Genomic DNA, 132,536 nt, shown 5'->3' on the forward strand with positions numbered 1-132,536 from the left:
CCCGTCTACCCGGCCGCGAAAAAAAAGTAAAACACGCACACACACCCGTGATAGGCTACGTAACGATTTACGTAGCCTATCACGGCTAGATTTCCAAAGTCAGCCGTGATAGGCTATGTAAATCGTCACGTAGCCTATCACAGGTGACTTTGGGGGGAAAAAAAAAGCGCGTACGCAAATGGCGGCTCCCATGGGGACCGCCATTTGCATTCCTTATTTGACACATCTAGTCTACGTAAAGATTTACGTTGACTATGGCGAAAATAAGGGCAACGCAAATAGCGTTCCCTTATTTTCGCCGTAGTCTACGTAAATCTTTACGTAGACTAGACGTGCCAAAATAAGGAACGCAAATGGCGGCGCCCATGGGCTGCCGCCATTTGCGTACGCGCTTTTTTTTTTTCAAAGTCACCCGTGATAGGCTACGTGACGATTTACGTAGCCAATCACGGCTGACTTTGGAAATCTAGCCGTGATAGGCTACGTAAATTGTCACGTAGCCTATCACGGGTGTGTTGTTGTTTTTTTTACTTTACTTTTTTTTTTTGCAATGGCGGCGGCGGCAGCCGGTCGGGAGACCGGCCGCCGCCCTCGCCCCCACTGAACCGCCGCCGAACTGCTGCCGGGACCCACCGCCGAGAGGGACATTCGGCCACGGTAAGTCCCATCCCAGGGCGGGGCGGGGGGCCAGCGGAGGATTTCCCCACCAATTTCAGGGGGCCGAATGCGTTGGCATTCGGCCTCCCAAAGATTCGTGGAGAAATTCTCCGCCATCCCTAATCACGACCATTTCAGTGGCCTGGGCCGAAAGGTGGGCTGGGAGTTTATATAGCCAGTGGTTTGAGCTGGATACCACAGCTGCTGCAGTGTGTCGATGCCCATTTTTCATAAAACTGGACCCGTCCACTTAGAATTCTTCATCAGGGTCGGGCCAGGGAACGTCTCGCAGGTCTGGTCGAGCCAGGGTTTCTTCATTGAGGACCTCTAGGCAGTTGTGGGTGGCTCCCTGGCCTGGCTCTGGCAAGAGGGTTGCCAGATTCAGAGTTGTGGAGGTTTTGAAGGTGAGATTTGGGGCAAGCAGAAGGACGATCTCATAGCGCGAATGCCGGGCGGGGTTGAGGTATTCCCCCCTCCCGAGCCTAATATCTGGGGAACCTCATGGGGAACAACCACTTCCATGTCTCCTCCTAAGGTTAGCTTTTCTCCCTCTTGAACAAGGAGGGCGCAGGCTGCAACAGCTCACGAACAGGCGGGCCATGATCGAGCAACGGGGTCCAACACCCTTGAGTAATATCCTACTGGGCGAAGGGAGGGCCCGTACTCCTAGCAAAGCACACCTGCCACCACCCCTCTTCACTCATGCATAAAGAGGAGGAAGGCCTTGGCAGGATTTGGGATCATCAAGGCCGGGGGAGACATTAGGGACCATTTAAGCTCTTGAAAGTCTTTTTCCATATCCCTGGTCCAAGCCCAATTGCGTGCCCCTTAAGCGACAGAATCCGGTGAAGCCCAAGAATGTCCGAAGTTCATGCGGGCAGCTCGGGGAGGGGTAGTCTTGAATGGCCTGTATTTGGCTATGATCAGGGCGGCGCTGGCCCTTTGAGATTTTATAGCCTAAAAAGGTGACTTCAGCTTTTATGAGTTGTGCCTTTTTGCCAGAGACTTTGTAGCCGTAGGTGGCCAGCAAATTGAACAATTTGCGGGTATATCGTTCTCAGTCTTGCGGAGTCTCAGCAGCGATCAACAGGTTGTCACAATACTGTAAGACCTGGCCTTTTTCAAGGCCCCCCTTCCAGGCAGCCAGGTCTCTTTGCAGTTGGGACCCAAAAATCTCAGGAGCGCATGTGAGCCCCTGAGGCACTACTATCCACATTAGCTGGGTCTTGTGGTGGGTGTCAGGGTCTTCCCATTCAAAGGCAAACAGGGGCTGGGCTGTTTCATGGAGGGGTATTGAGAAGAACACATCCTTCAAGTCTAAGACAGAAAAGCAAGTGCTCTTTGGAGGGATCTGGGTCAGGATCGTGTGGGGGTTCGGCATGACAGGATAGGGAGCTATAATTAATTTGTTGATAAAGCGTAAGTCTTGCACAAGCCTGAAATCTGGGGCCCCCAGTTTGGGGACACCCCCAAATGGGGGTGTTGTATGGGGAAGTTCCTTCACGGAGCCAGCTGCAAGCCTTGAATTTCTCAATGAGGGGTTTCAGGCCTTTCCAGGTAGCGAGTTTCATTGGGTACTGGCAGACCTTGGCAGAGCCGTAGCCGGGCTTTAAAGTAAAAACAACGGGGGCTGCAGTCTTTGCCCGGGCCCATCCTCTGTTCTCAGCCCAGGCGGAGAGGTCTACACCCGGGAATCGTGACCACTCAGGACTCCCCTCAGGAGCCCTGACCATATAAGTCAACAAGGCCATCTGGTAGTTGGACCCCTGTTGTTTGGGAATTCTAACTTCTATTTGGCCATTGCAAAAGCTTATCTCGGCCTGTAGTTTTGTCAACATGTCTCTTCCCAGGAGGGCTACAGGGCATGCGGGGCTGCAAATGAACTGATGAGTAAGGTGGGTGTCACCAATTTAGGGAGGAGGGGTCGGGTCTTTTTGAGGCGGGTCATACGACCCTCAGCACCCTGGATCTGCGCACTTCCCCCGGAGCTCCCTGGAGCCCTTGCAAAGGGGACGTGGCCCCAGTATCAATTGAGGCAGGCACGTTCTGGCCCCCTACTTCAGTTTTTACTACAGGGTCCAGGTGTGCTCATTGTCGAGCCAAGAGGGGTACCAGGTACCCTGACGCCCCTATTCTGAGTGATTTTCAGCATAGAGCAGGGGAGCCGGGGGGGGCGGTGTCTGCGCAGGACCAGCGGGCGCACCATTGGCCTAGTTTTGGGGACATTCGTTCTTCCAATGGCCGTGCTGTTTGCAGCAGGCGCACTGGTTCCTGTCTAAACGGCAGCCCATGTTTCTATTACTCTTGCCGCGCCCTGGTCCGCTGTGCCTGGACCCTCGCTGTCCCCCACGGCCCCTTCCTCGGCATCCAGGATCTTCACCCCGGATGGCCATTGCAAGGAGCCTAGCCCCCTGGACTTTCTCTTTTTCTTCCCGCATATCATAGATTTTCAATAAGCTCTTCAATGCCCTTTCCCATTACTCCTTCTACCTTTTGCAATTTTCTTCTAATGTCATCATATGCCTGGCCCACAAATAGGGACATCAGAACCCGTAGATTGTCGGGGTTCTCAGGATCCAGATCAGTATACTTCCGACACACCTCACACAGCCTTTCATAGAATCCCGCTGGGGATTCTTCTTTTATCTGTTTTATTTCATACAGTTTGGATAAGTTGACTGTCTTTCTAATACACTTCCTAATTCCCTTTACAAGCAGATTAGCATAGCTGGCATGCTGCTTGCGCTCTGCATCAGTCCCATGTGACCACCTGGGGTCGGTGTCAGGGATGGCCTTGGCTCCGCTAATCTTATCTTCGTCCTCGCCCTGTGCTCGAGCCATCTCAAAAACACATTCCCTTCCTTTTGTTTTTACTAGTCTACTCTCCTCAGCTGTCAATAGGGTGCGCATGACAATCTGCATGTCTTGCCAAGTGGGCTTGAGAGTATCAATGATAGTCTCAAAGACCCCAGCCATTCAGCCCGGATCTTCGGAGAAGGTAGGATTTTGATGTTTCCAATTATAGAGGTCGCTGGTAGTAAAAGGGACATACACATAAGCCGTGTGTGCCTTTGAATCAAGGACTTCCCTTAAGGGAGCTTGGAGAGATGTTTCTGGCACTGCCTCAGGGTCGTTTGGGGGGGGGGGTCTGATTCCTGGCTCCAGACAGACTCTAACCGAGCCTTGGCAGCGGCCGCCTCCCTCTCTTCACGTTCCTTTTTCCAAAAATCCTCCCAAAAATTTTTCTCGGCCTGAATCTCGGCTGGAGTTTCCTGGGACACAGGTTGTGGGAGGCTGGGATATAAAGGGGGAGGGGCTAAAAGGTCCTCAGGCGCCAGGGGAATAACGGGGGCTGGCAGGGGGCAGAGGCCGTCCGAAGCTGCAGCCTTTGGGGGACCTCTGCGGACAATCATCATTTTACACTGAGACATTTTACATTTCAATAACCATGACGGCGAAGGTCTCCTTGTAATCACGGATTCCCAGGAATCAATATATGGGAGATGGTCTAAATGGCCGTCTCTGGTGACTACTTGGTAAACAGAAGAGACCAGTGAAGGGTCATAAGAGCCTCCCTCGGGCCATCCAACGCCAAACGTTGGCCACTCGCGATTACAAAATTTCTTCAAAGTTTCTCTAGACATTTTAACACCATAATCACCCTTAAACTGTTTCCAGTGTTGAAGCATACACCCCAGAGGTGTGCCCTCAGAACATTTACTAGAGGCAGAACCCATGGCTCTCCTGGCCTCTGTTCCAATGTTAATTCCAAAAGAGAAACACACTCTTACCTCGTCTGAGGTGGCCGCGTCCGGCTGCTTCAAACCGTCACCTCTGAATGGAGGACTGTTTGTTCTGTGTCCAGAAAGGGACTTCCCCTCTAGGGTCACTGGCGACGGTCGACACATGTCCGAGAAGCAAGGGAATGGCGGATCCTAATTCAGGCTTTCGGTGTGCACTTCATTCCTTGCTGTCGGAGGTCGTTTGGCCACGGGGGTGGACTAGAGGAAAAGTCCCGGCGGAGTCGCCATTTGTTGCACAAATTATGCTTAAGTTTGTTCCCTCTAGGAGGGGTATGCCAATATCCCCTTAGAGACACACAGAACTCTGAGATTCAGTCCAATGCAGTTTTATTTGGTAGGAGACAAACAGCGCTGTTCGGGTGGATTCTCGCGGCTAACGCCACAAAGGAGAACCACACCCTAGATGTTTTTGGTACAGCTTATATACATTCAGTATAATGACCTCATTAGCTATGCGGGGTGGGCCACATAATATTCATGAACTTCATTAAACGTACGTAGTTGACATGTCTCTATGGCTGACCTGTCCTTGCAAGCTGGGCAGAGAGCAATCTAGCTGGAACTGATTCTAACCAGCTGCAGGAGTGGCAGCTACATGAGGGAGGGGGGCTCCTCTGGCTGTATCTAATATGAAACAGACCGTTACTGCTGGTTTCAACAAGGCTGTTGATAAGACTATCTTCCTCTGGGACTTTCCACTGTAGGAGGCTGCCTTGGATGGCTGCCAATACTTTAAGATGATGCCTCTTTGGTTCTATCACATATCTCTGAACTTCAGCACCTTGCCACTCTCCCTGCCCCCTTAAGTGGCTGCCTCACTCTTCCGGATGGTAGGGCTGGCCTTGAGCAGCGAAGTCTGCATGCTCCAGATGAAGGGGATTAGGGGCTTACAGAGGACGGTCTGGGGGTTACAGAAAGATTCAGCAAACTGAAGAAATGACAATTAACAAAAAAAAAACAAAACCCTTTCAGTTTAACATGTTGGGTTAAGGACTTTCCATGTTCATTCAAGTTTCAAAATACCAGGGAACCAGAACTGTTAAGGATCAAGCTCTTAACAGATGTGATATTCAGGCAATATGCCTGGTATGGTATCCTATGCTGTGCTTAGTTCCCACTTCATCACTACCTTGGAGTTAGATGGCTCTCAGTGGCAGAGTGGTGGACCTAAGGGCCAAATACTGTGTAAGGAATTGCTGTGAAAGTAACAGAAAAGTATGTGCTAGGCACTGTCATGAAATATTTATAACAGTGCCATTGTTTCTAAAACAGTTCTGCTGAGGGAGAGAGATGAATGATTTCTTTTTTAAAACACACAATTTCCCTCTCCAGGCATTTAACTTTTGAGTCAGCACTTAGCAATCATGAAACAAATAATTCAGAAACTGACATCAGAGGCAGTTTCAGAGCTTAATGTCAGCAGATGACAGTGAAAGAAAAGGCATTCATCAGAGACGGTTCTCATCAAACTAGTTTTAGGATCTATCTTGGGTTTTCTAAATATAGGCCTGCTGAATTTGTCATCTTACACTTTGTCTTATCTTTTAGTCTGCTTTGAAAATACTTTCTGCTCCTCAATACCTTCCTTTTTGCAGCAGCCTTTAGGTGACAGGAATAAACTGATGTCATCCTGATGTATTTATATCATGGGTCACAACACTTCTCTGTCTGGAACCCTGAAATGTTCCAAAACTACTCAACTGACTTACACCTAAACAGGGTCATTCAAATGTCTACGGTGCCTAAGTGAGACTCTTGTGGTTTAATTTAACCTTAAGATTTGAATCCTAAGTTCATTTAGTTCTCAGGGCCGGCAAATGAGCCACATGACTTATGCCCCCTCCACCTACACAGACTCACTGTGACATCACAGCAGGCTAGCGATTCATCGCCAGATGACTCATGGCTTATAGCCTTTGAAATACTAATTGTACCCTGCACCATTCTGAACTATCAGGGGGAAATACTAAAAATGTCAAAGTGACTGTAGATGATAGATCCATGATAAATAGATAGAAAATAGCATAGTACTATGGTGAACAGTTTTCTTTCTGAAGTACAGTTTAAAAATCTAACCTTACAATATGTGAACATTTAATATGTCAAAGATTAATGACTAGATAAATGGTAATGCGTTACATACAAAAAACAATTTCATTAAACAGCTGCTGAACTCCCTGCCAAAATTCACTGTAGTTAGTTTTCCAGAATATGTCAAAAAGTATCAGACAATCAGGCGTCAGTATGATTAATATCACCACTATTCCTTTTTCTCCTCAAATTGACCTCTGGGAGCTCTGGCTAGGGATGAATAAGCCTGCCATTCCAGCATGTTAACGGAAATGTTTGTAAACAGATGACATCCTTTTCTCCATTAGCTTGTCTCTAGTCAGACATCTTGACTTATTATACAAGAACGATTAGCGTGAGTAATGTCCAAATACTGCTCTTCTGTTTTTCTTTATCCCTACGAAATCTAAGTGGGAAAATAAAATTAGCAATGGGCAGCAGATGAGAATAAAGAACTGATGAACTGATACTTTCACATGTCAAAAAAATTCCAAAATCGGCTCAGGATCAATCCAGCATGACTGCTCTTATCTGGGTGGAACTCGATGCTAGAAGGGAAATAAGGAATTCCCTCATAAGACAAATGAAGAGATACAGGGAACACTTGCCTGATAGAATCCGTGGGTAGGTAAGGGGTGCTTAACCATTTCCCTTCCCATTCATTTTTTCCCCTGCACATGACCTCCCCAGTCATTTTAATACGTTTCTGTTTTGCTATCCAAGCTCTGAAACTAGAAGTGAACTCAGCTGCAATTAAACTAGCTTTAGAAGGGGACAAACACTTGGTGTGGAAGGAAGGACGTTCCTTTCCCTCCCGTCCACCGCTAATTCTCCCCTGTAAATTATTGTTGTTGTTGTTTATTTAGAGAGATACTAAATAAAGCCAGGCCTCTCATCTCTCTCCCCAAAGTCCTGCAGGTGAAGTACAGGCAGAATATCCACTAGTGCTGTGCCCATCCTCATATGCTAGGTAAAGTTGTGTCTATTGAATTTCTGCCTGTCATGCACTTGGTATAAGAAAACAAGATCCTTTGCCCCTTACAAGGAACTCATCAACCCTTTCCCTTTATGAGTTACAAGGTTGGACAGGGCAGTTGGAGAAGCCAAACAGCAACACTGAGCCCTAGCGGTTTTGAGGTAAAACTAAAGCCAAATGAAGAGGGAGGCCACTCTCAGATAGAAGCAATCAGCTGTAGCAGACAGAGAAAAGAAATTGTGTCTGCTATAGTTCAGCCCACTTTTTCCAACCGCTGTCACCAGTTTAAGAAACTGACTTTAGTTTGAGAGCACACACTCTCTGGCCTAGGTGTGACATACAGGGTAGCAACTCTCTTGCATTTTAAGATGAAATACGAGAATTTAGTTCAGAGGCTATACTATTCTTCAGACAATTATCTGGGCCCTGGAATTTTTTTCCCATATGAGTGAAACAATAGGCAAAACATATTTTACCTCATCTTATTAAAACTTGGTGAAGCCTGATAAAATTGCTTCAGGTGCTGTATTTGGCCCATCCATGATCCAGATATAGGTCCTTTATATTTTATCCCTTCGAAATTGAGATTTTTCATCATGAGCTTTAAACTGGAAAGCATTTTTTTTATTGTGATATTCTAAATCCCCATAAAGCAAAAGGCTTCCAGGGGAAGTAAAGATTAAGGTTTAATTCTCAGGTAACAAACTGCAAAACAACAAACCTGATGACAAAATCTGAGAATGCACAAAGCAACTCAGAACATACACAGCTTCCTCTTTTCACCATTTTTACTCGACCTTCACTCCCAACTTAATTAAAGGCTGTTATCATTATCCTCATTATAACTGTTGAATACTCCACATGTTTGGTTCAGACAAAGGTGATATAATGAGAGCGGACAATGATGGACAAGTTCTCTTTTGCCTTAAGAGGAACTAAACGTATTAATATTCTTATTTTTGTCCTCACTTGAGTCTTATTCACTTCCTTTGTGGTTAAACTGTGACGGCAATCCTCGCAATGGTTGTATGTACAATTCAGCTTCAGATTATCACTAAAAAGGAAGAACAAAAAGCAGTAACATTTACCAGAAAAACAATTTGGAGGGCTCCGAAACTTCCTCCTTTTAGTTTCTTTCTTCAAGGGTCCAGTTACGATGAAGAATAGCTCCTTGTCTTGTATTTCAGCAGGGAAAACTAAATTAGCTGTTCCTAAGGGCAAGATGTTCTATTCTGACATGGGGCAAAAAGTTTAATGGAGCCATCACACAAGTAATCCTTCATTTATCACTTGTCAAAAATCTGTATTTTATCATTCCTTCCACAGAGACAAAAATTACCAATTATAGCTGAACTTTGAATCAACTAATGTAATGTAACCAAAATATCAGTGTTCAAGAGATTATGGCTTACATTAGAGGAAAAGAAGAATTATAGCTAAGTAAACCTGGCAGAATATTTTTCACACTTTTGCCTCCTATGATGGCACACATGGTTTTCTTTTCATGCCAAGAAGGAACAGTGGCTTGAACAAAAGAATAAATATTAATAAAGGTCTTATCTTAAACCAAAATCAATACACAAAGCAAAATGGATTTAAGAGAATTTATGAAGTCCAAGATTAGGATAGAGCTACCATTAAATATGTTTTAATAAAATTAGATAAAATAACAAATCTGTAATACCAAGTGTAAAAGTAGTTATAAAACTTAATTATATGACAAAACATATAAAATTGTACCAAAATGGAAAATTGACAGTCCCAAAGCTTATTTAAATCATATGGTAGGTTATACTAATACACATCAGTTATCTAATTTTATTAAAATGTATTTAATGGTAGCTCCATCCTAATCTTGCACTTCATAAGTTCTCTTGAACAAAGGAATGCTTTCTCATGAAAATGTCTTCCTAGAAGTCCTATTCTTCATAGACCATATGGAGAGGCCAATTCAAATCAGGATCCGGTGTGGGGCAGGGTCAATGGGAGCTTTCCTCCCTCATACAAATAGCATGCATCTGGATCAGGACCACAGTGGGAGACAAAGGGTTAAATCCAATGTAAGTCCTACTTAGAGGAGATCCATTGAAATGAATAGGATTTAAGTTAGTCACAACTAACTTAATTCCTACTTATTTCAATGGGTCTCCTCTAAGTAGGACTTAAGTTGGATTTAACCTAAAGGCTTAAAGCAAGGGTGTTGAAGCTCTTTCAGTCTGAGGGCTAAATTCGGTGTTGGAGACACTGGGGGGGTTGCATTCCAGTGGTGGGTGGAGTTGAAGGCAAAGAGGTGGGACCAAAAATATAAAAACAACACCCTGCAAATGTTAGCTTAAAGCTCTTAACAGAGAAATTGTCATGGTGTGTTTGTAGTACTTGGGGCAGGCATGCCTTCCCCGCCCAGCAGAGTTCCTTTCCACTGGCAGGAAGGCACCTCCAACCCATCCTAACCCCTGCCAGTCAGCAGGTCTGGGAATTAGGATTGCTCTGCCTGATACACTACTAAGACGGACTCAAGCCTTTTTTAAAAAGTAGCCAAAAGTTTAGATTTGCTAATGTTTATATATTTTTGGTTCAAACTTTCAGTGAATGTTTGTGTTAGTTTAAATTTGAGCCAACAGATTCACCTAATTTCGCCTGACACCACAGAGATGTTAGTACGTTAGCAGGCTCTTTATGTAGAAACCAAGTAGACAATAACCTAAACAAACACATCTGCAAAGCTAACATTTTGCAGTTATTCGTCTTTTTTTCTAAGAGAAAAATTCTGAAGGGTGTTTGATGTGTTCATGTTACAAAGACCAGGCAGGCTGCAAATGGTTGCCTTCCTTTTTCTTTTTTTAAACTAAAAATGTAAACTGACCTTTTTCTATTGCATCTGTGAAAGCCAGGAATTTTAAGAAAAACAATGGGGAATGCAAAGATGATTGGGTGATTCTTATGTGCACTTTGAAAAGAAAATGTGTAGGAGTTGATGCCCTATTATATCATTTTGCAAAGAAGAAGAAAAATAGTTCTGTTAAGTATCTACTAGGAAATGCATTGCAATGTGCTTGTCAGCCAAACATATACTTACTGCCAATTCTTTGCTTGCAACCAGTATTATTGGCCTAGTGCACTGCAAAAACACTTGACTCGTGTATCAGTTTTAAGGTGAAAAGAAGAATTTTAGAATGCAATCGTATGGATTGTGGTCCTGATGGAAGAAGGGGCTCAGAGCTGGCCCTACCATTAGGTAAAGTGAGACAGTTGCCTCAGGTGGCAGATGCTGGGAGGTGGCAGCAAGGAACTGGAGGAGAGAGCTGAGTGCCAAGTCACCTGCTCTGTGCCCCAAAGCTAACCTAGTGCCTTCAGGTGCAGTGGAGGATGCTGTTCCATTGTCAGTATTGAAGAAACAGTCCAATCAGCTTTTGTACATGGAACGGGAGAGGTTGCCATCTTGTTCTTTGCCTCAGGCAGCAAAATGTCTTGGGCCGGCCTGAGAGGGCTCCAAGACCGGAGCCCTCCATCAGTCCTATGCCTTGTGGATTTTGGCCTCTTTTTCTCCCTCCCACTATCTACCAAAATGCCCCCTTTTTGACCTCTAATGCTAACATTTCTAAGAAGACACTGGCATCTAACTTTCTCTTGAAAATTGTGTGGTTCGAGAAGTGTAAAGAAAAACTCTTGTCAAAGTACCAGACATTGACTTTGATTAAAACAAGGAAAAGGAGGCATGATTGGTGATGTACCTTCATTAGGACTCTGCAGTGGTCTCATAAACCTCAGCAACCAGACTACGCTGAGAGCGGTAATGAAATGCTCCCATTAGTACAGGCTGCAGCCTATCATTAAATTGCTTTAATCCTTTCTTACTGCAAAGCAACTCCAGCACTTAATGTTGAAGGTAATCCGCTCTTGTGATTCATTGTAGGGTAATTTGTGTGGAATAAATAAAATAGATGGAATTGTTAATGCCAATTACATGTTGCCATGTCAGGTTCTGAGTGAGCTACATACTTTTCCAGAGTAAGTTTATTTTTAACATGTATATACTGTCTTATATGCTGAAAAGCCATCAAGGTGGTGTACAAGAATGTAAAGCAATTTAGAACAATGAAAACTTAACACAAGGGGAGAGCAATCCTACGGCCCTGGACAACGTCTGGGGCACCATAGGAAACTGTAGATCATGTCACGATCCTTCGACTTCCCCCTTTGCAACCAACACACTCCAGGATACTAGGCTTCAGGCTCACTACTTTATTAGTTGATCACTAGCTTCCGTACAAATGCAAATTTTTGGAAACTCTCAGACTGCAATGAAAACAGCTAATCCACACAATACGAATATCAATAGAGGAGCCAGAGTGGAAGTTAGAGAAGTTGCCAGCAGTCTGAACAAGAACTTCTTGGCCAGACCAGCTTTGCAGGGATGCCCCTCCCTTAGGGTGGGTCTCTCCAATGTAGTAGGCTGACCATAAGTACCATTTTAAACAGGACAGGACAGTTTTTTTTCATATTTCCCGACCGTCCTGTCGTTTTAATATAAATGTCAATCTTGTCCCGTTTTTAATGTTTTGTAAAAAACTGAACGCGTTTATCATAAGGCTCTATGCTAATCAATGCATGCAGTAAAACTACTAGTGTGACGAAAGAGGCCATTTCATTTACTTTACCCAGCCAGGGCCAGGCTTCTTGAGCTAGCGACGATCAGACGCCGCCCCCTGGCTTGTCTACAGTGGCGGGGAATTCAAGAGGCGGTCGCTAAGCCCCATTCAGCGTGTGGGAGCCAGGAGGGTGAGTCTTACTGTTATTTCTACCACCATTCCGCCCATAGAGATTCTTTCTGCCCTACATTCAGTTTGATTTGGACTTTTTAGACTCATATTTCAGTTAAACGGGCTGTTAGCTATTTTTTTATTACAGCGGAACTCTCCAATGGGATATTAGCATATACCAGTTTGTGATAGCAGTCAGGATGCTCATTCCTTTTTTTTCTCTTTTTGGTGTATGTTTATGATTTTTTGCAGTCTGGCCACTGCAGTCCTGCATTAGAGTGTTCAGTGTGGTATGCCATACAGATTTGTTTACTGCTCATGTGATATTTTATAAGTATTTTATATATGTATATTTATGAGTGTTTTTTGTGTGTGTATGCAATAAATTAGTGTTATTCATTTGCGCCCCTTTCCATGTTCTTTTGCAATGAGTTTAGGTTGTTTTTCATGAATACGGAATATTACATAACCCCGTGCCGTTTTTGTCATCCCAATATCCCATTTTTGTCTCAAGGAAATATGGTCAGCCTACAATGTAGGCTTTCAGGCGTAGCCAACCTGGTGGAGCGTCTGAGCTCCACCACTAACTTTTCCCACTTTGCTCTGCAACAGACCCTAGCATCCCTCAAGTCACGCCCTGTGCTCTCCTCCTCCCCCCAAACCTGGGTTCTCATGGAGGAGGAAGGGGGGGGGCTGTTTAGGCTGAGCCATCTGTGAGCCAAGGTTTGGGGAAGAAGGCCTTGCCATATCTGAGCTCACTAGGGAGGGTGCCTGTCCCTGTTCTGGCTGTTTCCATTCTGAATCTGAGCTGCTAGACATCTCCACACGCTCCTAACAGATCATCTCATCTGCCCCAATAGACAGAGCTATGAGCACGGAGAAGGAGATCCCATCATGGATTTTCCTTCCCACACCCCTCCCACCTACTGCTGAAAGCTTCTCTTATGAGGTTGCAACTGCAACCTCGTAAGAGAAATCAGAGAGGGAGAAAAGGGGGCATGCTGGTGGGTGGGGAGGGGAAAGGAGAGGTTAGATGGTGATATGCAATATCCTATGAGCTTTCCATTACTCGCACCACCTACTGAAAGGTAAGTCAGCTAGATGGATGTGAAATTGCCTCTGTCCTCCTTTCACTTTGCCTGGCTCATGCCAGCAGGCATTGGATAGGCAGGCTGCCTTTACATAAAAAAAAAAAAAAACTGCAGTCCTACCATTGTGGAGCCTTTGACGTTTACAGTGGGCTCCCAGATGGCGACCACGTGACTGCTGAGAGGGGAAGCTTTTCATTTTCAAGGCTCCATAGAACTCAATGAAACAGCACCATCTAGTGGCTGTTTTAATCGCATAACAATCTGAGGTTTTTTGATACCTCATTTTTTCCAGATCTTTTAAACATGGAATAACCAGGAAATACCTCTGGATGTACCCTGGAGGTTGACAACGTCATGAAAAGGACCCACAAACTTCCATGAGTGAGCAATCTCAATAGCAGGATAAAAGCTCCATGTGAAGAAGCCCTCAGAGCCCTCTGTCTATCACAGTAGAGGCTGGTGAATCCAATATCAGTGGGGCTTTGCACCTTGGATAGCTCCTTTAGAGTGCTGGCTGAAATCTGGAACGGATTCACCACCCCACTGACATCAGAGCCACCAGCCTCCACTGGTCTTTTGGGAGTGCAACCCACAGGATTGCACCCTGAAAAACACAGAAACATAGACTAGGAAGGGACCTTAAATGTTGTTTAGTCCAATCCCCTTCTGATGCAGGAAATCCACAACTACAGCACATCTAATAAGCAGCCATCCAGCCTCTGCTTAAAAACCTCTAAAGAATCTTATGAGGAGCCAGAAAAAAAACTGAAAATTAAGATACGTAATGGTAATAAGCAAACAATTTTGATGAATGCAAATTAAACTAATTAAAAGAATGATTTGTGCTTGGGGCTTTGATCTCAGTGCTGCTTTCCCTTCACTCACCCTACTTTTTATCAGCATTTTCTTACAGATTAGGAATACCTCCATTTTAACTCAGCACAATGAGTAATGCTGGCATGCTTATCCCTATAGCAAAAGAACAAAATGGATTCCAGAGGAAAAGTGTCAGCTTGGAAAATCTCTGTTAGGCTTATGAGTCAGTGTGACAGGGTCACAGGAGACAAAGCTGCAGTAAAACCGGAAAGCCCGCAGAGCTACAGAAAAAAACCCTAGGATGCAATCCTATACCCACTTACCTGGAAGTAAGCCCTACTGAACTCAATAGGATTTACTTCTGAGGAGACACACAAAGGATTTCATTGTTAGAAATGCCGTGAAGAAGGCTGCTAGAGGGGAGAGTCAATTTTTAGGCTGCAATTCCGACGTTCACTTGCGTGGGAGTAACTCCCATTGAACTCAGTGTGCTTCTGAGAAGAAGACGAAACGTGTGCAGGATTGCACTGTAAGAGAATGAAGCAAAATGAACACAAGAAAAACCAGAGGGGGAAGGTGGTATACAAAAAGCAAAGAGAAGGGAACAGCAAAGCTTAGAGAAGCATTTTTTTAAAAAAGTCTGAGTTAGTAAGCTGTGTCCCATGGAAAGAAGAGCTAAATCAATCACCAAGGAGCTTTAAAACTGGACGGCAGCTTCTGAACAGTTATAAGGTAAGCACAGTAGCCTAAGTCAAGTGGGCCTTAGGAAGCATGACTAACAACAAAGCTAGCGGAGATGACAGTATTCCAGCTGAGCTATTTAAGATCCTAAAAAATGATGCTGTTAAAGTGCTGCACTCAATATGCCAACAAATTTGGAACACTCAACAGTGGCCACAAGACTGGAAAAGGTCAGTTTACATTCCAAGTCCAAAGAAGCGCAACGCCAAAGAGTGTTCAAACTACCGCACAACTGTGCTCATTTCACATGCCAGCAAGGTGATGCTCAAAATCCTACAAGATAGGCTTCAGCAATATGTGAACCGAGAACTACCGGAAGTACAAGGTGGGTTTCGAAGAGGCAGAGGAACTAGAGATCAAATTGCCAGCATTCGCTGGATCATGGAGAAAGCAAGAGAATTCCAGAAAAACGTCTATTTCTGCTTCATTGACTACGCTAAAGCCTTTGATTGTGTGGATCACAACAAACTGTGGCAAATTCTTAAAGAGATGGGAATACCAAACCACCTTACCTGTCTCCTGAGAAACCTGTACGAGGGTCAAGAAGCAACAGTAAAAACCGGACATGGAACAACCGATTGGTTCAAAATTGGGAAAGGAGTACGACAAGACTGTATATTGTCGCCCTGCTTATTTAATTTATATGCAGAGTACATCATGAGAAACGCCGGGTTGGATGAATCACAGGTTGGAATTAAGATTGCCGGGAGAATTATCAACAACCTCAGATACGCAGACGATACCACCCTAATGGCAGAAAGCGAAGAAGATCTAAAGAGCCTCTTGTTGAGGGTGAAAGTGAAGAGTGCAAAAGCTGGTTTGAAACTCAACACTAAAAAAACAAAGATCATGGCATCTGGCCCCATCACTTCCTGGCATATAGAAGGGGAAGAAATGGAAGCAGTGACAGATTTTATTTTCTTGGGCTCCAAGATCACCGGAGACGGTGACTGTAGCCATGAAATTAAAAGACGCTTGCTCCTTGGGAGGAAAGCTATGGCAAACCTCGACAGCATGGTAAGAAGCAGAGACATCACCTTGCCGACAAAGGTTCGTATAATCCAAGCTATGGTTTTCCCAGTAGCAACGTACGGCTGTGAGAGCTGGACTATAAGGAAGCCTGAGTGCCGAAGAATTGATGCTTTCGAACTGTGGTGCTGGAGAAGACTCTTACGAGTCCCCTGGACAGCAAGGAGGTCAGATCAGTCCATCCTAAAGGAAATCAACCCCAAGTGCTCATTGGAAGGACAGATCCTGAAGCTGAAGCTCAAATATTTTGGCCACCTAATGCGAAGAGAAAACTCCCTGGAAAAGACCCTGATGCTGGGAAAGATTGAAGGCAAAAGGAGAAGGGGACGGCAGAGGATGAGATGGCTAGATAGCATCACCGATGCAATGAATATAGACTTGAGCACACTCCGGGAGAGAGCGCAGGACAGGAAGGCCTGGCGTGCTATGGTCCATGGGGTCACGAAGAGTCAGACACAACTGAATGACTGAACAACAAAGCACAGTAGCACTTGTGTTCAAAAAGGAATGGCAAAAATAGCCGAGAATGGATCCTCCTGCCCAAAGATTGTTTTAGTGACCTGAAGACCAAAGGGAATATTAAAGTGGAAGGAAGGCCAGGTGATGAAGGCTGCCGTGTTCCACACTAGGGAGTAAGCCTATTTGAACACAGTGGGACTTACTTCTGAGTCAACATGTATGGGATTGTGCTGCAAGATGAGTATGTTGTCACACCACTAGTGTGTTAGGTCAAATCAGGGCAGCAGAGTTTGAAAAGTGAGCAACCATTTGTGAGAGATCTTTATGAAACTACCAAAAAAGGTTGTACAAATTACCTAAGTGAAAGGGAGATAGACTTGGTCCATTGCTCAAGATATGGATGAAGAATAAAATGGATTCATAACAGTGATGTCCAAGGCATGTGTACTCAGAAATAAGTCCCACTGCATTCAGTGGGGCATATTCCTTGGTTCTTGCATTTGGGATTGCAGCTGGACTTCCCAGTATAACACTATCCTTCTCAAAGAAAGGTAGTTGCGATGAGGAAATTAAGAGAAATGTCAAAAACAAGGATGAGGAAAAGTCACAGCTGACGATAATGGAGGACTGTGAAGGTCTGAGGCCTACAGAGGCACAGTAAAAAGGTCAAACTTAGAGGCATGGGGTTTTCGATTGGAAGGGGGTAACCCTGAGAAGAGTAGTTTCATTTCCCCAATTAAGTTTCATTTTCCGGAGTTAGGTTTCATTTCCCCAGGTTTGAAACAGAACTTTTTGTTTTGGGGAAGATGGAGATAAAATGGGAGAGAGAGAGCTAGGGGGAAAGAGCCAGTGAGAGAAGAAGACCAGAGCATGAGGACAGAGCAGCCTGGAGAAGTCTTAAGTGCAGCTAGGGTAGAGGACCTTGCATTTTTGCAACCTTTATTTTCTCTTACTCTCTTTTGTATCACAGCTCTACTCTGTAAATACCTTTAGTCGTGATTTGAGTATTTTAATTTAACTGTTTTAATTTAACTGTTGTGTTAAACCCCAGGTGTCTGGAGTGTGAATCACCCCATGTCTACAGCCTAAACCCCTCATTACTGGGAAGGGGGAGTTTAAAAGAAGGAAGGTGGACTCTTAAAGAGGCATGAGATCCTTAAGGAGTCATAGAGTCATAGAATAGTAGGGTTGGAAGGAGCCTATAAGACCATTGAGTCCAACCCCCTGCTCAATGCAGGTATCCAAGTCAAAGCATCCCTGACAGGTGTCCAGCCTTGTCTTGAATGCCTCCAGTTTGGGAGAGCCCACCACCTCCCTAGGTAATTGGTTCCATTGCTGTATTGCCCTAACAGGAAGTTTTTCCTGATGTTCAGCCGGAATCTGGCTTCCTGTAACTTGAGCCCATTATTCCGTCTTCTGCACTCTGGGATGATCGAGAAGAGATCCTGGCCTTCCTCTCTGCGACAACCTTTCAAGTGCTTGAAGAGTGCTATCACATCTCTCCTCAGTCTTCTCTTCTGAAGGCTAAAGATGCCCAGTTCTTCCCGTCTCTCCTCATAGGGCTTTGTCCCCTGATCGTCTTCGTTGCCCTCCTCTGAATCCTCTCCAGTTTGTCTGCATCCTTCTTAAACTGTGGTGCCCAGACCTGGACACAGTACTCCAGATGAGGCCTAACCAGTGCTGAGTAGAGGGGGACTAGTACTTCCCGGGATTTGGAAGCTATGCTTCTATTAATGCAGCCCAAAAGAGCATTTACCTTTTTTGCAACCACCTCACATTGTTGGCTCATACTCAGCTTGTGATCTACAACAATTCCAAGATCCTTCTTGTTTGTAGTATTGTTGAGCCAAGTAACCCCCATCTTGTAACTGTGCATTTGGTTTCTTTTTCCTAGGTGTAGAACTTGGCATTTATTGCATTCTGTTGTTTTCTGTCCAGCGCTCCAGTCTATCAAGATCACTTTGAATTTTGTTTCTGTGTTCCAATATATTAGCTATCCCACCCAATTTGGTGTCATCTGCAAATTTGATCAGCATTCCCTGCACCTCTTCATCCAAGTCATTAATAAAAATTTTGAAGAGCACCGGGTCCAGGATTGAGCCCTGCAGTACCCCGCTCATTACCTCTCCCCAGTTTGAGAAGATCCCATTGATAAACACTCTTTGAGTCTGATTCTGTAGCCAACTGTAGATCCACCTGATAGTTTTTTCATCTAGCCCACTTTGAGCTAGTTTGCTAATCAGGATATCATGGGGCACTTTGCCAAAAGCTTTGCTGAAGTTGAGATATATTATGTCCACAGCATTCCCACAGTCCACAAGGGAGGTTACCTGATCAAAAAACGAGATCAGATTCATCTGGCAGGATTTGTTCTTGACAAATCCATGTTGGCTTCGAGTAATTACTGTGTTGTTTTCAAGGTGCTTACAGATGGATTGCTTTATCATCTGCTCCAGAATTGTCCCAGGGATTGATGTCAGGCTGACTGGTCTGTAGTTCCCAGGTTCCTCCCTTTTGTCCTTTTTGAAGATAGGGACCACATTAGCCCTCCTCCAGTCATCTGGCACTTCCCCCGTCCTCCATGATTTCTCAAAGATAATAGACAGTGGTTTTGAGAGTTCTTCTGCCAGTTCCTTTATAACTCTAGGATGCAGTTCATCTGGCCCTGGGGATTTGAACTCATTCAAAGCAATTAGGTGTTCCTTTGACCCATATGACTATCAATCTCAAGCTGCAGTCCTGCCCCTTCAGCCTGTACTTCGCCTTTGCCAGGGGGGTCATAGACCCTCTTTCGGGAGAAGTCTGAGCCGAAGTAGGAATTGAGCACTTCTGCCTTTTCCTTGTCATCTGTTATCATTTTGCCATCCTCATTTAATAGTTTGACCACCATTTCTTCCCTCAGTCTTTTACTATGTATGTATCTGAAGAAAGCCTTTTTGTTGCTTTTAGCATCCCTCGCTAACCTCAGCCTGTTCTCAGCTTTAGCCTTCCTGACACCATCCCTGCAATTCTGTGCTACCTGCCTGTACTCTTCCTTTGTAGCTTGGCCTTCCTTCCACTTCCTATATGTGTCCTTTTTTTGTTGTTTTCTGGTCATCTCTATACTTTTGTGAAGCCACATTGGCTTCTTCTGTTGTCTTCCACCTTTTTTTCTTGTTGGAATTGTTTGTAATTGTGCCTTTAGAATTTCCTTGTTTAGGAAGGAGTTGCTCAGGGGTTCCTGGTCATAAGGGGAACCCTGACAAGGATATCAACATTTATTCCATTGGAATTAACAGTGGGGTCTGATGCAATTCATCCCAAGCATTTTGAAAGAGTTTGGTCTCAGAAGCACTCACTGTCATATACAAGAACTCATGAAAAACTGAGATGGCTAGCCAAAGGATGGACTGGAGATCTGTCTGAGAAAAGAAGAGTGAGTCAGGGAATTGCAGGCCTGCTTTCCTTCACTTCTTTTTGGATGACGTTGTACAGCAGATAATAAAACAAGTAACTCTTAAGTACCTAAAGAGAAATGGAGCAATTACTAGCTACCATCATCATTTTTATAAGGAACAAATCATGCTAGAACAGACGAGTTTCCTTTGATAAAGTCACCAGCTGTGATTATGCATTGCGGGTTGAGATGATCCTGTTGCTTCATGCCAAGGTTTAGAGGTCATCCCTGGGCAAGGCCAGGGCTGGCCGGGCTCAATCCAGCTTTCTTTCAGACTGACTCAGACTCCAGAAAGTCTGATGCCCAGTACCAAATGAGTTTGCAGGGAAAGGACTCTCTTAATCAGGCAACAAAATGAACCCTGGGCAAGCATATTCACTCACTCACTCACTTATTTATTTGTACCCTGCTTTTCAGCCAAGATTGCCAATCAAAGCAGCTTACAATTCAAACGCAAACAGAAGTACACTATAAATAGGATGTGTTGCTGTGTGGTGGGGGGCAGTCTCTTAAGTCAGTTACATTCCAGACCCTCCTTGCTAGAGCAGGGGTGATGAACCTCTTTCATTCCATTTCAAACAAGCTCCCGGGGACAGAATTCCAGTGGTGGGCAGGGCTGAAGGCAAAAGGGGGTGGTCCAAAGGCAAAAGGGGTGGGACCAAAAATACCAGCATATTTTACCTTCAAGTTCTTACTGCTGGTAACTTAGGAGAGGCATTTCAGCCTTTTAGAATGGGCACAAAACTGCACCAAAGCTGGGAAACCACTGAATGGTGGTCGGGGCCAGGGGAAGGGTGTGTGGCCATATGGGGAACCGCAATGGATTGAGACCCCAGCCAGGCAGGATTTGACCCATGAGGTTGTACAGCCCTCCTCTAGAGGGAGGGATAGAAGGAGCTGCCAATGGACTGGATCAAGGGGTGGGGGATGCTAAAGATGCAAACTCAGAGAAGAAGCTCTTACATTATCTGCAGTCTTCCCATTGTCCTCTAAGCATCTCCCACAGCAATTTTAGCACAAAACTGAAGGGAAAGGAGGGATAGGTGATACCACACAGTGCAAGGGTTTGAACTACAGTTATTTATTTATTTATTTATTTGTTTATTTATTTATCGTATGGCACATTTACATCGCATTACAATAAAAACATAGAGCATAATAAATATGAAATGTAAAATATAAAATATAGACAGGAATATTACAAACGTATGTCTAGGTTACAGATATAGTTTTTTACTTCAGTTGTCACAGCCAAGAAATCAGCAAAGTCTCCACTGTAGGCTCGGTTTTGTCACTCTGTCACTATATGTTGGATAGTTTGTTTTTCAGCCCCATAATCACAATTTGATGATGTTGTTTTGCCCCATTTATAAAGGGCATCTGCACATCTACCATGATGCGAATTCAGTTCAAGGTTGTCCATATCGCACGGGGCTGGTCAAATTGAGGTGGTTTTTCCAAGATGCAGGGCAAGCTTCGGCATTGTGGAGGGCAGTTTCCTAGCCAATCTTGTTTCCACATGTTGTGGATATTGAAATCATCTTCTAGAAGAGCTTTAGCGGTAGAAATGGCTGGATGTCTCGATCTTAACCTGTTTCGCTCCAAGTGGGTTACGTCATTTAATATTGGTAGCTGGAGATTGTCAATAATCTTCCGGTATTCTTGAAGGAGGGTGCTCTTTCGTCTTGCATCCGGAGGTGGTATATGGCTCAAAACAGGCAGCCAGTATGTGGGAGTAGATCGTATCATCCCACTAACAATACGCATTGACTCATGCAGCTGTGTATCGATCTTTCTCGTGTGTGGACTATTAAGCCACACTGGGGCACAGTGTGCTGCTGAGTAAACCAGACTGAGTGTGATCGTTCTTAGCGTATCCGCTGTCGAGCCCCAGCTAGTGCTGCATAGTTTGTGTAGAACGTTATTTCTACTTCTCAGTTTGGCTGTAGTCTTCATCAAGTGTTCTTTATAGGAAAGTGTCCTATCCAGTGTGACCCCAAGATATTTGGGATGCATGTTGTGATTAAGCCAGTTTCCCTTAAGTTGAGCTCTCTGCCTGCCGATCTATTACAATGGTGGAAGCATGTTACTTCCGTCTTTGTTGGACTGGGCTGTAACCTCCACTTACAGAAATATTTATCCAGTGTGTCTAGATCGGAAGTGAGGACATTTGCACCACAGTCAAACTGTCTGTAACAAACATGTGGTCTTGCTACTCCCCATGGTCATTGGACTAGCAGCAAACAGCATGGGAATAGGCACATTCATCAGCAGCCTTGTGGCTGTTAGGTGTGCTGATACTCTTTGCCCAGAATCATAGAGTTGGAAGGGATCTTGGAGATCATCTGTTCCAACCCTCTGCTCAATGCAGGCTCTGCACTGCAGGATGCAGCTACAACATCCCTGACACCTGTCCATCTAGCCTCTGCTTAAATACCTCCAGCAAAGGAGAACCCACCACCTCCCGAGGCGGAACAGCTCTCACTGTTTGGAAGTTTCGCCTAATGTTTAGTCCTGGGGTCTCCTATGTGGTGCCCAAAGACACCTCTCTTGGTGCCCACCAGGCTCTCTGCTGCCCCTCTTGTTTTTAATTTATTTCTTAAGATTATTTTTACATTATTATTGTTCAGCTGGGAGGTTGGCATGCTGCAAACCAATGTGCTGCCCTCCAGCACCGTCTTTCTTTCGGTTCAAAAGAGTGGCATTGTGCTTTGGAGCTCAGACCTGACCTCTGCCTTGTACTCAGGTTTCTGAGCAAGTTCTTTTCTTTTAGTCTCACCAGTTTGCCTTCTAGAAAATGCGTACTTTGTCACTGGCCATGCACACCAATGCAGCCATTTTATGAATAAGTAGCCATTTCATGAAAGTACCCATGATACTGTCTCAAAATTCCAAATGTGCCCATCAACCCCAAAAGGTTGGGGACTCCTGGTTTAGCCAAAATCTGTTTCTCTGCAGTTTCCACCCACTGGTTCTAGTCCTCTGCAGCAACAGAGAACAAGTCTGCTCCAACTTATCCAGCCTTACCTTAAGGTAGACCAGCTGTTCCAGTGACAAAGTTTGTTTGGAATATTGTTATGATAAAACAGTGATGGCATGTGTAAGGGCCAATCTACACTTATGTTTTTTTCGCTTCCAATGAGGTTTCACCGCCCATCTTTCACACTACGCAGTACCCGCCTCGAATTGGAACTGGAATTTCCTGCTTCCGTGCTACTGCTTTCAATACCCTGATAACTTGGTATTTCCCCTTAATGTGCTCTGATTTTCCGTGTTTGTTACCATATCTGGTTGTAGTCCCCTCCCACGCCTGTCCATATACGGTGGTGTTTGTATTTCCCTCTTGTCCAATCACAGCTCTCAACGGCCCCATGTCGTCTTCTGGCTACCGTTTGCATAGGTTCCTCAGCACTCCCGTTTTCCTCAGCAACAAGCAAAGGGCTGGATGTGCGCACGCTTGTCTGATCTCGGAAGCTAAGCAAGGTTGGTCCTGGTCAGTGCTTGGATGGGAGACCACCTGGGAATCAGGCTTCTTGCATTGAGCAGGGGCTTGTTCTATCCCTTCAAATGAGACTAAGTTTTATCCCCCTCTATCCCCCACTTCGGCTTTAAAAAAAAAAAAATTAAGGCATTATCTTCAAAGCTTCAGATCTTCAAATCTTCAAAGAAGTGAATCTTTGAAGAAGTGAATCTTCGAAGAATCATAGCTTCTCCAGCCCGATTGCTCCGCAAACTTGCCCAGGCAAACGTAAATGTTTTCACAGTCCCATCCATGTTTGCTGCATGGAAAACACACACATATCCAGGCAGACAGTCCTCAGTGTCCACAGACTAACATCGATAAAAATGTCTGCAGACAATTTTAACATCATCTCAGGAGCAGGGGACAAACACAGGGCGGTCTTCGAAGATGCGAAGCTTCAAAGAAGCTAGCAGCCCCCCCAAAATGCGAGTGCTGGGCGCCGTCACCACTGCCCCTCTTCCTCATGCTGTCTGCAAAGGGCTGGAGTGGGGAAAAGAGCATCAGCAGACAGCCTCTTGCCCTGGCCTCCAGCAGGTGTGTGGGGGAGAAGATGATAGGTGCCGCCTTCTTCCCTCCACCTCCACCTGCTACAGTGGTGGCGGCAAGGGACAAGCTCTCACCGGGCTTTGAGCCCCAACAGGATGCTGGCACCATCCCTACACACACACACACACACACACACACACGGATAGAGGAAGAGAGGGACGGTGGGCAGGGAATCAGCAGAAACAGGAAGAGTTTCTGCTCCTCCAATGATAGCAGGAAGACAGCACAGATCTTGAGTGTGAACCGAGCTCGTGCATTTGATCAAGAACCGCAACGGGGAAAATGGGTGAGTGTGGATAATCACAGTTTAATGCGAGTGCGTTTAACCTGACAGGACCCCGACTTTGGTGCGATGGCGGGCACAATGTAGATTGGCCCTAAGAGTCCAGGTCCTATTTGTGAGTTCTAGTTCTGTAAGCTGTGTGCTTGCTGCAACTAGCTGAGGGTTATACTCCTGCCTTGCTGTGGAGAGCTCTTCATTCTGTATGGGTTTCCTTGCTGGGAGGGGGGAGGGATTTTTATTTCTTTGATCTTCTCATGAAGTTAGTCTGAGACACTTTATACTCAGTTAAACCTATGCATAAGTGCAGCCTTACCTATAATGTGGTATCCCACCTCTGGCTTTGCTTTGCTCATGGTTTTGCTTTTGCTTTGCTTATTTGCTTATGCAAATAAGCCCAGGTGGTCTGAGACTAATTATACACATTAAATATTGAGTGTACACTGAAGGAGTTTAAGGCATGAACACAGCAGACAAGTGCAGTGTAGAGGTACGCTAGTCAGGGAACTAGCAATGGATGCAGCAATTCTAGTCCATAGGGCATAATTCTTACAGATTGATTAATAAGTTTAATAAAGATTGCTTAGCTATAGACAACGAGGAAACAACCGAACTTTAGTAAGACTGCTTTAAGATATTTTAAGTATTGACTAAATCCTTAACTTATATGAAATGGATTACAGCTGAACTACAGTGGACTGCAATAATTGCACCAATAGAACATGTAGTCTAACCTGTTTGCAGACACCCAAAAAATGCAGTAAGATACCTTATTTCTTTGATGGCCGACTTCTGCCTTGCCCCCCCCCCCCGAGCTCAAGTCAAAAGGGTTATGGGGAGAGCATATGCTTAAAGGAGGTGCTTAGTTGAGAACAGAATGGGAGTGTTCACATATGAGGCACAGTGTACTGTTCTTTTGTGTTGTTCAGTGAGCAAATACATTTCTCACAAAATGAAACTACTCAAAGGCAGAGGAGCACTGCAGGTGGCAGCTAGGTCAGCAACTACAAAAACAAAAGGCCTTTGATTTTGTAAGAACCAGTCTAGAAGTTCAAAGGCTTGGCAATCGTAGTGGTATTTGAGATCCTCCCAGGGAACCATGTGCCTTCTAACAGACTGCTCATGCCACACATTTAAGTAAAACCTAAAATGAAAACTGTTCAGAAATAATTATTTAATACTGAGTTGGTTCTACTTTTTAAAAAAATTATTGTAAACAGTTGTACACCGCCCTTTCCTAAAAACAGTCCAAGGTGCCTAACAACATAAAATAAAAACAGTAACAATTATACAATCCAATAAACAGTAACATTATAATAGCATACAAACAGCAAGGAAAAGCATATCCCATAACAGTATATTCATAAAAGCATATCCCATAAAAACCATAACAAAAAAACAGCACCAACATAATCAGCATAGAGCAGGGACATGTGGCTTACCCAAAGGCCTTGCTTTAAGAGGAGGAGCATTCTTCATCATACAATGGAAGAGGCAACAAGATGGGCCCATCTCAGGAGGGACTACCAGAACCCAGGCATGACAAACGTGAAGGCCCTTTCTCTAGTCCTGAAAATATGGGCTGTTGGGTTTGATGGAACACTTAAAGCCCTATTCAGGCATTCTGTAAGAGGCAAAATTAACGTGTGAGGAGAGGGAGCGCTCCACATCCACCCCCTTCCTCTTGTGTTTCTATCACCCTGTACTTGCGGAGCGCAGTGTTCTGAACACTGATTTTTCAGTGTTCTCAATCACATGAAGAGCCTCCACAGATTCAGGAGGCTCTTCTCTTCAGAAAGTCACCATCTATGAGTACAGGGCCACAGAAATGTGAGGAGGGGAAAGGCCTAGAGTGCTCCCTCTCCTCACATGCTACTTTTTACCTTTTTCAGAACACCTGAATAAGGATTATAAGAGTGCTCTCCTGATAACCTTAGCAATAGGGATGGCATGGGCGCTCAATTCAGTCTGGGAATCAGGGCGGAACTGGCCCTGCCCGCACCCCCAAGCCCCACTCGCCAAGCCCCTGCCCCGCTTGCCCCCTGCTCATGTTTGGCAAGTGGCCTGCACTGCACTCACCCCAGCAGCCTCATCGAGCTCTGCAGTCACCGTTTTTTGAGAAATAAAATGGCAATCGCAAAAATATTTGTGCACGTGCGAAAATGCACATTTTTGTGAATGCACATATTAACGTATGCAAAAAATGTGCATTTCACACACACAAATATGCACTTCCGCAAAATGTGCATTTTCGCGCATATGACAACATGCACATTTTCGCAATCGCCATTTTATTTTTTTTTTAAATGGCGACTGTGGAGCTCGATGAGGCTTCTGGGGTAAGTGTGGGCTGCTTGCCAAGCATGGGAGGGATTCAAGTGTGGTCTGGGGAATGGCGAGCAGGGGCAGGGGCTGGGCGAGCATCCGGAGAACCAGACGGGGGTGAGTTTGCACATCTCTACTTAGCAAGCAGGCAGGTTCATATGGGAGAAGGCAGTCCTTCAGATAACGTAGTCACAAATAATAAAGGGCTTTAAAGATCACCATTAGCCATTTGAATTGGGCCTGAAAACAAATCAGAAACCAGTGCAGCTCTTTCAACAGGGAAATCGCCTGCTCCTAATATATAGTTCCAGTTAATAACTTAGCTGCCACATTCTGGAACAACTGAAGTTTCCAGACACTTTTCAAAGCAGGCACTGATCTATATAAGGAAGTGTGATTAAAGATACATTCATATATCTCTTGATTTGTGTACCAATATCTTTATCAGCAACTTGATCAAAAGGGGTGATTAGTGCAGTTATGACATTTGTGGACAATATAAAATTGAAAGAAATTTCCAGGTGTATGGTATAAAAATTGTCACAATAATCTGGACTGCTGGGCAGATATCAACAGACAAATATAAAGCATTATGCACAGGAAAGTATATTTATTTACTAGATTTGTACCTTAATCATTCTATGAGAAACTAAGAGCGAGACTAACACTTTGAATTAAAACACATTGGTCACCAGTGCAGCCAGTTCAATGTCTTGCTCACTTGGCCGTCACAACTGGGTAGTCGCATTCTGTACTCCTTGAAGTTTCTGAGCTGTCTTTAAAGGCAGCCCCACGTAGAGTGTGCTACTGTCAAGATGTAACTAGGGAATGAATCACTGTGGGAAGGCCTGCTTTTTCTAGATATGGGTGCAACTGGTGAGTCAGTCAATGCTGATACAAAGGAACTCCTGGCCACCAATGCCACCTGTACATCCACTGATAGTGTAGAGTCCAGGAGAACCCCCAAGCTGCATGACTGATCCTTCAGAGAGGCTGCAATCCCATCCAGCATTGGCTGCACCCCTCTATCCAGATCAGAAGATTTCCCTACTGCCCCAAACTCTGTTTTACCTGGATTAAGCTTCAGCTTGCTATCCCTGTATCCATTCCAGAACTGCCTAAGATGTGTTTAATATGCAACCAGCACACCTTCAATATGCATCCAAACTTGGGGTCAGTGACCCAAGGTTGTACAAATTAGTCCTCACAGCATTCCATTTACTCAATATTCCTTCTCAGGGTGGTGACTGTGGTTGTTGTTCATATCGCTCTTTAAAATGGCAACTCTCACCCACCTTTTGTAACCAACAACAGCTTTGTTTACGGAAAATCCTTCCTAAAGAACTCTTTTCCTGTGGAAACCTATTCATGTTAATCCACCACAGAAAACATTTAATATATAAATCTCTACCACTTGGAAGATTAGACCATCATCAGATCATCCCATATATTACATAAAAAAAATCTGTAGCACATTTTCTAGCTAATTACCAAAGCAAGGTCTTTGGTGCTGAAATCACATCTTCCTTTAATAAGCATAAGGAATACGCATTTAAAAGAAACCCTAGGTTTTAGGTTGCTCTAGTGTTTGGATGCCAAAACTGAGAGGCCTTGGGAAATACTGGGTATTTTAAAAAGGGTGAGTAAGCTCCAAGTATTTTTGGCTCAGCTTGCCAGTCTAACAACTGAATCATCAGAATTCAGTAGAGAGTTATACAATGAAGCCTGGATATAAAATGGTAGACTTGCTTATAAAAGAGCTCGTCATTTCAATGTAACTGGAAAGGAAGGTTGGATCTCGTACTCTGATACATTCAGAGCACAATCCTATGTATGCATAGGCAGAAAAAGTCCCACAGCTCCCAGCATTCCCCAGCCAATGGCCAGTGTGTCATGATGCCATCTAAAGAACCTGTAAAAAACCATGAGTGAGGAATGATGAGAGCACAGTAAATGCCTCCCATAGAAAAACTCATAGGGTTTCCGATCAAAAGAAAACCCTGCACACACGTGCCTGCCATCTGCCTTCTTTTACAGAAGACAGCCCTTTATTTGAAGGGCTGCCAGAGAACTGTACTCTGTTTTTAAGGTGTCCCCTATTTGAAGGGCTGTCCAGTCCAAGTCTGATATAAAGATAAAGAGCCATCAGGACAAAGAGCTGGGCCTTGAAGCCCGCTCACAGCACCTGGGCAACAGACTGAGCAAGGCACACAGGTCGCCTGGCTCTAGTCTTCCTCACTATGCTAAGATGCACTGCATTTTTATTTAAATTATAATAATGATTTCTAAATTTGCCTCTATTAATTAGTATATGCAATATTAAGCAAATATTATGTTATCTTTCGTGAGCTTCCGCCATGCATTAAAAACGTGGTTGTTCAGGCAGGCATTTGGGGTGGGTTAGGGTATTTTTAGAAATATGTTTTTAATGTAGAATTTTATTTTTTTAACTGTTTTATCGTTGTACATTGCCCAGATTGGCTGGGTGACCAGCCAGATGGGCGATTAATACATTAAATAAATAAATAAATAATCAATCAATCAATCTTTTTTGGAAATCCATAAGTGGCTACCCTACACACCTGAGTGCTGCCTAGAGTGCCATTTTTGGTAGAAAGGCAGGGGACAAATCATATCAGTCTGTGTCTGTCTGTCTGAGCACAGGCTATTCTTTCTGACATTCAGAATGCCCAGAAGCCATGTGCTGGTTAGGGCTAGGATTGGTGGCACTCTCCTCCTTGCAAGTGTACACTGATGGCTAACAACTGAGTAGGCCTGTAGAGATGGAAGGTAGGTGAGGCGGCAGGTTTTAACCAGAGTAGGTAGAACAGGCCTGCACAACCAAATGCAGCCCACCAGAAGTATATCATGACCTACTAGGTGTGTCAAACCCTTTATCGTACTTTATGAAAACTGGTTTTATTTAAAATTGGTCATATTTAATATGATTTTATTGATAAGCTCATATTGTTTTTGTGCTGCAAGCTGCCTTGGGAAAACCACGCTCTTGAAAGGTAGTTACGAAATGGATGAAAGAAATTAAACTAAACTAAGGGAGTAATCCTATGGCCGCTAGTCAGCGGCTAGATGGACATATGATCTGTGGGTTTCTGGGAACAGACCTCAGAGCCCATACTCCAAGGTCGGTTCCCGAGAACCAACCTTCCCCCCCTTGGAGTGCGGAGCAGCCCAAACTGGGCATTCCAGGGAGCGTTCTGGGGTGGGGAAGGCGGAAATGCCAGTATGACGCAGCCCCCTCCCCTGCTCTGCCTTCCCGTAGCTAGCCTAAATCAGCTGTCTAGCCACAAATGCAGGGCAGGAGAAGCACAGAGGAAATGATCCCCTCTGTGCTTCTCCTGCCCTGCATTGGATAGGCGGTCGTCTCTGAGTTTGGAGGCGGCTGCCTATTCCCAATGGCTCATTTATGCCTTTAATACTGCATATATCAAGTTTTCCCAGCCCAAATTTGCATATATTTAAATATTTGCAAGTTTAATCACCTCCTTTTTTCCATAAAAATAAGCTTGGCAAAATGGCAGGTGCATGTGGATGGGACCCAGAGTGAGTACAGGGAATGTCCGGGAGGGCCTGAGAGGGGGTGAGCAAGGCCAGAGGCTGAGCGGCTTTGGTCCTGGGGCATGGGTGGGGGGGAGCCCGAAGGAGTCCTGGACCCAGTCGGGCATCCATGCCATCCCTAATATCTCTACTTGCATCTCTCAGCAGTGTTAATTGGATCACATCTCATAAGATGCCAAAACTAGCCCACTAACCAGCATGTAAAAACCTCAAAGACGTGATCCATGCTGGAAGCTGAGAAACTATAAATGTGTGTTGTTGTTTTTAAGAAATGCACAAGACTTACTTGAAACCTGCAGCACAAGTTCAAATTAATCCATGAAATTCAGCCCTTCCCCTCCTCGGCATGCCAGGCCACACTGTTTCTTGGCCACCTACGTTGCCCATTTTGGGTTGCCAGGCCATAATGATAGTAAAGTGATAGTAAAGATGCAACTGGCTCAATTCTCGTGCTTGACGCCACAGCCCTGTGGCTTCTTGGCTCCCTCCTAGGCGTTCTACTTACTTCCTACACCAGTTGCTGGGGAACATGGGTAGGAGGATGCTGTTATGCCCATGTCCCGCTTGTGGGTTTCCCATAGGCAGCTGATTGGCCACTGTGTGAACAAAATGTTGGTCTAGGTGGACCCTTGATCTGATCAGCATAGCTCTTCTTATGTTCCTGCCAATATGTCACAGTCGCTTCTGTCTCTCAGCCGTCTGTGTAAGATTGCCCCCAGTCCTACTTACTGCTTGGTTCCTCCTTTCTTCAGCTGAATGTTTCCACCAGCCATTGCTGCTTTTCACTTCATTATCTAGGGATGGCAGAGAATTCCACCACGGACTCCAATGAGGTAGGATTCTAAGAATCCGGGCCGCCGGAGTCTGTGGCGGAACGGACCACTCACCTCTGCCACCCCGTGAAGTTCGCGCTGGCTGGATCCTACCTGCTGTCGGCCAGGTCTAGGTCCATCCGCTGCCGGTCTGCAGACGCAAATGGCATCCGGCGTAACGGATGCCATTTGCGTCCCTGCTCTTTGCCGTGATAGGCTACATAAATCTTTATGTAGCCTATCACAGCAAAGAGCAGGGACGCAAATGACATCCGCTACGCCGGACGCTATTTGCGTCCGCGGACCGGCAGCGGATGGAAGCCTGGCAGCAGACGGACCCGGCTGGCAGCTCTGCAGACTCACCGCAGAGTGGAGCCAGCCAGGGAGGATTCTGGGGGGGAGGAACGGATCACCTCCCCACCCCCTGCAGACCCCCAGAGGACCTGGATGGGTGGGATTCATACACCCCTATCATTATCTATTTAGAGGGGACAGTAAATGTTACATACAATTGCACTGGGCTATGATCTTGAGTAGAGCCATGGTGGAGGAAGGGCCAGTTAACCCTATCCCTGTTTTCCCACTTAAAATCCCTCCCTGCGGGATTCTGATATTTGGACCCCTAGGGGGGAAAGCAGCAGTTAAAAGGAGTATGGTCTGAAGGCATGTGATGTTGCAACATTGCTGAAGCTGAGCAGGTCTGGGTCTGGACAATGCCTGGATGGGAGACCACCCATCAATGTATACTACCTCAAATTCTGAGACAGAAGAAAGGATGGATAGAAATGTGATAAATGAAAGCGGTGGAGGCTGGTGGCTCCGATGTCAGTGGGGAGGTGAATCGGTTCTGGGTTTCAGTAAGAACCAGTCAGAATTCTAAAGGAGCTATCCAAGGTTCTGACTGAAACTCAGAGTAGATTTATCCCCTGTCTGACATCAGAGCCACCAGTCTCCACTGAATAAAATGAGTGGGAAAATGGCAGGCTCTTCTGTTCAAACTGCAGTCTCACAAGCTGGCTTTTCAATTAAAACACAACAACAGATACTACTACTACTTGTATGTGACCATGCAAAGTAGGTAGACAATGAAGCTTGAGAAAAAGGACAGGAAGGTGCAGAACTGAAGCAAAAACAACACAATCAGAGAAGCGGTTCTGAATTTTTTTTTACTGCACTTACGAAGTCATAGGAGGCTGCATTCAGGGACCTGGTTCACATATAATGGCAAATCTTGGGTGAATTAACCTATGATTTGCTATGTGTGCAAAGGAGAGAGTGGGCGTGCTGCTGCAACACATTAGCCACTTCCACTTTTAATGGCCCGTTCGCAGATTGTGGAGTAAGATGTGCCAACCTGGACAGCTGTATTGTTTAGGTGCTAAACAACCCAGCAGTTAACCCAGTAACAAACCATGGGTTAATGACTGGGTTGTTTAGCCCCTAAAGAACTTGGTGCTTTGGGTTTGCATGTCACACTCAACAACCTACAAACAGGCCAATTGCTAGTTCTTGATTAGAAGTGGAAGTGGCTGATGTGCTGCAGCAGCACACCTTTCTCCCAGTTGTGTATGGCAAATCATGGGTTACATGAAAACTGGCCCTATGAGTGATGAAAGAGAGGAGTGTTAGCAAGGCTGGTCAAAAGACTAGGTGCCTAAGGGAACTAGAACTAAGCAAACTATATGTTGCATGAAAATGCATGCAATGCTGAACACACATGCCCCTTTACTGAATTTTATATAGATTATGAAATGATGCTACATTTTGGAGTAATAAATACAAATGAATCTATTGATGCCACTGTCCATAGGCATCATAATGAATCAAATGCATGGTTTGTATTAGTTGATTAACGTGGTCTATTTTCCAACATTCCGTTAAAATGTTCCACTTTCTTACTCTGTTTGTCTCCTTGCCTGTGGGCTGTATAACCTTTGGCTTCCTTACCTCTTGGGACATCTTTGCAGGCCAGAACCTGCCCCGGCGTGATGTTTTAATTCCAGCCAAACTGACAACTTTCACTTTCCTGAAAGAAACTGGACAGCAAATTACTTTGTTCCCTGACCAACTGAGCATTCGGAACCATTCTTTCAGCTCAGCCAATCAGAGTCACAGGACTCTCTGTCACAAGTGCAATTTCAGCCCCTTTCACATTGCTCTTGTGACGGCACAAGGTGTGTTGAAAGGGGCTGCAGAATTTTGCCTTTAGCTCCCCTCAATGTCATATGGCTGTGGCTCAGTGCCTGAACACCAGCTTTGCATGTAGAAGGTCCCAGTTTCAATCCCCAGCATCTCCAGGTAGGACAGGAAAAATCTCCTGCCTGAAACACTGGAGAGTCGCCATCAGTCAGTGTGACAATGCTGGGTTAGATGCAAAGGCTTCTCTGGCTCAGATGTCCAGGCTCAGATGTCCATGCTAACATGTGACCATTGGGGTGGGGCTGCAAGGAGACTATGACATTGGGGGCAGAGCTAAAGGCACAATCCTGCAGCCCCTGCCAACACACTTTGCTCCTTCATATGAGCAAGGCATCAAGGCAGCTACAGATGATCAATTTTCTCAAAAGGTTAAGAACTCTGTGCCAGTAAAAATGGGTAGGGCAAATTTTAATATTCAAAATGAAATGTTAACAAGCTGGCCTCGGGACTTTTATTGTACTGTTTTGAATACAGTCTGTTTTGTTACACAGTCTTAGCCATACCGATCATCATATTTGTTAATTTTCAAGGATTACGCTGCCCATTCAAAACAGGATCTTGCAAGATAACCCATCTGGGCAATGTAAATATTTTGCACTTTATTGCACTGTGTAACAGGGGCAGTTGACTCAAAGACCCATTATATCCATAGTGCTGGTTTTAAAGCCTATTGTTTTATAGGCTTAAACCTCTCAGTAGATGAATAGATAGAGGAGGTGTGGTCCAGATTTGCATTAAAAAGAAGCAAGTTCTTACAGAGATCTTTGTACAGTTTGTTAACATAAACATGAGACAATAGAAATACATTAAAAAGAGTTTTCAAATGGAACAGGAATGTTTTTGTAACTCCTCTGGAATCTATACCAGGAAAAACTCCAATGATTAGCATTTGTAAGAAGCGGGGGAAGGAAGGGGACAGAAAATGTTTATATTTCTCCAAATAAATATATGTTTTGAGTCAGGATTCCAGAGGGGTTTTTTGCAGTGACTCATGAATTTCAGCAAGTTAAGAGAATATGGAGCTGATGCAAATTGAACAGAAATGCCTGACAGGAACAGACAAAAAGGGAGTTTTTGTAGAAGGAAATCATAATGGTGGTTTAACAAAAGTCTGAGACATCTTAGGAAGCTCAGAAAACGGCTGTAACCCAACGACTTTGTCTTCTGGCTGACCTGGCATGGCCCTGGACCAACAGCAACCATAAAGGATTCAATATTCCATTTACAGATTCTGATTTCAGTTATGCGCATGGAGCACCACTCTACTGAAGTCAACAGAGAATCCCCAGAGCTACACAACAATAAAATGAAATAGAATTAGACATATCTCTGGTTTGGCATCATCTATCTACTTGAATTGCCAAATCATTTGTAAGCCGACCTACTGCCAAGGAAAACATGGACACGTGCATTAACAGTAAACGCAAAGTATCATCCATCATTTCACAAGCCAAATCCTGGTGGCTCAAAAAGCAAAGAGATCTGCAATTTCCACTGGATTCGACAGAGCATCGATGCTGCCTTTATGAGCATCACGACTGACTGCTGGATTTGAGAGTGCCAGCATGGCTGTGGTGGGTCGGAATAAAGTCATCTTCACACACAATAAATGTCATGCATGCATGTCTATAAAGACATCTTTGTGCACTCCAAATATCTTCATTTTTTGGTTGAAGGAGACTGCAGAAAAGTAACTGCATTTGAGGGGCGCAGTCAAGTTCTTTGAATAGCTTGAAACAATGCTGATAAATGAAAAGTGGCTTCCCTAAGGGATACGGTTCTAAGCAGAATCCTATTGCTAAGATCAATCTCAATACTCAAATGGGGACATATTCATGGTGCACAACTTTTCAAAGAAGCATGTTCATAGGCCATGAGCTGTAAGACTAACCTGCATTCTTTTTGTATGAAGAGGTTACAGAAGACCATCCAAGGCTGCTGGCCCAGGACATTTGGTGCCCTATCCACCTACAGAAGCTGACTGGACTGGCAGCTGAATCTTACTTCAACACTGGCAAAGTAGCAGCGTCCTCTGCCGCATCTGAGAGCAGCAGGCTAGCTTAGGGAGTGCAGGATAAGTCATGTGCCAGCACCTTGCCCTCCCCCCAGACCTCACACAGCATTTGCCACCTGAGGCACTTGCCTCACTCTCCCTAGGGCCAGCCCTGAGACCATCTCACATAGCTGCTTCATAAGCTGGTTATCTGAATGGATATGGAACCAATTACCTGGGGAGGTGGTGGGCTCTCCCACACTGGAGGCCTTCAAGACGAGGCTGGACAGCCATTTGTCAGGGATGCTCTGACTTGGATTCCTGCATTGAGCAGGGGGTTGGACTCGATGGCCTTGTAGGCCCCTTCCAACCCTACTATTCTATGATTCTATGAATTGTCTTGTCAAGTAATGAAGAAGATCTTCCTATTCCCCTGATCACCCAGATTTCTGATCAGGTGCAAATATGCACCTGATCATTTCCCTTAATTCTTGGCAAAACTAAACAGGTAACCAGCTTGCCAAATGGTTATATATTCACAGAGTTAATAAAACCTCTTGATAAAAGGTTATCTGTATGAATTCTTTGATGGTTGAATAGTTTTGGAAGCTTCCAGTGAAAATATAGATGACATTTGCTTCATATGTTTGTGATGGATAAACTACAGGAAAGGGGGGGGGGGGTTGGACTCGATGGTCTTGTAGGCCCCTTCCAACCCTATTATTCTATGAAACTAGAATAAAGAAAGGAAAAGCACTGTCTTAATGATTGCATGAGATGGAAGATACTCTTTTTCCCTTTTCTCTTGTGGGGGTTACTCTACCCTCTGAATTTACATGAAACAGGGCATCACCAGCCACTGCCCTCTCACCTTTCTGGAGGCAGAAGTTTCCCTGCTTCTGTCTTCCCAACCACACTATCCTGAGCAAACCCAGCAGGCTGAGAAAAACATCTGGACTGACTGTCTTGCCCTAGCCTTGGAAAAGGATTGCTCAGATGGAGTGACACAGTCAGGTAATGTCCTCGTGGCCCAGGATCAGGGCTGGCATCAAGGACAGGCATGGTTGGGCACCTGTCGAGGGCCCACACCCCAGCAGGAGTCAACTGAGGGGCTGCAATCCTACACCCATTGGAACCTCATTGAACTCAATGTAGGATGACCACTTACACACTGTCAAAAAAAGAGCATATATGTATAGATGCAATATGGAAATAATTACTCTCATTTAAATAGAAATGCAATACACCTCATCATAGTGGGGAACAGTGTGTCCAGGTGGCCTGTGTGGTTCCTGCTCAAGCCGCTGTCTTGGTGCTAACAGTTGAAGGCCATCTTCAGGGCACCTGCTGCTCTCCCTTCTGTATCTTTGAATTGGACTTGGACTGGATAGCCCTTCAAACAGAGGACACCTTCAAATAGAGGACTCCCCTCTGGCAGCCCTTCTAGTAGATGAATGTCCTCTGTAAAGTAGGGCACACAGCCACCCTAACAATGGGACTTCTGATTAGACTTATATAGGATTAAACTGGTTAAAAATTGTGATTCTGCTTTAAAAGACGATAAGGTGTTCCTTGCTTCTCTCAACCTGATACAATTTGTTTCTTTTCTGTCATAACTGCCATGACCTAGAGCTCCTTCAGCCATTTTGATAGATTTGGCACTGTATTCCCCACCCCACCCCCATGTGCAATGGTCTTGACAGGACTAAAGAGAAATAGTGGGATCTTAAAACCATTTAAGGATTAACTCTACATTCTAGCCAACATAGGTTTCATGTGTCAGTTACAGATGTGGCGGAAATGCAAAAGTGTATGGAGGGATCCCTTGTGAAAATGGCCTCAGTCCTGCCACTCTTGCTTAAAAAAAAAATGGGGGCCCAGGGACCCTAATATTTAAAATACAAATGTAATGGTCTATATTAGCTATCAAGTTCTCCTTAACAAATTAACATTCGAAAGACTGCATAATTCCCTTGAGAGGACTTATTGTGGGGAAAACAACCCCCTACTAATGGCTGAATTCCTCACACTCACTGCAGTCATAATTGTTTGATGTAAGGTACAGATTGCCTTTGTGTTTCCCTAAATGGAATTAACTGGAGGATTCAGTAGCACCTCATTAACAGGCAAAATGACTGAGCACAAATGATTTCCAACTAATGACTTTGGTGAAATTAAGAGAGTGTGCCAAGGAAACATATACCCTAAATGGCTGAGCTATTCCTTTCAGCGTTCCTTGTAGTCCAGGCCTCAGATCTGAAAGGATAATAGTGGGTGACCAAGCATAATTGCAGAACATTTTCTTATTATCTCTGCTTAAATCTCTGTGTGGCCTAATCAGAAAGGCAAATTCTAATGCTGTTTCCTGTCCCTCTAGATATAAACTGTAAATACAGAGGAGATTATTACAAAGGAGATCTTGTATATTTCAGCATGCTAACTGGCTTGCGCTATGCAGCTAGTATTTTTCCGTAGAGCACTATAGATTAAAAGAAGAGTGTATCTGTTTAGGCACGTAGGGATTGGCTTTAAAAAGTCTAAGAATATTACAAATGTGGATCTATATGCTGAGAAAAATACAGTTTTTAATCTGTGTTAGTTTGTTTATTAAAACATTTCCATTAAAAACGCTCAAGGCAGTTCTGAATTATTAAGTTTTAAAATTATGGGTTGGACCCAGACTAAGAAAGTCGCATTTAGGTCCCTTGAAATCATGTGAAAAATTAGTCATGATTAAGATACATCCCATGCATTTCAATGGATCTACTCTATGTAGGACTAACATTGGATACTACTCTGTGTGTGACTAACTTAGTCTGAATCCAACCCAATCAGTTTAAAACAAAAGTAATACAATCCAGGCAGGGTTCTCTGGGTCTAATGTCCCCTCCATCAAATGCCTGTCCACCCACCCCAACTCTCTCTCTCTCTCTCTCTCTCTCACACACACACACACACACACACACAGGACTACTATCAGTAGGGATAGCTTTTAGGGTGGCCACTTATGCATCACCAAAAGAGAGGAAATGTATGACCAAAACTGGCTAAAAGAGGACACAGGTTTGCATTAACCTTGCATACACACACATTCAATTATAATTATATAATTATTTAAATAGCAATACAATACACCTCGCAGTGGTGGGGAAGACTGTTACCTGCATGCCTCATCAGTCTGCTGCCCAGGTGCTAAATTGATATTAATGGACAACAGCAGCAACAGGGCTGCTGTTTTCTTTTCTTATGGTTCTTTATCTTAAATGGACTTGGATGGGACAGCCCTTCAAGAACTTTGCCTGTTGTCTGTAAAGTAGGACACATGGCTGCCCTAATAGCATTGGAAACTGTCAAGTTGTGGGTTTTGCCCTCCCCAGAAACCCACGCAGTAAGTCATTTTTTTATTTTTTATTTTAGATAGGGATGTTTCACTAAGCTATTTTAAACAGGAGAGGACTGTAAAATCTCAGGGGCATATATGGTACCAAGGGCTGTAATCTGAACTGCTGCTGAAGTTGTTTGATGTGTTACCTGAGTGTATTTTTTTTTTAAGTGGGGTCGGGGAGAGGATCTTTTAGAGGATAAGCTAACAGTGAGCAATAAAAGTGTCAGGTCTAGAGGGACAGGTTCTGATCTGCGGAAGGTCACGAGGAGGTACTGAAATCACCGTGGAATTCTTTCACTGTAGCTAGATCAGCAAGCATGTTATGAGTGGCCTCAGGACACAAAACAGAAAGAACAGTAGCATGGTGTGTGTGTTTTTTAACTTGTTAAAATGTGGTTGACAGGGTATGCGATGTGGGAAACAGTCATTTTTAAACACAAATTGTGAAAGGTGGGAAGTTTCAGGGGAAAACCAACTAGCAGAGAAAGGAGTGCATCATGTACACTTCTTTTTCTCCCATCTTTTCCCCTTTGCAGATTAACCCCTCCCAAGAGCTTCATGATATTCGACTGCAGTGTAACATGTAATTTGCCCTTTAAATTGCCACACGTGGCCCCCACTTCTAGTGGCAGCGGCAAGATGTTCCAGGCACAGCAATTATGTGGGTTTGGTTGCCTTTGGAAGGAGAGATAAGGTGTTTAGGGAATATTTGAATGCATTTATTTGTATATTGGCAAAGATATAGTTTTAATTTTTAATTAGAAGTTTTAATTGTTGTGAACCACCCAGACAGCTTTGGCTCTTGGCAATATAGAAATGTAAGTAATAAATCAATGATAAAATATAAAATATAGGCAGAGTCAGAGAGCCGAAGTAGTCCAACCAAGCAGGAAAACTACTGCCCCTAGAGAGGCACTGCAGATGTTTACTAGAGCACTCTCTCTCTCTTTCTCCCTCTCAGTGACCTTCAAACTATTTCTCTACTTTTGCTCCTCTACACACACACAGAGAGAACTATATTTCATTATCCTTAGCTAGGGGAGAGAACGAGATGCCCCTTACCCCAAAGGTTTTCCTCATTCAGAATACTCAAGGACTTTTCAGCTATTTCCAGACTATTCTGAGAAATTAGCCAGCAATCTCCCTAACAAAAAGAAGGCATGACCAGGCATGGCTAACAGGTTTGACTAGTATTTGTAACCCTATGCTTTCTTAAAAGGATATGAAATGCTGTTCTGGCATTTTCATTTTCAGGCCTCAGGAAGGGTCAGGCTACAAGCAATCAGATTCCAGGCCCAGGTGAGGGGATGAGGAGAGTGAAGCTGGCTGTTAGTCCAGAAGCTGGTGTCCAAAACAGGCAGGAATCAAGTTCCAGAGCAGCAATCAAGGAGCGGGCACAGGAAATGAAGCAGGTAGTCTCATTCATGACATAAGCAGCTCAGAATGAAGCACATACTCGAAGGCTAAGTGGATAGAGATTGCCCCTTGGGGTCATGACTGAATACTCAGGTAGGCTGCTACTGCATACTAGATAACAATTTTCTGATAGAGGTTTGCATCCAGATTTGTGCTAAATCAACTATACTGGTGAAAGTGGACTTCCCTACCCCCTCCTTCCCACAGCAGCCCCTCCAGCCCCCTGAAAATGCTACACAGAAGGCTGGTTTACACAATTAAACAGCTCGCTGTGGCTTATTTGAGCCATGGTGGGTTGCAGCACATTCCAGCGCTTGCAGGTGGCCATTTTGAATATTCGAGCTATGGGTGGAGGGAGTTGTGCAAGGGCTACACAACCCTCACATAAACCATGGCCTGTTCTAGGGTTATGCGAGAATTGTTTAACCCTCACACAACCACCATCGCTCAAGTTCAGACAACATAACAAGCTGCGGCCACAGCTTGAATATTCAAAAACTGCCCGGAACACACCCCAGCTCACCATGGCTTAAACAGTAAACAGCAGTGACCATGTGAACTGGGTTGGTGGAGAGTAAGGAGATCCTGCTGAATTGGATGAGCTGTGGTGGGTAGGGGGAAATAGGGGATCCCCCAAAATCAGGCAGAGAGACCTTCCACAAGTGGAGCCCTTCCTCTCATGGAAGGCACATTCTCCAGGAGCCTTGTGACACATTTCTTATGGCATAAGTTTTCATGGACACAAGTCCACTTCATTTGACACAGAACATTTCATGCATCTGATGAAGCATCCACAAAAGCTTATGCAAGCCACAATAAATGTGTTTCTCTTCAAGGTGCCACCAGACTATTTTGTTCGTATCGCATCCTAGATGGCACCCCCAAACCACAGAGCTCAGTTTGCCAGGCTTGCAGCAGAAATAGACGGCTGGTGGCACAGGAGTTAAGGCATGGAGCCTGACCACCGGGACCCTTGGTTCAAAACATACACCCCAGTGCCTTACATTACGAACACATGCTGAAGATGAGCATGCAGGGGTAGGCATGGTAGGCAGTGCTGGCTCCAGGTTTTGGGGAACATTTGGGCAAGAGGACCTCAGTGGCCCCTGTACCTGAACAGGTTCACCTCCTCCTTGCTTCTGTTCCCACTGTCCATTTGCTTGCCCTCTTCCTCTAGACCCAAGAGGGAGCAGCCCAGAGGGAGAGCACGTGGCAAATAAAGGATGCTGCTCTCTCTCCTCACTCTGGTTTCAGCTTTCATGACTGGAGAGGGCAGGTGAACAAGTAGTGACTTCAAGGAGGAAGAGGAGGTCCAGAAGGCTCCAAGAGTTGGCAATGGACCCCCTACAGGGGTGTGGGCCTTGGCGGGTGCCCATCAATGCCTATCCTTGATGCCAGTCTTAATGGTAGGCAATGTTAAGAGGAAATATTATTGCCATTGGAAGCTTTTTGAAATTCTTTTCTTCTTTTTGTCATCATTTTGTCTCCTGTGAACGTCTCAGTAGTTTTAACTGCCCACTGTTGGAGAAATAACTCTGGGTCTGATCCAGAATAAAATAACCAAATGGGTGGGGAAAATACCTTACATTTGGCAACCCAATTTAAGAATTTCTCACAGACTTTATAGGACACAATGAGAACCACAACTGGCCACATAAAGGTAGCAGATGGATGTTTTATCATTTTGTATTTTATGGTTTTGATTTTTGTTAATTGTGTTAATTTTAATTTTAAAAAAATCTTATTTTTTTGTGAAAGCATTGGCTATTGGGACCTATAATTTGGAAGTAATTACTGTAATTTAAATAGAACTACAGTACACCTTACCATACTGTGGAAGTCTGTGACCAGGTGACCTGTGTTCAGTCAGGTGGTCAGATGCTAAGTACTAGGTAGTGACCCAAGATAAGAACTTTTCAGAGGGTTGTCTCTTTCCAAGTAGCAACACCTCTCCATTTGAAGACCCTCCTCTGGGATAACTGTCTGGCACTGACTCATTTTGGTGTCAGATGAAGACTACTTACATTTTCCCAGGCCATTCAGATGCCTGGTTCTAGTTTATTTGGTTTTTAACATTGCATTCTGCTGTTTAAAAATTATCATTTTTTGTTTCTGATTTTATTAGTTTTTATTTATTTATTTATTTATTTATTAAATTTATTAATCGCCCATCTGACTGGTCACCCAGCCACTCTGGGCGATGTACAACCCACCATAAAACAATTTAAAACAATAAAATTTTACCATATATTTTTTTATTATTTTTTTATTTTTGGGTTTTTTTAAGTATTATGAAGTGTTAGCCATGGTGGGAAACCTTTGGGGTTGAATGAAAAGAAAGGTTCCTCCTGTGCAAGCACCAGGTCATTGTTGACCCCTAGAGAGACGCTGCTTGTGCTGGCGTTTTCATGGGAGACTATAGCGGGGTGGTTTGCCATTGCCTTCCCCAGTCGTGACTACCTTTCCCCCAGCAAGCTGGGTACTCATTTTACCGACCTCGGAAGGATAGAAGGCTGAGTCGACCTGAGCCGGCTACCCGAGACCCGGCTTCCGCTGGGATCAAACTCAGGTCGTGGGGAGAGTTTCGGTTGCAATACTGCCACCAGAAATATATTAAACAAACAGCAGTGAATTGCTCTTTTGCCAGACACTTTTGTGAGAGAACATTGGTGTGTCTGCATTTAGAGTAACCAAATTAATAATTTAATGCAAAAAAGAAAAAGAAAAAAGATTTTAGTCATAACCTACATCTGATAATCTATTTTGTGGAAGAATTGCAAGTCTGAGGCACTGGCTTCCTGCACAGAGAGGTAGGTTCACTACAGTGGTAAATGGTATATTCCATATGAAGTGCAATAACATCTTGGAACATGTAACAAATCTTCTCTTACCTGTTTTCCAGCTATCTGCCCATGGACTCAGCAACTTACAGTGAAATACGTATAAGCAGTCCATGTTTTTCGCTACCAACTATCTTCTGAGTAGCCATAATGGCACTCTGAGCTTGTAGAATCTTACACTCAAATTTCTCAGTTGTAATACATGACTAGAAAATGCAGAGTGGAACATCTGGCCACTAGTCTATGCATGCACATGGACCCATCTAGGGCAACCAGAACATCCGCTAATCAACATGGCCTTTTCCTAATTGTTTATTTGTACACAAAACACGGGTCTTAATGTCTAATGGCCCAAGAAACCAGAAGCTTATTAGCAGAATTAAGTAGAATGCAGAGTTTGCTATGTTTGCGTGAGCCATAGTGACTCCAACATGATGTCAACAGGAGGTGCCTTTTGCTAAATGGCAGATCTGCTCTGCGTTCAGCCTTGGGGGAAACACACAGAAATCTCTGCAATATCCAGATGCCACTTCAGTGACTGAAATAAGGGCAAATTCATCATTCCCCATTTGGAAGAGACTGATATCTGTCCAAGAACTGGACAAAGAGACCTTTATCTACCCCGGCAAAAGACCTCCTTGAAGCTCTGCCATCCTAACAGGCAGCATTTTGTATCTGGCAAATTTTCTGTTTGGAACAATGGAGGCGAAATAGCAAAGGAAAGCAGCATAGACACATGGGTGGTCACAAAATTGTCTGACTGAGAGCCTATCATAAGCACTAATATAAAAACTCAGCCACTCCCATTAAGAGAAATAGCATGAATGAGAGTCCAGGGTCACTTAATGCTGGCTGTGGATGGGGGGAGTTGTAGTCCAACCCATCTGCAGGGCACCAAGCTAACTAAAACATGCAGCATACAGGTAAAATGGTAGATAGCGTGATTTAATTAAGACAATATACAATGGAACTACAACTACTAAGATTTGTGGGATGATGTTACAGATGCTATTTTTGGCCCCCAAGGAGCCACAGAACCTTTGATTGTGGCCCTCATAAATTACCGGCTCTGAACCTACCATATTCCCAGGAAGCTGCACTTATCTAAGAGCCAATCTAGATAAGACACTGGGAGACATTGGGACAAGATACTAGCAATCTCTTCTCTTTTTTGTAACTTTCATGGAATCTTGTGTTGGCACAAATATCTCCCCAAAGTTAGAGGAAGCACAAACTTTTTGGAGGGGGGCAAAGTTTGGGGAGGGAAGTGCATACAAGTGGTTGTTCTGAGGGCTTTGGCTCCTCTTGGCAGCCCAGCTACTGGGCGTTTTGAAAATCTAGCCACAAAGGCCCATGGAAATGAAGTTACATGATGAAATGGCTTGGCTTTTTTAAAACTGTTAAACAGGGAAGCTTCAGACCACCTCATTATTGTAACTACTTCCTTACCACCACCCAAAAGCCAAACCACTTTCATCCCATCCCCCCACTACACAAAGTGTCCCAAATTCTTCCCCATACATGCTGAAAATCATTTTCTGGGGCATTACAGCGCTAAAATACAATGTGAAAATTTAGCCAAAGGCAAACATTTCATATCTAAGTGCTAATGAACTTGGATTTAACACTATATATTTTGGACACTGCCAGTATTCTGCTGTCTCTTGAGTATGGATTTGCTACCACAGTCACTTCTTAGCATCATTGTCAGGATTTAATTTGCATCATGTTTCAGCTCTGTCTGCATCACAAACTGCAATGCAAGGAACATGTGAATCTTCTTATATAAGAATACGGTAGTGCAAGGCTTATAACCAGAGTTCTACCAGATCGATTTTGCTCATTTTTTTTAAGTGAAGCTTGAGCAGTGTAGACATGTAGAAAAATTTGAAACTTCAAAAAAATTCAAAGCTCGAGCTTTGGGGAGCTTGGGAAGGGAGAAGGTTAATGCATATGCCCCAGATTGTGCATGTAATGTGACATGTGACACAGTGTGTCTATGCACGTGTAATAATGCTTACTCATGTGCGGTCTTTGCTGAGGAGACTTTAGCTCAGATTGCTGAGCTAATGAAAGGACAAGCACAGAATGTTGGGAACAGGGCTGAAGAAAAGTCAGAGTAGGAGGAAGAGAAGCTGAGGAGAAAGAGCTGAAAGGGCACCAGAAGGAGAAGAGACAGAAAGATCTTGCATCATATTTTTGACCTCAGACAAGAATGGTAAAGTTGTTCCAGTCACAAGGGAAACAGGGAAACATATTTTTATCCAATCTTTCTGAGACTACTAGCCCCTGTGGCGACATGGGATTTGCACTAGTCACAACAGAAAGGAGAGTATCTGAGCATGTACAAAGTACAAGTAGCTCACCTATAGTTGTTGTGAAGGACAAATGCTCATATAGGCTGTTTTTCAACAATTGTTTTCAAAGTGGCTTACATTTTAAGAAAAATAAACTCAATAAAATTACAGCAACAACATGACTGATTAAAAATAGAAAGCTGGCATTAATAAAAGATCTAAGTTATAAAAGGTTCACCTAACAAGGAAGGGCTCGACAGTTCATTTAAAGGGACTGATCTCCTGCGTCTGTAACTGATTCCAGAGTTTGAGGCCACCACTGAAAAGGATAATTATTCATTAAGCAGCTTGATAGATGGGACTGCCAAAAGGTTTTTGTCCCTAGATCTCAAAAAGCAGGATGGAACACAAAGAAAAAGATAATTTCTCAAGTAAACTGGTTCCAGACTATAGAAGGCTTTAGGCTGTATTTCAAAGATACAGACCAACACCTTGAATTTAGCCCAGAAACAAATCCATCACTAGTGGGGCTCATTTGGAACAGTGTTATGTGCTCCCTGCAGCTAATACTAACCTGGATGCTGCATCCTGGATCAAGGGAAGTTTCTGAAGTGCCTTCAAGGACAGCCCTGTGTAGACAATGACTTCAAGGCAGATTTGAGCCTCAGACCTTCTCAAGTTAGAAATTAAGCATGAAGCACGCACTACACATTATTATATCTTTGGTTTATAGTAGGGATGGAACAACTTGTGGCCCTCCAGATGTTGTGGCCCACAACTTCCATCATCCCTCACCATTGGCTATATTGGCTAAGGCTGATGGGAGTTGTAGGCCAAAATATTAGGAGAACCACAAGTTGCCCACCCCTGGTTCATAGGCACTGATACCAGCCATTTTTACACCATCTTCCCACCGTGCACAATGAACGGATGGAGAGCGACTGGAATCACTTCCATTGTTGCCACCTCTGATTTTCATGCATTGATTGTGCCTGTGCACTAGGAAGGCAGAGAATTCCTCCACGGATTTCAGTGAGGCCAAATGCACTGGCATTCGGCCCCCCGAAACCCGTGGCAGAATGGCCTGCCCCCCCGCGGATCCCCCCCAGGACGAGACTTACCTGGGGCGGATGTTCCAGATGACGGCAGCTCCAGCGGTGGCTTTGGCGGTGGCGGCTGGTCTTTCGACCGGCTGCCGCAGCCGCCATTTGCATTCTGGCCTTTGCCATGATAGGCTACGTAAGTCTTTACGTAGCCTATCACAGCAAGCCAATCAAAAACAAAAAACAAAATGGCGTACGCAAATGGCGGCGGCTACAGCAGCCTCCATTTGCGTTCCTTATTTTTCGCCGTTTTAGTCTACGTAAATATTTATGTAGACTATTACGGCAAAAAAAAAAGGGGAACGCAAATAGCGTAGTGAGCGCTATTGGCGTTCCTTTTTTATTCGCTGTTTTAGCCTACGTAAATATTTACGTAGGCTAAAACGGCAAATAAAAAAGGAACGCAAATAGCGCCCACTACGCTATTTGCGTTCCACTTTTTTCGCCGTAATAGTCTACGTAAATATTTACGTAGACTAAAACGGCAAAAAATAAGGAATGCAAATGGCAGCTGCCGTAGCCGCTGCCATTTGCGTATGCCATTTTTTTTTTTACCCAGACGTGATAGGCTACGTAAAGACTAACGTAGCCTATCACGGCTCCATGGCTGGATGCAAATGGCAGCCGCTACGGCGGCCACCATTTGTGTCTGCACCTGCCAGTCTATGGCTGGAAATCTGGCTGCGGACGGCCCTGGCCTGGCCGGCTGCTCTGCGGAGCCGACACGGAGCAGAGCCGGCCGTCGAGGATTCCGGGGGGGGAGGATCAGATCGCCTCTCCCCTGTCGAGGATTCCGGGGGGAGGGACGGAGCGCCTCCCCCCACACCACGAACACAATCCGCGAAAAGGTAAGTGACTTTCGTATATCCCTACTGTGCGCAATACTGTACTGTATGTACACATACAGCTTGCCCATGCATCAGCTCAGTACATGCTAGGGTTGGCGGAGAATTTCTCCCCGAAACTTCGGGGGGCCGAGCGCCAACGTGTTTGGCCCCCCGAACAAGTTTTGGGGAGAAATCCTCTGAACCCCCCCCACCTCCGCACCCCCCCCGGGACGGGACTTACCTTCACCGAATGTCCCTCCCGGTGGCTGGTCCGGCCGGCGGTTCAGCGGGTGTTCGAGCGAGGCGGGAGCGGCAGCCGGTCTTTCGACTGGCTGCCGCCGCCGCCATTGCAATGAAAGAAAAAAAAAAAGCCCCCTGATAGGCTACGTGACGATTCACGTAGCCTATCACGGCTAGATTTGCAAAGTCAGCCGTGATAGGCTACGTCAATCGTCACGTAGCCTATCACGGGTGACTTTAAAAAAAAAAAAAGTGTGAAAGGATAATGGCGGCCCCCATAGGGAGCCGCCATTCCCGTTCCTTATTTGGTCGCTGTAGTCTACATAAAGATTTACGTAGACTACGGCGAAAATAAGGGCAACGCTATTTGCGTTGCCCTTATTTTCGCCGTAGTCTACGTAAACATTTACGTAGACTACAGCGACTAAATAAGGAACACGAATGGTGGCTCCCTATGGGGGCCGCCATTTGCGTACGCGCTTTTTTTTTTTTTTTTAAGTCACCCGTGATAGGGTACGTGACGATTGACGTAGCCTATCATGGCTGACTTTGCAGATCTAGCCGTGATAGGCTACGTGAATCGTCACGTAGCCTATCAAGGGGCGTTTTTTTTTTTTAACTTTCGCGTTCGCGGCCGGGTGAGGCGGGAAGCCTCCTCCCCGGCCTGAATTTCGGCCGGGCCGAGGCGGGAAGCCTCCCCGCCCGGACGGAACTTCGCGTTGGGACCAGCGAAGCGCCTCCCCCCCACCGCGAACGTCCTTCGAGGAAAGGTAAGTGACTTTCGTCCACCCCTAGTACATGCAATGTGGGGTCATCCTACATGCAGGGACAGCCTCCACATGTACAACCTGTACGCTCTGCACACAGGAACAGTCAATGCATGGGTTTCATGGGAACAATGAGGACGGGTTTCATGGGCACGATCCCCCTCCACCAACAGCTGTGTTTAAAGGAACAAACTTCTACATAAGCAACACATTTGAAGAAGAATAAGCTTTTATAAATCTTTTACAAATTATTTTTCTTTCTAATCAGCTAATTGCCCTGGAACATTTATGGAATTAAACATGTGTCTCCAGCACAGACAAATAAAAGTATTTATATAACGATCTAGCATTTTATTGTCTATCCTGTTACACTGTTTGCCCTTCTTTAGGACAGTGTCCTTTTTATTAGGGGTGTGGATATATGTATATGTTTGCATGAAAACCATTGGCAATCACATAGTAGTAAATAACAAACTTTCTGCCAACCTAGCAGTTCGAAAGCACTTTTTTTTTTTAATAACAAACTGTACTGTTTAATATTACTTTTAAGAGCCATTATATAAATCACATGTTGATAAGGACTTATTTAGATTTCCTACTAATTGATATAATTGTTGTAGTTTATGGGAACATTATTATTCCTACATAAATCCTTGTTTGAGTTCAGCATGTTTTATGTAATCTTAGTTTTAACAACAAAAGAGAGAGAGAGAGAGAGAGAGAAGAATCAAGAAAGAAAGGAAGGAAGGAAGGATAAAAGGGGGAACTAAACAACAAAACTTGCATTTGGTGCCCTCTACTGACAAAATGCACACCACTTATAAGTCAAAAAATTAAAAATCAAGTCAAAAAATAAAAGGCACCATGATCTTATTTTTAGTTATTGTGAGTTATATAATTGCTGTCTTGCATTTCCATAACTGGCAGGAGGAAAAGGTAGATTTAGAATGAGCACTACTAGCAAAATGAGAAATGAGAAAATGGATGTTTATAGTATATAAATCAGAGGTTATTGAACTGTCCCCTTAGCAAGCCTCCCAAATTCAAGAAAAAGCAGTTAACATCTTGTGAAATTCAGCAGATATCAGTGTACATACGGAAACAGGCTTCGCTGTCTTTGCTTCCCCCACCCCTGCAAGAAATCCTGGGAATTATAATTCTTGGGGCGGTGGCCCCTCAGGAATCACTAACAAAGCATTCTCAGCACCTAAACAAAGCTACAGGTCCTGGAGAATCTTTAGGAAAGACATATTTGTTACAGTACTTTAAAATAGTGACCCTGCAGATGATGACTGCTAGTCTCATCAGCCCTAGCAAGCATAGGCAATGGTCAAAGATGATGGGGGTCACAGTCCCAACAGCTCATCCCTGCTTTAAAACCAGTTTATGTTAGGGCTATGCATGGACCCCCTGATCCTGCTTTAAAACCAGTTAATGTTAGGGCTATGCATGGACCCCCTGATCCAACTCAAGGGCTGCTTCAGGGCTTCCAAGGTGGGCCCAATTCGGTTCGGGCTGATTTGGGGAGCCCCCAACTCACCTCAACCTATGAAGCCCAAGCAGGATTCGGACAACCGAATCCCACTCTGCCCCGCCCCCAACACACTGCCCAGCCCCCAGCTCCTTACCTGAGCCCTTAGGCTCGTAAAGGGGGGGTGCCGCCACCACTGGCCCTGCCGGGGGAGCCGCCACCACTGCTGCCGGGGGAGCCGCTGACGCCACTGCTGGGGAGCCAGCACCGGGGGAGCCCCCACCACCACTGCTGCCACCAAGGGAGTCACTGCTGCCGCCGCCAGCTCCTCGGCCTCTGGGTGCATGCCAGCAGCTGTCTCGTTATTCCGGGGGACGGGGGGAGCCATTTACAGGGGGTTGCCATTTTAAAAGTGGTCCGTCCCCCCCCCCCGGAATGACAACACTGCTGCTGGTGCACGTCCATGGGACTCAGGCAAGGAGCTGGAGGCTGGGCGGCAGCACTGGCAGCAGCGTGGCGGCTGGACTTCTGGATCGTGCCAAAGCACACCGAAGCACTTCAGAGTGGCCTGATTTGCTTTGGGCCACTTTGTGCCCCCTCTGCCTTGCCTTGGGGGCAGCCCAAAGCACCCTGCTTTGACTCAGAACTCAAGCTTCACGCCAAAGCAGTGCACAGCCCTAGTTTATGTACGCACACTATGGCAACCTTTCCTGACCTGGTGTCCTCCAGATGTTTTGGACTACAACTCTCAGCATTCCTGGCTGTTGGCCAAGTGAGGTGGGGCTGATGGGATTTGAAGTCCAAAATGTCTGGTGGGCACCAGATGGAGGAAGGGTACACTAAGAAAGGTAGACAAGCTCATGGAAACACTGGGAGCTAGGGGGTGGGGATGGGATGTGGTATAGTCCTCAATAGAGAGTAGTACCTTAGAACTGACATGCCTACAATTGAAAAGAACATACAACAGGCCTTCCTCCAAATGTTGGAGTTTTCAAAATTCACTTGGCAACCCATTTTAGGGCCTATGATTATACCACATTTGTAGAAGTGTTCCCTTTCAAGTACAGATATGGAAGTTGACCATAGGCCAATTTAGGCCAGTAGACAACCCAATTAACCTAATGAACTTTAATCGGACTTAAGTTTCATTGGCGTTAAACTAACTCAAATCTGTGAATATTGACTGGAATGCTTCCTATCACATATATTCATTGTAGCAATTATCATCCTTCTATGGAAAGTAAATTCACCATTCATGACAAACTCACTCCCATGAAATCAAATCCATGTGCTCTGGCAGCTACCAGCCACATGTTGTGGTGAAGTGTTCAACTGGTTTACCATTCCTTATTCATTAGACTAACATTTAAAAAAACCTTTTAGTTACTGTAACTTTACAACAGGTACAACTTAGCTCAATCTACATTCATTTAAGACGCAGAAAATACAATTTCAGATCCATGTCAAAATACATCCCTCCAGAGTTTATGCTGCATCTGTGCTGGCCATTGCCTCCCTGCTTTTCCGCTAATGTATTCAATAAGTGGAAACCAGTTAGTAATAAACAAGCCTTGCGTCTCCACCCCTGCAACACCTTCAGTATATGAGTCAGTTTTTCCGATAATGTGATGTCCCACACTATCCAACCGCTGCCATTCCAAGAGGCCATCACCAGTCTTCCAGTCAGCTGCCACTTCCAAACGAGCAGTTGCCATTAAAAGTCTTAACAAGTCCTTATGCATTAGATGTTCATTTGTACCAGTGAATATAGGTAATAAAATTAAGGCACCACAGAAGTTGACTGTTTGATTTATTATTTTGCCTAAAATACGAAGTCTAGCCCACCAATATTCAAGAACCACCAGGCATCCAGCCACATATAGACTAACACAGGATCATAGAATCATAGAATAGTAGGGTTGGAAGGGGCCTACAAGACCATCGACTCCAACCCCTGCTTAATGAAGGAATCCAAGTCAAAGCATCCCTGACAGGTGGCCATCTAGCCTTGTCTCGAATGCTTCCAGTGTGGGGGAGCCCACCACCTCCATAGGTAATTGGTTCCATTGTCACATTGCTCTAACAGTCAGGAAGTTTTTCCTGATGTTCAGCCAGAATCTGGATTCCTGTAACTTGAGTCCATTATTCTGTGTCCTGCACTCTGGGATGATCAAGAAGAGATCCATGTTGCCAGTCTAGTTGCCCCTTTCAACTATTCCTTGATTGTGTAACAGCATAGCATAGCATTATAGCATAGAGTGGGGATAGGTGAATCTGTCAATATTAGTTCCACTCCGTTTCTTACTTTCAGTTTTCTGACTTTCAGTTTGTTTCAGCCTGATTTCGCATCAGTGTACAATTTTTTCCCCAATCCACATGAAAAGGTGTATGCATTTTCATGTGCACTTATCCTAATATACGTATTTTTGTGCAAACCTTTGTTTATTGTATGCATTTTTGTGTGTACTTTTTGCTAATGCACACATTGTTTGCAAGTTCCCCCCCCCCCATTATAATGCATTGCTATGTGCAATTTTCACTATTTTGTGCATACTTTGCCCTAGAGTATGAATTCTAGTGTGCTCTTTTTGCTAATGTGTACAGTTTTCTGCATATTTTTTGACTGGAGAAATGTAGTGCAGAATTTGGAGACGTGAATTTCGGTGCACAGCTGTGTTGCAATTTGCTTGTTGTTTCAGGAGGTGCAAATTTTGTAAATTCACATAACAATTCTAATGGAGTTAATTTTTCAGCTGTCCCTATGATGGAGATGTTTCGCACTCTGTGTGGCACTGTAGGTAAACCAGTGTTTATTCTAACTGAGTGGCCATGTAAATGTAAAGGGGAGAGGCACATCTTCAGACACACAGTGGACGTGTACCAGGAAGCTATAGCTAGTTGCAGTTCTCCAGCAAGTGGCCATCATATACCCTATGAGTATATGCCTCTCCCATTTACACTTCTGGCGTTTACTACAAGTACTGCTCAAATGGATTCTCTGTGCCCTTTTGACAGCTAAAAGACTGAGTTGTCACAACTAACTTGTCCCACTGATTACAATGGCACCGAAGTGTACCTAACTCAAGTCTGGATCCAAGCCGACGTCCACAATATAGCCAATTCAGAGTAGGGACACTCTAGGCAAACACTTTTAAAACAATTATAAACACCAAAAATTTGCCCAAAGGGGAAAGTGAATGCTTCTTAATGCTGTTAAAAAATATTCACTAAGTGCCCCCTTTCAGCTCAGCCCTAGCTGAACTGAAGAAGAAAAAGTACTGCTCCAGGCTAGTTACGATATTTATCTATCTAGACAGACAGTTGCTGTTTTGCCTTTTTCTATAGCATGTGAGTTCTTTGAGTTATATTGATATATCTGGAACTTTTACTCCAGGTACCTGATCTGCAATTAACTGGCACTAAAAATCTATCATAGAAACTTTAACGTTACATTTTACCAGTACAATATCACATTCCAAAGAAAGCATTATTTCAAAATAAAGATTGCACAAAACCAGAATGGTTGCAACCAAACTATGAATGCTTCTTCCAGAACTTATGAAAAGATTATATTATTTGTGTTAACTATTAATGTAAACCTGCTGCCCAAGCATATCCACAGGCACTGGATATATCATTTGTGACTAATTACCACTGATCCCACCCATTTTTATGGAGCCAGCTGTAAATATGCACTCATTTTCTCCAGATGAAATGCCAGAACATTTTAATTTTGGCAGATGTTAACCACCACAAAAGCTCCCGGGAGGAAAACATATTTAAAATGGCCCCATAGCTGAGTTCCATGTTCTTTTAAAACACACACACATACACATATAAAATACCAGCCCTTGTTGGAAATCGTTTTTACTCTAGCCCTCATCTGGAACAAGTTCAAAAAATCTTACTTTGAAAATGTACCCCACCTTTCTACCAAAAATGGCATCAAGGTGGCACTCAGGTATGTAGGGTGGCCACTTGTGGATCTCCAAAAAGAAAAAGACACAGATTTGCATTTGCTAATTTATATGTAGAGATGAAAATTTAGAAATCATTACAATAATTTAATAAAAAATACAGTACATCTCAGCATACTGTGGAGTACTGTGACCTCTCTGTGCCTTGCTGAGTCTGCTGTCTTGGTCCTGTTAATGGGCAGCTTCAAGGCCCACCTCTCCCTTCAGATGGTTCTTTGCCTTTAACCCAGAATTGGATGAGACTGCCCTTCAAATAGAGGATACCTTCAAAATAGAGGGCAGTCCTCCGGCAGCCCTTCAAATAGAGGACTGTCCTCTGTAGAAGAGGACACATAGCCACCCTAGGGCCTGGGATTAAAGGCAAAAGGATCAAAGCCAAAATACAAAGAATACCAGCATATTGTAGCTTAAAGTTCTTACTGCAAGCTTTAGGAGAGGCATTTCAACCTTTCAGAATGGGAAAAACTGCACAAAAGCCAGCAAACCATCAAATGACTGGTGGTTAGGGAAAAAGGGGTAGGGTCAAAGGAAGGAGGCATGGTCATGTGGGGAATCCCAGAGGGCAGATTGGGACCCCAGGAGGGCTAGATTTGGCTCACAGCCCTGAGGTCCAACATACCTGGTCTGCACTGATGGACAGTGGTTCGCTGGGGTCTCAGACAGGAGTCTTCCCTAACCCTACCTGGATATGTGAGAGACTGAATCTGGGACATATTGCATGCAAAGCATGTGCTCCACTACTGTGAGCTTCCCTACATGACGATAAAATCCCACACACTTACTGGGGCTTCTGCTTCCAGATTATTTGCAGGATTTAGATTGGCTCCTTTACATGATCTGACATGGGCTTTTTTCAGGGATTTTCTTTCTCCGCAAGTTCTGTATGTTTCATTATACAGCCCCTAGATGGCCCTGTGGTATAGCGGAATTGTGCATTTTCACAAGGCTTCTATGGAGGAATATAACAGGATAGAGAGCAAATACTAGACCTTCGTTGTCATGAAAAAAAACCTGTGATAATGGTTAGAAAGAGCAGGAGAGGCCCTGGAAGAGGATGACATCATGTAAAGGACCTGCAAACTTACGTGAGTAACCAATCTCAATCACAGGATAAAAGCCCCATGTGGAGAAGCCTGAGCTATGATTGGGAGATAGGAAAGCAGTACCAAAATGCCACAATCCAGAGAGCTCAAGCTATCTTAACCATTACTCTTTGGAGTATGTTTCCATTACAGCATCTGGACTGGGGCCATGTTTGAGCTGCAGCCATCTTGCTTCATGTTTTCTCTGTTGCATAGATGTCTAAACTGAGGCCAGAGATATCTTCAATAACTCTTTTTTTCAGTTGCAAGTTCTTGCTTACTGCACAGCTTCTTGTACTGCATTACATCAAGGGAGTCAAGCTGCATGAATATCGAATGTTGTGGACTGTCTCAGCCTCTCAAAGGACTAAATGCCTCTGAAAAGCAAGGCTTTCCTGCTATGCCAACATTTTATATGGAATTACTTCAGATATATCTCATCAAGCATTCACCAAGAAGGCAGAAAACTGTGGACTAGGGCGAATACTATTATTCCCCACTAAGCCACAGGATACATAAGAAAGAAATGACAACTGAGTTCCATATTACAGAATATCTAAACCGAAATCAAACTAATCTAGGGGGGAAAGCTTCTAATCTAATAAGGGTTCACAGTACTGCAGATTTACCTCATGAATCCTATTAAAAGTCAGAACCATGAATTCTATATGAAGTAAAAGAATAAATAAATCTCATTTGTGAATATAACATTGACTCTACAGCCATCGACTTGACATTGTACCCTGACTTACAGGAGTTGTGCCTATGGATCTACCACAGCTTCTCAGGGAGCAGTATTTGGAATAGAGGTGGTTGATTCAGATTCGTTAGTCTAGACTAGTCTAGTCAGGTTAGTCAAAATGCAGCATACATCAGACCCTGGAAGTCTGGCTTGGGTTCTACCTACCAACTTTCCAGTGGAGGCTGGTGGCTCCAATGTCTGTGGGGTAATGAATTTGCTCCAGGTTTCAGTCAGAACTCTAAAGGAGCTATCCAAGGTGCAGAATGGATAGGTCCTTTAGAGTTCTGACTGGTTCTGACTCAAACCTGGAATGGATTCACCACCTCATTGACATCAGAGCCACCAGCCTCCACTGCAACTTTCACACTAGCATGAAGGGCGTGAAGTAAAATTCCGTTTCAGAGCTAGTAGATTGGTCTACAGGATTGTCCTGTGAACCCAGCACCAGCTTCACGTGCTGGTGTTATTCTGCAAACAAAAACCTGTTTTTATTGACAGAATTAGATGTCAGTTAAAATATCAAGAATCAGAGATGTAGAATACACGTGATGAGAATGTCTCCCCAGCATCAATCACCCTATTTTAAAGGAGCAGTTTGTGGTAATAAAAAAAGGAAAAGTGACGAAAATCTTATTTTGTTGGGTGTACAGAATTTTACAGAATACAGAATTCCTAACAGAATTTTAAAATGTGTTTTCCGTGATATGTCAGTCGATCGCTAAAAGATCCAAGTACCAGAACATGTTATCAATACATGTGCATGCATCTGTGCGCGCATGCACACACACACACACACACACACACTTCTTCATCAACACTGTTCAGTAAAACCTGACATTGCACTACAGCGCACCCTGTGCTAGTGGACAAAATGTGTTTTTATTAATGTTGAATCATCAAGAGGAGAATAACACCTAAAGTGATGCTTGTTTAGAATATTCTAAAAGCTGGAAGGAAGTACATCCAGACACTAAAAGGCTAAATGAGGACATTAAAATAAATATTTGAATAGGAACATTTTTTAAAAAAACAATCTAGCGTATGACCTTACACAAGTCTCTGTCTTTCAACCTAAAATGCTTCGCAGGATTGTTGCAAAGATGTGAACTTACTGGGTTGGATCCAGACCCTTTGTTCTTCCAGCAGAAGGAGACTGCTTGTGGAATGGGACTTCCACGTCCTCTCCTCCCCCTGCAGCCCCAACCTTCTGGAGCAGATTTGAAGGGTGCACGAGGGGCTGTCAGGGAGGGAAGAGGATGTGGAAGTCCCATTCTGCAAGCGGTGTCCTACCACTGTCAGAACAAAGGGTCTGGATCCAACACACTTGATGTGGGAGAAAGGACCAAAAAGCATTGAGCTGATCCCCTCCATGAGTTAGGATCATACCAACGGCATTGACTCAAGAACGTTAGAAGGAACCAAAAGCTGTCTGGTCCAATCTGTTGTGCATGCATGAGTCCAAGGGACATGATGTCTCCCCTGAAAGTGAACTGGTTTATTAAATTCATCGCATTTATTGTACCTGTTCTTTTAATATTTGTTATTGATGGAATTTTCTCCCCCACTTAGAGATGTGAAGTCCTGGGAAAGAAACAGGGGGAAATGGAGTGGAGGGAAATCTCAGAACAAAATGTTCGATGCCCCTCTCAGAATGGAGACAGGGGCTTGGGTGGTGCATGCCACATGAAAGGACTTGGCTGGTGCTTGGAACAGCAGCTGCTCCTCCCAGTACCAGGCACTCACTGGTCGCATCTCCACTGTTATCTGAGATTGTAGATAACAGTGAAACAAGCCCCCCCCCCCAAAGAAACCAAAAGAGGGTCCCAGGGCCAGATGTGGAACCCCCACAGGCCAGACTAGGGAGCTCAGATCATGGTTTTGCACAAGCTGCACTGGCTGACTTTTCACTTCTGAGCTTAGTTCCAAATGCTAATACTGACCTTTAACGCCTTAAACATTTTGGGACCAAGTTACTTGAAGAACCACCTGCATCCATACAAACATGCCCTAGTACTGAGATATGCTATAGAGGCCTTTGCAGTTTTACTGCCGTTAGCAGCAACCGGATTGTTGGGCATGAGGGACAGGGCTTTTTTAGCAGTGGGTCCCTATTTGTCAAAATCCCTCCCATAGGACATACAGTATGTTTGGCTCCCCCCCTTTTATGTTTTAGACAAGTCCTTCAGACTTTTTGTTTTGGTCTGCCTTTGGTTGAGGAGGGCTTTGGGTTTTTCCTTTTCTTACTACTGAGGCCTTCTCACCTGAATTCAGCTGGCTTTTAAATGTTTCAGATTTTTAAATGTTAGTGTGCTCCTTTTATTGTGTTTTGTATTTTTGCTTTAATTTTCTTTAATGACTGTAAGCTGCTTTGTGGGGGAGGGTGAAATTATATGGAAAAGTGGCTTTAAAATATACAAAATAAAGAAATAAAATATGGGGATATTTTGCAGCCATCTTAATTTTCTTTGCTGATGCTTGTTTCCAGATGTGTTTAATTCCAAAATGAAAGAAAAATAGCCTTCCTGCCAATGATGCAATATTCTAAAAATTGAGGAGTATGGTGAAAAAGGCTAACCCATTTCCATGTCTGTATTTTTATTGCACTTGTAGAACATTATGGGCTGTACACTCTTCAGAGGATATTTCTGAAACATCTGGAAGGTGGTTTTCATAATGAAAGTTCTGATGTATGAATTTAAGATATAGCTCAATGCAGGGCTCTTTCTTTAGGTCTAATGGAACAGTTTGGTGCTGCAGCTCATATAATGGCGAATACAACCAAACCAGGCCAGGGTGGGGTCATCCAAATAATTCTGAAGGATGCAGTTATAAAAAGACTTATATACCACAAACACTGGGGTGGATCAAAATGTAATCACACTTAGAGCAGGCCCACTGAAATCAAGTTAGTCATTAACTTAAGTCCCATAGATTTCAATGTGTCTTCTCTAAGTATGGCTGAGTCTGAATCAAACAAAGTATATGTTGCCAACATAGGCCTTTTTCAGTTACTTCTCTGAAGCAGAAATTGTGCTTTGAAACATTACTTAAAAATGCTACTATGGAAAAAGGGCATGATTTTAAAGGAAGTTTATAAAGCAGCATTTTTCTAGCAATAAGATGTTGGTTATTAGACTGGAGTACATTGATCTAGGGGTGGGGAACCTCTTTCAGCCGAAGGGCCAAATTCAATTTTGGAGAAGCTTTTGGGGTCCACATTCCAGTGATGAGTGGGCCAAAGACAAAAGGGGCAGGGCCAAAATACCAGCATATTTGAACTTAAAGCCCTGCCACTCACTAAGCCTTAGGAGAGGCATTTCAATCTTTTAGAATGGGGAAAGAATGGCACCAAAGCCGGGAAACTACCAAATGACTGGTGGTCAGGGAAAAGGGGGTGTGGCCAGTGAAAGGGGGGGTGTCCATTTGGGAAACTGCAGGCGGCCAGATTGGGATCCCCAGAGGGCTGGATTTGGCCCCCAGGACTGAGGTTCCACACCCCTGCACCAAGGGATTGGATGTAAAATATGAGAGTGACATTCATAACTGGTCCCTACCATGTATTTTGGATATGGTTGTTTTCCATGAGTAAATATTCATTCCCTCCCAGCCAACCAGTTTAGCAGAATGTTTGGTCTATGTAAATGTCAGCATTGTGCTCTTGGGCTTAGAGTATTTTTATTTGAAATCTTTGCAGTGTCATATGTTTGTCTAGAATATTGTACTATGACCCATAAAAACACGCAGAAACACCTGTCATTAAACTATTCCAGGAACATGCCTATGGATTTCAAGTCTGAAGAATAGGTATATCTTATAATATAGTCATCATCCTGTTCAAGCTAGTTTGGTTTTGGGGGTTTGTTTATTTTGTTATTAACAGTCTATTAGATTTTTTTCCATTTTCCGGGACAATGCAAACAGTAAACCTTTCCTCTTCCTTCCCCTGCCCTCATTCCATTCCCTCTAGGTTTCCCCCTCCTTTCTTCATATCGTCCTCTATTAAGGGTTCAATCCTATGAATATTTAGAAAGAAAAAAGGCCTACAACTCCAAGTATTAAAGGGCAAAGATACTACAATAAGTACAAAAGCATACTGGCTTAGGAATGCTGGGAGTTGTAGGACTTTTTTCTGTCTAAACATGCATAAGATTGCACCCTTAAAGAGTAAAGATTTCATGTATGTAAGTAAATTTGAATAAATGGTATTTTTATTTTTTTAAAGAACAACAACTCTTGCTTTTTACTACTTATTGTAGTATCTTTGCCCTTTAATAAGCTGCTATTACCAATACCTTTCTTGGGAACTACAAAACCACAACAGACTTGCAAAAGTGGATCAGAAACTATCTTTTTCAATTTTACTCCCTTTTGATTACAGAGCAATGTGGATAAATGGGAACTCAGACCTTATTGAACTTCAGTAGGGCTTGATGGAATAAGTGATCAGGAGGAACAGTCTCTAATCATAGACCAAAATGCAAACGGGTATTTCCACTGTGGATGAGAATATGTTGGAAGCTTCAATAAGTTCAATGAAAATATAACCAGTTCTGTTGCAACCAGGCTCATGATTAGTCCAGTGAGGTTTGCCAGACTGCTGCTTAACAGAGCTAGTCTGGGCTAACCAAGAGCTCATAGGTCTCTGAAGTGGTTCCCTAAAACTTGGAGAAGCTGGAAGCACGACCAACTTTAACAGGGCAGGTAAGGGATAGGACAGGAATGCAAAACCTGGAGCCCTCCAGATGTGGTCATACTCAAACTCCCATCAGCCCCAGCCAGCATGGCCAATGGTCAGGGATTACTTAAGTCCCATGGATTTTAGTAGTTTAGCCTAAGTATGATGGAGGAAGCAATCCTATGGCCACCAGACAGTGGCTAGATGGCTATAAGACATCCTGTTTCCCTGGAACCGACCTCGGAGTGCAGGAGAACCGACCTCCTCCCACTTCCACACTGCTTCGGAGGCAGCGCGGAACAGCCTCATCCTCCGTGCTTGCAAGAGGAGCACAGAGCGACCAAAAAAGGGTGTGTCTGGGGCCGGTCCAGGGCGGGGAGGGCAGAAATGCCAGTATGACACATCCAATTTGTCATATAGTAGCATCCTCCCCCACTCTGTCCTCCCACGGCTAGACAGCCGCAATCGGCTGTCTAGCCGAAAAAGCAGGGCAGTAGAAGGGCGGAGGGAACGATCCCCTCCGTGCTACTCCTGCCCTGCTTTGGATAGGTGGTTGCCTCCGCGTTTGGAGGTGGCCACCTATCTGAATAGGGTTGCACCCTAAGTCTAGATCTAATCCATTGTAAATATGTTTTCCATCAGAAACAATAACAGGCAGCCAAGCGTTCAGACAGGATCCATAAAAGCTTTTCCTCATGTTTCTCGGTCGATTCATATATAGCAAGTTCATCCTTTGTTCTGCAGAAGCTTTCCTTAAGAGCTGGTGGAAATGTTCGGTTTAGCAGATGGAAGCTATTAGTTTCTGGCTAGGAAATAACATTGGTTTGAACTGCAGCGGAGCAGGTGTATCCCACGGATTGATTCTAGACACTTCCACAGGTATAGTGGTTCGGTCAAATTAATTTGTTTTCAATAACAGAGATTAATGCAAAAATATCTGTAGGGCTGGCTAAAGTTTTCCGGCACGTGAGAAATATTCCCCCCTCTTGTGTTTCAAGAGAGATCGGGGTCTTTTTAACTGTTCTATATCTCTTGTTCCCCTATTGTTTTTAGCACTTGCTAAGTATCTCCTGCCAAATCTCAGCTCTTCTCTTGATGCTTTAGTATCTCAGCCTATGTGATCACCAGTAATGAAAGAGGATAGTTCACAGTCATCTCTCTCTCTCTCTCTCTCTCTCAATCTCTCTCTCTGCTTTTTTACACTTCCCAAAGACATACACAAATCTGACTTCCCTAACATCTGTGCTATATTTCCTGTAATCGTGTGGTTGAAACTGGTTGCCTTATTAATGTGCAGATATTCTATGGAACAGAAAGATGGCAATTAACCAGAAGACTCTTTCTCTCTGTTGCCTTGCCAAGATAAAGAAGGACAGATTAAGACAAAAGGGGTCATCTGACAGTAGTGGAACAACCTCACATGTTCTGTACAATTGATGGAACTGGTTACGTGAGCTAATTAGAAATGGAAGTTATTATGCAAAAACTAGTCTATTTAAAGACCAGGTATGTTTAATTTGCATAGAGTATGGCTGAGCCATTTTGCTGCCCCCACAGTTTTACTGGGGCTGCTTGATCCACAAACAAGCTAAATTAAGGTACTTAGGTTTAAACCTGATCCTACTGAAATCAGTTAGGTTAGTACAAATTAAATCCAAGAAATCTTACACTAATTATATAGGAACATTGGAAGCTGTCTTAAACTGAGTCCGACCATTGGTCCATCTCGCCCAGTATTGTTGACACTGACTGGCAGTGGCTCTCCAGGGTGTCAGGCAGGATTTCTTTTCCCAACCCTACCTTGAAATGCCAGAGATTGAACACGGGAACTTCTGCTTGCAAAGCAGGTGCTCTACCGCTGAGCCATGGCCCCTCCCTATGTAGGAACTGCTGGAAATAGTGCAATCCTATGTATATCTACTCAGCCGTAAGCCCAACTGAGTTTAGTTAGACTTGCTCGCAGTAAGTGCCCATAGGATTGCAGCTCAAGAATGTTTTCACATGTAAGTATTGGGGGCTTTGGAGTTTGGACTGAGAACCTAGCCTGAGGAACTCTCATGGGCTGCGTATGCTGAAGCCTCCCAGAAGCCTCTCAGAATGTGCAAGGGCAAATGTCTGGCAAGCGGTATGAAACCTTGAACTTGGCCAGATCTGGTACACATACAAGGAGCTGAACCTTCATCAACCTGGCACCCTCCAGATGGGGTGTACTACAACCCCCATCAACCCCAGCCACCAGAGACCTTGGGCATGGCAGCTGGGGTGCATGGGGATTATAGTCCAACCAATCTGTGCTAAGCCTGCTGCTTTTTTCTTGTCAGCAGAACAGTCTGCTTGCTATACTTCAGGCTCCGGGTTATTCTAGAGCAGAGATGGGGAACTTGTGGCCCTCCAGATGTGTTAGCCTACAACTCCCATGATCCCTCACTACTGGCTATGCTGGCAAGGGCTGATGGGAGTTGTAGGCCAAAACTCTGTAGGACCATAAGTTGCCCATCCCTGGTCCATGCAAGGCTGTCCACACACCCAGTCTGGCCTTGAAAGGGAAGCTTAAATGAGCTTGTTTTAGTCAGTCTGAAAAATGAATTAAAAATCTGCATTGGCTAGAATATATATCAATTAAACTAAAGCTGTTTTCTGCTTTCTGTCTTTCATTAATGAAATTAACAGACTGCATAAGCGGCACACTGGAGTCTCACAGGCTCATTTTAGTAACTTGTGAATACGGCCTACCATTAAAAACATCACCAGTAGATCTCCCAAATACTACCACCCTGTTCACATGACATGACATGACATGACATGACATGACATATACAAGGAATATATGGATGGAGAGTGGGATTGTGCCCACTAACCCCACAACAATTTCTGCATATTTGGCAGACGGTCTGAATGGATGCTACACACATAGAACTTTACGCATGCAGGCTGCTGGTCATGCCCAGTGAGACTACAGCATACTGCAGGATGTATATAGGTTCCATTGAGATCTTCCACTGAATGCATGGAGATCAGGGAACAGGGCCAGCATGTATAATCCCTCTCCCCACATCTACACACCATGCCACACAATCTTCCTCTTAAGATCAAATCACCAAAGTTAGTTAAATGAATATAAATGAATGGAGGACCCAAATTAAGAAGTTCTACTTTGAAAATGTGTAGATATACAGAACAAAACTATAAAACTGGAAGGTACCTGTGGATCCATCACACTGTATGTTGAATAAGAGGTGGTACACAAGGCTGGCCAAAGACATTTTGCTGTCTGAGGAGCAGCAGAAAATGCCCCTCATCCAATCCACATGCAAAGTTTCCAAGACCCATCAAGTTATTTTGGCATCTGAGGCAGAAACTCCTACAAGCGCCTCTCCCCTCCCTGGTGGGAAAAATACAATATAAATAAATTAAGAACTTACAATTTGCTGCCTTTTCAGAACACCAAAATGGCTGCCTCAGGCAGCTGCCTCACTGCCTGATGGTAGGGCTGGCCCTGATGGTACAATTTTGGTCCCACTAATTGTTATGAAATTGAATTTGACTTTGTCATTCTTACTATTTTAGTTTTTAATGCTGCACAGCCATTAGAAAAAAAATTTGACTGGAAATATAGCAAAACAGGAAATGGTTATTTCAAGTCCAAGGTACGAAAACACACTCACAGTACATATGACATTTCCATCAGTACTCTGTCCTTCCTGTCAAGGGATCCTTCAAAGGTCAGAATACTAAAACAGTGCTTGTCTACTCTTTCAGCCATCAACATTTCATTCAAATATCCTCTCCTCCTTGTATGCAAAGGCATCATATTCTGCAAGACAGTTGCTGAGATGTCCTTTCCTGTTTGTGTTTATTTTAGCTATTTATTACATTTTTATACCACCCCTTAGCAGAAGCTCTCTGGGTGGTTCACAGTGTAAGACATAAAAGATAATTTTGAAAAGATCATTGTGTCATGAATGTCTTTTGTAGATATATTTTAAGCATTTCATTATTACATACTTCCTGTCTCCACTGAAAATATATGAAGATATAACTTCCATAATGTTAAGCAGGCAAAAAAATACCTTGAAATTTGGCTCCATTTAAAAACAAAGAAACTTATTTCTCCTGGCTATCATGCTTAGTCCAGAAGAAGTTCATGTATTTGGTTAGGAAGTGGTTGCCTGCAGTCCGCTGTGTTAGCGTGACATTTTCTGTGATCTTTGCATATCTTGTATAGACCCAGAAAGCCAATAAAGAGCCCCATGTGCACCTGAGATGTAAAGTTGATGGTGTCTAAGGTAGGCCTGGTCCTGGGTACCTTTCCTTCTAGGGATGCTACCCTCATTGTGGAAAGTCAGCCTGGTCTGCACAGTTTATCCTGATCTATTTTAGCCTGATTTGTGAGATGGTCATCACTGAGTTACTGCAATGTTTATTGGTGTTTCAGATACTAATTTACATTTTTAAAGAATTCTTAAAATCTGGCTGCAAAGGTAATGGTTATCCATTTGTTCCAATGTCCTCATCAGAGCAGTTGGTATGGGGCTGGTTATGCAAGAATTCCAAATTATTGTCAACTGTACATGATAGGAAACACTATGGCAGGCCAATAGCCACATAATTGTGCAGGTGGGAGCTACGGGTACCAGGACAACACTGTAAATCAGGGTGAAGCTGCAAAAACATAATTAATGGAATAGCTTTAAATTACAGACAATACAAATGAGATAGTGAAAACTGTCCAGTTTTTTCCTCACGCCAGGAAAATGAGCACCAAATATACTAGGAGTAAATCCCATGTGCCTTCCAATCGGTTCTCATCAGGAAAATCATGCCACTCTCTCAGCCAGGAAAACAACGTAGCCATGGCCATTAAAATCAAATGGATTTCTGTAACTGAAAGGGGAGGGAAGTACAGAAATCTTGGCCCTTGTTTGACATTGGTCAAGACACACACACACACACACACACAGAGAGAGAGAGAGAGAGAGAGAGAGATGGCCCCTTGTCTGTCATTAGTCAAGACAGAGGGAGAGACAGAGACAGAGAAAGAAAATGAAAATGAAAATGGAACATCACTTGGTTCTTTGCTTGTCAAACATCCCAGTACCTTTGCCAGGTAGGCATGGTTGGGCACCTGCCAAGGGCCCAAACCCCAGCAGGGGCCAATAACAAGAGCCCCCTGGAGTCCTCCTCTTCACCATTGCACCCAGCTTGTTTACCTGGAAGGAATGAGGAGCAATAGCAGCTGGTGACAATAGCACTGAGATGATAGACTGACTGAAGGAGGGAGCCCATTGAAGGTGTCTTGCCCAAGGGCCCTCAGAAGCCTGGAGTCAGCATTGGCCTTTGCATTTATTGCCCAGGACAATGGAAGAAGCTTTATTTAATTTACCCCTGAGCAATTGAATAGAATACTGCCAGCACATTTCCTCATATATATTTCCATAAGTTAAAAAAGTCTAGAGTTAACTTTTCAAAAAGTGAACATTCAAGAAAGAGACCTAAAATATCCTGAGGAGGGAAGACCCCTGAACGTCTCTCCTCTTATGTCTGTCTCAATTTCCATTGGATAATCTTTTAAAAGCAGAAACACAATGATACCAATACAGGAAAACACCATTAAAAATAAAACTCTGCAGCAAAAAGAAATATTCCAGCAGATGCCTGGCTGACTCATTTCACAGCTGCCACAAAGTACTCCAATCTGTTTCTGGAAAGCAGTTTCACTTGCTTCTGAAGTCCTTACTGTGATATTTTAAATGCAGGGAAATTAAGTAACTTTTCATTTCTTGTGGCATTCAGAGAACATTTCATTGTGAGTACTCAGTGGCTTCCCAGCACAGGCTAATTTCCTGGCTCCTGGCCTTACAATCTGATTTGGGTTTTCCTCCATCACCTGCACATTATTTGTATATATAAATAGTATACAACCCCACCCCTAATACCTACATTCTCACATTTTATTCCTTTCTCCTTTTTATGGATGTTTATTTCAGTTATTTGAGTCACATTAACACTACCCTTTCAGCTTTGTAAACTCCTCTTGGGTGACTAAAAGTAAAGTTATACATTGGAATGAATAGTTTCTCTGTTGCTAGGGTTGGGCGGATTCCCTACCTGTCATTCCGCGGGTGAATCTGCCCATGGGGGGAGGAGATCCGTCCCTCCCCCGGGAATCCGTCCAGGCCAGCTCTGCTCCGCGTCGATCCTGCTGAGCCGGCTGCCTGCTCCGCATCTGCTGAATGTCGATACGGCCGGCAGCCATTGCCATGCCATATCGCTGTAAGTCTCCAGACGCAAATGGCACAGTGGGCGCCATTTGCGGCCATAAAGCTGGTAGATTAGCCTAAATGCAGCCATCCAGGCTGGCTCTGCAGGATTGATGGCGAGACGGATCTGACCTGGATGGATTCCAGGGGGAGGCGGAGGTGAGTGCCCCGTTCCGCCACGGACTCGGGGGGGGGGGGATTCTTTAGAATCCAGCCTCATTGGAGTCCGTAGTGGAATTCTCCGCCATCCCTATCTGTTGCAAATATCCTGCAGCAAAAATCCATGTTTGATTAGTTATTTTGAAGATGTCTCTTGCTCCAGAATTAGATCTGAATTCCCCGCTAATTCTGGTTTTCTACGTTTTCCAGGAAGTGAAAAAAAAGAAATTGTGTGCAGTCTAACCCCAGAGACGATTCTCCAGAAAATACTAAGATACTTCACACACAGTGGTGTAGTGGTAAATACTGAAGTTCAGGAGCTTATCATTACAGCACCCTGCTGGGAGCATGGGAGAAGAGAGAAAGAGATCCTACTTCTCTGTTATTTACTAGCTAATGGACCCAGCTTTGCACAGGTTGGAATAGCCCTTACGTTTTTAGAGCAAAGGCTTCAAGCAAACTGACACAGCTGTCAGAGTTGGACAGGTTGTACCAGCCCTGTCTGAGTGAAGCCATGCCCGCTGGCATCCCTAGGCATTGTCCCTGCCATGGTGTACCCATCTAACCCCCTAAGTGAGGTGCCTGGCCACTCCATTCCCCTCCATAACAGTGGGGAGGGGGAAAGTGTATAACTCTTGTGCTTGTTAGGGAAGTCTGCCCCTAGTGGCTGAAGATGTTACTGCAGGCTTCGACTACATGGACACATTTACATTAATTAAAATTAATGTATTTTAAAAACAAAATAACCTCGAGCTGCACTTTATGGTCCCCTTAGGATGGGTGTCAGGTTTCAGGTGCCTAGGTGCCATGGTCTTGTGCTTTGGCACTAACGGACAGATGGAAAGACAAATACACATCCTCCTTACTGATTATAGCTACTGAAAGGAGCTAATGTTCTGGTTAATACTCCATGATACAACACAGTCATCCAAAACAAACAAACCACTAATCAAATCTCACAATTCAGTTTATGGGGCATTAACAGCACTACAACCCTCTGCATAGCTCCCAGAGATAAGCTCTATTGAACGCCATGGTGCTTATTTCTGACTGGATAGGTACAACCTGTAAACACACTGAGCTTTAACAAAAGACCTTCTGCCAGCTGAAATGTAGCCCCTAGCTTTGAATTAGAAATGCAAACCATCTTACGAAGCAATATTGCCATTTAAACCAGGGGAAGCCGGTGGCTCTGATGTCAGTGGGGCAATGAATCCACTCCGGGTTTCAGTCAGAGCCAGTCAGAACTCTAAAGGAGCTATTGCACCTCAGATAGCTCCTTTAGAGTTCTGACTGAAACCTGGAGCAGGTTCACTGCCCCACTGACAGGCCACCAGCCTCCACTGGTTTAAACATTTAGCATGAAGTAGGAACACCATCAAAGAAAAAGAAAGAAGCATCTAGGCATATAATGCATCTAGATATATATATTAGCATATGCACATTTTATGCAAATGTATATCTTTTTCTGGTGATGCATTTCCTCTTTTTTGGCAATTCATAAGCGGTCACCACAAGGGGTTTCTGCCCCGGGTGCCAAAATAACTTGGTTGTTGGGTACTATGCATCTTAGCTTGAGCTGGTGCTGCTCTGCCTCAGGCAGCAAGCAGTTTTGGGCTGGCCCTGCTCAGTGGCTCTCCTACTCTCCAAGAAAGCCCTTTCCTCCTCAGCACCCTGCTAATGGTGGTGGCTGCCGCTGCTGCTGCTACTCCTGCTTGTGTACTCAAGAGAGCTGACAGGCAACTGTGGCAAGTTGCAATAGTAGTCATCATTCACCTGCTCAAGCAGGCAATGGAGGAGGGGATATGAGGAACAGCAGCGCAGATCGAGGGTCTTGTGGTCACCTCAGCTACTCAAGGATGCCAGATGTAGGTTGAACCTGCAGAAATGTGGCTCCCACAGTCCAGCTGTAACATGTGAAGGGGCCCTTAGATGTTTTCCATCCTGATGATCAACTCCATTCATTTCCATGGGTCTACTCTAAGTAGGGCTAACATTGTATATAACCCCCTGCTTGGGTCTTCTATCTTTCACATGAAGTGACTAAGAAGTTCATTGGTTGTATATTAAGACACAAACCCTTGTTTTATGTTCTAACCTGGTAATTAACCAAATGTGTCCTCTGTGTGGTTGCTTTTCTTTGGTCCAGCTGGTTTCTCTCAGTAGGCTGATGAGTGACACCAACTTGATTGAGCTTTTTAAAATCACATTTCTAGTGTTCGTTTTTGACACATAATAGAAATCCAAGAAGAATGCCTTCTATGTAATGGTGGTAATATACTGTCGGACTGCTTCCTTTCCACCAGCAAATGAAAACTATTAAGATATATAATAAATATTGCAGAATATATTACATCAGGTCAAATAACTCAAGTGAGAGGTTTATTTAGAGGGCTTTAGCTCATTTTCTGTCTTCACATCAGGTAGGTACCAAATTTTAAAAGGGCCTTGGGAACACTGACTCCCAAAATGCTTTAAAACTGTATCTGCAGTGATGGTAAAGCAAGAAATAGAACCCATTGATGGATAACTCTGAAATTATCCGTGATGAACTCAATTGAACTTTACCAATGATCAGTTTTCACGACAATCTACATTACAACTTTAAACTGGTTTCAAACCGGTTTATCTAAAGGGATCCTGCAGTTTCATGAGGGTACTGAGAATTCTTTGCTAGAGATCCCTGTCCCCTGCCCAAGTGGCCCCTCTTCCTATAACTACAGTTCCCAGAATTCCTGTATCTGGTAGCCGTAATTGCTAAAAACAGGTTTAAAACCAGTTTAAAGTTGTAATGTAGATTGCCCTACAACAACCATATCCTAATCATTGTCTTCATCTTCATTTCTCTTCCCAACCCTAACGTAAGTCTGGACTCCTGGAATAATAGAGTTAGAAGGAGCTTGTTGCAGAAAATCCAAAGCTAGGAACTCCCACAGATGACTATCTATGCTCTACTTAAAGACATCCAGCAGTGGAGAGCCTGCCAATCCCCCAGGGAACCCCTTAATGGTTCTTCTTACCATTAAGAGGTCCCTCCTAATGTTCAACCAAAATCTATCCACCTATACCTTAAACCCATTAAATCTAGTCCTGCCCTATGGAGTAGCACCCTTTACTCTCTTCTATGAGGCAAGCTACACGTCATGCCAATTGTGTTGTGTGTAGCTGTGGCTTCTCTCTCTTTTTTTCACTCTAGTGTAAGTGTACACATCCCCAATTTGAATCAGGACCACCATGGTCCAGGAGGAGAGGATTAAAACTTTCCCACCATTTGTTTCTTTAAAAAGAAAAAAGAAAAAAAAAAAGCCTCCATTGGCATCTATAGAGGCTTTCACCCTGTCTTGTGAACCCCCTCCCCGCTTTCGGGGGGTGGGGCTGCAAGAAACAAACATGGGGAGGAGGCTTAATCTTTGTCTTCCAGAGAGCAGTGGTCTCTATCAGAATCAGTGACATTCACGCTTAAACTAGAAAAAGAAAAAGAAAACCCTGAGCTACACACTACATAATTTGTGCAACGTGTATTCTGTCTCTATGCAACAGCCCTTCAGGTATTTGCAGAGTGCTATCATGTTCACTCTCAGTCCTCTCTTTTCCTTCTTCTTGCTGGCCCAACTATCATGGGAAACTTTATCAAATGTTTTGCTGAAATCAAGATTTGAACAGGATATATACCAGAATGCAAGGACCAGAATCTTTCTCCGATTGGTTTCAGATGACAATGATATGAGTGAATATAGGAAACATCAGTGAATCTCCTTGCCTGTATTCATGCTGGTATTGTTGTTCAGTCATTAAGTCATGTCCGACTCTTCGTGACCCCATGGACCATAGCACGCCAGGCCTTCCTGTCCTCCGCTTTCTCCCGGAGTGTGCTCAAGTTCATATTCATTGCATCGGTGATGCTATCTAGCCATCGCATCCTCTGCCGTCCCCTTCTCCTTTTGCCTTCAGTCTTTCCCAGCATCAGGGTCTTTTCCAGGGAGTTTTCTCTTTGCATTAGGTGGCCAAAATATTTGAGCTTCAACTTCAGTATCTGTCCTTCCAATGAGCACTCAGGGTTGATTTCCTTTAGGATGGACTGATTTGACCTCCTTGCAATCCAGGGGACTCGTAAGAGTCTTCTCCAGCACCACAGTTCGAAAGCATCAATTCTTCGATGCTCAGCCTTCCATATAGTCCAGCTCTCACAGCCATACGTTGCTACTGGGAAAACCATAGCTTTGATGATATGAATCTTTGTTGGCAAGATGATGTCCCTGCTTCTTACTATGCTGTCTAGGTTTGCCATAGCTTTCCTCCCAAGGAGCAAACATCTTTTAATTTCATGGCTACAGTCACCATCTGCAGTGATCTTGAAGCCCAAGAAAATAAAATCTGTCACTGCTTCCATTTCTTCCCCTTCTATATGCCAGGAAGTGATGGGGCCAGATGCCATGATCTTAGTGTTTTTAATCCTGAGTTTCAAACCAGCTTTTGTAGTCCCCTCTTTCACCCTCAACAATAGGCTCTTTAGATCCTCTTCACTTTCTGCCATTAGGGTGGTATCGTCTGCGTATCTGAGGTTGTTGATAATTGTCCCGGCAATCTTAATTCCGACCTCTGATTCATCCAACCCGGCGTTTCTCATGATGTACTCTGCATATTAGTTAAATAAGAAGGGCGACAATATGCAGCCTTGTCGTACTCCTTTCCCAATTTTGAACCAATCGGTTGTTCCATGTCTGGTTCTTACTGTTGCTTCTTGACCCTTGTACAGGTTTCTCAAGAGACAGGTAAGGTGGTCTGGTACTCCCTTCACTTTAAGAATTTGCCACAGTTTGTTGTGATCCACACAATCAAAGGCTTTAGCGTAGTCAATGAAGCAGAAATAGACGTTTTTCTGGAATTCTCTTGCTTTCTCCATTATCCAGCAAATGTGGGTGATTTGATCTCTAGTTCCTCTGCCTCTTCGAAACCCAGCTTGTACTTCCGGTAGTTCTCGGTTCACATACTGCTGAAGCCTAGCTTGTAGGACTTTGAGCATAACCTTGCTGGCATGTGAAATGAGCGCAATTGTACGGTAGTTTGAACACTCTTTGGCATTGCCCTTCTTTGGACTTGGAATGTAAACTGACCTTTTCCAGTCTTGTGGCCACTGTTGAGTATTCCAAATTTGTTGGCATATTGAGTGCAGCACTTTAACAGCATCATCTTTTAGGATTTTAAATAGCTCAGCTGGAATACTGTCATCTCCGCTAGCTTTGTTGTTAGTAATGCTTCCTAAGGCCCACTTGACTTCACTCTCGAGGGTGTCCGGCTCAAGTTCAGGGACCACACTATCATGGCTATCAGGGACATTAAGATCTTTCCTGTATAGTTCTTCTGTGTATTCTTTCCACCTCTTCTTAATTTCATCTGTTTCTGTTAGGTCCCTGCCTTCCTTGTCCTTTATCATGCCCATCTTTGCCCAAAACGTTCCCTTGAGATCTCCGATTTTCTTGAAAAGATCTCTAGTCTTTCTGATTCTATTGTTTTCCTCCATTTCTTTGCATTGTTCATTTAAGAAGGCCTTCTTGTCTCTCCTTGCTATTCTCTGGAACTCTGCATTCAGTTGGATATATCTTCCCCTTTCTCCCTTGCTTTTTGCTTCCCTTCTTTCCACAGCTACTTATAAAGCCTCATCAGACAGCCACTTGGCTTTCTTGCATTTCTTTTTCTTTGGGATGGATTTCGTTGCTGCCTCCTGAACAATGTTACGGAACTCCGTCCATAGTTCCTCAGGCACTCTACCAGGTCTAATCCCTTAAATCTATTAATCACCTCCACTGTATATTCATAAGGAATATGATTTAGGTCATACCTGAATGGTTTAGTGGTTTTCCCTATGTTCTTCAATTTAAGCTGAAATTTTGCAACAAGAAGCTCATGATCTGAGCCACAGTCAGCTCCAGGTCTTGTTTTTACTGACTGTATAGAGGTTCTCCATCTTTGGCTGCAAAGGACATAATCAATCTGATTTCGATATTGACCATCTGGTGATGTCCATGTGTAGAGTCGTCTCTTGTGCTGTTGGAAAAGAGTGTTTGCTATGATCAGCGTGTTCTCTTGGCAAAACTCTACTAGCCTTTGTTCGGCTTCATTTTGTACACCAAGGCCATGCTTGCCTATTATCCTGGTGATTTCTTGACTTCCTACTTTGGCATTCCAATCCCCTATGATGCAGAGGACATCTTTTTTTGGTGTTAGTTCTAGAAGGTGTTGCAGGTCTTCATAGAACCGATCATCCTCAGCTTCTTCGGCACCAGTGGTTGGGCCATAGACTTGAATTACTGTGATGTTGAATGGTTTGCCTTGGATTCATACTGAGATCATTCTATCGTTTTTGAGACTGTACCCCAGTACTGCTTTTCCCACCCTTTTGTTGACTGTGAGTGCTACTCCATTTCTTCTAAGGGATTCTTGCCCACAGTAGTAGATATGATGGTCACCTGAATTAAATTCGCCCATGCTTTTTCATTTTAGTTCGCTGATTCCCAAGATGTCGATGTTCATCTTGCCATCTCATGTTTGACCACCTCCAGCTTACCTTGAGTCATTGATCTGACATTCCAGGTTCGGATTTTCTTTTCACCACCAGACACATCCACAGCTGAGTGTCCTTTCGGCTTTGGCCCAGCCGCTTCACCCTTTCTGGCGCTACTTGGAAATACCCTCTGCTCTTCCCCAGTAGCATATTGGACACCTTCCGACCTGAGGGGCTCATCTTCCGGCATCATCTCTTTTAGCCTTGTGATACGTTCCATGGGGTTTTCTTGGCAAGAATCCTGGAGTGGGTTGCCATTTCCTTCTCCAGTGGACCACATTTTGTCAGAACTCTCTGCCATGACCTGTCCGTCTTGGGTGGCCCTGCACAGCATAGCTTATGGCTTCACTGAGTTACACAAGCCCCTTCGCCACAACAAGACAGTGATCCATGAAGGGGCATGCTGGTATTAGAAATCTTAAAAAAAAAAAAACAGAGGTTACTTCCTCTCTTCCTCTCCAGATTTCTCCAACTTGCTTCAGCAATTTAGAAGGCTTCCACAAGTCCTTTTCCTCTCAGTTGAAATGCAAAGATCCTTTTGAAAAAGTCAATCAGGATGACATTTTGGTACACAGTTCTGATACCAGTCAGTTTTAGCAGCTCCTTGGGAATACAGTTGCATTTATTCTAACAAATGTTCATGGCTTTTTTACACCAGGAGATGGCGCTCCCAGCATAAATAATGAGCCCATTTACCTTCATAGCCTAGAGGTTAAACTATAAATGAAAAATAATAATAGCATGATTGTGCTGGAAGTTCATCTAGCTCAGCACCCTGCAAGAGACCCTTCATCCTGAGTACCCCAACCACTGCAGGCAGATATAGAAGGAATACCATGACTAAAACACTGGGACTTTAACAGACCACATTAAAGGGTATTTAATCTTTATGGGGCCGCGGTGGCTTAGTGGTTAAGACGTTGAACTGCAGATTGGAAGGTCGGCAGGTCAGCAGTTCGAGACCCGAGTGCTGCGTGACGGAGTGAGCTCCCGTCTTCAGTCCCAGCTTCTGCCAACCTAGCAGTTCAAAAGCAAGAAATTGGAAGTAGATAAATAGGTACCGCCTTGGCGGGAAAGGTAACAGCGTTCTGTGCACCTCGGTGTTCAGTCATGTTGGCCACATGACCATGGAAGCGTCTTCCGACAGCGCTGGCTCTTCGGCTTAGAAACGGGGATGAGCACCGCACCCTAGAGTCGGACACGACTGGTTGGGGACACCTTTACCTTAATCTTTATTTAGCATAATATCAGGTAGTGGGGACCTCTGCAGTTATTAATGCAAGCACAAAATTGTTTTGTCCCATTAAAATGCAGTGCAAGGCAGGAAAAGGCTCCCAGAAGATGCCAAACCTTGCAGATTAGAAGTATTAACTGTTCACTTCAGAAGGATAAGCAGGGTATGTTGTGCAAAAAGAAATTTGAAATGGACATTTTGATGCCAGATGTCCAACTTACAGTCAAACTAATACATTAGAACTCAGGAAAGCAATTATTAAGACTCTATTCGAGCAGTTTTAAGCCCCTTGGGGAATTAGACCCACCCCTTAAGCTTCCAAACTCAGATCAAGCAAGTTATTACAAATGTGGTCAAATGCCACCTCTGCTCTCATTAACCATTCCCCACACAGGATCTCAGGCTCCAAAGTTGCAACCTATAAACTAGGCTAGAATGATGGCCTGCCTTTGTTCCTTTAAAAATTTCTAATAATGATCAAAGAAGAAAGGGAAGAAAATATTACGAGAGAAACCCCCACCTCCGATGATAATGTAGGCACAAAGGATACAATCAAATGCTAATAAAAAATCCTTCCCAGTCCTGCAGTAAACAGCAGCTAGCAAAACCCCATTTAGTCCAATTTAAGGGTGAGAGGGAGGAGCATCAGCAAGAAAAGGTGAGAAATGCAAGAGAACCAAGCAGAACTTGGTTTTGATAAAGCCAATAAGCCTCCACATTTTTAGACTTGATTGGGGAGGGATGTTGGAGAAATCTGCAACGAATTGAAGCAAGTTTGGATTTCTATGAATCTGACCTGCAGATTCCATAGTGACCCAGTTCTTTCCAAGCTGTGCGGACTTGCAGGCCTTTTTTTTACTCTTCAGTGGATTAGCACTAATGCACACTTGTGCTGATGCACATAAGCACAAGTGGAATGAAATTCTTGTACATCCCTTAAAAATATGATTCCATCAATGAGCAGACAATCGAACAACCCCCTCCCCCGACAATCTGCAAAACAAAGACAGAGTGGATTTAACAAGATCCATACATCTCTAGTTCTGATTGACTGAGCTGGGTGATTGACAACCGGCTGATGTCAATCAGAAGCAAGGAAGTAGTTTAAATGTTGCACCATAAAATTTGCTGTTCCTCCACTCTCCAGATGTTAGGGTGGCCATGTGTCCTACTTTACAGAGGACACTCCTCTGTTTGAAGGGATGTCAGAGGATTGCCTTCTATTTGAAGGACTCCTCTATTTGAAGGGCCTTGAAGTTGCAAATCAGCAGTTAGCATCTGGATAGCAGACTGAGCAAACGCAAAACAGGTCAACTATTTATTTATTTATTTATTTAGTGCCATCAATGCACATGGCACTGTACAGAGGAAAACAATAAAACAGGACATCCCTGCCACAAACTATGATGAGTGTATTATAGTGAGCTGCATTGTATTTCTATTTAAATTATAGCAATTATTTTCAAATGTGGATCTATACATACGCATAAGCATATACAAATTTTATGCAAATCTGTATCCTCTTTTGTCCTCTTTGATGCCTAAATTCTATGAATTGGATTCAACGAGATAAAGGAAAATCACCACTAAGTGGCCACTCTAACTGGTCTGCCTACAAAAACCCCACAAACAAGTAACGGTAGGCAGGTACATTAGCCAATATCACTCACTAATAGAGAACTCAGGTGATGAGCACCAACAGAAATGGAGCCAAAACAGGGTAATTGAGAACCAATTATTAGGATGCTTGGGGGAGCCTTGAGGTGTGCAGAAATACAATTTTTAAAAAATGAAGGGGGGAAATAACAACAACAACAACAAGAACAAAAACAGCCCAACAAGGACTCAGCATGCTCAGTAGCTACAGAATGTTGAGTGTCAGTTGGAAAAGATCTCTGGAAAACTGGGGAGGGCAGGGGGGAAATGTGGGATGCTTTGCTTGAAGAGAATGGCTGGCTAGAATCCTGAATAGAAGCACTTCTGTTAGGGGGAAGATACACTACAACATTTTGCAGTGTATCTTCCCTGAAGGCCCTACTGGTATTCAAAGAATACCAATGGTGTTCATAAAGATTACATTGTGCCCTAACAAATAGCAAGACATGCGTTGCAATGCTTCATGAAGACTTTCCATATGTATAATACACCTACCCGTATGGCTCGGACAAGCAATTGCTATCAGAAACTACAGAGGGAGGTAAACACAACAACAACAGGGAGAATCCTACAGCTACCCCCTCAATGTGAAAGCAACAAATAAACAAACAAACAAACAAGGGTGTAATCTTATGCACATTTAGACAGAAATAAGTCCTACAACTCCCAGCATCCTCCAGCCAGTCATGCTGTCCTGGTGGTTCTGCATGGACCTGCAGTCTGTTTGGAGTCCACTCAGAGTAGAGCCTTTAGTGTATTGGCTCTTCTCTATGGAACTCTCTGCCTGTTGATGTCAGGAAGACACCAACATTGTTCCATTTTGGGCACCTGCTGAAGACATTTTTATTTAAACCAGCCAGGGTTTTATTGGCACGAACTCATTTTAAAGGGTTTAATTCTGTATTTCAATTGTTATTATGTTTCCCCTTACATTGTTCACTGCTCGGATATTTTATTGGATGTAGAGTGGCGTATAAATTTTGTAAATAAATAAATAATCTGCCAAACATGGGAAATCTGACCCTGGAGCCATGACAGTGGACTTTATATTTAAATTCTATGAATTGGATTCAACGAGATAAAGGAAAATCACCACTAGCACTGCACCGCTAATGCGGAATTCCAGAAATGCTATAATAGATTCTATATAATAATTGTTCTATAACATAGTTCTCATGCTTCTGCTTGCACATTTTTGCTAGTTCTTGTGCATGCTCTTCCATCTTTGGATTTAGTTTCACTTTTCTTCTGCAGCGTTCTAGTGAAATGCATAAAACTGCTCTTCTGTAAGGAGAAGACACCATCCACAAGCAGACACACATGGTGGATCCAACCCAATGGCCCCAGTCCAACTCTACATGCATAACGCAGTGCTCCACATGTATTTCCTGCCACTACCAAGCCCCATTCAGCAATAAGGGTTGAACTGATGTAGTTCCAGTTGGACCAATAACAGTGTTGATCTTCTAATCAATGGGAGAGTGTCTCCCAGTTCCAAATGCATTTAAGGCAGACTTTGTGTAATGATAGTTACATTTCAGATCTGCTGGTATTTATTAGGGATGTGCACCAGATTCAGCTGAACCCTGAAGCCAGAGCAGAATGGGGGCCCTTCAGACCATTTCTGGTGCTTCCCAAGGCAATGTGGGCTACCCTTCGAAGTCACCAGAATAGAACCCAGGACAGAACGAGTCTTCATTACCGTTTTGTGCTCAAAGACACAGATATTCTTCTCCTCTCTAAACAGCATTTTTGTTTTCTATCTCCCTGCTGATGAGCAAGGAAACGGGGCGGGGGGAAAGAAGTTGAGTGGCTAACAGGTCCACCTTCTAGGGCATGTTTTGCCATGGCCTCCAATGGATGGGACCATGAGATGGCCATTCTTCCAATGTTACCAGGCTTCACTATGAAAAAGACCTTAAATTGGTTTTCAATCATCATAAGTCTGTAGCCCCTGCATGTATCCTTCTGAAATTTTGCATGTTTCTTTTTTCTATGATGTATGCCACTTTCATATAAATTGCCCAAAGGTAGGGCAGGGAAGCCTTGCACCTATCTTTCTGAAACTTTGTAGGCTTCTTACTTAGGGAGACCCCTAGACTGTTTGTCATTTTCAGAACAATACTCCACAAGAAATATATCCCATCCTCTTCAAGATATCCTCAATATGTCAAGGCTGCCCCTGCACCTATTCATCTGAAACCTCCCAGGCTTGATGTCCTCAAAAGGGTCAACTAACTCTATAAATTTCATCCAGGTCTACCAAGAAATAATAAAGTTATTGGCAGTTCCCTTTAGAAGAAGAAGAAGAAGAAGAAGAAGAAGAAGAAGAGCCAGCAGCAGGAAATCGCACAAAATCCCCTGCATCTATTTTTCTGAAATTTAATAATAATCGCCTAAAAGGCTGGGGAAGTCTTAGATAGATATTCCAGATTGATAGTGGCTGAGAGATGTAAAAAGCCCCATGGATGAGCTTGCAGGGGGAAAGGTGGCCAATTTCTCTTCCCAACTGCAGTACATTTTGCATTCAGATCTTCAGTGGAGGGTCCTTCAACCTTCCAGCGCAACTTTGAGAAGCAAAAACAGGCTGCTTTGGGAAGGGAGGCCAGGAAAGACTTATTGCATGCTCAAGGCCCTTTGGATCCTGGTCAGTTGTCTGATCTCCACTGCCATCTCAAGCCAAAAGAGGCAAAGGTTATGCAGGTGTGGAATCAAAGATAACAACCATACAAACTCAGGAGAGCCACATAAGAAAACATACTCAAACAACTGATGTCTTCCTTATCCTTCTTTATCTTAATTATCATTCACAGGATGGTTAGAAATTTTTAAAATGTATTTCTAAGTTTTAAAAGTTTTTACCTTAATTACATTCTTCTGCACAAAGTAACTCTTGTATCTTCTTATTAGTTTCATCCGTAATCTCAGAGTGCCAGTGAACCCAGCCATTCATTGGAAACAATAGCACCTACAGTTCCAACTTTCATTGCTGGTTTCTTATTTCGCTGAACATGAGCCAGATCTTAACCATTTGGGAGGAAAAGTCACAGACACACACAAAACACTACTTTTTTCTGTTCCAATATAATGACACCTGATACGAGCAAAGATGGGACAAGAAATCTGAGTATTCAATATGCCAGAATGAGAACTCGCAGGAGGGAGCTGTTCAAGGAGAGGAGGGAGGGATGGGACCAGGCGTAGCTCTCCCTTTTGCAAGTGAATCGATTGTTCTATGTCTGGATCAAAGTACCTGGGCAGGGCAGGTGTTCTCAGGTCTATAAATCACACCCACTTTAAAACATTTACTTCCTTGGCAAGGAACTTTCACCAGCGCAACTGATCGGCTCCGGTGAGCAAAATCCCAAGTCTTTTATTGCAAATGGCCTTAACCACATTAAACAAATGCACTGGGACAGGAAGACGTTGCCCACATTAATTTATCCATTTTCTGTGAAATATTTTCAGGGTGGGGGCTCTTAGATGTACAACTGTAATGAAAACAGATCTCCTAACAGCATAAGCACTTTGCTGACAATGGATTTACATTTATACAGGGATAGGTCAAAGGTTTCTGATAGAAGTGGCTGTGTCTTACACAAAAGTAGAGAAAGTGAAATTCATTTTATTTTATTTTATTAAAAAAAGGAAGAAAAGAAAATCAGGTTAGTGTCTAGGATCGAAGTTAGCAGCTACTGATTTGTATGCCTTTGGAGCATGTCTGAAGTGAGAATCTTGTCTGCAATGGTTTTTGAAGCTCCGCTTCAAATCAGAGATGGTTTCTCAGGAACATTTTATCAATGTCTTTATATTTTTAAACAGGTGGCTAGGTACTTGTTATTACTAACTTCTGTATCTATTAGATTCTAATAGTTAGAACATGTATTATTTACAGGCTATCCTTTTATCCACAGGGTTTGACCCAGACTTAATCAGAGAAGACCCATTGAACTCAGTGGCACTTAAGTTAGACAAAACTAACTTAAACTCATTTACGCCAATGGGTCTACTCTAACTATGATTATGTCTGGACCCAACCCATAATCTAATATGTAGTAAATTTGGGACAAGTTGTTTCCAGGAAATATTTCCTGGTTGAAAGGAAATACGAGAAAAGCCATCACATACAATTGATCTTAAGGATCAAAGGAATCCACCTCTGGGTTTGTGCTATAATTGCATTGGTAACCTTAAATCACAGGTCCCCAAATTGTTCCATTAACAGCTATTTGTCTCTTTCTTTATTGGGGGGGGGAGAAGAATATACATCATGTTGTATAAAGTTTTGTGTGCAAAAGAAAAGACATGAAGAAGCCACGAACTGTGTATCAACCATGTTCTAGTATGACCCTTCAGAAATTTGAGAGAACTCACCAATAATAGCAGAATGATTTATTTATTTATTTATTTATTAGTAAAACTTACATACTGCTTAATATAATAAAATATAATAAAAGTAAGAGCCAGAGTTATAGGTGGATCACATAGCCATACTCAATTTTGTCCAACTCTTGCAAAATTGGGAATTGGATCAATCACTGAAATATGTGACTGTTTCTTTAATGGCTATGTAACCACATTACTTAAAAGGAAGTGAGTTGGTTCAATGAAAGGGGGGGGGAATAATTAGAATTTTCTACAAGAAGGTCAACAAGGATGCTTCCAGATGGATGACTCCTAATGCTACCAAGCAAAAAGACATTGTGGCGCTATTCCACCTTTTCTTCCTTAATGGATTTTCTCTGATAAGGCAGAAGAAGCAGTGGGAAAACACAGGAGGGCTACAAATGGAAGATAACATCATCTCTCCCGCCCCCTGTAAAATTCCATAAATGAGGCAGGGCAATTTCACAATAAAAGCATCATCTTCAAGCAACCTGAGGGTCAAACTACACGTCACATTACTTACATAGCATGCAGCTGACCCTTCTCTTTTTAAGTTTGCATGACCTCAAATCAGATTGGGACCACCATATATTGAGGGGGAGGTTCAAACCTTTTTCCATCACATGTTTGATTCCTGAAATTCCCACCATGCATGGGTTTGTTTGTTTTTAGAAAGCCTCCATTGTCTTACTGTTAAAATATTCCTTTCGATAACTGGAATGTTTCCTCATAGAAACATCTTGTATATGGAAATTTGCAAAAATACTTGTCCCTTTGCTGGTCAACCACTGGTCACTGACCCAGTCATCTTCTGGTAAGCAATAATATTGAAAATGCCACTGATCATAATGAACCAAATGGGATTGTAACTATATTGCCTTAACGGAAACAAGAATGCATCCTAAACCACAAATGATTACCTAGTTTAATATGCTTGCCAGACTTTTTAAAAAATGTGTAGGTTCAGGTTCAGTAGTTTGTTACAAAGGAAATTAATCTCTCATTCTTATAATAAAACGAGGTATTTTGCTTATCATAACATGTACAAACACATAAGTTAGAAGGATTGCTTTGTCTTCCATTATCAGGGGCTATCTTGAAGGGGAAAGAAAGAAAGATGCAATCAGCATTGGGCTTATCTTTCATGCTAATTGCTGTTTCCTCCAATTTTGCAATGGCAATCAAAAAAGAAAAGCGAGTTCCGCAGACACTTTCAAGAGGTACTGTAGTTTCATTATATCATTTTAATTCCTCAACAGTCTAGTCACTCTTAAAAACATTCATTCAAATGAAGTAGGTATAAGAAGTTATGCCAGGCTAAAAAGCTATAGTCTTTAGGCAATGCTTTTCTCATTTTTTAATAGTCACTTAATTGGGAAGGTGGCTTGAAAGATGGCCATTGTTTGATGATTTCTAAAGTTGTTGTTGTTGCATTGGGACTCTGTTCTAGAATGATATGGCTTTTCTCGCACTTGAATATGGTGGAGCGGTATTTCTAACCACATAACATGCCTTTTAAAATATCTTTGCAAGTAGTACATGCTCCCACATCATGTGACTCTGTGTGTGTCTGCGTCTGTGTATATACAATAGGCATGTGCTATAAAAAATAATGTAAGGTGACTTAATGATGGACTGGGTCAGGTACAAAAACTACTGAATGCCTCTGTATACCAGAAGGAACGGGAAAGCATTTTCAGTGCAGGCTTACTTCAGTATGATAACTACTGGATGGGTGAATAGATAATGTTGTATTTTATGGTTTTAATTGTTGTGAACTGCCCAGAGAGCTTCGGCTATTGGGTGGTATAGAAATGTAATAAATAAATAAATAAATAATCAAAATGAAACTATTGGTGTTCTAGGATGGGGAGATGATATAACTTGGGTACAAACTTATGAAGAAGGACTCTATCGGGCAAAACAAAGGTAAAATAGTCTCTGAAATTGTGGAGGAAAAATATGATTGCTCTAATAAAATATTCTTTCAGGTTGACAATGTAAGTATTGTAATGAATAGTGAAACAAGTCAAGCCCAAGTATGGTATCTTGGACCTATTGCATTTCTTACTGTGTTAACTATGGAGCAACCTTATTAGTATCTAGCCACGTGATAATATATTACTGAGGGAATGTGAGAAGAGACCAAGTGAAGTAGCTGTACAGTGGTTAACAAATAAAATAAGAACAGAACTTTGTTGTTATTGTTGTTTTTCTTTAATATTGACAGGATTTAACTTCTTTTTTAAAAAAACTGAAACATTTCAAACAGTACCTATTATAATACAAGATAAAGATCAATAGAAAGAAGATGACATACATTTTGGCCTGGCATCAGGTTTAGGGGGGGACAGCCCTGCCCAAGTGCCCCCTGGTAGTGTGGGTTAGCAGTGGCAAGAACAAGTAAGTGTCTGGCCCAGCATTTCTCTCAGTGCAGAGCTCTTAAAATAAAAGACAAAAGTCATGCTAGAACTGTGGCAAATTCTTAAAGTGATGGGAGTACCAGACCACCTTACCTGTCTCCTGAGAAACCTGTACGAGGGTCAAGAAGCAACAGTAAGAACCAGACATGGAACAACCGAGTGGTTCAAAATTGGGAAAGGAGTACCACAAGGCTGCATATTGTCACTCTGCTTATTTAACTTATATGCAGAGTACATCAGGAGAAATGCCGGGTTGGATGAATCACAGGTCGGAATTAAGATTGCCGGGAGAATTATCAACAACCTCCGATATGCAGACGATACCACCCTAATGGCAGAAAGCGAAGAGGATCTAAAGAGCCTCTTGTTGAGGGTGAAAGAGGAGAGTGCAAAAGCTGATTTGAAACTCAACATTAAAAAAACCAAGATCATGGCATCTGGCCCCATCACTTCCTGGCATATAGAAGGGGAAGAAATGGAAGCAGTGACAGATTTTACTTTCTTGGCTCCAAGATCACCGCAGACGGTGACTGTAGCCATGAAATTAAAAGATGCTTGCTCCTTGGGAGGAAAGCTATGGCAAACCTAGACAACATAGTAAGAAGCAGAGACATCACCTTGCCAACAAAGGTCCATCTAATCAAAGCTTAGGTTTTCCCAGTAATAATGTATGGCTGTGACAGCTGGACTATAAGGAAGGCTGAGCGCCAAAGAATTGATGCTTTCGAACTGTGATGCTGGAGAAGACTCTTACGAGTCCCCTGGACTGCAAGGAGGTCAAATCAGTCCATCCTAAAGGAAATCAACCCTGAGTGCTCATTGGAAGGACAGATACTGAAGCTGAAGCTGAAATATTTTGGCCACCTAATGCGAAGAGAAAACTCTCTGGAAAAGACCCTGATGCTGGGAAAGACTGAAGGCAAAAGGAGAAGGGGACGGCAGAGGATGAGATGGCTAGATAGCATCACCGATGCAATGAATATGAACTTGAGCACACTCCGGGAGAGAGCGCAGGACAGGAAGGCCTGGCATGCTATGGTCCATGGGGTCACGAAGAGTCAGACACGACTGAACGACTGAACAACAACAAGACTTGCCAGGGCTTTGGTGGGGGGCAGTGGTGGGGGTGGCCCTGGTACAATGTTTTTTCTTCTTTTATAGACCCAAGACTGAAAGGAGAAGCAACGGGTCAGGTAGTTTCAATGGCAACCATCTTCTTTCCCCAAAATGCCTTTGGCCCCATTGTGTTGCTACAATGGTGATGGTTCCCAAAGGCATTGGGAGAGGGGATTAAGGCTGTTACACGTGCCCATCCTGGCACATCTCTTTAGTGCCAGGCCCATAAATAGATGGATGGATGGATGGATGGATGGATAGATAGATAGATAGATAGATAGATAGATAGATAGATAGATAATCCTGATATTAGCCCAGTTAGTCCCTCTGGGGTCCATCTTTCCCAGCATCTGTGCCACAATCTGGATTGCCAGGCTGCAATCCTAACTAAATTTAAATTTAAGGGGATCATAATTATTACCATCGATTAAATAAGCTTAGGATGGGGACGCCATCACCTGAAATGACAAAGCTTTGTGACTTAAAACTCCTATATTACTTACCTGCCAACTCTCCAACCTCATAACCTGATTCTTCTGGAACTTCCATAGTGTGTATTAGTTAGTTTATCCTGTTTTTATGTTATTAGCTGAATGCTGTATTGTCATGAAATGTAAAGTGGAAATTAGTTTAAAATATATTTTTTTTAAAATGTGGGGATTTCCTGCAGAGGCCAATTTATGTAACAGTGACAGAAAAAGGCAAAATTTAGATAATTTTGTCATTAATTGGTCATTATCTATCCATGTGTGTGCACTTCATTCTATATTTCCAAAGTCAGAGCTTTGTTTTAACATGGTGAGAGGTTCTTCTTGAATCTGTTTTAGGATTTTGTAACATCTGAGCTTGACATTTTTTATTTTGGGCTATGGTTTTAATTGAGTTTTAGCTCTCTGTATTTGTATTGTACTGTTTATGTATTTGTTTTGCTATTTGCAGACTTGAGATACAATGTATCCTATTGAGACATAATCAGACATAGCTGTCAGTTGAAATAAAGCTTTGTCACTTCAGGTAATAGTGTCCTTCCAGAAGGAGGAGTGTATTTCTGGTGGACCCACTCAAGAGAAACAATGCTTACACATGATAGAAAAGGAAACCTTGGTGTGTGTTTTTAAATGCACCATGGAAAGAAACTTAAGAAAACATTATAGATTGGATCCAAACTTAGTCACACTTAGAATAGACCCACTGAAATCAATGGAATGTAAGTTGATCATGGCTAACTTAAGTCCCATTGATTTAAATGGGTCTATTTTAAGTCTGGATCCAAGAATCCAGCTTCAGATCCTTGGTCCAATCCAGATTTGACTACCTCCATACTGGAAACCAAACCAAACCATTTAAAGAATGTAAGATTGAAAAGCATGGGATTTTTAGAAGTTATATTTCTGTTGCAGATTTAGTAAATGTATCATTCTGCTGTATTCCAATTATAACTATTATGTCTCCATTTTTGTTTCTATTCCTTTTAGTGGAGGATTTCTATGATCTGTTCAATACAGTTTATAAATGTGCCTTTATGAATTGCTTACACATCTTGCACTTCATTCCATTTATTGTACTTGATAGAGACATGTATTTCTGACAGAAAAATGTATTTGCCCTTAATCTGATACATGTTTTTCTCTTTGAAAAAGTAATAAGCCACTGATGGTTATTCATCATTTGGAAGAATGTCAGTATTGTCAAGGTAAATTAAACCAATTTGATTTAAAGTGAAGATGTCTAGAATTTATCTGTAGACATAAATAATTCCACTGAACACTGCACTAAATTTATTTGTGACAATGAGATTCTAGGCCATAACTCAGTTATTGCTTTGTGTTCTTGGGAAAGTTGAAGGAAATGAGCCAGTGTGGTGTAGTGGCTAGAGTGTTGCACTGGGAGTCAGGAGATCTGGGTTCTAGTCCCCACTTAGCCATGCAAGCTCCCTAGGTGACTTTGGGCCAGTCACAGACTCTCAGCCCATCCTACCTCACAGGATTGTTGTTGTGAGAATAAAATGGAGAGGAGGGGGATTAAGTACATTGCCTTGGGTTCCTTAAGGAGGAAAAAGGTGGGATATAAAAGTAATAAATAAATAAACAAACAAACAAACAAATGGTTTGGAGTAAATGATGTTAAAGATTGCGACTAGAGGCTGGCTGGGGAATGCTGTGAGTAGTAGGACTTTTTTCTATCTAAACCTGCATAGGATTGCACCCTAGGTTGCTTTTACTCAGGGTTGTCCAGATCCTAGCATCAGAAACAGGGCTGGAGTCAAGGGTAAGCATGGCTGGGCATCTGCTAAGGGCCACACCCCAGCAGGGGCCCACTGACAAGAGCTTTCTGGAGTTGCTTCATCCTTTCCTCATTGCAACCTGTTTGTTTATCTGCCTCTCTCCCTGGCCCAGACAATAGTGGTGGAGAGAAAGGGAAGAAGCAGATGCCACTGCCTACTTGCTCACTGGCTCTCTGCCTGTCAATCAAGCATGCGGTAGCAATGATAAGAAAGAGGATGAGGACCAACAGCAGCTGGTGATAACGGGAGTGAGAAGATAGATTCACTGAGGCAGGGGGCCCTTCAAGGGGGCCTTGCCCAAGGCCCCTCCAAAACCTAGAGCTTGCACTGCTGAAAACCTTTCTGAGAGTTACAACTTCACTTTGGAGTATGGCAGGTATTATTATTAAAGGGGAGAGTGCCCCTGAAAATGATCATATTCTTCCCTCCCCTACTGAGGGTACCTATTCAGTCAACTAGCTGCTTAAAAGGATACTGCATTTCACTCCTAATCTGGTGGAGACAGGATCGTCATCAGTAGCCTCCAGTCACATATTAAGGATGCCTACCCGTGCCATACACTTTGGGGTGTCGGTAGCATAGGTAGTGGTCATTTGAATCTATCTGCCATACTCTAGCTGGAATTAAAGAGAAGGACTTCAGAGAAGGCATGACCCATTAAACCTGGGCCTTGGTACTTCTCATTTTAAAAACTGAACACTGCTTTTAGGCTGCTATCCTATGCACACTTACCTGGCAGTAAGCCCCATTGAATATCATGGGATTTACTTCTAAATAAGGATGTATAGGACTGTACTCTTACTGTAGCAAAATACACTTCACATCCTTATTTCCTTTGTTCTACAAAATCTAGCGTGGCACAAGGCAGAGTGTTATCGAGGACATGAATTTGCTACCAGGCCACTGACGGACCACAGTTCATATGTTCTGGTTGTCTAGTCTTGTAATTAGAGACAGAGATGAGTGTGCCTGCCTAGCATTGATCTCTGAAGAATTTAGTAGGAATAATGCTCCTTTGTGCCTCAAAACTCTTCCAAAAGTCTTCAGGAAGAGGGCTTGCATTTAAACCTGAAGACGTCTGCCTTGACTTGGGACTGATCCTAAACAACTCAGCCAGCAAAGGAGATGTATATACCGACTTCTGTGTTTGGGTACCCAGGCTGGGTAGTGTCCAAAGCACTCAACAGCAAGCTAGGCATTGCACATGCCTTTGACTGGATATAGACATCTAGCAAACTGGGCTGTGTACTGAATTTCCATTCGTGAGTTAGGGATGGAACATGCAGTGTCGAATAAATAGTCAGTGTTATCAGAACTGGTTGGGTGGAGTGGCGTGGACAACTTTGCATAGAATGGATCAAGGCCATTGCATAGAATGATCAAGGGCATCAGCTAGCCACTTATTGGGTTGGATTCAGACTCGGGCATGCTTAAAGAAGACCCGATGAAATCAATGGGACTTAGATTAGTCATCTTAAGTCTCATTCATTTCAATAGTGATATTCTAAGTATGACAAAGTCTGGATCTAACCCACTGAAATTTGCTATGTGTATAAGTCAGGGATAACTCTGTTGTTTATTGCTTTTGTCACTCATACTGTATAAACTAAAGTCTACTGTGTACCTGTCTGAGTATTGTTACATTTGGGGAAAATGAAAATAAATAAATTTCTTCTTCTTTTAAGAAGAAAGAAAAAGAAAGAAAGAAAGAAAAAGACTCACTTGACCTGCTCTTTTGCATTTCAAATGACAATGTTCTTGTCATTTCATGTTCTTCCTCCAGCACTGAAGAAGGTTTTTGCAGAAAATCAAGAAATACAAGAACTGTGTCAGAACAATTTCATCATGCTCAACCTCATGGTACATGCCTATAATACATACATTAAACATATTATTTGTAGGGAGTGGAGTTCACAGTCATAATACACATATCTGATTTTGTGATAATTATTAATATATGATTTAAATTTTTCCTGCAAGCATGAAACAGCCGACAAGAACTTATCACCAGATGGACAATATGTGCCTCGAATCATGTTTGTAGGTATGTCTCAGACATAACTATATCTATGAAATAGAACCTCATCTCAATGAAACAAAGAGCCAGTGTGGTGTAGTGGCAAGAGCGTTGGACTGGGAGCTGGGAAATCCGGGTTCTAGTCCCCACTCGGCCATGGAAGCTCACTGGGTGACTTTGGGCCAGTCACACACTCTCAGCCCAACCTACCTCACAGGGTTGTTGTTGTGAGGATAAAATGGAGAGGAGGAGGATAATGTAAGCCGCCTTGGGTGCCTTGCAAGAGGAAAAAAGGCGGGATATAAATGCAATAATAAATAATTATTACTAGCAGTGGCCAGTGATGTATTTTTCACTAGAGGGAGCTGCTGACTAGTTCTCTAAGGCAGACTTCCTCCAATGTATTGCCCTCCAGCAGTGTTGGTCTATAACCATCATCATCCCCAGCTAGCATGGCCAACACAACTGGAGGGCACCATGTTGGGGAAGCCTTTGTAAGGTGGTAAAGCAAATGTGTATATTACAGAAAACTGTGTACAAAACTTTATCTTACGGGGAAATCACTTGCAAAAAATGAGCATGTGTACTAAAGTGCATATATTTTGAAAAGTGCATATAAAAATGCATATATTTTGAGAAATGTGCATGCAAATACTAAGACATTTTATGCTGATTTTTTAAAAATGCAAAGTGATATGAAAATGGGACAAAACGAGCTTAATGCTGAAAAATGAGAAACTGAGTGAAATCAAGCTTGACAGATTTTTTCCACTAGGAATCACTTCCCAGCCCCTGCTGACTAGTATAGAAAAAGATATGCTTCATGAATATAGAATTAACACATTATTTTGTTAATTCAATTAGATTTATCAATATCTCAGCTGGCACATTAAAATACATGAAGCAGAAATCTGCAAAGATGCCTGGTAGTAGTATCGTAAGCATAAAATAAATTTATGTCTAGTATTACAGCAGTATTTCTCTGCAAATGCACTTGTTCTAGACCACTGGGTTTTCTAGCAGAGACACTGCATTTTCATCATAGTCTAATTTGTATTGCACCCAGTAGCACTCCAAAGTGAGATTTATCTTTATCAGCAAGGGGAATCTCAATCTATGGAGAGTTACAGAATCTTCCAACCACTATTACAATTCTGTCCGGATGCAATGTCATGATCTGACTCGTACGCACATCCAAGCCAACCAGTCCCTGTTGAACAATTGGTTGGTCCAAACCTAATGCCAAACCATGGTGTACTGCTATAGGAGTGATGGGCCCTTACATGCACACTCCCTCCTCTGCCTCCCTCCCTTCCAGTGCTCCGCTTTATTAATAACTTCCCGGTTTTCAGAAAACCATAGCTTGCCATCATATCCAAACCAGAATACTGTGGTTTGCCCTTGCCTTGCAAACCAGAAGAGCAAACCAGAATCAAACTCTAGACTGAGCTACGTCACTTCATTCAGCCACAGAGTACCATGACTTGAAATTCAAATTCCCTAACTTACATACTAGTACGAAATATGAGTAAGATGGTGTCACATTTTAAGTAATATTTTGCTTCCTTTTCCAGATCCTTCTCTCACTGTAAGAGCTGATATCACTGGAAGATACTCTAACCGGCTCTATACTTATGAGCCTCAAGACCTCCCAGTGTGTAAGTTTTTTCCACAATGGCCTGCATTTGTGCTGCCCATAATTGGGCTGCTCATGTGAACCCCTCCACAAGTATACAAAATGCATGTACAAGGATGTAGGTCATTCATAGAGTTCAAGCCAGTCAAGTGGGTGCAGTGCCAATATGTGAACCATTTCCACTGGACTCAATAGATGCCCCCTTCCTCCAAATGTGAGTGCACAGGCATGCACACAGGCAACACAGGGTGACATTGCAGGGGTTGCGAGGTTCACACATACATCCCATATCTCCTCATCCAGCCCTCTTTCTTTCTCTCCGCAACATGCAACACACTCATGCTCAGGAGTATGATACACTTGCATGGTGCAGACAGGAAAAGTTGGATTGGGTCATGGGGAGGCATGCACAGACCTCCTATTCATGGCAGAGGTCCCTTGTGCTGCCTGAGTGCTTACATGGAGCGGAGGAGAACAAACAGGGCTTTGTTGAACCTAGGGGGATTTGTTTGCATGCAGGTATTATGCCTGCGCTCAACTGGATTGCGCTCAAAAGGGTTTTTGGTTCTTTTGTTTCACTCTACATGTGCAAATCCCAGATGTTGCTTCCTAAGGTCAGTAAAGCTGTGTTGGAAAAGAAAAGTAAGTCTGGGTGGAAGATATGGTTTCATTCAGTGACTCATACAAATTACAGCATCAGCACTGAGTGGTAAATGATATAAACTGCATTAGAACATGCCTTATCCCCTTATTTAAGCATCTGAGGCTGCAACCCTATACATACTAACCTGGGAGTACAGTGGACTGAGTAGACCTGTATAGGATTGTTGCGTAAATGATTTTTAACTACTTGAATTTGAAGATTTTTTTAATTACAGAAGAACAATGCATTAACCAACCATTCATTATCCAGCATTTCAAACAAAAGCACCAGTTGGCACATTCTCTTTCTCTAAGTAACCGATTGTAAACAGTAAATGGGCTCAATGGGAAAGTATATCCCAATCTAATGATTTATAAATTAAGAATTCAACAAACCATCATTAGCCCTTATTTCTGTCTGGCCCTACCATTAGACAGAGTGATGCAGCTGCCTCTGGCAGCTGAATTTAGCTGGCATGAAAGGGCATTGAATAGTTGGTTATTTAATGTACTATTACTGCATATTTGCTGCCAGGAAGGGAGAGGCACTTGTGGGATTATCTGCCTCAGGTGCCAAAATAACTTAACTAGCCTTGGTTACTATCATCACCACCACCACCACCACCACCATGGTAATATGATATATGATTAATATGTACTTTGACTTCGGGTGGAACACCATTTGCTGCTCCACCTCAGGCAAGAAAATGTCTTGGGCTGGCTCTATGTAATCTGCTTGGTCTTATCCGTCCATTTCATTTCTGCATCTTCTGGTGTGGCATGATGTCACCTTCCAGTGCTGGCCCAACATGGCTGACAGAGTTGGTAGATATGCAGCCAGGAGTGATGATTGTGTCCTTACCAAGTGACTGTTTCAACAGTATAGCACAGCTTTCCCCAACCTGGTGTCCTCCAGATGTTTTGGACTTCAACTCCCATCAACACAGCCAGCAGAACCAATGGTCAGGAATGCTGGGAGTTGTAGCCCAAAACATCTGGAGGGGCCCAGGTTGAGAAAGGCTGGTATAGCACAATAACCAGTCCTGAGAAAACCATGGGTTGCTGGCCAACTTTGGGCACGTCTCGATGATACTGATTACCGAGACCCATTTCAATCAGGTTTTAGGCCTGGTTTCAGGGTGGAGACTGCCTTGGTTGCCTTGCAGAATGCCCTTTGACAGGAGAAAGACAGGGGGATGGTGTCCCTGTTAGTTATCCTAGATCTCCCAGTCGCTTTCAGTACAATTGACCATGGTATCCTTCTGGGGAGGCTGTCTGAATTGGGACTTGGAGGCACCTACTTGGATGGCCAGTTGCAGAAGGTGGTGCTAGCAGACTATAGTTCTGCCTCATGGAGACTCTCTCATCCATTGAGATCTAGCAAACAGACTATTGTCTGTGCCATCTTTACAGCAAGTACGTACATCAACAGCTCAGGGTTAAGCTTTTACTGTCGTCGCAGAGCCTGCCCTGCCATTAGGCAGAGTGAGGCAGTCAACTGAAGCGGCAGATGCTGAATGGTGTGGGGGCAGCAGCAGCATAGTGGCCATTCCCCTCTGTTGGAGGATAGAGCTCTGTGTGCCATGTAGCCACCCTGCATGTCCTAAGCTAGCATGCTGCCCTCACAGAACACTGTTCTTTTCCTCGTGTTGAATTAAGATTCATTCACCAGTCCAGTGGGCTTCTGTATGCGTAACAGGAAAGGGTGCCATGTTGCCCCTGGCCTCAGGCAGCACAATATCTGGGGCCAGCCCTGACTCTGAAGCTGTGGAATCTCCCATCAGTATTGGTTTGAGCAGCTACTTCTTCATTTTCTGTTCACAAGTGCTGAACCCCCCGTTGGGGGTTACCTTTGTATGTGTTTTACTTGCTGTTTGTTTGTTTGTTTGTTTATTTATTTCATTTCATTTCTATACCGCCCAATAGCCGAAGCTCTCTGGGCGGTTCACAAAAATTAAAACCAAACAACACACAATAAAACAATTTAAAATATATAGAACATTAAAACCACAATATAACAATACAACCACAATAAAACCTAGCAGCAGTGCAGGAGTTTAAAATACAGATTTAAAACAGCAAAGATAAAAATTTAGAAAGCTAAAATGCTAAAATGCCTGGGAAAATAAAAAGGTCTTCACCTGCCGCTGAAAGGAATACAATGTAGGCGCCAGGCGAACCTCACTAGGGAGCTCATTCCAGAGCCGGGGTGCCACAGCAGAAAAAGCCCTCCTCCTAGTAGCCACCCGCCTCACTTCCTTTGGCAGGGGCTCACAGAGAAGGGCCGCTGATGATGATTTGTTTTGTTGTTTTTAGTCTTATTTGTATTCTTCCTCGCCCCTCTTATTGTCTTATGTTGCTTTTCCAGCCTTTAAAGTGATTTACAAATATTTTAATAAATAAAATTTCTTAATACCCAGAGAAGAAAGGACTTTACATTACATTACATTTCTTTTTTCCATGTTTTTCTAGAATTATGATACTGCCTCATCAACATTCACTTTCCTGTCTTCTTTCAGTAACAGAGAATATGAAGAAAGCATTACGTCTCATTCAGACTGAGCTGTAAATGGTAGCTGTGAATCAAGAAGAGCCGTCTGCTATGGTTGTTCAGCCCACCCAGTTCTCTTCTCCCTCTCCTCTCTCTGGAACGTCGTACCCTACCTGCCACTATCTCTGTCAAGGCCTACCTGGCTTCTTTTGAGGGAGGTAGTAGTGGCTACAATACCGAACCTCAGCAAGTTAGAAGTAAGGCCTAATTTACCTCAGGAGGTAAAGGCCTAATTTACCTCTCCAACCCTGTGACTTCATATCCCAATACTTTCCCCCTCCCCAGAAGGGCCTACTCCACTGTTTGAGAATCTTAGCTGTAAGCTAAGGCCATGGCATCATGGCTTCTATCTAGAGGCTAACTTAGCTTTTATCTAGGGGTGCCCTAGAGGGCACACAGGTATGTATCAGTCCATTCTGGATTAATAAAGACCATCACAGTCTGTATAGCTTCTAGCTGGTTCCAACACAGGTGTGTCTAAGGAAAAAACGGATCTCCCCTTCCCAGATGCTTCTCATGGTCCTGGTTACATACATGGAAATCTGCCACATGCTCATTATCTAATTCACAGGCTGTGTGCATCATTTGTGTTTCAACATGCTCACTTCATTCCATGGAGGCCCAAATAAACAGGAGGGCTACTCTGCAGGACTATTTAAGATACATATGTTTATTAATTTACACTGTAAATTTTACAATCACGGTAGTTAGTTTCCAGCCTTACAATGCCGTGTAGAAAAGAACTTCTGTGTAGTACCATCTTAAGGACGTAACAGAAATCTTTATTTGCTAGAATGCAAAAGCAAATGAGTTCAGTGGAACTGACTCCCTAGTAAGTGGCTTACGATTGCAGCCTTAATTATTTTGCAAAGGACTGGCTGTATTATCTATACAAACTACCCCCAATTTTTTGCATTGTATGTGGAATTAGTTTTTAAAAACCAATATTAATAAAAACTGCAGCCAAATCCTTCAGACCTCTGTTGGTTTTGTTAGCTTGTTCAATAATTTCCACCTCCCTTTTCCAACTATTGTCAAAAGCATTTTCAACCAAGTGTAGGACTACAAAACTGAAAGTGGCAGGTGTAATATTTAAACATTTCTTTCCTTGGATATTACCGACATTTCTTTCTTCAGTAAAGCTTTTAAACATTACAATAACTATGGGTTGGATCCAGATTAAGTTAGTTGAACTTTGGTTCCATTGAAATCATTGGGAATTTTTTTTAAAAAAATTAATAGATTCATATACCACTGAACATATTTAAAAATATCTCTAAGCAGTTCACAAAATACACTGTAATATGCATTAAATACAATTAAATGCAGTAAAATGGTTTAAACATTAATACAAACATTACAGTCCACTGAAATCAATCAAAGTAACTCCATAATTACAAACAGACTGGGCAACACATTCACTCGGGGAAGGCTTGAGTAAAGTTAGTCATGATTTAAGCCCCACTGATTTCAGTGGGAACTAACAGTGTTATCCTATCCAGGTCTACTAAGAAGTAAGTCTTACAGTGTTCAATGGCACCTACTTCCAAGTAAATGTGTAGCATTCCAGCCAAAGTGCAACTAACTCTTGATCCCAGTCTATCTATTTTAATGTGGCAATGAGGCTTTTTACTTACAGAGAGATGTTCAATGGAATGTGATCTGTTAGGATAATGTTATGAGCGTTACTCTCTTCTAATTTGAAATTTCATGTCCAGGGATTGCACAGAGGATGTGCAGTTCCTCATCAGCACCACAGAGAGGCACTGTACTTACGCTAAGAATTTACAAGCAGATCATCACTGTTCAAATATTGAAAGACACGACTTCTGTAACTCTGTATGTTAAACCCATTAAGCACAATTATTTTACTTGTAAAGCCACTTTCTTCTCCTAAGCCACTCCTATTTATTTAGAAGGGGAAGAGGCATGGGCCTACAAATGCATAGAAATACAAATAATTAAGCAGCAACCCAGTAGTGCTCAAAATTAATGAATTCCCCAACCTCACTCTGCCAAGATGCTTCATATCTTGGTGCCTCTTTAAAAATCTATGAAATGGGTAGATTATTTTTAATTACTGGCACCATCAATAACGATGTCAGTAGCACACCCAAAGTCTTTAGCACTAGCACCACTTTCAATTCTACTGCATTAGACTTTCTATTTATTTAGTAACAATTAACAGTATTACTACTCAAGTTATCCTACTATCCATTGTCAGTTCTTCCTTCCACCAACAGTGGTTGCATCCATCTAAAGCAGATGATGAGGCTTTTATGCAGGAATGAACCCTCTCATTCCTGTGTTCTGAAGCAGACTATTGGTGCTAAACAAAGGTTTTGTTTTGTTTCTTCATGTAAGAGTTTTTACCTGGGAATTTTCTTGTATACATACATATATTTATATATATATCCATATCAATGAATACATATGAAATGCATATATATATATATATATATATATATTTATGTGTGTGTGTGTGTGTGTGTGTGTATGTATATGTATGTACGTGAGTGTGTGTGTGTGTGTATGTATATATATATATATATATATATACACACACACACACACATACACACAACTTTCTAGCAATTATACATAAGCTTCAACAAAAGCGGACCAGATATCGAAGTAAGTATCCATTCAAAGGTGGCACCCTTTCAAATACTGAAAGCATTGTAAGTTCCTCAGTCCATTGCGTTATAGGACCATTCATTAATTTCCAAGAAGCAGGTAGATAATTTAAGACCATGTACATCAAGAGACTGTTCCAGTACAAAATGTATGTGTATAATAACCTCCTCCAAAGAAGAAGCAACTACTAGACATTGCCAAAACATGTTTGAAAGAACATATGCTGCATTGTTTTGCCAGCCAAATTAAACAATCCCTTATTAAAGAAATGTTGCAGCATCCAATAGACACAAAACAAAAGTTTTTGCTGAATAAGATGCAGCCTAAGATCCATAAGTGCAATAGGTATAGACACCAAAGTGGTGAAATTAGGCAAAATGGGACAATCCATTTCCCTAGTCCATTCCTGCTTCGAACCCTGTATATTGTATTTATTCACCAATAACAGATATTTATAGACCTGGATTGTGGTCGCTTTGCCTCCTCAGCCTCAATAAGTGCTTCTAATAACAATGGGAACACTGATGCCATAAAAGCAGCTGGCCCAAACCTAGATACTAACCAATTCTGCAATTGCAAGTATTGCCATTCAGCCATAGCTGGCTAAACTAATGTAAAGGAGTAGTTACGCCTAGCCCCAAATTTAGCTTTTTATTGTTTTGTTACTGTTCATATCAATGTTTTGTAGTTTTAAATCTTGGGACAGTTTTTCCCAAATGCAGCTTTGGACAGTTTTCCCTCGAAGCTGGCATATACAACTTTAAAATACATAAAATAAGACATTTTGCTGCCCATGCTGAAGGATAAGATGGTACTTCCCTCCATTCCACAGACAAAAGCCAGCCAGACTGGTGGCTGGATCTTACTTCCACACTGGGACAGCGTCCAGGCTAGCTTAGGGGGTGAAGGGCAGGCTGTGTGACACACAAAGCTTTGCCCACCTACACCTCACCACTGTTACCCCACACCCTAGGATCTGCTGCTTATGGCAGCTAACTCACTCTGCCCAATGGTAGGGTTGCCACTTGGAGGATGAACAAGAAGAATACAAGTAGTAAACATCAGCAGCAGTAACTGTGAATAGATCAATCAACAGACAGAGTTTACTGGACAAAATGTTGAACAGATTGAGGCTACACCCACTTATCGTACTTATGAGTACACATGCATAGGATTGCACTGCAAAATTTAAGAGATGAGACAGATATGCTGCATATTCAGGAGTCAATAAAGGGACAGTATTTCTTTGCAGAATCATAGTCTGGAACTTGTCATATTCCAAGAACTGGTGCAACAGTTAAGAATTATCCTAAATGCCTAAGATGAGGTATGCCATAGGGTGGCCATGTGTTCTATTTTACAGAGGACAGGCCTCTCTGTTGGAAGGGCTGTGAGAGGGCAGTCCCCTGTTGGAAGACATCCTCTGTTGAAGGGCTGTCCAAGTCCGGTTTAAAAATACAGAACCATAAGAAGGAAGAGTAAACTGGTCAGACACACAGCTTACCTGGTCACAATCTTTCCCACTATGGCAGGGATGGGCAGTTTGTGTCCTTCCCAATGTTTTAGCCTACACCCCTCCCATCAATTCCCATAAGCAATGGTGAGGGATCATGGGAGTTGTAGGCCAAAACATCTGGAGGGCCACAAGTTGCCCACCACTGCACTATGGCGAGATATATTGTACTATAGCAATTATTTCTAAATATTGCTATAATACAATGAATTAGCATATCAAATTGTATGTAATATTTTGTCCTATTTTGTCCTCTTTTACAATGAAGCAGAAATGGGCCATGGTGGCTTAGTGGTTAAGACGCTGAACTGCAGACTGGAAGGTCGGCAGGTCAGCAGCTCGAGACCCGAGTGCCGCGTGAAGGAGTGAGCTCCCGTATTCAGTCCCAGCTCCTGCCAACCTAGCAGTTCGAAAGCAAGAAATTGCAAGTAGATAAATAGGTACCGCCTCGGCGGGAAAGGTAACAGCGTCCCGTGCACCTCGGTGTTCAGTCATGCCGGGCCACATGACCACGGAAGTGTCTTCGGACAGTGCTGGCTCTTCGGCTTAGAAACGGGGATGAGCACCGCACCCTAGAGTCGGACACGACTGATTGGGGACACCTTTACCTTTTTTTTTAGAAGTGGCTACCCTAGGTGTGTGATCCCTTCACCAATGCAACATTGCTTGTTGTCGTTGTGTTGCACCAGTGCAGAAAAATACCCGGGATGTTGCCCCAAGGTGATGACTCAGGTGCTGCTCCTCTTGTACACCTCTGCTGTGCACAGTCTTACACAAAGGAGGTACAGACAGAGAAGGATAGGGAAGTGAGGCAGAAGCTGTTGACCTATATCAACAGGGCCGAATATATGTCCTTGTCAGGATCTAATATTTCAGTCATAAATATTAGCTTGAGAAAGCCAGAATCATGATTTCCAACTTGCAAGGCCTATAGAACAAACTGGCACCAGAATAGTGACCAAGGCTGCAACCCTAAACACACTTACAAGGGGGTAAGCCTCATTGAACGCTGTGTGACTGCAAGAACAGGGTTCTGAATGGCTTTCACAAAAGCAAGTACTGGCACAGAAGCAGTGTTTGCAGGCACCTATATAATTGGGTCACATGTTAATCTCCCCTTATCCTTGGGATGGGGCATGAAACAGATGCAAATAAAACCGTAGAACAACTGATGTTCTTAAGTCCTAAATTAATCCCCTTTTCCTCCATTGGCCTTAACTTTACAAGAAGCATGCCCATCAAAATAATAAATATGCCATTCATAAAAAATTGTGTTATTTCTTTTACATAATACAGTAGCTGGATCGCACCAGTACCAAAATCCATCCATTTTTCTATTTATTATTCCCCTTTCCTGATAGGGTTGTTTTAAAGCTGTGAATTTCATCATGATAACTGTCCATCTCATTCCTTTTTGCCATCCAGTTGAGCCACACCTTCCCATTTCTCAATTGGTGCAGCTGGAGAGGTTGGGAGAGTTCTAGAGACTTCTGCTCACACCAGGGGAGGTCCCCAGTTTCTACTGATGCTGCCCTCCAGCTGTAGCGTCCTCTGTTCATCCCACACTGTCCTCAGGGTCTCCTGTCTCTCAGGGGTAGCTCTTCAGGATCATAAAGGGCTGCACCAGGAAAAAGGAGGCAGAGCAGCCTCACTGCACATGCAGAATTCCACTTACAGTTTACCTGTTGCCCAATTAAACATTTTCACAAAAAATCATGAACTTTTTTCACAGAATTTCTCAGGAGCATGCTGATCTCAATGGTACTGATTCCCCAAAGGTTTGCACTATTTCCTTTGGGTGCATTTTATATATTAGTTGGATGGATCCTGCACGTTTATGAAAAATGCCTCCAAAAGGGCAAATCTCCATGCTGTGCTCAGTTTTCATTCTGCAATACAGCTAATACCTCGTTTCAAAATTAAAATGGGTGAGAGGCTTTACACCAGCCTTCCTCAACCTGGTGCCCTCCGGATAGCCACGTTAGCTGGAGATGATGGGGTTTGTAGTCCGACACCTCTGGAGGGCACCAGGTTGAGGAAGGCTGCTTTTAGACCACTGGCAAACTAATCCGTATAAACCACATTCCTTCCTGCACTTATCGGCAACTAATCTGAACAGGAAGCAAAAAAACCCCAGCTGCGCACAACGGAGATCCAGAAACAAGAAAACTGACAGAACAGGTCCTTGGCCTGTATCCGTCTCCTACCGGGAAGGCGGTGGCTCCCCTAAGCAGATGGCAGGTGCATGAATACATGGGGCTGAACATTTCACACTGTACAAATATTTGCTAGGTGAGCTGTAACAAAAGGAAAAAGAAATGTTTGCCATGGAGACCAAAGGCTTTGGAACACATCAGCATTTAAGTGACAGAAACAACGTGAAACTGGATGAATGAGCTCAGATCCTGATTTTCGTTGCATTGTTTCAAGGGTTACACCTCCTTGTAAGCCTCTAAAAGGAGACTGTAAGGGGAAATTTCCAAATGCTGATGTGTCTTAACTTGGGGACTGGTCAAATCAAGACACATTACTCTCCTTTATGTGGGCGTAGCAGCATGCTGTGAGCCTTCAAAGAGAAATCCTGAACGCTGACCTCAGTAAAATCCCAATAGCCCAATCCTAGCTACGTTCACTTGGAGACAATCCTGTTAATTTCATTGGATTAATCTCCATGGAAGCATCTTTAGGAATTCAACCTGAGGCAATAGTTGTAGGAGGAACTCCAACGAATTCTGAGGACGGCTATCCTCCAGGGAGTTTCAGAGGGATGAGACTCCTATCCCAAATTATTTCATAAATACGGGTACATTATACTGTTGTCACAACCTTCCCACATAGTTCCACTTTAGACTGTGTGATATGTTGTTATTCTTATATACATAAATCAAGAATCAATGAGCTACTTTACATGTTTCCTGACGGCTTGGGCATGCCTGGTCTCAGTTGGATTTGTGTGTTTTCTTCTTTGAATATCATGTGCGTACACACTCCAGAATCACAATCTGCTTTTGAAAATCACCTCAGCTTCAAAAGAGGTTTGCCACATGGCATGGAGAGTTGATTTTTGAGAATTATGATGCTAAATTGGTAGTGTGTATGCCAAACTAGTTGCATGGCTCTTTGAATCCCTGCAAAAGTATTACAGTGGGAGCCAGGGAGGCTTCTTGAGGAAATGCATAGTGGGAAAATCAAAGCCTTTTAGAGCACAAACCTATGCATGTTTAGACAGAAAAAAATCCTACAACTCCCAGCATTCCCCCTCACAGCCATGCTGGCAAGAGATTGCTGGGAGTTGTAGGACTTTTTTTCTGTCTAAACATGCAGAGGATTGCACCCTTATGCACTTAATAGTTCTTATGTTTTAACTACCAAACTGAAACTATTGTGCAATCTGCATCCTTCATCTGTCAGCTCTTAAAGCGCTTCCTATTGGAGTGAGAAGCCAGAGCCAATCTCCAATTTCATTCAGGATGGTGTATTATAGGGAAAAATTACATATATGGTGGCTTTGTTGTTGTTGTTCAGTCGTGCCCGACTCTTCGTGACCCCATGGACCATAGCACGCCAGGCCTTCCTGTCCTGCGCTCTCTCCCGGAGCGTGCTCAAGTTCATATCCATTGCATCGGTGATGCTATCTAGCCATCTCATCCTCTGCCGTCCCCTTCTCCTTTTGCCTTCAGTCTTTCCCAGCATCAGGGTCTTTTCCAGGGAGTTTTCTCTTCGCATTAGGTGGCCAAAATATTTGAGCTTCAGCTTCAGGATCTGTCCTTCCAATGACAACTCAGGGTTGATTTCCTTTAGGATGGACTGATTTGACCTCCTTACATTCCAGGGGACTCGTAAGAGTCTTCTCCAGCACCACGGTTTGAAAGCATCAATTCTTCGGCGCTCAGCCTTCCTTATAGTCCAGCTCTCACAGCCATACCTTACTACTGGGAAAACCATAGCTTTGATTAGACGGACCTTTGTTGGCAAGGTGATGTCTCTGCTTCTTACTATGCTGTCTAGGTTGGCCATAGCTTTCCACCCAAGGAGCAAGCGTCTTTTAATTTAATGGCTACAGTCACAGTCTGCGGTGATCTTGGAGCCCAAGAAAGTAAAATCTGTCACTGCTTCCATTTCTTCCCCTTCTATATGCCAGGAAGTGATGGGGCCTGATGCCATGATCTTAGTTTTTTTAATGTTGAGTTTCAAACCAGCTTTTGCACTCTCCTCTTTCACCCTCAACAAGAGGCTCTTGAGATCCTCTTCGCTTTCTGCCATTAGGGTGGTATCGTCTGCATATCGGAGGTTGTTGATATTTCTCCCGGCAATCTTAATTCCAACCTGTGATTCATCCAACCCGGCGTTTCTCATGATGTACTCTGCATATAAGTTAAATAAGCAGGGCGACAATATGCAGCCTTGTTGTACTCCTTTCCCAATTTGGAACCAATCGGTTGTTCCATGTCTGATTTTTACTGTTGCTTCTTGACCCTCGTACAGGTTTCTCAGGAGACAGGTAAGGTGGTCTGGTACTCCCATCACTTTAAGAATTTGCCAAAGTTTGTTGTGATCCACACAATCAAAGGCTTTAGCGTAGTCAATGAAGCAGAAATAGACGTTTTTCTGGAATTCTCTTGCTTTCTCCATGATCCAGCAAATGTGGGCGATTTGATCTCTAGTTTCTCTGCCTCTTCAAAACCCAGCTTGTACTTCTGGTAGTTCTCGGTTTGCATACTGCTGAAGCCTAGCTTGTAGGATTTTGAGCATCACCTTGCTGGCATGTGAAATGAGCACAGTTGTGCGGTAGTTTGAACACTCTTTGGCGTTGCCCTTCTTTGGAATTGGAATGTAAACTGACCTTTTCCAGTCTTGCGGCCACTGTTGAGTGTTCCAGATTTGTTGGCATATTGAGTGCAGCACTTTAACAGCATCATCTTTTAGGATTTTAAATAGCTCAGCTGGAATACTGTCATCTCCGCTAGCTTTGTTGTTACTAATGCTTCCTAAGGCCCACTTGACTTCACTCTCGAGGGTGTCCGGCTCAAGTTCAGTGACCACACTATCATGGCTATCAGGGACATTCAGATCTTTCCTGTATAGTTCTTCTGTGTATTCTTTCCACCCCTTCTTAATCCTATCTGCTTCTGTGAGGTCCCTGCCTTCTTTGTCCTTTATCATGCCCGTCTTTGCACAAAAAGTTCCCTTGAGATCTCCGATTTTCTTGAAGAGATCCCTAGTCTTTCTCATTCTGTTGTTTTCCTCGATTTCTTTGCATTGTTCATTTAGGAAGGCCTTCTTGTCTCTCCTTGCTATTCTCTGGAACTCTGCATTCAGTTGGATATATCTTCCCCTTTCTCCCTTGCTTTTCGCTTCCCTTCTTTCCTCAGCTACTTGTAAAGCCTCATCAGACAGTCACTTGGCTTTCTTGCATTTCTTTTTCTTTGGGATAGATTGAGTTGCTGCCTCCTGAACAATGTTACGGACCTCCATCCATAGTTCCTCAGGCACTCTGTCTATCAGGTCTAATCCCTTGAATCTATTCCTCACCTCCACTGTATATTCATAAGGAATATGATTTAGGTCATACCTGAATGGTTTAGTGGTTTTCCCTACGTTCTTCAATTTAAGCCGAAATTTTGCAAGAAGCAGCTCATGATCTGAGCCACAGTCAGCTCCAGGTCTTGTTTTGACTGACTGTATAGAGCTTCTCCATCTTTGGCTGCAAAGGACATAATCAATCTGATTTCGATATTGACTATCTGGTGATGTCCATGTGTAGAGTCGTCTCTTGTGCTGTTGGAAAAGAGTGTTTGCTATGATCAGCGTGTTCTCTTGGCAATACTCTATTAGCTTTTGTCCTGCTTCATTTTGTACACCAAGGCCATGCCTGCCTGTTATCCCGGTGATTTCTTGACTTCCTACTTTAGCATTCCAATCCCCTATGATGTAGAGGACATCTTTTTTTGGTGTTAGTTCTAGAAGGTGTTGTAGGTCTTCATAGAACCGATCAACCTCAGCTTTTTCAGCATCAGTGGTTGGGGCATGGACTTGAATTACTGTGATGTTGAATGGTTTGCCTTGGATTCGTACTGAGATCATTCTATCGTTTTTGAGATTGTACCCCAATACTGCTTTTCCCACCCTTTTGTTGACTATGAGTGCTACTCCATTTCTTCTAAGGGATTCTTGCCCACAGTAGTAGATATGATGGTCACCTGAATTAAATTCGCCCATGCCTGTCCATTTGAGTTCGCTGATTCCCAAGATGTCGATGTTCAATCTTGCCATCTCATGTTTGACCACCTGCAGCTTACCTTGATTCATTGATCTGACATTCCAGGTTCCTAAACAATATTGTTCTTTACAGCATCGGATTTTCTTTTCACCACCAGACACATCCACAGCTGAGTGTCCTTTCGGCTTTGGCCCAGCCGCTTCACCCTTTCTGGCGCTACTTGGAAATACCCTCTGCTCTTCCCCAGTAGTATATTGGACACCTTCCGACCTGAGGGGTTCATCTTCCGGCATCATCTCTTTTAGCCTTGTGATACATTCCATGGGGTTTTCTTGGCAAGAATCCTGGAGTGGGTTGCCATTTCCTTCTCCAGTGGACCACATTTTGTCAGAACTCTCTGCCATGACCTGTCCGTCTTGGGTGGCCCTGCATGGCATAGCTTATGGCTTCACTGAGTTACGCAAGCCCCTTCGCCACAACAAGGCAGTGATCCATGAAGGGGATATGGTGGCTTAATGTCTATCTATGTTTTAGGTGTATTTTCCTATACAATTGTAATTAAGGGCACAATCCTATGCATGTTTAGACAGAAACTGACTGGGGAATGCTGGGAGTTGTAGGACTTTTTCTGTCTGAACATGCATAGGATTGCATTCCAAATTGCTTTTTAAAATTCCAGCAAGACTTTAGTTTATCTGCTGCATATGTTTTTGGTTTTGTTTAGCCCTGGCTTCTCTTTCGCTCTAACATTTTGTTTGTATTTTTGCTTTTATTAATGGTTTTTAAAATTGTTTTTTCTACATAAGCTGTCTTAAGTCACTTCCATTTTGGAAGTGAAAAGACAAAGTACAAGTGTATATAAAGTTAACTGAGAGGCAGGAAATCTCCAGGATATGTGTTGCTCGGGGGGGGGGGGGGGATGACTCACCAAGAAAGGGACGGTGCACATATACCTGGTCTCACACTATGCTCTACTGAAGCATGAAAATATACAGACATTAACAATATGACGTGGTACGTGGTAAACCTGGGGCAATTAAACCCTACACAACTTCATGGAACAGTGCTAAGATGCATATAATGGTCCTCTTATTACTATGTAGAACTAGCCATGGTTTGTATTAAAACTTATAGTTTCCAGGATTGGAGGTGAGAGAGAGAGAGAGAGAGAGAGAGAGAGAACGAACATACACCAGCCACTGAAATCATCGAGCTGTTCCAACTTAATGCTTCACTCTAAAGCAGGGGTGGGAAACCTTGGCTCTCCAGATTATGTAGGACTCCAACTCCCACAATCCCCAGCCAGCATGGACAATGGGTCCGCAATGATGGACTACAAAGGTATTTAGAGAGCCAGTGTAGTGTAGTGGTGAGAGTGACGGACTGGGAGCCGGGATATCCGGGTTCTAGTCCCCACTTGGCCATGGAAGCTCACTGGGTGACTTTGGGCCAGTCACAGACTCTCAGCCCAACCTACCTCACAGGGTTGTTGTTGTGAGGATACAACGGTGAGGAGGAGGATAATGTAAGCCGCCTTGAGTTCCTTGCGAGAGGGAGAAAGGCGGGGTATAAATGCAATAAATAAATAATAATAAATAAATAAATTTTAGTCCAACAACTTCTGGGCACCCAAACTTGGGAAAGTCTGCTCAATAAAATGAGAATTCATCCAGGAACCTGCTAGATCAGAAGGTAAGCTGTCAGGAAAAAGGAAAAAGTTGAGTATGTTTATTTATTTATATCCCATCCTTCCTTTAAGGCGCTCAAGGTGGCATACATGGTCCTCCCTCTCTCCATTTTATCCGCACAACAACCCTGTGAGGTAGGTCAGGCTGAGAGATAGTGACTGGCCTAAGGTCACCAGATGACCTACATAGTTTGGTGGGGATGCACAGATCCTAGTGTGACACTCTAACCACTAAACCACACAGTTGCCCAAAAAATGTAAGGTTGATAACTTCCACATTCAAGGCATTATACAGCAACACTGAGGAATTGAAAGCTCCATCCGACTAATGACATAATTAAAATCAAAGTGTATGAATTGGACAACTGTTAGTAATACTGGGTACTTTGAAAAATGGATGAAAAATTGGTTGCATTAGAAATGAGATAATAAAATGAATGCTTGAAAGCAGACTGGTGGAAAGAAAGCAATCTGTATAGTTCCTGAAGATCCATATTTTCTCTCACTGAAAGGAATGTGCAACACTCTTTGAAAGAGAAATCATATGCAGACTGCACGGCAGAAATGCCAACTATTATGCGGTTGAAGTCAAAATATCAGCAGAGCCCTTTTCAGGTGTCAGCCCTCCATGTGGGGTGGATTGGCAGGGGGATTGCGCCTCCTGATTCTACAGGGTTCCAGCTGTGCAAAAGCCTATGCACACACGCACGCACCGCCACCTGCATAAGGTTTGCTCTTTGTAGACATCTGATTCTACACTCAATGCTCACAGTGTGTGAGCACACATGGGGCCACATGGAGGACAAACACCTGAATAGGGGGATGTTCTCAGTTGCCATCCCTCAATCTTCCACAGTAAAGCAAAACAAAAATGAGCATAAATTGGCATTCCAATTTATTATATTTATGTATATTTATTTATTACTAACATTTATATACCGCCTTATCTGCTAAAAAGCCATCAAAAGCCTTATCTGCTAAAAAGCAGGGTACAACAATTTGAAGCAATAAATCCTTAAAACCATAACAATTATAATTAAAACTACAGTTGTTGTTGTTGTTGTTGTTGTTCAGTCGTTCAGTCGTGTCCGACTCTTCGTGACCCCATGGACCATAGCACGCCAGGCCTTCCTGTCCTGCACTCTCTCCCGGAGCGTGCTCAAGTTCATATTCATTGCATCCGTGATGCTATCTAGCCATCTCATCCTCTGCCGTCCCCTTCTCCTTTTGCCTTCAGTCTTTCCCAGCATCAGGGTCTTTTCCAGGGAGTTTTCTCTTCGCATTAGGTGGCCAAAATATTGGAGCTTCAGCTTCATTATCTGTCCTTCCAATGAGCACTCAGGGTTGATTTCCTTTAGGATGGACTGATTTGACCTCCTTGCAGTCCAGGGGACTCGTAAGAGTCTTCTCCAGCACCACAGTTCGAAAGCATCAATTCTTCGGCGCTCAGCCTTCCTTATAGTCCAGCTCTCACAGCCATACATTACTACTGGGAAAACCATAGCTTTGATTAGACGGACCTTTGTCGGCAAGGTGATGTCTCTGCTTCTTACTATGCTGTCTAGGTTTGCCATAGCTTTCCTCCCAAGGAGCAAGCGTCTTTTAATTTCATGGCTATAGTCACCGTCTGCGGTGATCTTGGAGCCCAAGAAAGTAAAATCTGTCACTGCTTCCATTTCTTCCCCTTCTATATGCCAGGAAGTGATGGGGCCAGATGCCATGATCTTAGTTTTTTTAATGTTGAGTTTCAAACCAGCTTTTGCACTCTCCTCTTTCACCCTCAACAAGAGGCTCTTGAGATCCTCTTCGCTTTCTGCCATTAGGGTGGTATCGTCTGCATATCGGAGGTTGTTGATAATTCTCCCGGCAATCTTAATTCCGACCTCTGATTCATCCAACCCGGCATTTCTCATGATGTACTCTGCATATAAGTTAAATAAGCTGGGTGACAATATGCAGCCTTGTCGTACTCCTTTCCCAATTTTGAACCACTCGGTTGTTCCATGTCTGGTTCTTACTGTTGCTTCTTGACCCTCGTACAGGTTTCTCAGGAGACAGGTAAGGTGGTCTGGTACTCCCATCACTTTAAGAATTTGCCACAGTTTGTTGTGATCCACACAATCAAAGGCTTTAGCGTAGCCAATGAAGCAGAAATAGACGTTTTTCTGGAATTCTCTTGCTTTCTCCATGATGCAGCGAATGTTGGCGATTTGATCTCTAGTTCCTCTGCCTCTTCGAAACCCAGCTTGTACTTCCGGTAGTTCTCGGTTCGCATACTGCTGAAGCCTAGCTTGTAGGATTTTGAGCATCACCTTGCTGGCGTGTGAAATGAGCGCAATTGTGCGGTAGTTTGAACACTCTTTGGCGTTGCCCTTCTTTGGAATTGGAATGTAAACTGACCTTTTCCAGTCTTGTGGCCACTGTTGAGTGTTCCAGATTTGTTGGCATATTGAATGCAGCACTTTAACAGCATCATCTTTTAGGATTTTAAATAGCTCGGCTGGAATACTGTCATCTCCGCTAGCTTTGTTGTTACTAATGCTTCCTAAAGCCCACTTGACTTCACTCTCTAGGATGTCCGGCTCAAGTTCAGTGACCGCACTATCATGGCTATCAGGGACATTCAGATCTTTCCTGTATAGTTCTTCTGTGTATTCTTGCCACCTCTTCTTAATCTCATCTGCTTCTGTTAGGTCCCTGCCTTCTTTGTCCTTTATCATGCCCGTCTTTGCACAAAACGTTCCCTTGAGATCTCCAATTTTCTTGAAGAGATCTCTAGTCTTTCCCATTCTGTTGTTTTCCTCGATTTCTTTGCATTGTTCATTTAAGAAGGCCTTCTTGTCTCTCCTTGCTATTCTCTGGAACTCTGCATTCAGTTGGGTATATCTTCCCCTTTCTCCTTTGCTTTTCGCTTCCCTTCTTTCGTGAGCTACTTGTAAAGCCTCATCAGACAGCCACTTGGCTTTCTTGCATTTCTTTTTCTTTGGGATGGATTTCGTTGCTGCCTCCTGAACAATGTTACGGACCTCCGTCCATAGTTCCTCAGGCACTCTGTCTATCAGGTCTAATCCCTGAAATCTATTCCTCACCTCCACTGTATATTCATCAGGGATATGATTTAGGTCATACCTGAACGGTTTAGTGGTTTTCCCGACGTTCTTCAATTTAAGCCGAAATTTTGCAAGAAGCAGCTCATGATCTGAGCCACAGTCAGCTCCAGGTCTTGTTTTTACTGACTGTATGGAGCTTCTCCATCTTTGGCTGCAAAGGACATAATCAATCTGATTTCGATATTGACCATCTGGTGACGTCCATGTGTAGAGTCGCCTCTTGTGCTGTTGGAAAAGAGTGTTTGCTATGATCAGCATGTTCTCTTGGCAAAACTCTATTAGCTTTTGTCCTGCTTCATTTTGTACACCAAGGCCATGCCTGCCTGTTATCCCGGTGATTTCTTGACTTCCTACTTTAGCATTCCAATCCCCTATGATGAAGAGGACATCTTTTTTTGGTGTTAGTTCTAGAAGGTGTTGTAGGTCTTCATAGAACCGATCAACCTCAGCTTCTTCGGCCTCAGTGGTTGGGGCATAGACTTGAATTACTGTGATGTTGAATGGTTTGCCTTGGATTCGTACTGAGATCATTCTATCATTTTTAAGATTGTACCCCAGTACTGCTTTTCCCACCCTTTTGTTGACTATGAGTGCTACTCCATTTCTTCTAAGGGATTCTTGCCCACAATAGTAGATATGATGGTCACCTGAATTAAATTCGCCCATGCCTGTCCATTTGAGTTCGCTGATTCCCAAGATGTCGATGTTCAATCTTGCCATCTCATGTTTGACCACCTCCAGCTTACCTTGATTCATTGATCTGACATTCCAGGTTCCTAAACAATATTGTTCTTTACAGCATCGGATTTTCTTTTCACCGCCAGACACATCCACAGCTGAGTGTCCTTTCGGGTTTGGCCCAGCCGCTTCACTCTTTCTGACGCTACTTGGAAATACCCTCTGCTCTTCCCCAGTAGCATATTGGACACCTTCCGACCTGAGGGGCTCATCTTCCGGCGTCATATCTTTTAGCCTTGTGACACGTTCCATGGGGTTTTCTTGGCAAGAATACTGGAGTGGGTTGCCATTTCCTTCTCCAGTGGACCACATTTTGTCAGAACTCTCTGCCATGACCTGTCCGTCTTGGGTGGCCCTGCACGGCATAGCTTATGGCTTCACTGAGTTACGCAAGCCCCTTCGCCACAACAAGGCAGTGATCCATGAAGGGGAAAACTACAAGACTAGGCTGGACAGCCCTCTGTTGGGGATACTCTGACTTGGATTCCTGCATTGACCAGGGGGCTGGACTCGATGTTCTTATAGGCCCCTTCCAGCCCTACTATTCTATGATTCTAAGTGGACTTTATGCAGCTTGGTCTTCTGCAGGTTAGTCTTGTGCCTACAGCTTCCTTGGCATTAGGGTTTCTTTTCAATCTAGCCTTTAAAAATGTGCAGTTTTAATGTTGTGAGGTTTTTACTGTTATTACTGTAAAACTACAGTAATAACAGTAAAAACCTCACAACATTAAAACTGCACATTTTTAAAGGCTAGATTGAAAAGAAACCCTAATGCCAAGGAAGCTGTAGGCACAAGACTAACCTGCAGAAGACCAAGCTGCATAAAGTCCACTTAGAATCATAGAATAGTAGGGCTGGAAGGGGCCTATAAGAACATCGAGTCCAGCCCCCTGGTCAATGCAGGAATCCAAGTCAGAGTATCCCCAACAGAGGGCTGTCCAGCCTAGTCTTGAATGACTCCAGTGTGGGAGAGACCACCACCTCCCTAGGGAATTGGTACCATTGTCGTATTGCTCTAACAGTCAGGACGTTTTTTCTGATGTTCAGCTGGAATCTGGCTTCCTGTAATTTGAGCCCATTATTCCGTGTCCTGCACTCTGGGATGATCGCGAGGAGATCCTGGCCTTCCTGTTAGTGGCAACTGTTCAAGTACTTGAAGAGCGCTATCATATCTCTCCTCAGCCTTCTCTTTTCAAGGCTAAACATGCCCAGTTCTTTCAGTCTCTCCTCATAAGGCTTTGTTTCCAGTCCCCTGATCATCTTTGTTGCCCTCCTCTGAACCCTCTCCAGGTTGTCTTAATCTTTGTAGACCTGTCTTAATCCTTCTTAAAGTGTGGCACCCAGAACTGGACACAGTACTCCAGATGAGGCCTATCCAGTGCTGAGTAGAGGGGAACTAGTACTTCCTGGGATTTGGAAGCTATGCTTCCATTAATGCAGCTCAAAAGAGCATTTGCCTTTTTTGCAGCCACATCACATTGTTGGCTCATCTTCAGCTTGTGATTGACAACAATTCCAAGGTCCTTCTTGCTTGTAGTGTTGTTGAGCCACGTATCCCCCATCTTGTGACTGTGCATTTGGTTTCTTTTTCCTAGGTGCAGAACTTGGCATTTATCTCTATTAAATTTCATTCTGTTCTTTTCTGCCCAGTGCTCCAGTCTATCAAGATCACTCTGAATTCTGTTTCTGTCTTCCAGGGTATGAGCTACACTTCCACATTTGCAGGAAGCCAATCCACATTGGAGGGCAACATTCTGGGGTTTGAGGGCAGTTCTGCCCACCTCACTCCCCCAAACTCACCAGGGACCCCTGCTTCTTGCTGCTGCCGCCCTGCCGCCCTGCCAAATTTGCTATTTTAAAAGAAAATCGCCCCCTTTTTGCTGCTGTGCCACTGAATTTTTATAGACTCTTTCCTCCTACCATACTACCACATTTCAGCAGAAGAAAAAGGGGACGCTGAGCGCCTCAAAAAATGCCATAGGTACAATGTGTTGCCCACCCTGGTTTACCACTTCGTTGTGTTCTTCTACTGTTGATGGCCTGTTAAATTGCAGTTGGTGAAGATTGAGCAAAAGAAAAAGAGAGAGAGCTGTGATAATGGTTAAATTTTATAAACTTAGACCAGCCTTCTGCTTTTAGGTTTATATTACAAATTGGTTGTGGTTAAGAATGTATAATACCCCACCCTCTGACCAGTTGGGCTCATTTGTCAAACCAGTTTCACTGGCGTTTTAGCCTCATTGTAAGACCATTCTTTTGGTTAGTGTCTTTAAGCTTTTTCTCCTTTGGTGCTGATAGGGAAAGAACAAATGCTCTCTAAATCTCTCTATACAATAAGTTCAGGGCAAATAAGTCCAGGGCAAATAAGTGGCAGCCGGGGGCGGGGGAGAGCCTAACAATTCTGTTCTTGTCAACCAGCTGCTCCACAATTCAACCAGTCTGTCTCCAGCGTCTCTGGCTAATTGGTGATTGAACTTTGCATGGAATCTTGTATATGTTAGGCCAGCAAAATGTAAGTTTTACCAGCGAACTATGGTCACTGGGATGCTGTCATTCAGCTCAATAGGACCTGGATGCCGCATGAGGCCACAACTGTGCTACCTACCAGTTTACCGTTCTGGACCACCTTTAAAGGCAGCCCCATGTAATCCACTCTGGATGTAATTATATCAGGTTGTAGCACATAATCCTGCATTGTGAAATGGCATGCCCAGTAGGATTTATTCATGGAGCCAGAATAGGTGGCTTAAGAAACTCCCACCACTTGCTTTTTCACATAGCAGAGCATTCCAATTGAGGACATTGTCCGTCTTTAACCGAAATTCCAAGTGTATGAGCATATGACCCACCCAGCACACGAGGAAGTTCAATTTATTCCCTCACCTATTAAAACTATATTAATATACAGCTCTAAAGTAGATGACAATACACAAAAGTAAAAGTGATTAATACATTCAGACAAATATCTATTCATTTAAAACATCTCAGTCCCACCCTTTAATATTGCGGCATATACGGTGGACGAATGTACACTTAACACACACACACATGTACAACTGGTCAGATTGCCTTGGGTGGTTTTCTAAACCACTTAAGAGTTTATGTAAAATAGGTGGGATAAAAATATTCAAAATGAACAAAAGTTCACATTTTTATTATAGTTTGTTTTTTACCAGTGATGATGATGGGTTGGATCCCGACTTAGAGCGCAATCCTATGGCTGCTAGTCAGCAGCTAGATGGTCATAGGATTGGTCGGTTTTCGGAGAACTGACCTCCACCCCCTCCAGCACTGCCTCGTAGGCAGCGCGGATCGGCCCCACGCTCTGCGCTCAGAAGAGCAGTGTTGAGCAGGGAAGACATGGCATTCCTGAGGGCGGGCCAGGGCAGGGAGGGCTGAAGTGCCGGTTCGACACTTCCCATGTGTCGTCCAGCCTCCCCAGCCCACAATCCAAGGTCCCGAAATCGACTGTCTAGCTGTGGAAACAGGGTGGCGGGGGCACAAAGGGGATGCGTTCCTCACCACTCCTCCCATCCTGCAGTGGATAGGTGGTCGCCCCTGGGTTTGGACCGTCGATCCCCATAAGATTGCTCCCTCCGTCATGCTTAAAGTAGACCCATTGAAATCAATGGCACAAGTAAGTCAAGACTAACTTAAATCCAATTGATTTCAGTGGGTATACTGTAAGCATGGCAAAGTCTGAATTCAATGTAGTTGTTATTAATAGTAGTAGTAATAAATAATAATAATAATAATAATTGTGTTTTAATTAATAAAAACATTAATCTGTTTTTATTAATGTTTTAATCAAGTATAAAGTTCCTATGATTATAAGCTGCCTTGAGTGCCATTTTCCTGGTAGAAAGGTGGAGTACAAACAAACAAACAAAGACACAAAAAATAAAAATAAAATCCCTCATCATTGCTCACTTCGGATTAAAGAAGTGGTTCTGGGTATATAAAGCAACAATATAGTAATATTCCCAGCTTTTATATGCAGACTAATTACCCCTCTCTAAAGCTCTTTTGGTGAGGGTTTTGAAAGGGTAAGTTCAGGAATTCAGAACTGGCTTGTTATCACTTAATGAAATATTTGCAAGTTGATCTAACATGCTTAGCTGTTGTGTTATCTGGCTCTCCTTGTTCACCTGCTAATACTATACACAAAGATGGTAAAGATACAGCAGTTATTTCAGCACAGCTGAAATGCCAGACCCGGTTACACAATGAAAGAGTTTTGCCAATCAGTTTTGTAAGTAAGCAACAAGCAGGAACTGAGGGTAATGACGTTCCTGGAAATTTGTACCAGGATCTTGCTCATATGCACACTCCATTGCTCAGACAACTTTCACAGGTGTTTCTCTTTTCTTTAAAAGTTAATAATTTATTCGATCTTGTGAATGTGGAAAAGGAAGCCAAAGTTAGTCTCAAAGATCAGAACACCCGAAGGGTGTTTTACCACTGGCTACCTTGCTTCAAAAAGTGGCTGTTGGTACATTCCTTCTTCCAATGCCTTATATGCCCATTCCCTAGTTCAAACCTTTCTAGGTTGCTGGTGGAGAACACATGAACACACGAAGCCAGTGGAGGCCGGTGGTTCTGATGTCAGTGGAGTGGTACATCTGCTCCAGGTTTCAGTCAGAACTCAACGCACCTTTGGATCGCTCCTTTAGAGTTCTGACTGAAACCCGGAGCAGATTCACTGCTCCACTGATATCGGAGCCATCAGCCTCCACTGCATGAAGCTGCCCTACACCAGGTCGGACCATTGGTCCATCTAGCTAAGTAATGTCTACACTGATTGGCAGTGGCTCTTTGGGGTCTTAGAGCCAAACTACACATTATGTTGACTGCATAGTGTGTAGTGGAGGGTTCGCTTTTTATGTAATCTAGTGTAAGCGCGCATAGCCCCAAATTTGGAATGTGACCATCGCACGCCAGGAGGAGAGGATTAAACCTCCCCCGTCCCCCACTATATGCACACTGTTTTTCCTGAAATCCCCACCCAGCAAACAAAAGGGGGGGACAAAAAAAATGTTCCAATTGGCATCCATTGAGGCTCTTTCTTTCCTTTTTTAAATCCCCTCCTCCGCAGGGAGGGATTTGGGGAAAAACTAGTGGGGTAATGTTTACTCCACTCCCTTCCCTATGGGGTGGTCCCAATCTGAACCTTGGCCATGTGCACTTACACAAGAGTAAATAAAAAGCTACATGCTACACAGTTAGTAGACAAGAATTTTTTCCTAGCCCTCCCAGGAGATGCCCAGGATTGAACCTCGGAACTTTTGCCTGTAAAACACATGAACTGTGGCCCTTCCTGTTGTCTGCAAGTAATCCATTCTGTAGTCTGCAGGGAAGGGCAACAGGTATTATGGTCAGCATCAATGGTTTTCTGTTCCCATCAACACACAGGTGCTTCTCAAATAGGGCTTGTCCAAGACATTTCGCTGCCTGAGGAACAGGACAAGATGGCACCAGTCCAGGCAATTCAGTGCTGACTGAATTGGCAGTTGAATCTTACTTCAACACTGGCAGTGGGATAGCATCCTTCACCACAGGCTATATTTAGGAGGTCCAAGACAGGCTGTCTCTCATACATGGCTCTGTCCTCCAACAGTGGGGAACAGCCAGGAGGCTGCCCCTGCTGCCCCTCAGCATCGCTGTCAAGGGCTCCTTGGAGGGCTCTCTCAGTCTAATCCAGTAGCCAAGTCCAGACACAGACAAAGGGATTCTTTTCAAAGCTTTATTCTTCTTTTACAACTTAATAACCCTACAGGTAGCAACTAGATCTGAGCAGCAGCATCCCTATGCCCTAAGTTGGAACAGTTGGTCCCCGTTTGAAAGGCAATTACTGGCAGACCCCTGAATATAAGGACTAGGGAGAATCCCTCCCCTTTTCCCTTGGATCCTCTGGGCGCAACCGTTTTTTGAGCGCGAACCATTTGGCACCGCTCTCTGCATCTGCGCCGCGCATCCCCCCCAGTCTGCTATCTGTGCTGAGTCACTCCCTGGACTGCTTTCTAAACTAGGAATGTGGGTGGGAGGAATCTCCGTCAGCTGTTGGTCCTGGGAAAAAAGGAGCGCGCTCCTCTCCCGAAGGAGCGACTGCTCTTCCTCAGCATCAGAACTACTCTGGGATTCTATGGGCTCAGTGTCCACCCTGACATCATCCCCGCTCCCATGAGGCCCTCCTTCCTGCTCCTCCCCGGGACCCCAGGTTTGTAGGGGTACAGCTGGTGGAAGCACCTCAGGAGCAACGGAGCATGCACATTTTTCGCGGGCTCCCAGGATCGCTCATGAGGCCTGTTCCAAGAATGAGGCACTGCAGCTGCCGCCAGGCCTTGAAGGGGAAGAATCAGAGGGGGGGGGGAAGTCTCCTCACTCCCTGGCTGGAGTTCAGGCTTATGAGAAAGAGCATCCGCTTGGAGGTTGTCTGAGGCCTTCACATGGCAAATCTTAAGGTGGAACCGAGAAAAAAAAAGCGACCACCTAATCTGCCGCTGGTTTAAGGCACGGGCGGTCTGAAGATGTTCGAGGTTGCGATGGTCAGTTCTAACTTCGACTGGGTGTTGTGCCCCCTCCAGGAGATGACGCCAGGTCTCCAAAGCAGACTTGATGGCCAACAGTTCCTTCTCCCAGATGGTATAATTCCTCTCAGACATGGTCAGTTTCCGGGAGTGGTAGGCGCAGGGTTGCAGCCCGCCGCCCTCCCGATGAGGCTGAAAGAGCACCGGCTCCACCGCAAAGTCAGAGGCATCAGTTTGCACTACAAAAGGCTTCCTCGGGTCGGGACGTAACAGGATCGGCTCAGAACTGAAAAGCCTCTTAAGTTCATTGAAAGCCTGTTGGGCTGATGCTGTCCAATGAAAAGGAGATTTCTTGCCCTTAAGGAGGTCCGTGAGAGGAGAAGTGAGCCGAGCAAAACTGGGCAGGAACTTTCTGTAAAAATTAGCAAACCCCAGAAAACGTTGCAAGTCCTTCTTGGTGGACGGAGCCTGACAGGAGAGGACAGCCTGGACCTTTGCAGGATCCATCCTGATACCGTCAGGCAAAATAACGTAGCCAAGAAAGTCCAAAGAGGTTAGGTCAAACGCACATTTCTCCAGCTTGGCAAAAAGATGGTTCTCGCAGAGGTGCTGGAGTACGGCAGAGACATGGCGTTGATGGGCCTCGGAGTCCTCAGAAAATATACGTAAATCATCGAGATACACAATGAGGAAAGTGTCCAAATAGTCCCTGAAGATGGCATTCATAAAACGCGAAAAAGTGGGAGGGGCGCAGGCTAAGCCAAAAGGCATTACTAGGTATTCATACGCTCCGTACCGGGTCCCGAAACAGGTCTTCCACTCATCCCCCTCCCGGATGCGAATGAGATTATATGCATTACGCAGGTCCAACTTTGTGAAAATCTTGGCTCGCCCCAGGCGCTCCAGCATCTCTGGTATGAGGGGGAGGGAGTACTTGTCAGGGATGGAGACGGAATTTAGGTTTCGGAAATCGTGCACCGGCCTGAGTTCTCCAGACCTCTTGGCCACAAAGAAGGTAGGGGTGCAGGCGGGGGAGGAGGAGGGGCGAATGAAACCGCGTTTGAGGTTTGTGTCCAAAAACTCCCGCAGAGCTCGAAGTTCCGGCTCCGACATCGGATGCAGCTGGCCAGCGAGGATGGTCACCCCCGGAATGAGGTTAATGGCACAGTCAAAAGGGCGGTGGGGGGGAAGCCGGTCAGCCTCTTTCTTGTCAAACACATCCCGAAAAGCTGCTTACTTTTCTGGGAGGATGACGGTCGCTGAAGGACTGCCAGAAACCGATGAGGAGGAAGAGGAAAGGGTTAAGGCCTGGGCTGGGACTGGCGCCTCCTCCGGGAGGCAATGCTGCCGCCAGTAGGGAGACGCAAACTCCACTTGCTGAAGTCCCCAAGAAATCTGAGGGTTGTGCTTAGACAGCCAGGAAATACCCAGCATGATTGGGCATAAGGGAACCTTGGCTAAATGAAACTGAATCTGCTTAACGTGGGACTGGGTGCGCATAGCGAGCGGAACTGTAATCCGGGTCACCGCGCCCGAAGAGGACGCCCATCAATGGTCTCCACTGCCAAGGGGGCAGGAAGGGGCAGGGTAGGGATCTTGTGTAAAAGGGCGAAGGACTCATCCATGAAACTGGTCGTCGCCCCCGAGTCCACTAAAGCCAGGGCCTCCACCCCCCCCCCTCTGAGAGGAGCGGAGGTGAACATGCAACAGCAGATGGGAGGGTGGGGGGGTTGGGGAAAGCACCCACCCGGTGGGGAACAGACCCCCACCACTGAGGCCCCCAACAGGCTTGGGGGGCAGCCTAGTCAGGCCTGGGGACGAGGAGGAGGGGGAAGGAGAGGAGGAGGAGGAGGAGGAGGGGGAGGCAGCGGAGCCGTGGACGTCACTCGGCAGGTCTTGGCGAAATGCCCCAGCTTTCCACATCGAAAATATCGGCACTCAGCACGGGGGCGCTTAAACTCCTCTGGTGGCAGTGAGGCTCGAGTAGCTCCCAGCTGTATCGGGGTCTCCTCTGCCCCCAGCGTCAGAGCGTGGGGTGGGGGAGGAGGCAGGAAACGTGGGGAAATGGGAGGAGGGAAATACCGGCCCCTGGCCCCCCACCGGGACTGCCGGCGCCCCTCCAGTCGACTATCTATCTGAAGGCAGGTGTGGATGAGCTCCTCCAAAGTAGGCGGGCTGGGCGTGCGCGCCAACTCATCCAAAATGTCGTCGTTCAAACCATCCAAAAACTGAGCCAGTAGCGCGGCATCATTCCACTGTAAATCCTGCATCAGCAAGCGAAAGGAAGTCGCGTAGCTGGAAACTGAGTCCTTACCCTGCCGGAGGCAGCGAATCTCCCGAGAAGCTGTCTGCGTGCGCAGGGGGTCACCGAAAAAACGGGCCATGGCTGTCATGAAACCTTGATAGTCCCCGAGCAGGAGGTCATTAGCGAGAAGAAGTCCCGAAGCCCATTTAGCTGCCATGCCTGACAGCAGGTTAATAACAAAACCCAGACGAACCTGTTCCGTCTGGAAATCCTCAGGTCGAAGGCGCATGTACAGCTCTGATTGGGCCCTGAAAATCTGAAAAAGTTCTTTCTCACTAGAAAACTTCTCTGGCAACGCCACCGGGCATTTACGGTGTGGGGGAAGCAGAGATTGGGGGGGGGGTTTGAAACCTAGCCTGTAGATCTTGCACGGCCGCCGACAGTTGAGCCATCTGAACACGGAGCAACTGGTTCTCTTGCAGCAGAGCTTGCAGCGCTGGGTCCCCAGCACCCTCCATAAGGCAATCGGAGAGAAAGAGAGAGAGAGAGGAGAGAGAGGAAAAAAAAGAGGAACAGGGACCAAGCTGTCAAGGGCTCCTTGGAGGGCTCTCTCAGTCTAATCCTGAGACACAGACAAAGGGATTCTTTTCAAAGCTTTATTCTTCTTTTACAACTTAATAACTCTACAGGTAGCAACTAGATCTGAGCAGCAGCATCCCTATGCCCTAAGTTGGAACAGTTGGTCCCCGTTTGAAAGGCAATTACTGGCAGACCCCTGAATATAAGGACTAGGGAGAATCCCTCCCCTTTTCCCTTGGATCCTCTGGGCGCAACCGTTCTTTGAGCGCGAACCATTTGGCGCCGCTCTCTGCGTCTGCGCCACGCATCCCCCCCAGTCTGCTATCTGTGCTGAGTCACTCCCTGGACTGCTTTCTAAACTAGGAATGTGGGTGGGAGGAATCTCCGTCAGCTGTTGGTCCTGGGAAAAAAGGAGCGCGCTCCTCTCCCGAAGGAGCGACTGCTCTTCCTCAGCATCAGAACTACTCTGGGATTCTATGGGCTCAGTGTCCACCCTGACAATCTGCCACCTGAAGCAGTCACCTCACTTTGCTTAATGGAAGGGCCGGCCCTGTTTTCAATGCGCTCTCCTGGCTCTCAGGGAACAGGTTTGTTCCTTTGAAGCCAAGGAACTTCAACGTTCTGGAGAAATTGAGAAAGGCTGGTAGGCAAAACCTTTGGGGACCTGAGAGGTTGGTAGGCAAAACCTTTGGGGACCAAATAGCAGTGTTCCAATCCCTGGGTGACAGCTCCTCAGCTATCATGGGGAATGGGGGCCTCAGAGAAGGAGCCCTTCATTCAAAGGAAGAGGGAAATGATCCCTTAGAAGGGACCCATTCCTCAAATAATTAACAAATATTCTCCTGTGCCAAGGATGTTCCTCGGGGGTTGGGGGAGCCCTGAAATAGCAAGAGATTTGATCGTTAGACACATAGACAGCTGGGTTTGTGATGGGCATGTAGACCACATGGTAAATGGCATGCCTGGTGTGAAGGTTGAGGATATCATGCACCATATAGATTGCTTTGTAGATCGTGCTGGAGGGTCAGTGGTCATGGTCCATGTTGGCACCAATGACATAAGTCATGAGGTCCTAGAAACCAAATTTAGGTTGCTAGGTAGGAGGTGAAAAGCCAGGGCCACCAAGGTAGCTTTCTCTGAAATGCTACCTGTTCCACACACAGGGCCAGCTAGACAGGAGTCTCAATGCATGGATGAGGGAGTAGTGTAGGGAGGAAGGGTTCAGATTTCTTGAGTACTGGGCAACATTTTGGGACAAACCAGGCCTATAGAAGAAGGATGGGGTCCACTTGAACCAGAATGGAGCCAGGCTGCTGGTGCTTAACATTTAAAAGGTAGCAGAGCAGCTGGGGAAAGCCGTTAGGAGTTGGGAAGCATCTGGTTCAGGTTGAATCAACCCCAGGGGATAACAGTGAAAACGTTTCCAATTTCCCAAATGGGGACAGGGAGAGTAGGCCATATGGTGAAACATGATGGCCAGTCAAAGAGGCCTAAGGTCCATAGCACAAGATGTACATGTCAGAGACATATGGGGAGGGACACCATGTATAACTGTTTCTATGTTTACGCTAGAAGCCTCTGAGCCAAAATGGGAGAGTTTGAGTGCCTGGTTTCAAAGGAGAACCTAGATATAGTGGGCTTTACAGAAACCTGATGGAATGGGGAGAGCCAGTAGGATATCTCTGGATATAAACTCTGTAAGAAGGACAAGGAAAGGCATACTGGAGGAGGTATTACTCTGTGGAGGCAACCCTGGATTTGATTCTAGATGGTGCTACCCAGGACCATGAGATGTGAGTGTTGTTGAACCAATTGGAAACAGTGGTCAGATTATATATTTAAGTGGAGAATTGTCCAGGAAGTCCAACACAGTCACATTTGACTTCAAAGGAGGAAACGTCTCTAAAATGAGGGAACTGGTAAAAGGACGTTGAAAGGGGGCATCAAGAAGGTTAAATCCCTTCAAAATTCTTGGAGGTTACTCAAAACCACAATAATAGAAACTCAGCTAGAATGTATACCACAGGTCAAGAAAAGTAGCACTAAGATCAAGACATCACCAGCTTGATTAGCAAACAGTGTCAAGGAAGCTATTAGAGAGAGAAAAGGTTCCTTCAGAAAATGGAAGTCTTGTCCAAATGAGGAGAACAGGGAGCACAAACTTGCACAGAGGAGAAGCAAGCAGACAATAAGAGCTGCAAAAAAAGCATCTTTAGGAGTATATCATTAACAATAACCAGTTAGGAAATTAGCTAGGGAAGCAATTGGACCCTTGGATGACATGGAGCACTAAAGGAAGATAAGGAGATTGCAATAATTAGTAGATGGACGGGCAAGCCCTGCTGAAAACGTATCAGCATGGCTTCTGCAAAAATAAGTGATGTCTCACTGCCTTTTTAGAGTTCTTTGAGAATATCAATAAACATGCAGACAGGAGTGATCTGGTAGACATTGTTTACTTGGATTTCCAAAAATCCTTCACCAAAGACTCCTGAGCAAACCTAGCAGTCATGGAATAAGAAGAGAAGTCCTCTTATGGATCAGTAACTGGTTAAAGAACAGAAAGCAGAGAGTAGGAATAAATGATAAATTCTCCCAATGGAGGGATGTAAACTGTGGGGTGCCACAGGGATCTGTATAGGGACCAATGCTTTTCATCTCGTTCATAAATGATCTGAAGTTAGGAGTGAGCAGTGAGGTGGCCAAGTTTGCTGATGACACCAAATTATTCAGGGAGGTTAAAGCACAAAGGGACAGTGAAGAGCTCCAAAAAGGTATCTCCAAACTAGGATAATGGGCATCAAAATGGCAAATGTGGTTCAATGTAAGCAAGAGTAAACAGTTTTTGCACATTGGGACAAAAAATCCCAATTTCATGTATATGCTGATGGGATCTGAGCTAACGGTGACCGACCAAAAAAGATATGTTGGGGCTGTGGTGGACATGTCAATGAAAATGTTGGTGCAATGTGCAGCTGCTATGAAAAAGGCAAATTCCATGTTAGGTATAATTAGAAAAGGAACTGAAAATAAAACTACCAATATCATACTGCCCTTATACCAATCTGTGGTGTGAGCATACTTGGAATACTGTGTACACTTCTGGTTACTGAACCTAAAAAAGGATATTGTAGAACTGGAAAAAGTGCAGAAAAGAGCAACTAAAATGATCAAGGGGCTGGAGCAACTCTCCTACCAAGAAAGCTTACAACATCTAGGACTGTTTAGCTTAGAAAAGAGGTGAGTAAGAGGAGAGATGATAGAGGTGTACGAAAGTATGCATGGTGTGGAGAAAGTGGATAGGGAGACCTCTCTCTCTCTCTCTCTCTCTCTCTCATAATACTAGAACCCAGGGTCATCCCATGAAACTGGTGGGAGATTCAAGACAGATAAAAGGAAGTATGTCTTCACACAGCACATAGTTAAACTATGGAATTCACTGCCACAAGATGTAGTGATGGCCACCAAGTTGGATGGCTTTAAAAGGGGATTAGACAAATTCCTGGAGGAGAAGGCTATCAAGGCTATGATATGATGGCTATGTGCTACCTCCAGTATCAGAGGCAGTCTGCCTATATACACCAGCTGCTGGGGAACATGGGTGGGAGGGTGCTGTTGGTAGGGGTGTATGAACCCCACCCACCATTCCAATTCGGGGTGTCCACGGGGGGGAGGCAATCCGTCCCTCCCCCTGGAATCCTCCCTGGCCAGCTCTGCTCCACGCCGAGTCCTCAGAGCCACCGGCTGGGCCCGTCCACAGCCAGACTTCCGTCTGCTGCCGGGCTGAGGACGCAAATGGCGTCTGGCGTAGCGGATGCCATTTGCATCCCTACTCTTTTCATGATAGTCTTATGTAAATATTTATGTAGCCTATTATGAAAATTATACCATTTGCGTCTGCAGCCTGGCAGTGGGCGGCTGTGGACTCCAGAGGACGGACCCAGACCCAGCTGGCGACAGGTAGGGTCCATCCCAACCGGAATTCGCAGGGTGGTGGTGGAGTCCATGGCGGATTTCTCCGCCATCCCTAGCTGTTGGACTCATATCCTGCTTTTGGGTTTCCGTGGGCAGCTGGTTGGCCACTGTGTGAAAAGAATGCTGGACTAGATGGACCCTTGGTCTGATCCAGCACAGCCCTTCTTATGTTCTTATTCTTATTCCATGCCTGAGACCTGAATGACATGCATTTTTTTGCTGGATAAATTATGCTGACATACAAATCAAACTCCTGATTGGGAACATACATACTAAACATACTCGCTTCCTTGCAGATATTCTGGTGCAGCATCATGGACAGGACCTTATCGCAGCGGTTAGTGTTCCCAGTTTTTACACCTACAGTATTTTCTGGCATGGCATTTCTTAGGATAAGGCCAAAAGTAGTGTTGAAAAACTATTTTGACACTTATTGAAAAGTCCTATATACACTCTTAATATAAATAACAATGATTATTTGTTTATTTATATAAGGCCCTTCCTCCGAAGGGAGCCCACAGCAGTAAAGAACACAATAAAAATACATAATTAAACACAATATTTAAAACCTCCAAGCGTATATGTAAAACAGCAACATAACACAACATGCGCAATTTCAAACATAAAATCCTAGGGCCTGATTGCACTCCAAGACCTCAGGTGAAAGGACATATTTTCAACTGTTGTCTTAAATTCAACAGTGTGGGGGCCAATCGCATTTTCCCAGGAAGGAAATTCCGTCACTGGGAATTCCGTAACTGTGGTTCCATAATCACAGAAAAGGCTTAGGAGCTCAAGGAAAAGAGCAAAAACACCACTCCTCCCTCCACTGGCACATGGCCAGCAGGGCTTTGGATTCCTTGAAGCCTCCGACATCAGAGCTTCACAAGAGGTGTGTGCGCGCATGCGCACACACACAGGTAAGTCTGTTCTGGTTGCTGTTTTTGCTGCAACAGGCTAACACAGACACCCCACTGGAAATCCTACATTAATCAAATTGTTCTTGAAAACATTACTAAGGTTTTGTATAACCGTACCCATGAAAAATATGAAAGCAATTGCCCTTCAATAATACCAGTATTCAGGTTAGACCAGTTTAGCCATGTATAAAAGCATCCTGAAGTCTCCCCCTTCCTCCCCCATTACTATTTCTCTGCTATCACATAAAATCCAAGCAGCAGAGAGTAGCTGCTTTTCAGTAGCTATTAAAGAAATCCTCTCCTAATTGGCAAGTACTGCAAAAAAACAACAACTAACAATGCCCCAAACAAACAAAAATAAATGTGCACACCGGAACATGAATTCCATGAGATGATTTGAAATAGGAAGAGCTGAGGTTAATTCCATTTATACACATGTGTCAGTCAGATTCTTCATGATTCACTGAACTTGATGACATTTCCTTAATAGTTCCAACGATTAATCTGTGAGAAGAAGTTTTTGGGACTGAAACAGAATTTAGTAGCGACAGCCGACAGGCCAATGAAAATGCAATAGAAGATCACTTCTCTCTCATCCCCTTATTTTAAACAACAGAGGGAGCAATCCTATGGCTGCTAGACAGCCATAAGACATGGTGTTTTCTGGGAACTGACCTTGGAGCCCATGCTCCGAGGTCGGTTCCCAGAGAACCAGCCTCCCCCCACTTCCTCCTCACTTGCAAGAGGAGCGTGGAGCAGCTGGAAAGGGGCGTGGCCGGGGGCGTTCCGGGTTGGGGAGAGCATAGCTGCGTGTACAACACATCCAATGTCTCGTACAGCAGCCTCCTTCCCTGCTCCTTGCTCCCACGGCTAGAGAGCCGCAATTGGCTGTCTAGCCAAAAAAGCAGGGCAGGAGAAGCGCAGAGGGAACAATCCCCTTCATGCTTCTCCTGCCCTGCTTTGGATAGGCGGCCGCCTCCGAGTTCGGAGGTGGCCATCTATCTAGTTATGATTGCGCCCTTAGAATGGACCCCTTGAAATTGATGGTAATGACTAAATTAGTCATTACTAACTTAAAGTGCCATTGATTTCAATAGGTCTCCTCTAAGTATGACTAAGTCTGGATCCAATCCTATGTGTATATCTTCTGCTTACAGAGAGGGAACATAAGAATTCTGCAGGATCAGCCCAAAGACCTATCAAGTCCAGCATTCCAACCCAAAGTGGCAAACCAGATGCCCGAGGGAAGCCCCCAAGCAGGACATGCTCCCCAGCAACTGGTATCCCCTGTAACTGGGCAAGTCCCCCAGCAACTGGTTCCCCAGCTTCTGATACCGGACGCAATATATAACTATCATGACTTGTAACCACTGATAAATTCATCTCCTATAAACACACTGTCCAAATTGCTAGCCATCACTATATCTTGTTGTAGCAAATCCCATAGCTTAACTGGTTTGGAAGTTTTACTCATGGACCAGCAGGGCTACCTTTATTTTTTAATGGGACTTGAATTAGTCACAACTAAAACCCCATTGATTTCAGTGGGTCTGCTCTAAGTAGGACTATGGCTGGGTTCAGCTCCTAGTATGACTACGTCTGGTAACATTTGGGTAATCTGGATAAATTTTTGCCATAATTTGTTTCATTTCCATTTTCCTGCCCAATGACAATATCCTGGACATATATTGACAACATCATTTTCTATGCCAAATAATAGATACATTCCAACATTCTTTGTAGCACCTATTTGAATTGGTGGTAGGATTGCTATCTTACACCCACCTCATTTCTTGCCCTTTTAAGAACTTCAGTGCTAGGAACATCTCATCAGATCATGTTTGCCATATTCCTAGGCTGCATGAGTCAACCATAGCTGCCCATTTGAAATAGTATTATCTATTCAGCAGATGAAATTTAGGTGGTGGGAATAATTAAGGTGGCCACGTATGCTTCACCAAATAAGAGGCCCAAAGAGGGCAGGGCTTTGCACTAAATTTACATATGCTAATTTACATGTATAGATGCAAATTTGGAAATCATTACTGTACACAGAAATACAATACATCTCTTCATAGTGGGGAGGTTAGTGACCAGGTGAGCTGTGGGCCTGCTCAGTCTGCTGTCCAGGTGCCATCTGTGGAGGACCAACTTCAAGGCCCCTGCTGCTCTCCCTTCTTATGGTTCTTTATCTTTAAATTGGGCTTGGGCCAGACAGGCCTTCAAATAGAGGATGCCTTGAAATAGAGAACCACCTCCTGACAGTGTTTCAAATAGAGGACTGTTCAGTGTAAAGTAGCACATATGGCCACCCTAGAGATAATGCAGCCTGAGAATATTGAAAGCAAAACCTAACTGGATCCCTATATCTGAACCCATACATATGAGGAGCTTTTCTACACGAGGCCATTACCCACTGTGTCTACTTTTGGTTTTGTCACAGAATTGAGGACCAAGCACTACATGAAGTGTTCCCTTTCTTGCTTTTCTGCTACATAACCTATAGGTGGCACTGTGGTATAGTGGAATAGCACAATTACACAAGTGGAAAGAGTGTTTTCTTTCACTTTCACAAATAATACTGTATTTTCCCTGCTCTAAAAAAATTGCTGAAAGTGCGGTTTAAAAACAGAAGTGTAACTGGAGGGTCATGATGACATCTAAAGAACCCATGAACAAACATGAGTGGGGAATGATGACCACATAGTTAACATTGCATGTAGAAAAGCTTGTGCTTTGAACCAGTGAGCAGGTGGAAACCCTGGTTGATAATGGTGTCTGTATGAGAAGAAGAATTTGACTTCTGCAGTGCTTGTTTCTTGAACTAAGTAAAGAAAACTTGAAAATGAGTCCAATTGCAACTGTCAGCCCATTTTAAACTGACCACTTTCAAAGACCACTAATCTTCAAAAGAATGAACCCTAGCATTAAAATGTAAGTTAATGCAGCCTCCAGAAATCATTAGGTGGACAGAAACATCTAGGAAGCCTGGAATGATGACTAGGCCTTAACACTTAACAGGGCACTATCACTGTTTATTTTCAGGGTTGGGTCAGCCAGTTGCAGCAGATCAAGGCTAGTGCATCGTCACAACTAAGCACGACAGGATTTGCTATAGAAATTATGTCCACATCATCCAATGAAGTTTCCAGTGTAGGTGAAGCAGGTTTGACACATGTTTTTAGAAATTTGTTGCAGCAACATCTGTCAGCTTTTGCGGCTGTAGCACAGGCCTACTTGCACTGTGATGGCTGATGCTGCCCTGAACGAAAGGAAGAAGTCAGTAGGGTCCTTAGATAACCTCTGATTCTGAATTAAGGGAGTAGTAAGAGATGTTACATGGAACCAATGCATATCTCCATTCCTTCAACACTATACCACAAAAGGCCTTTTCACATTCACTGGGGTGTTTGGATGACCATAGTGGCAAAAGAAGCCATTGTGGCTTCTCTCCCCACCCATGCATGTGTTGCGCATGCAACTGTGATTTGCATAATTACCCACAATGCAGTACAGGTTGCCATGTCGTCTGAACCTGGCATGGTGTACGGCTGGGGTGGCTACTTACTGACATCACAACCCCTACTAGAAGCCATGGGTTGTGGCGTGGGTAAGACACCACCCCTGCTGCGTGCCACGCCAGGTTTAGATGACACGGCAACCCGCTCTGCATTGTGGGTAATTAGGCAAATTGCAGTCATGCATGCAGCATGCACAGGAACGGGGGGAAGAAGCCACAATGGCTTCTTTTACCCCTGTGATTGCCCAAACCCAGTCACTGAATGCATGGAGAAAGGGAAATAGGATTACACCCATGGTCCCCACTCCTGATCGCCATGCATTCAACCAAAGATCTGAAGAGAGCCTTTGTGTGTGAAAAGTTGTACACTCATAGGTTTTCTCAATGCAGTTGGGAACTCAAAAGGTTGGGTTCTGCAGTTACATCTATAGTTGTGTGTGTGTAGGTTTCATCTTCCAGCTGAATGTACAGAGGTTTAGGGATGGACCAACAGGTGTGATCTGAATCTCCACCCCTTCATGCATGCACTGAACATGGATATGCTTTTGAATAGGTAAAAATGCATCATATGATGCCAGCATATGTTACCACAATGCACATGGCAGGGAAATGTAGGTTGTTTTTACCACATTGTAGGAGAGGAAGGGAGGAAACCTCCAAGTGCACAGAAGTATGTTTATTGATCCCCGAGACATTTTGAAAGTAACTAAACAATCCTATGCATGTTTCGACAGAAAAACCTCCTAGAATTGTAGGACTTTTTCTGTCTAAATATGCATAGGATTACACCCTAAATCCTTCTACAGGGGCAATATAACATATCTAGTGCCCTCCAGACATTTTGGACTATAACTACCATCAGCCCTAAGCAGCACAGTCAATGGTTAGGGATGGTAGGAATTGTAACCCAAAACATCTGGAGGGCACAAGTTTCAGGAAATCTGCAATAGAGTAAGTGTGTGTGTGTGTGTGTGTGTGTGTGTATACCTACATAGATACACTTCAGTCCTTTATTCTTTTTGCAACAGAGTTGGGAACCAAAGACTTGAGTTGATTGTGCTTAGGAGTTATATAGTTTTTATATTGTGTGGTGCCCCGAAGGAAGATTTATATTCAAAACACATGGGGCTCAATAAATATACATCTGTTCATCTGAAAGTTTCCTCCCTTCTTTTCCTGCATTTGGTGTCTTCCTGCTTTTCTTTTTCTGTCACCACATTTTCACAACTGTGTATTCTTAAGGCATGGACAGCTATTTCATGTAAGCGTCAAGGAAGAACATGAAAAAGTTTGAATTTATCCAGTGAGTGCATCAGGGTAAACACCCGTTTTTTCTCTTGATAAGAATGACTGAGCACTGCAGCCTGTTACCATCTCCACCTTACGAAACTTGTTTGCTATGGCATGAGGGTAGATAAAATCTACAGCTGGGCTTTAAGTCCACATATCTTTGCAGCTCTCAGAGTTACACACCCAACAGGTAAAAGATTTGTGGACTCTGCTGCTTCTGCAGCAATATATTGGGACAACTCAGGGCCAAAGCACAGAAGGGCATAGCTGCTGTTGCCAAATGGTGGCCCATTAAAGCAAATAGATCACTATATGATAATATATTTTGCAAGTGCAAAGGGTCTGATCTGGATTGGGACCACAGTGGGGGAGAAGGGTTAGAGCCCCCTCATCCCCCTGACTCATCCCCCCAATCCAGATTGGGACCATTGCACTTACTTGAGAGTAAAGAAAGGCATTATCTCTTTCCATTAACGTGTGCATTGAATCTCAGACTACTAAAATTGAGGAATCTCCAGAAGGAAAATAGGCATTGCTACTAATGGAATAAGAAAGCAACCTGTCATATTTCAGCAAGCCTAGTTTTGGATCCATCATTTAGCTAATTAAAACTGAAAATATCCTTTTATAAATACAGGACAAATTATGCTACACAAGGCAAAAGATAACTACAAAGACACTTGTGCACCTTAAAGATTTATTGTAGCATAAGCTTCTGTGGACTACAGCCAAACTTCATCATATGCATGATGTGCTACCTTGGACTGACAGGTTATACATCATTGCCTCCATTTCTGATGTTCAGACTGTGAGTGCTGTTGCTTATGTAGCCAAAACAACAACACCCACGCACAAGGAGAGGTATCAACAAGTATGGAGGAGGAACCCCTAAGGTTTGCAGAAGTACAAAAAAAGAAATCTCCCCCCCCCAAAAAAAAACAACGCCTAAGTGGAGGAACCCCTCCCTCAAAACAGCCTAACAGTGGAGGCTGGTGGCTCCAATATCAGTGGGCTTGTGAATCCACTCTGGGTTTCAGTCAGAACCAGTAAAGAACTCTAAAGGAGCTATCCAAGTCAATGCTGATTCACTGCTGGGGAGGGGATGGAAAGCAAAGGGGAGGGCAAAGGAGTGGAGTGGAGTAGCTAGAATCCCAAGCAGGGAGAATTCCACACTTCCCATATCAGTGAGAGAGCAGGAGGGAGAGAGAGACAGAAACAGGGAGGGAAACATAAACAGTGGGGCCAGAAAACCTTGAAATGCAAAGAATATTGTTAGGTTTGTGATATTTCAATGCCTAGCCCAAATGTATACAAGATAAGAACAGAGTGGCCCCCACAGAGCAGAAAACTACAGCCTTGAATTTGATAATAGATTTTAGTTCAGCTATTTCTATGTGAAGCCTTCCTCTGAACTTTTGTTGTTGTTGTTGTTGAAGTATAGCAACTTTGATGCCAGCAGCAGAGGATCAAATGGGTATAAATCTGGTATCAAAAGTGGCAATGTTTGGAAACCAGCAGGAGACACTCCCAGGACACTCTGCTTTTGATTTGAAAAGCTGTGGATGGGTATATGGCATTATGTCTGCTGGTCCCATGTCAAACCTCCATTGCTAGTGTCTTGTGAACTGAGCTTTGATGGGCATAGGTTCCATTCACAAGCCATGGTTGATGATGGCTTGTGGGGCCAGTGAGAGCAGTCCTGCTAACTAGTCCATGCATTTGTTGAACAGGGATAATTCAACAAAACCACTTCAAAGGGAGACTCTAGTTTGGAAATGCTGAAGTACAATTTATTAACAAATTCAATTCTGTTCAGTTCATACTTGATCAGGATGGTGAGTTTCTTTCCTGCTACAAGTGTTAGAGTAATATAGTTCTGGACTTGATCCAGAAGGGTGACTTACAAATACCTAATTAAATAAATAAATAGCACAGCATAGCCTAGCCTAGCCTAGCCTAGCTAGAAAGATAGCTAGAATGACAGCATCATTACCAGTGGAAGCTGGTGGCTAATCTGACTGAGGGGGGCAGAGGACAGGTCAGCAGAGGCAGAGCCAAAGGGTTATAGGAGGTGGTGCCACAGGGTCACAGGAGGCAGAACAGTCTTTGGATCCCCAATAGCCAGCAACGCATACCACAGAAAAGAAAAACAGAGGCATATGAACTTTAAGAGTGTGTGAGCAAAGGGGTGGGGGGTGGGGAATCACAGCTACACAAAAGCACTTCTTTGGACCCACATTCTCTTGTTCCAGAAACAACTCCCATTCCACAGAGAATCATGAGTGAACAGTGTGGGGGAGTCACACAACCATACAAAATCACAATGCTGCCACTACTAATGATGATATCCTCAGATCTACACAGCCAGGGCCAAAACATTCAAAATCCATCCTTTTGCATGTAACAACAACAACAATCCATGCAAAAGCACTCCTTTGAGGTCACATTTTTTCATTCGAAGAACCCACATTGCACAGAGAAGGAAACTGAATAAACTGTCTTTGAAACCATGAGTGCCAAGTGTGTGCAGAGGACGGTGGGGAGAATAATCAGACAACACAGCCCACACAAAAGCACACACACAAAAGCCCCAAGGCATTCATGTGCACAACACAAAAACCACAAGGCATTCACACACACACACACATGTGTGTGCACACTCACACACACATACACACACACTCACACAAGTCATTTACACAGAGAGACATATCTGTCCCCTTTCTTAGGGTTTCAATCCTACGCATACCTACATGGGAGTAAGTCCCACTGAATTCAGTAAGACTTACTTCATTGTAGACCTACATAGGATTGCTCTACATATCCCATTAACTCCCACCCCCTCTCTTTTACACACATACACACACCAATTTCTTCAGAGTATATAACAACAAAGAGGAAGCAACTTGGGGCAGAGTTCAGATTTAAAGCAAAGGGGGTGGGGACGGGGTGGGAGGGCAACAACAACAGCAACAATGAATTATATATCCCTCTGCTTCCCCCCACCCTATTTAAAAAAAAATTACATACCAGGATTGTGCTGGGCTGGACTGGCTCCTCAAAGTAAACAGAGAAATAGCTAGCAAGTAAGCAAGCGAGCATTAGGGCATGCATACATACGCACGCACGCACGCACGCACGCACTCACTCCTGTCTCCTTTTCCCACCTCTTTTCTAGCTTAATGATTGGCTGAGCCAAGCCAGCCAATGACCCAGACAACAATGCCCTCATGGGCAACAACCTCATCGCACAGAAGACCCCCTCCCTTGTGGACGGAGGGGGTCTTCTCCAGTTGGCTGTGTGCAAATTTCTTTCTTCTTTTTTTAATGTGCCCTGAGGCAGCATGCGCACCCCTTCTGAGGCTCTGTGCATGCACATGCAGTTTTAAAAAGACAGCTACCGCACTGAGAAAGGACACTCTGAGGGCAGCAGGAGCAGCAGCAGCTACCACCGCCAAACACAAAAGAGAGCAGCTGGTCTCCACAAAGGGAATTGGCTAGGCAAAGTTTTTGTTTAAAAAAAATAAAATAAAGGGAGGTGGTAGTGTGCCCTGGTGCCTGATGAAAAAATCCACCCTGATCATTACACTTCCCTGAGTGGCAAGAAGTTCCAGGGGCACAGCATTTATCCATGCTTTGCTTCTTTTGGATCACCAGAACCTCTTGAGGTCAGTGGACACATTTGGAATGTTGAGAGTGTCATGGGCACTCTCACAAAATGACTGCCATGGGGCACTGCCTATTCATAAAAGGGCTGGCCTATTAATCTTTATGAGGCTACGCTCTGTGTGAATGTGTTTGTGTGCGTGTGCATGCATGTGTGTTTGTGGCCATAACCTTAGTATTTACATTTTTTGTCTCTACTCCTATCTATCTATCTATCTGCAGAAGATAACACTTCATGTATCTGATGAAAATAGCTTGTGCCATAATAAATGTGTTTTGTCTTTAAGGTGCCACAAGACTGTTACTTTTACATTAGTAAAATTAGTACATCAGAACTATCAGGCTTAACAAGAGCAGCAAAGATCTGGACCACCTGCATTGACTTCTTTTCTAGCACAATTCAAAGCACAGGTGTTGATAAAGCCTTATAATGGCTTGGACCATACTGCTTTTGAGGCTGCATTATGCTCTCTGTTCAATCACAATCTTAAGACAAGCCCAGGAGGCTTTCTTGACTGCGCTATCCTTGCGCTAAATTTAAACAGTGAGGTCACATAGAAACCTCACAGTGGAGCAACCAGCATCCTGGCTGGTTGCTCCACTGCTGTAGAATTTCCTTTTCTGGGCAAGAGAAAAGTATACTAGTGGTATATCTCTTTCCAAAGTCCAGGCCCCCCTGGCCCCAAATGATTAGCCCAAGAGTAGCAGGTGCTGGAGGCAGTGGCCAAGAGGCCAGCACCTTGGCTGACATGGGCATGCCAGGATGCACTAGCATTGTCACTGCTCACCACAGTATAATTTCTTATTTTTTTTAAAAAAAAGAAATTATAGCCAGCTGGGCATGTACATGGTTTGTTGTTGTTCAGTCATTAAGTCATGTCAGACTCTTTGTGACCCCATGGACCATAGCACGCCAGGCCTTCCTGTCCTCCGCTCTCTCCCCGAGTGTGCTTAAGTTATGTATATGGTAAAGGTAAAAGGTAAAGGTGTCCCCAACCAGTCGTGTCCGACTCTAGGCTGTGGTGCTCATCCCCGTTTCTAAGCCGAAGAGCCAGCGCTGTCCGAAGAC

General features: G+C 43.9%; 1 protein-coding gene across 3 annotated transcripts; it reads left to right on the top strand.

Moving 5' to 3' along the window:
• Positions 1–23,950: 23,950 nt before the first annotated feature.
• On the top strand, positions 23,951–94,735 carry AGR3 (anterior gradient 3, protein disulphide isomerase family member). 3 transcript variants are annotated; one of them, XM_084858640.1, is made up of 9 exons: positions 79,095–79,137; positions 80,905–80,985; positions 81,260–81,391; positions 82,037–82,100; positions 85,351–85,403; positions 87,778–87,854; positions 87,975–88,038; positions 89,586–89,669; positions 92,809–94,735. In XM_084858640.1, exons 3-9 carry the CDS (start codon positions 81,289–81,291, stop codon positions 92,856–92,858), a joined length of 495 nt encoding a protein of 164 aa, XP_084714766.1. In that variant the 5' UTR covers positions 79,095–79,137; positions 80,905–80,985; positions 81,260–81,288; the 3' UTR covers positions 92,859–94,735. The 3 variants fall into 3 exon arrangements, with proteins under 3 accessions (XP_084714763.1, XP_084714766.1, XP_084714765.1); XM_084858637.1 differs by lacking the exons at positions 79,095–79,137; positions 80,905–80,985 and adding an exon at positions 23,951–24,193; XM_084858639.1 differs by lacking the exon at positions 80,905–80,985.
• Positions 94,736–132,536: the final 37,801 nt, after the last annotated feature.

Source organism: Heloderma suspectum, chromosome 5 (genome assembly GCF_057233095.1).
Source record: "Heloderma suspectum isolate Gila_16-S chromosome 5, 16-S_ref, whole genome shotgun sequence".
Taxonomy (NCBI): Eukaryota; Metazoa; Chordata; class Lepidosauria; order Squamata; family Helodermatidae; genus Heloderma; species Heloderma suspectum.

Excerpts from the sequence above, each read along its gene's own strand:
- AGR3 (XM_084858637.1), top strand. Across the intron at positions 87,855-87,974 it reads TCATCATGCTCAACCTCATG|CATGAAACAGCCGACAAGAA; the intron begins GTACATGCCTAT and ends TTTTCCTGCAAG. Across the intron at positions 89,670-92,808 it reads GCCTCAAGACCTCCCAGTGT|TAACAGAGAATATGAAGAAA; the intron begins GTAAGTTTTTTC and ends GTCTTCTTTCAG.